The sequence below is a fragment of the Mustelus asterias genome, chromosome 23 (genome assembly GCF_964213995.1).
Source record: "Mustelus asterias chromosome 23, sMusAst1.hap1.1, whole genome shotgun sequence".
Classification (NCBI taxonomy): domain Eukaryota; kingdom Metazoa; phylum Chordata; class Chondrichthyes; order Carcharhiniformes; family Triakidae; genus Mustelus; species Mustelus asterias.
Genome location: NC_135823.1, coordinates 63,162,267 through 63,306,445, shown reverse-complemented (window position 1 = coordinate 63,306,445; position 144,179 = coordinate 63,162,267). Strand labels below are relative to the sequence as shown.

Here is a 144,179-nt window from a genome sequence, read left to right as displayed (position 1 = left end):
ACTGTGCCACCGTGCTGCCCAGAAGTAGGCAGATATAGCCCTTCGAACCTGCTCTGCCATCAATCAGATCATGGCTCTGACAAAGGGTCATCTGGACTCGAAACGTCAGTTCTTTTCTTTCCTCACAGATGCTGCCAGACCTGTGAGATTTTCCAGCATTTTCTCTTGTGGCTGATCTCTCCCTGGTCTCAAATCCATCATCCCACTTGTTTCCCCCGTATCTCATCCGTTTCTTAGTTAGAAATATATCTATCTACCTCTTGAAAACAATTAAAGATTCAGACTCTGCCTCGCTATGGGGCAGCGAGTTCCACAAATTCACCACCTTCTGAGAAGTAGTTCCTCCTCATCTCAGTTTTAAATCTACCATCTCTCAACCTATACCTGTGACCTCTTGTTCTAGATTGCCCCACAAGGGAAACAATTGGTCTACATTTACTTTATAAATCTCTTTTAAAATTTTATATACCTCAGTCAGATCTCCTCTCATCCTTCTAAACTCCAGCGTGTATAAGCCCAAACTGTTTAGTCTCTCCTCATACGTCAACCTCTTCATCCCCGGAATCAATCTGGTGAACCTCCTCTGAACTGCCTCCAATGCCACCACATCCTTCCTCAGATAAGGAGACCAAAATGGAACAATATTCCAGACGTGGTCTCGCCTACATTGGCATTCCTCACAGCGATGAGAATCTCTGTCACTTTAAAAAATATCAATGTCATAGAATCCCTACAGTGCAGAAAGAGACCGTTCGGCCCATCGAGCCTGTACCAACAGCAATCCCCCACAGGCCTTAGACCATAACCCGACATATTTATCCTCTTAATCTCCCTGACACTAAGAGGCAATTTATCATGGCCAATCAACCTAACCCTTTTGGAGTGTGGGAGGAAACGGAAGCACCCGGAGGAAACCGACGCAGACACAGGGAGAATGTGCAAACTCTACGCACACAGTGACCCGAGGCCAGTATTGAACCCAGGTCCCTGGTGCTGTGAGGCGGCAGTGCTAACCACTGTGCCACCCTGCCGCCCCAAAAAGTCACTGACTTTTGATTCTAGCTATCATTGAGTCAGGAACTGGTGTCTTCAGAATAAAGCCTGACTTTCCCAAAAGTCTAGCTGGCAAGGAATTCTGCTTGAACTGTAGCTTTTAGTTCAGTATTTTAGTTCAATTAGTATAGAAGAGGTCACTGTTTCCCAGCATGACTCACTCCCTGCACCTTGCATCACTGCCCTGTGTGATTGGGAGACGAGTTCTGAATTCAACAAGTTGCAATTACCTAACTGCTCCAGCCAAGGTGCAGTGCAAAGAAAAATCATAGAAGCTTTCAGCCTCCCCTCCGATTCAGTTACGTGGGCCGGAGTTTGTACTGAGGGTGGAAAATAACTCGGTGGGGTTATTGAGTTGCACTGAGAGACTGTGTTGTGATCGCTACTCGGCCGAGTGCATTAGTAGTAGAGATGGTTGAGAAAAGCCTCCTTGGTACAAGATTTGTATCTGCACAGAATCAATTTAAATAATCATCCTTAGTTGGTGGACTGAGAGGCTTTGATCAATATGAGGGATCTGGTTTCAGTTGCTGCTTAATGCAAAACACGTGATATGGAAATTCTTTGGTCTAACATGGTATGTCTGGTGCATGCAAATTGATTTTCATCTTTCTCGTTCTTTGCTCTTTAATCTAACTTCCATTTTTTTTCTGTCTTCTCTCCTATTACTTAGTCTATCCTGCCCCTTTGCTCTCTCAATTCTTTCTATCTCCTGCTGTCTAATCATCTCCCTCTTCTGGGTGACACTGCTGCCTCACAGCCCCAGGGACCCAGGTTTGATTCCTGGCTTGGGTCACTGTCTGTGTGGAGTCTGCACATTCTCCCCATGTCTGCGTGGGTTTCCTCCACGCGCTCCAGTTTCCTCCCACACTCCAAAGATGTTCGGGTTGGGTGAATTGCTCAGGCTAAATTGTCCCCTGGCGTTCCATGATGTGCAGGTTAGATGGATTAGCCATGGGAAATGTGTGGGGTTATGAGGATAGGGCAGGGGAGAGGACTTGGGTAAGATCTCTGACCGGAATCGGCGTGGACATGATGGGCCAAATGACCTACTCCGGCACTGGAGGGATTGTATGATTCTTCTGTCCCCTCTCTAATTGATGTGGAGATGCCAGCGTTGGACTTGGGTGGGCACAATAAGAAGTCTTACAACACCAGGTTTATTTGGAATCACGAGCTTTCGGAGCGCTACTCCTTCCTCACTCACCTGGTGAAGGAGCAGTGCTCCGAAAGCTCGCGATTTCAAATAATCCTGTTGGACTTTAACCTGGTGTTGTGAGACTTCTTACGATGCCCATCTCTATAATTGTGCATTGTTTATTCCTACAGTGGCTTTCAGGAACACTCACCCTGGACATAGTCTGTCTGACCTTTTATCTGGGAAATAGAAAAGCACAATCTGACTAATAAAAACAGCTGGACGTTAATCTCTGGAAATTTTCTATAGCGATAGAAAACACGGGGTTGTTGGATATTTTTAAGGCTGAGTTAGATTGACAAGGGGTCAAAGGGTATGGGGGTAAATGGGAAAGTAGAGTTGAAAGTTGAGGCAACAATAAGATCAGCTAGGGTCTTATCGAATGGCAGAACAGGCTCGAGGGGCCGAATGGCCTACTCTTGCTCCCTAATTTGTGGTACGTGTTGAGCTGCTAATTGCATCCAGCCCTGAGGTGTATGAAAGTATCACTGGAGTGCTCTGGCTGTAAAGTGCTTGGGACATCCAGCAGAGGCGATGGGGTGTTGCGTATGTACAGGTTCTCTCATTCCAGGTGGATGTGTGTGAGAGACAGATGGATTCTTTGTGTTAGGGCGCGCTTCGAGTAGAATCTCAGTCACAAGGTGGCACGACATTTATGGAACAAGTTTTAAAAAAGAATGCTGCAAACACGCTGGGTTAGGCAGCATCTGTGACGGAAAGAAATAAAAACTCGTGCAGTTAAACAACGGCAGCTAGTTTCTGCACTGCAATCTCTCGAACAGGAACAGGGTAAGCGGCCGGACAGTCAAGTTACGTTTCGGGTGTTTATCCTTCGTCGGAACCGATATCCCTGAAACTCTCACACGGAGCGATTAGTAACTTGTAAAATATTACAGAAAGTGTGTGGTGTTGTTTTGTTAGTTTTACTCCATTAGGTGATGCACATTCAACTTTGACAGTGCTCACCTGTAATTGACTGCTAGAATAGGAATGGATCATAAGGTATAGGAGCAGAATTAGGCCATTCGGCCCATTGAATCTGCTCTGCCATTGAACCATGGCTGATAAGGTTTTGAACCGCATTCTCCCTAAAGGAGTGCATTAACACAATTTTTCAATTGATATTTTCTCCAGTTGCTGTGGCTGCTAACTCCTGTTTGAGTATTTTACACAATGTACCGTACAGAAAGTGGCCATTGGCATGGTGTCACAGCGGTTAGCACTGCTGCCTCGGATCTTATCGAATGGCAGAACAGGCTCGAGGGACCAAATGGCCTACTCTTGCTCCCTAATTTTGTATATTTGTTGTACCCGTTGAGCTGATAATTGCATCCAGCCCTGAGATATGTGACCCGTGTTCCATTCCGGCCTCGGGTCACTGACTCTGTGGAGTTTGCACATTCTCCCCATGTCTGCGTGGGTTTCCTCCCACACGCCAAAGATGTGCAGGTCTGGTGGATTGGCCGTGCTAAAATTATCCCTTAATGTCCAAAGATGTGTAGGTTAGGGAGATTACCGGGGTAAATGTGTGGGATTACAGGGATAGGGTGCCAGGTGGGCCTGGATAAGATGCTTTTTCAGAGAGTCGGTGCAGACTTGATGGGCTGAATGGCCTCCTTCTGCGCTGTAGGGATTCTATGATTCAGCAGAGTTCCACACCTGCCACTTTGTATTCTATTTTGCTTCATTTTAGCAGATCTTTCAATTCTTTCGCCCTTTTGGTTACCCAGGTTTTCTTGAATGCATCTACGCCATTTGCCTTAGATTCTCTCCCAGCCGGAGCGGCTATGTTCACTCATTTCAATTTCTGTTTACGACAAAGTCTGGAAATATTGATTTTTCTCGCTCCTGCCAACTATTGGCAAAACGTGCTCGGCCTTCTTTCCCGTTTGTGGCATGGGCATGTTTGTGCTGCACGTGCGTCCTCTTTGTGACCCATTCATAGAACATCCCTATCAAGACCAGCATTTATTGCCCTTGCACAGGTGGTGGGGATCTGCCATCTTGAGCCTCTGCAATCCATTTTAGCAGATTTGATACAACTGAGTGACCACTTCAGGGAACATTAATCATAGAAATTGGAATCATAGAAACCCTACAGTACAGAAAGAGGCCATTCGGCCCATCGAGTCTGCACCGACCACAAACCCACCCAGGCCCTACCCCCATATCCCTACATATTTACCCATTAATCCTTCTAACCTACACATCTCAGGACACTAAGGGGCAATTTAAGCATAGCCAATCAACCTAACCCTGGAATGTGGGAGGAAACCGGAGCACCCGGAGGAAACCCACGCAGACACGAGGAGAATGTGCAAACTCCACAAAGACAGTGACCTAAGCCGGGAATCGAACCCAGGTCCCTGGAGCTGTAAAGCAGCAGTGCTAACCACTGTGCTACCGTGCCGCCCCATTAAGAGTCAAGCCACATTGCTGAAGGTCTGGCGTCACATATAGGGTAATGATAGCAGATTCTTTTCCCCCCCCCCCACAGGACTGTAACAATCCTTAAGTTTTATGGTCACCAAAATTTCATGCTTGATTTTATTTAGTTAACTGAATTTAAATTCTCTAGCTGTCGTGATGGGATTTGAACTGATGTTTCTGGATTTATTAGCCCAGGCCTCTGGATTACCAATCCACCTGAAACAGCTCGAATACACAAGGCAATCACAGTTAAATGATGCCACAAAGATGTGCAGGTTAGGATGATTGGCCATGCTAAATTGCCCCTTAGTGTGAGGGGGATTAGCAGGATAAATGGGTAGGGTTACGAGGATAGGGCCTGGGTAGGATTGTGGTCGGTGCAGATGGGACGAGTGGCCTCCTTCTCTCCTTTGTAGGGATTCTATTATTCTAGGTGTCTGGGAGCCAGTGGAAGAATGAGATGAAAGAGAGGGGGAGGTGATCTGAGGACAATTCTATTTGACACAGGTTTATGGAAAGCAGTGGCGGAGTGGTATTGTCACTGGACTAGTAATTCGGTAATAGTCTGGGGGACCACTGCAGATGGTGAAATTTGAATTCAATAAAAATCTGGAATTAAAAGTCTAATTATGACGATTGTCGCAAAAACCCATCTGGTTCACTAATGTCCTTTAGGGAAGGAAATCTGCTGTCCTTACCTGGTCTGGCCTACATGTGATTCAAGATCCACAGCAATGTAGTTGACTTTTAAATGGCCGAGGAAGCCACTCAATTCAAGGTCAATGAGTGTTGGACAATAAATGCTGGACAAATGAGCGACGTTCACACTTCCTGAACAAATAAGAAAATAATTTTAAAAAATAACTGAAGCAAGTACCTGAACAGGGAAATAACCACTATAATTACCGCTACAGGCAGAGCAATTTGAGGTTAATGAATAAATTATAATACATTAATCAGGGAGAAATCCTCCTGTGAAAAATAGTTTACTAGCCCAATATGCAGTTTTTAATATTCGGAATTTAAATACAAAATTCCGAGTTGTGATATTCCCTGTATGAGACGGCCGGACCTCGGAGTCCAAATTTCAATCTCCACTCATTTTGACCCTGGAGAGAGAAGTTCCAGTTTATTTGACACTTTCAGATAAAGCTCGGCACAACATCGTGGGCCGAAGGGCCTGTTCTGTGCTGTACTGTTCTATGTTCTATGACACGGTCTCCTAAAAGGGACAGAGAATAGCTATGGCCATCGATCTGTGTTTCTGGGTGTAGAATTCCAGTCATTTGATGAAGAAATGGAAATAATCATGCCTGCAGGCTGGAACATTCAAAACTGCTGACTGACTATGATGCGAGGGATTTTTATTTTTGGGAGGGGAGGAGAAACGGGTGGCACAGTGGTTAACACTGCTGTCTCACAGCGCCAGGGACCCAGGTTCAATTCCGGCCTCGGGTCTGTGTAGAGTTTGCACATTCTCCCCGTGTCTGCGTGGGTTTCCTCCGGGTGCTCCGGTTTCCTCCCACAGTCCAAAGATGTGCGAGTTAGGTTGATTGACCGTGCTAAATTGACCCTAGTGTCGGTCGGGGGGGGGGGGGGGGGGGGCGGGATTAGCAGGGTAAATAGTTGGAGTTACGGGACTAGGGCCTGTGTGGGATTGTGGTCGGTGCGGACTCAATGGGCCGAGTGATCTCCTTCTGCAATGTAGGGATTCTATGAAACCAGTGGGAAAAAGATTTTAACATGCTTAGTGTAGGTATTATTTCCAAGCCCCTTTTGTGGATGAAGCATTTAATTACATGTTTTATGCAAGTTTCCTTTTCCCCTAGGTGTGTATGTGTATATAATCAGCATATTTACTATCTGTAACTTTCCCAGTATCATGATCAAAAGAGTGTTGTTTTTATCCTAAATTTCAAAGCAAGTTGTTATCCGTCGTTGGATTCTGTTGCCGCCAATATTTAATGAGTTGGGTTCCTTTGTCTTTCGATGCCCATTCAGCAAAAACATTGTTTTGCTGATTGGCTGAATGGGAGTGAGCTCCTGGCCAATAAGAAATTACCCTTCCTGAGTTAGCTGTTGGGAAATGTGAGAAACAAGACTTCAGTAGAAAAGGACGTTGGGTGGGCTGTTAATAGAGGATTCAGTTTTTCTCTCACCCTTTTTTGGGGAGACAATGACCTGGTAGCTAGGCTACTAATCCAGAAACTCAGCTAATGTTCTGGGGACCTGGGCTCGAATCCCGCCACAGCAGATGGTGAAATTTGAATTCAATTTTTAAAAAATCTGGAATTAAGAATATACTGGTGACCATGAAACCATTGTCGATTGTTTGGGGGGGAAAAAAACCCATCTGGTTCACTAATATCCTTTTTTAGGGAAGGAAATCTGCCATACTTACCCAGTCTGGCCTACATGTGATTCCAGGGCCAAAGCAATGTGGTTGAATCTCAATTGCTGCTCTGAACAAGGGCAACTCGGGATGGGCAATAAATGCTGGTCAGCCAGAGACACCCTTGTCCCACAAATGGAAAAAAAAATTAGAGTTGATTTTCACTTCTCGGTCTTTTGGCTAAGATCAAGCCCAAGATGGGTTGCAATGTCTCATCTTGTCAGCTTGGATCTTGGTTGTCTCCTTTTGTGGGGACCATGAATTGGATTGAATTGGATTTTGAATGTTTTTTGGAGCGAGCAAGGTTTGGGTTTTCCCAGTCCACTCTGAGCTCTGGCTTTGTAACTTAAAGGGTGGAGTAAAAAAATTCACTCTAGTTGTTTTTCTGCCCCCTGGGTGTTGCCATGAAATGATATTGGACACTCTCAATTTTTTTTAATTCATTCGTGGGACATGGGCGTCGCTGGCTGGGCCAGCATTTATTGCCCATCCCTAGTTGCTCGAGTGCAGTTGAGAGTCAACCACATTGCTGTGGCTCTGGAGTCGCATGTAGGCCAGACCGGGTAAGGATGGCAGATTTCCTTCCCTAAAGGGCATACTCGGTGAATGTGAATTTCATAGCTTGAGATGCTGGTACGTTGGTTTAGGGACCTTTATTCTACATGTGACCTGAGCTTGCTTAATGTCAACCCAGGCTGCCAGAAATGGGAAATGATTTTACTTTCCAGCACTGATGTCTCTTGCCTGACCAAAAGCTCAACCTGCTATTGCACAAACCTCTGTTGTGAAGAGTGTGACGTTTGTGTGTTATAATGTAGCAACGACTGGTTTGTAGATGTGTCTCTTTGCTATTTTCGTACAGTAGTATTTTTGGTTGCGTCGCTTATTCATTGTCATTCATGTGAATGTGGAGGTACTATTTAATTGGACAGCCCTATAGTGCAGCAACTAGCCTGAGGAAATATGTAATAACTCTGTCTGACTACTCTATGGGGCTATGGGGAGAGAGCGGGTAAATGGAGTTGAAATCAACCATGATTGAATGGTGGAGTGGACTCGATGGGCCGAATGGCCTTACTTCCGCTCCTATGTCTTATGGTCTTATGGTCTAAACTGGGTGGGGTTGCACAATCTTCGTGTTTGCTGTGGCAACTCAAACAGTTTATAAAAGGATGATGTAAATTCTCAGAGAAGCACCCAATGTCACAATAGGGCATCTCAGTCTTTGAGATGGTGCTATAGAGGGACTAACTGTAACTCGATCCTATTTTGCATGGCAACTGAGAATAGGACAACACGAACAGGGTGAGGTTTTGCACTGAAGAACCACATGGATACAGTGGTGGGTGAGGGGTGATCTGACAACTTGGTGTGTACAAGCTCTCATTGGGATCAGGCTGCTGGGGGATGCATTGCTACTGAGAGTGAAAATGGAAAGCCAAATCTGCCCTTAGTTTCTGGTAATCATTTGAAAAAAAACTGCAATAGTACAAGGCGACACGGTGGCACAGTGGTTAGCACTGCTGCCTCACAGCGCCAGAGACCCGGGTTCAATCCCTGACTTGGGTCACTGTGTGGAGTTTGCACCTTCTCCCCCGTGTCTGCGTGGGTTTCCTCCCACACTCCAAAGATGTGCTGGTTAGGATGATTGGCCATGCTAAATTGATCCTAGTTTCGGGGGGTGTAATTAGCAGGGTAAATATATGGGTTTACGGAGATAGGGTGGGATTGTTGTTGGTATATGCTCGATGGGCCGAATGGTCTCCTCCTGTACTATAGGGGTTCTATGATATATACAGATCTTAACATATTAGTCACTCTTTGAATGTTGCTGTGTGGAGGGGAAATCGAAAAATGCCAACAAAAAAACATACGCTGCCCTGCCAAGGCAGATATAAATTTTGACTGGTTTCTCTGTTATATAACAGTGGAAGGGAAATTCAATACAATGGAAATCTTTTATATATTTACAATGCGTATGAAATTTGCAAGGACGAGCTTAGCTGTGTTTGAGAGTGGCTGAATTTTGCAGCCGTATAAAATGGAGAAGGTTGCAGGGAAGAATCTGTGTTCGGTCAGCGCTTGCGATTCTGAGATATTCCTGAACTGCAGCTGAACTTAAAAACTTACTAAACCCGCTGTTACTTTTAGGTTGAACCTGACCTGGCCACGTCTGATTGCAAGAGTTCACAAAACAGACATTGTAATCTTGAAATCCACTTGTTTTCCGCGGACGAGTTTTAAATTGGGCCTTTCATGAGTTACAGTCCTGTCAGAATCCCTATGCACGAGAGGTCGGGCGTTACAGGACCAGAGGCCGTGGTTTAAACAAAGGAAGTTACTGTCTGCATTTTCATTACACGGGGCTAATAATGAATTATCATTAATTAAATTAATGTCATTGGACTGGGGCATTGGAAAATCTCGAAGTTTGTTATAAGATGCGATGGCAGTTTTATATTTTGATGCAACAGTTTATGTTGCTTTGGGTTATGTTCACAAACGATCTTTCTCATTGGTCTCCACTAAGCACCTTTTTAAGCTGAAAAATCTATCTCAAAAATACAATTGCGTTAATAGTAGAACTGATTCAGAGACTGGACCTCGGGGTTTTTAAAAAAAACTATTGATTCACAGGATGTGGGCACTGCTGACAAGGCCAGCATTCATTGTCCATCTCTTATTGCCCTTGAGAAAGTTAAGTAAAGTTTATTAGTCACAAGTAAGGCTTACATTAACACTGCAATGAAGTTACTGTGAAATTCCCCTAGTCGTCACACTCTGGCGCCTGTTCGGGTTGATACACCTAACCAGCATGTCTTTCAGACTGTAGAAGGAAACCAGAGCACCTGGAGGAAACCCACGCAGACACGGGGGGAATGTGCAAACTCCACACACAGTGACCCAAGCCAGGAATTGAACCGGGGTCCCTGGTGCTGTGAGGCAGCAGTGCTAACCACTGTGCCAGTTGTCGTCTTGAACAGTTGTAGTCAGTCTGGTGAATGCACTCCTGCAGTGCTCTCGGAGAGGGTGTTCCAATAATGCTGAGGGAGGGTGATTGTATTTCCAAGTCGGGATGATCCTGTGTGTTTGCTGCCCATGTCCCTCTGGCTAATAGCAGCTTTGGGAGATGCTGGTGAAGAAGCCTTGGTGAGTTGCTGCAGTGTATCTTGTAGACAGTACACACTGCAGTCATTGTGGGAGTGGTGGAGAGAGTGTGGTGGATGAGGTGTTGATCAAGTGGGTTACTTTCTCCTGGATGAAGTTGAGTTGCCTGAGGTGTCTGGAGCAGCACCGACCAGGCAAGTGGAGAATATTCTGTCACACTCCTGATTTGTGTCTGGTAGATTGTGGAGAGGCTTTGTGGAGTTAGGCGATGCGAATTCCCATCCTCTGACCTGTTGCTTACCCTGGCTGGCCCAGTTACATTTCTGGTCCATGGTAACTTTGCAGGATGTTGATTTAATGATTTCTAAAGGCCGAGGGGAGGTGGTTAGATTCTCTCTTGTTGGAGATGCTCATTGTCTGGCAATGGTGTGGTGTAAATGTTCCTTGCCAGCCACTTAGCTCAAGTTTGGGTGTTGACAAAGTTGTGCTGCATGCTCGGACAAACGGCTTCATTACATGCACCATGAGTTGGCAAATAGGAAAGCACTGAGATTTTCAAAACAATGGTTTGCGAATATGAATTTCCATATTCTCCCAGATATCAGATAAATGGAATGGAAGGCTGGCTAGGCCAATTCTGGTAATTCAACATGCCTGAAAGGTTCATCCGAGTGGACATGAGGTAGTGGAGGTGACCGTTTGCAAAGTGGGTACCATCCGTGCCTCTTAGCCAGGGGTTCAGGGTTCGAGTCCCACCTGGGGACTTGGTGGCCAAGGGCGGTGCATTCATAATGTGACCAAATAGGGTGAGCATCACCCTGCAAATCCTTCCAACGCACACCAAGGGCAGGTGGTAAAACTGGGAGAGATTCCTGGTCAGCCATGTGATGGAAAGAACATTGGAGCCGCGACCATCCCTGTCCATAGCTCCAGAGTACAGCATGCTCGTTGCCACTGAGTGAACTGTAACACGCCAGGGAATTCGGAAGACAAGAGAGCGACTTTATCCCTTCAATAGTTTCATGATTGTGAGGAAGTAGCAGTATAGGCTGCCTACTCTAGCCCTAGACTTATCAAAGGCAGTGGGGAAAGAGAGATCTAAAGAAAGGATATAAAACATGGAAGGGAAATGGATATTTTTATTGCTGTACCTTATGTTCACATTCCATAGAATCCCTACTTGCAGAAGAAAGCCATTCAGCCCATCACATCTGCACTGACTCTCTGAAAGAGAATCTTTACCCAGGCCCTCCCCTCCACCCTATCCCCGTAACCACATGCACTTTCAGTGGTTAATCCATCTAATCTACACTCCTTGGGACACTGAGGGGCAACTTAGCATGGCCAATGCACCTAACCAACACGTCTTTCGGACTGTGGAAGTCATCCGGAGCACCCGGAGGAAACTCACGCAGATACTGGGAGAACATGCAAACTCCACGCAGACAGCGACCCAAGCCGGGAATCGAACCAGGGTCCCTGGTGCTGTGAGTAACAGTAAGAAGTCTCTCAACACCAGGTTAAAGTCCAACAGGTTTATTTGGCAGCACTAGCTTTCGGAGCCTCGAGCTCCTTCTTCAGGTGAGTGAGGACTTGTGTTCACAAACAGGGCATATAAAGGCACAAACTCAATTTACAATTGTTGGTTGGAATTCGAGTCTTTACAGGTACTGCTGTGAGGCAGCAGTGCTAACCACTGTGCCGTTCCAGGAACAAACCGGCATTGGTGTAGAGCTGCTGTTGTCTGCTGCTTTCTTTGGCATTTTGTGCAAAATTGTCAGAGAGAGAATTTGCAAATATCACATGGCGTTTTATTAGTATCTGCTTAAGATGCCATGTATTCTGGGGTGACTGGGACTGTTTGTTCATATTAATGTACAGTAACAACCTTGTGACCCTATTAATTAGAATTTCAGAATGATAGTCACACGCACATTATAAATACTACAGTCTGTGTTCCCATAAAAGAGAGCAGCAAAGGGGAGGATTTTTTTTTAAAGGGTCGGAATGTATAAGTCAAGAACTCAGAAATATTATCGCATCAATTTATTTTTCCTCTCTCGCTGTTTTCCTGGCAAGAATTGAGCTGTTTGTTGTCATAGAATGGCAAATCTTACAACCGTGAGAGAAGAATTTGTTCTGACATGTTAAGCATCCTCACAGTAATATCCCTTGCAGGAATATCCGGCCTATTCAAGATGTTGAGAGTAGTTGCTTTTGTGTCTTTTAAACTACAAAGGCGTCAAAGCATAATTACTGCTTGGCACAAAATAATACCTGATTTAATTGTGTGCTGCTGAAGGAAGGAGCGGGGAACTGAACAGGCAGCAAATCGAAGTTTTGGAAAATGATTGCCTTCATAATTTTAAAGGAAAATGCCTTCTGAGCATTGTCCACAAATCTCCCCAGCATGACTTCTGTATCCCAGTTTTGTGGCGGTTGTGTCCCCAGAGGGGAAGCCAGCTGGTTCCCCCAAGGATGTGGAGATGCCGGCATTGGACTGGGGTAAGCACAGTAAGATGTCTCATAGCACCAGGTTAAAGTCTAACAGGTTTATTTGGTAGTGCTACCAAATAAATCTGTTGGACTTTAACCTGGTGTTGTGAGACTTCTTACTGTCTTTCTCCTCCTCCTCCTCCTCCACCCCCCCCCCCCCCCCCCCAACCAAGGAGCCAGTCGTGGATACTTTGTTTTTGGCGCATTTTCTAGTCCCATTGAATTAGTGGAAGACTCGGGCCCACTCAACTGCTTGCCTTCTTTGCTTGGATGGAGAAAACCAATGGTTTTTTTTTTAAGTGGAATTCAAGAGAACAAAAATAAATGCAAGTCTCACGAAGGTTGTAGCATGCAATTCCACAAAATCTTAACTCATGCAATCACTACAGTGCAGAAGAGGCCATTCAGGGGGAGGTGATGGCCTGGTGGTATTATCACTAAAGTATTGATCCAGAAACTCAGCCAATGTTCAGGGGGAGCTGGGTTTGAATTCCGCCACGGCAGATGGTGGAATTTGAATTCAATTTTAAAAATCTGGAATTAAGGATCTACTGATGACCATGAAACCATTGTCGATTGTCAGAAAAACCCATCTGGTTCACTAATGGTCTTTAGGGAAGGAAATCTGCCGTCCTTACTTGGTCTGGCCTGCATGTGACTCCAGAGCCACAGCAATGTGGTTGACTCCCAACTGCCCTCGGGCACCTAGGGATGGGCAATAAATGATGGCCAGCCAGCAGTGCCCATATCCCACGAATGAATAAGAAAAAAATTCAGCCCATTAAGTCTGCACTGAGTCTCTGACAGAATATCTTAACACTCCCTCTCCCCCACCCTAGCCCTATCCCCCATAACCCTGCGCATTTACCATTATTTATCCCCCTAACCTACAAGTTTTGGGACACTAAGGGGCAATTTAGCACCGCCAATCCACCTAACCTGCACATCTTTGGACTGTGGGAGGAAACCGGAGCTCCCAGAGGAAACCCACACAGACACTGGGTGAAGGTGCAAACTCCACACAGACAGTCACCGAAGGCTGGAATTGAACCCAGGTTCCCTGGTACAGTGAGGCAGCAGTGCTAACCATGCTGTCCTAATCAACCACTTAAATAGGATGTAGTTGGGAAAGGACATGCATTCTGAATGGTGCTGGTACCATTCAGGACACGTGAGCATCGTACGATTATGGACTGGAACACTATTGGTTTTAGTAAAGAAAATGATTTGCATCCCTACCATAAAACTCGAATTGGTGGCATTTGGTGCAAGTATGATTCAGGCCAACTTCAAATTATTTGCTGGAAATGATATTTGTTTGTCAACTGATTGCTAATTAAGTCACATTTTTCACCCATGTCTTTCAAAAGAGAACAGCAACTCGAGTTTAAAGCATGTGACTTTGCAATTTGTACTTCAAATCTCCTTGCATGTAGGGACTCTGAAGAATCTGTGTCTATCACTGTATGCTGAAAAGGAGCAGATTGAGGGCTGGCCCACTGCCCAGATCTAAGAAACCACCAGCTTTATCATGACTGTAAATCTGCACTCAATAAAGTTGCCGTCTTTTGCCAAGTCCCAAATCGGGCAGGATGGCAGTGCAGGGCAGGGGAAACAGAGAGCCGAGATTGACTTCTGATTTTGTTTTTGCAATGGATATTATAAATTTGCATACTGTTGTCGACCTTATTGTGTGAGAATTATACTTTAAAATGTGTGGAATGCATTTTAAGCATCTCTTTAACCCCATAAAGCTTTTGAGGCTGGGGAGGTCAACTGAAAGTTTCAAGGCTTTATTTAATGTAGAGCGTTCTGGAATGGAAGTGGCTGGATGGAATAAAGATGCAGATCTTCTTCAATGGTGGAAAAGGCTCAAGATGCTGGATGGAATTTCAATTTTAATGGCTCGAAGGACTCAATTTGCCTACCTCTGCTCCTATGTCTACTCCTGTTTCTGTATTCTAGAACCTTCTGAACAATCCACTCAAATTAAGCTGGGGAGGCACCGTGGCACAGTGGTTAGCACTGCTGCCTCACAGCACCAGAAACCTAGGTTCAATTCTGGCCTCGGGTCACTCTGCAAAGTTTGCACATTCTCCCCGTGGGTTTCCTCCCAGGTGCTCCAGTTTCATCCTACACTCCAAAGATGTGCAGGTTAGGTTGATTGGCCATGCTAAATTGCCCCTTAGTGTCAAGAGGATCAGGAGGGTAAATTTGAGAGGTTACGGGGATAGGACAGTACTTGGGTGGGATTATTGTCGGTGCAGGCTCGATGGACCAAATGGCCTCTTTCTGCACTGTAGATTCTGTGAAAACCGAATAGAGGGCAATTGTAGAAATTGATAGGTATTAACGTAAATTAAGCTGAAACATAAAATACTCTGTGCAGTTAAAATAAATTAAGCAAACACTATTGACAAGTTGTAATATGGAAAATAGTGAATGGGTGAAGTCAGTCAAGTGGAAGGCAGTGGCGGAGTGGTATTGTCACTAGAGTAGTAATCCAGAGACCCACAGTCATGCTCTGGTTTGACCCGGGTTCGAATCCCACCATGGCAGACGGTGGAATTTGAATTCAATGAAATCTGGCCATGAAACCATTGCCGATTGTCGTAAAAACCCACCTGATTCACTAATGTCCCTTAGGGAAGGAATTTTTTAATTCTCTCATGAGATATGGGCTTCTCTGGCCGGGCCAGTGTTTATTGTCCATCCCTAAATGCCCTTGAGAGGGCATTTAAGAGTCAACCACATTGCAGTGGATTTGGAGTCGCATGTAGGCCAGACCAGGTAAGGATGTCAGATTTCCTTCCCTAAAGGGTATTAGTGAACCAGATGGGTTTTTATGACATTCGACAATGGTTTCATGGTCATTGTTAGACTTATAATTCCAGATTCTTATTGAATTCAAATTTCACCATCTGCCAATATTGGGATTTGAATCCCGTTCCCCAGAACATTATCCTGGATTACTAGTCCAGTGACAATACCACTGTGCCACCACCACCACCCCATCTGCCATCCTTACCTGGTCTGGCCTTCATGTGATTCACAGCAATGTGGTTGACTCTCAATTGCCCTCTGAAATGGGCAAGTAGGGATGGGCAACAAATGCTGGACCAGCCAGTGATGCCCACTTCCCGTGAATGAATAACGAAAAATTGAGCAGTGACCTTGCAGTTGGTGTTGAAACATGGAACTGTTTAATCAACTTGGGGAAAACGAAGATAAGTTCTTATAGTGAACAATGGGAATGAAATGGTTAACTTTCCAAAATGTGCATTGCCTTCAATGTTTGTTAACAAGAGATGCAACAAAAATGTTGAAAATTTCTAACCATCCCCAAAGGGTTAGCTTAACCTGGTTCCAAACCAGTTTGTTTTCCAATTGTGTTAATTGTAAGCTTTAATAGTGTTGAAGAAAGAGGAGATATAATGACTGAAGCCAGATACACTGCAATGGTACTCTTTAGGGTTAAAAGCAGACAGTCCTTCCCTCCCCCACCCCCTCGAACCAAAAATAAGAGTGTCGATTTTTCTAGAATGTAAAGCATTTGGATTTGGGGCCGACCAGCCCTAAATAACCACTTACTGCTGGGAGGTTTTGAGGCATTTCTTCATATAGTTCATTTGGAAGATTTATTTTAATCTTGAGTATGTTTTCCAGTGCTAACTGGCTTTTTTTCCACGTCTATCTGGCTGCCAGATTGCACATGAGTCAGAATCTGTTGATGTTCGGTATTTCAGATGTCACTGAGTGGGCAGAGCTCAAAAAAAATCTCATAAAACTCCAAACCCTTCTCCATGCGATATTGTTTGGATTTTAAATTGAACTGTTGTGTAAAATTAGATTTAATTACGATTCCAGGTGCAAACTAAACATTGTGCTCTCTCCTACAATGAAATATTTCTTGAATGTTAAATTCTCTGAAATGTGCGTCTTTCCTGTCATGTATCGAGCTAATTTATTCCAAGTGCAGGTCAGTGGGACTAGGCATAAAATGGTTCGGCACAGACAAGAAGGGCCAAAAGGCCTGTTTCTGAGCTGTAATTTTCTATGGTTCTAATTTTAAAAAAAAACTAAATATATATTCAAAAGTTCTCTTTCTTTTTCTTCTCAATTCCTGAAATTGAGGTCGAGTTATGCAGATTGTGTTAGTCTTAAGACGTGCAAAACCAAGGCAGTTAAATAGAGGTAAGTTGCCGCTTAGCAGGAGCTAGTTAGTCAGGATGCTGCCTGGGATGGAACATTTAAGTTATTGAAGAGAGGTTGGGTACGCTTGAGTTGTTTTCGTTGGAGCAGAGAAGACTGAGGGGACGACCTGATCGAGGTGTATAAGATTAGGAGGGGGGCATAGACAGAGGAGATGATAAGAAGCAGCTGTTCCCCTTATTGAAGGGTCAGTCACAAGGGGACATGGGTTCAAGGTGAGGAGCAGGAGGTTTAGGGAGGATGTGAGGAAAAACTTTTTTATCCAGAGGATGGTGACGGTCTGGAATGCGCTGCCAGGGAGGGTGGTCAAGGTGGGTTGCCTCACATCCTTTAAAAAGTACCTGGATGAGCACTTGGCCATAGCCCTTAATGTTATGACATGCCAAGTGCTGGCAGATGGGATTCGGTAGGAGTTCAGGTGTTTCTGATGTGTTGGTGCAGACTTGATGGGCCAAAGGGCCTCTTTTGTACTGTTTGATTCTATAATTAAATGGTGAAGCAAGAACAAGGGAATGAATGGTCTCCTCTTCCTATGTCTGGTACTTTGTCAAGTTGGCCAAGCAAGCAACTCATGAAGCTAGAATGCTGTTCAATCAGGGAACATCCCTGAGCCAAAACAGGCTCTGACCAACGTCTGCACATGCACTTTCCAGAGCATGTTGGATAGAAATTGAGAGTGAAAACCCTGGCTTAATTGTTTTCTCTCTGACTTGTTAATCATAGTATCCAAACTGCGCTGACCATGATGAAGTAACTCAGTACAGGCCAGGAAAACATTTGGACCTTCTTCTCTGTATACAGTGCCTTTAGCAACTTGGACATTGGGGGAGCTAATATTTTGTTTTTAAGGTTCAAATAATAACTGGGGGAAACCAAGTTCTGTAAATGTAAGACATCGTACAAGCGCGCTTCTGTAGCACTATTGTCTGAGATGTGCTTCCTCCTTTTCTATTACTGGTTTCAGTGATTGAGAGTGAGTGGGTATATCGCTTTCCTTTCCCCTTGCAACTGGCTTGGATGTCTCAATCCTGATTGGCTTCATTGCATTGGAGAGGTGATGGCCTAGTGGGATTATCACTAGATTATTCATCCAAAAACTCAGCTCTGCGGACCTGGGTTCAAATCCTGCCACGGCAGATGGTGGAATTTGAATCGATTAAAAAAAATTTAAGAATCTACTGATGACCATGAAACCACTGTCAATTGTCGGGAAAACCCATCTGGTTCAATAATGTCCTTTTAGGGAAGGAAACCTGTCGTCCTTACATAGTCTGGCCTACATGTGACTCAAGAGCCACAGCAATGTGGTTGACTCTCAACTGCCCTCAGGCAACTAGGGATGGGCAATAAATGCTGGCCAGCCAGCAACGCCCATGGTCCCATGAATGAATATTTCAAAGAATGGTGTATTTTTGGACAGCCACAAAGATAATTGGATCCACTTTGTGAAAATCATGAATTCCATTATATGCAATAAATTAGGACTGATAAAAAATAATTTGATAAAAGTGGGCAGTACGAGGGTAAAACGGGAGTCTGCTGAAGTTATACACATTTCCAGCACTCTGGTCATTGTACGAAGCCTCTGTTTTTTGCTATGAATTTGGCTCTGTACTTAGCATGAGCTTTGTGGCAAAATGTCCAATAATGATAATTGCTTACATATTTAACTCCAACAAATGCTGGCCACACAGCGGAGGTGTTCTTGCAACTGCCATTTTAAAAACTTCACATTTTCAAAATGGTGGGGGATTGGGTGTGAATATAGCTGGCAAGTGGAGGATTTAATTTCCATCTAAACATTGAAGTGCATGTTGACAGGGTTTTCACCACAATGAAACTTCAATGATTAGCTCTATATTTATGAGATGCATACATGTACGCACAGACACTGGAGAGAGAAGCGGTTGTCACACAACAATTCTTTTCAGGTACAGGTCTCCGATTACAGGCTCAGTCAGTTTGCAGCGGGAAGCATCATCAATCCCAATCTGAATTCCGATCAGGATTTCTATCTTTCAGGAAAACTTGGAATCCTGACGTGCCAATTCCAGTGGTACCCTCACTGATTTCACTTTCAGGACAGCATTGGAGGTGTTATCAGAACAAACAGCACAGGAACAGGCCCTTTGGCCCACCAAGCCTGCGCCGATTCCTAATCCTTAATTAGACCCCATACTTATTGCCCATCCGTGCTTTCAATCCCTCAACTTGCCTCCCATTCATGTGTCCATCAAGATACGACTTGAACATTGCTAGGACTTGGGTTTTCCGATCCTGCACTCACCTGTTCATGATATTTCTTCCAAAGTGCCAAAAACTAAGCCTTGAATTCTGAATCAACTCAAAGTGGCCAAATGACGATGAATGAAAAAGGTTGAGCAAATACAGTTTTACAAGATGACGGTGGGCATCATGGTGTAGTTTCCAATGTCAGTAGCAGAAACTCCAGTCATCAAATTAATCTATTCGATCTTTTACTATCTAACATCAAATGGCAGCAATGACGAACAGCATGCACCTAATCTGTTGTTCAGGGCCATGTGTAAGACACTTCTAGGCCACTTCCATCCTCCACTATATCTACCAGCTCACTTACACAGAACATAAAACCCATAATACAGCATTGCGGCAGTACATGCAATCACTGACCGAATCTCTGTTACAGTTAAGTTAACTAAGTCCTCTGCTCTCTGCGTTCTCAATACCCGGCTCTGCAAAGGAGCTTATAGGTACAATTAGTCCACAAAAAGAAGTCACTGTGCACTCGTCATGTTCCAAAAATATTCTCTGACCTTCCACAAGAAGTTGAATATGTTGGTGGGATAAACATTCTGTTTACAAGATGATAATCTTTGGTATATAGAGTAACTCGCAGTTTTCTCTCTCTCTCTCTCTCCTTTCTAAGACAGAGTACCACTGCTAAAGTAAGAATTCTTGCAATTTTTCTTCCAATGTGTTGCATTTGTCGAGGATAAGACGTGGTAAACTAGAATCTGCAGCTGGAGGGGGGAGGAGACCAAAGCAAGCAGCAAATATACCCACTTTAAGCAGTAATGATGTGCTCCCTTACGGTGCGTTTGTTACACTGTGATCCATTCGCTAAGAGCCACAAAATTAGCTGTACTCAGTTTGCTCCATGTTATTTACCCTGGAGCACTTTGGCCCCACATTATTTACCTCGCTGTATCGTCAAACTGAGGAACCTACAATTCTTATTCCATCTATCCTTCACTAATGTCAATGCACCTAGAACATGTCACATAGAATGCATATTTTGTTATTCATTCGGGGGACATGGGCATTGCTGGCTGGCCAGCATTTATTTCCCATACCTAATTGCCTTTGAACTGAGCGGCTTGCTAGGCTGTTTTAGAGGGCAATTGAGAGTCAACCACATTGCTGTGGCTCTGGAGTCACATGTAGACCAGGCCAGGTAAGGATGGCAGATTTCCTTCCCTAAAGGGCATTAGTGAACCAGATGGGTTTTTCCGAACAGCGACAATGGTTTCATGGTTATCAGTAAATTCTTAATTCCAAATATTTTTTTTTTAGTATTGAATTCAAATTCCATCATCTGCTTTGACGGGATTCGAACCCGAGTCCCCAGAACATTAGTTGAGTTTCTGGAATAATAGTCCAATGATAATACCACTAGGCCATCGCCTTCCCATCGTATTTAAGTCAGTGATGTGATGCTGCTTGATGACTCAAGCAGATGTTCAGTCACATCCATCTGCTTTTTCTTATCTTCTCCGTCCATACCACTCGATCCATTCATCCAATACAATTCAACCACTTATTCAATATTCAGCTTTTCAAGTTTATTTATTAGTGTCACAAGTAGGCTTACATTAACACTGCAATGAAGTTACTGTGAAAATCCCCCAGTCGCCACACTCCGGCACCTGTTCGGGTACACTGAGGGAGAATTTAGCACGGCCAATGCACCCTAACCAGCACGTCTTGTGGACTGGGGGAGGAAACCGGAGCACCCGGAGGAAACCCACGCAGACACAGGGAAAAGGTTCAGACTCTGCACAGACAGTGACCCAAGCCGAGAATCGAACCCGTGTCCCTGGCACTCTGAGGCAGCCGTGCTAACCATTGTGCCACTTCAGCATCTTGAAGGATGGTGCAGTACCCCCCCCCCCCCCCCCCTGTACATCGATGGGCTTTAGTTGCTAGTTAAGTGTCACTGACTACGGAGGCTGAGATGGACAGATTTTTAATCAGTAAGGGAATACGATGATTATGGGGATCAGGCGAGAAAGTGGAGTTGAGGATTATCACATCAGATCAGTTGTGATCTCATTGAATGGAGGAGCAGACTCAATGGGCCGAATGGCCTACAACTGCTCCTCTGTCTTATGGTCTAATGTGAAACCAACTGTTTTTGCATCAAAGGTGTTTGTACTTTTTAGATTTTATAAATTTGTTTTCCTCTTGTGTGATTCCTGTCTGTGATTGGAACAACCCAAAATGCCAACACATTATAGTCAGCTGATACTTTCAATGTATGAGAAGAGATTTCCCTCAGTCAGATTATCCTACTGTTGACTAGTGGCCTCTCTGGGCAGAAGGCAAATGAATATGCAGTCTCTGACCGATTTAACCTTTCAGGTGCCATATACAAAGATTTTGGTGAATTCCAGAGCAAGGAGGGAATTAGCTGTGTCCAATTTAACACGGCAAACGTGCGCAGTAACATCCCGGGTTTGAATCCCAACGTGGCAAATGGTGGAATTTGAATTCAATAAAAAAAAAAATCTGGAATTAAGAATCTACAGATGACCATGAAACCATTGTTGATTGTCGGGAAAAACCCATCTGGTTCACTAATGTCCTTTTTAGGGAAGGAAATCTACCGTCCTTATCTGCTCTGGCTTACGTGTGAGCCATCTCCTCCGGAGCCTTCAACATGTCATTGATGAAGACGACATCTCGCCAAGGCCATCCCCACACCCCCACTTCTTGCGTTCAAACAACCACACAACCTCAAACAGACCATTGTCCGCAGCAAACTACCCAGCCAGTACTGTGTAACTTGATTTTGTGTCTCTGTGCCCTGTTTGAGAGCAGATTTCCACTCCATCTGACGAAGGAGCAGCGCTCCGAAAGCTAATGGCATTTGCTACCAAATAAACCTGTTGGACTTTAACCTGGTGTTGTTAAAACTCTTACTGTGTTTACGTGTGACTCCAGAGCCACAGCAATGTGGTTGACTCTCAACTGCCCTCTGGAATGGCCTAGCCAAGGGCAAGTAGGGATGGGCGATTAAATGCTGGCCAGCCAGAGATGCCCGTGTCCCAAAGATGAATTAAAAAAACAAATTTGCTTTGGCAAACTGGTCATTTGTCCTGTATTTTTCCAGTATTCCCTGCATATTTTTTTTTTTTTGCTGTCTTTTTTTTAAAGACTCTTTTATTCCTTCGGTGAGAATGTATTTGTCTCAAGTGGGCAAACGTTAAACCATTCTGTCCTACGTTCTTGGGCTGAGTTAAACTGCTGGGTGGAAGGAACTTGAATATTGAGGGTCACCATTGAAATACTGAATGGGCTTTGGGATATTTGGCTTGGGGTCATCAAACAGATGTTGAAATAATTCATTCAATTTGTGCCGCCTTTGTTCTCTGAAAGGGCTGCCGAGGTTACAATCGGGAACGTACTGAGGGAACATTTGGCACTGCTATCGGAATGAGTCAGTTTGCTTTAGATTTGTGCAGTGGACCACACCCAGTTGTAGTAAAGAATCCATCAGCGAGGCATTCCACTATGGAATAGTTGAATCCTTGCTGGAATTTTCTTCACATTCATTAACGTTTAGATCTTGGCCCAAGTTGTCGTCTGTCTTGTTTTTGGAGTGGAAGGGGAGGTTTGGTTGGGGAAAGAAAAGGAACGTTTGGGAGGTACACGATCAAAACAAAATCAACCGCAGAGGAATTGTTAAAAGTGATGCAATGGTTTCATTCTGAGCAGTTTAGTAATAAAAAGCCCTATTGTTCATACTGGGGGGGGGGGGGGGGGGGGGGGGTGAGGATTTGCTGCCTGCTGATTGGGAGCCCTTATATTCTGGGAGCCCTTTTTTAAACCCCACTACACAAATCTCAGCAGCAATGAGAGGCAGGGCAACTCATTGTTTGGGAACTTATCATAACAGCTAACCTTCTAAATGTGCAGGTAAAGGCCTTCAATATATTAATTTGAATCCGTGCAATTTCATAGAATCCCTACAGTGCAGAAGGAGGCTATTCAGCCCATCAAGCCTGCACCAACAACAATCCCACCCAGGCCCGATCCCTGCAACCACATATATTTACCCTGCTAATCCCCTCTGACACTAAGGGGCAATTTATCATGGCTAATCAACCTAACCTGCACATCTTTGGAGTGTAGGAGGAAACCGGAGCACCCGGAGGAAACCCACGCAGACACGGAGAGAATGTGCAAACTCCACACAGGCAGTGATCCAAGGCTGGGATGGCCGTAGCTGAGAGGCCGCAGTGCTAACCACTGTGCCGCAGTGCTAACCACTGTGCCGCAGTGCTAACCACTGTGCCACAGTGCCGCCCATTTTGTGACTATGTACACTGGGACCCTGCTGTAATGTGATCAACCAAAACTCGGAACCCCATATAATGCAAGTCTGTTGTGGCCCTCAAAGATTTCATGTAAATTTTCATTTCCGAACATCTACTTCACTAATTGCAGGTTGTAAATCATTTATGGAGCATTTACACCTCAACAATGAGGTATCAGCCTTGTGACTAAATAAGGTACCAGGTCGCTCTGTACAAATGCAGGTCAAACATGCTATGATTTTCATTATTATTATTATTTATTAGTGTCACAAGTAGACTTATATTAACACTGCAATGAAGTTATTGTGAAAATCCCCTAGTAACCACACTCCGGCGCCTGTTCGGGTACACTGAGGGAGAATTTAGCATGGCCAATGCACCCTAACCAGCACATCTTTCGGACTGTGGGAGGAAACCGGAGCACCCGGAGGAAACCCATGCAGACACAAGGAGAACATGCAGACTCCACATACAATGATCATGGCAAAACCATATGAACTGAATTATGGCAACTTAAAATTAGAACCCAGATAAAGGAAAATGCTTCCCAAGCATTGATTCCACAGAGAATGAGGATCGCTGAATCGGTGCTCCCGGGTGGCTTAGAGGAAGAGAAGTTGAGAAGTGTCTCGATGCAGATGGGACGAAAGTGTCCACGCAGGAAAGAACATGCAAAATGCAAACAAAACACCTCCCGACAAAGTTGTGCCCATGTTGTTGGCTCAGCAGAAAGCTGAAAGGCACATCCATATCCGGTCGTGTTGTTTAAGCTCATGCTGAGGTTATTTTTTTGGCCACCAAATGAAAGGGAATATCTAGGGCCAGTAGTGTCCGGAACCAGCGAAGGATGATTAGCAAAGAACCGATCAAGAGGATGTGGACAATAAGGAGAAAGTGACAAATTGCCTGAAGAAACTCCAGACAAAAGAGGGAAGCTACCTGTGATTTGACTTATTGTCACATGTATCGGGAAAAGCACTGCTGCCGTGCTTGGCAAGAAGTCATCAGCAACTGTGTCAAACAATTCCTGGAGACCTGTCCTGAATGGCACATTCGAAATGGAAACCAACAGCAATGACGTGGGAATGTTTTGAAGTCTTCACTGAAGAAGAAATACTTGGAAGTACTCACCAAAGATCCTTGGACAGCCCCTTCCAAACCTACAACCACTTCCATCTAAAAGGACAACAGATACAGGAGAACACCACCTGCAAGTTCCCCTCCAAGCCACTCGCCATCCTGACTTGGAAATATATCGCCATTCCTTCCCAGTTGCTGGGTCAAAATCCTGGAATTCCCTCCCTAATGGCATTGTGAGTTAACCCACAGCATGTGGACTGCAGCGATTCAAGAAGGTAGCTCACCACCACCTTCTCAAGGGCAACTAGGGATGGGCAATAAATGCTGGCCAGCCAGCGACGCCCGTGTCCCACGAATGAATTGGGGGGAAAAAAAGTGAGAAAAAGAGTTGTGGACTTTGATGGATACAATGCCAAGTCTATACTTAGAACCACATGAAATACTGTTGGCATCAATGCATGGCTGAATATTGATGGCCACAACCATACCAATGAAAAATTGACATTTGTGCCTTACGTTATAGAATGCTGTAGCACAGATGAAGCTTTTTAGCTTATCTAATTAGTCCCACTCTGCTGCCCTTTTCTAAGAGTCTTGCAATTTATGTCCCCTTCAAGTATTTAAAGTTTATTGATTCGTACTACAAGTAGACATAGATTTGCAGTGTTAATGAAGTTGCTGTGAAAATCCCCTAGTCGCCACACTCCGGCGCCTGTTTGGGTACACGGAGGGAGAATTTAGCATGGCCAGAGCACCCGGAGGAAATGCAGACACAGGGAGAATGTGCAGTCTCCGCACAGACAGTGACCCAAGCCGGGAATTGAACCTGGGACTCTGGCGCCTCATTTAAAATATTGGCCACCTTTTAATAGTAGTTATTGTCAGTGCAGACATGATGGGCTGAAGAGTCATTGGTCTAATTCCCTATTGAAAATTATGCTCTTTCTGTTTTTATAGTACAGATATTTAAAACTGCTTAAGTTTACCAATCCACTCGGGTTCCCATTTAACAGGTGCTCTTAATCGAAACAGTTTGCGAAACCTTTTTTTTAATGGATTAAAGGTGAATTGGAATAAATAAATAGGATCTTATTAATTGGCGGTAAGTTGCTGTAGTCATTCTGGACGGTGGAATGGAATTCCAATGAGAAATATGCAGGAACATTTATGCTGTTCTGTACTATGGCAAGAATTTGTGGAAACGATAATGAATCAGACTACAGAAAACCGTGCCCACCATCTAACAAGGGACAGAGCCAAGCACGACAAAGCCTTCAAGCACAGATGAATAACAGAGGATCTTGGACTTCTGACAGACAGCCATGTCAATGCTGAGATTCAACCACTCCTCTGTAGCTGGGAGGAGAATATCAATAACTCGTTTCTCAAGTTGACTGTAGCCATATTGCTGTTTTGCAGCCACACGCTTCTCGCCTCTTTTCTGAGCACGAGAGAGTGGGAGTTACCATGACTACTTGTGGGAAGGGCTGGGTCAACAGCATATTATAAATTCTGTGCTGATTCTCCATTTTAGTTTGCAGTGTGTTATCAGTCAATAAAAACACTTTGGATTGCTGAAGGAAATACAATCTGAACCAGGAAAAATTGCTTTTTAAAAAATGGCCTTTTGAATTAAATCATTTCAAAATATTTGTTTCCACCTATCTAATCAGTCCCTTGCCCAGGAAGGGTGTGAGGCTGATTTAAATATGTATAGAGTAATTTTAATGTTATTAGTAAACCGGGGAGTTGTAGTTCAGGCTCACTCAGCTTTCCGAGCTCGCCGGTGGAGATCCTCACCAGCGAGGATCACAAATGGTCCCCACCAACAGGGATGTTATGGTCTCACCGGTGGGACTGGAGACCATTGAAACCCCTTGGGTGCCCGGGGGCAGGGGCAAGCAGTGCCAGCCTGTCACTACCCATCAGGCACCAGGAAGCACCAAGGGGGTGGGGCCTGATGGGGCAGGGTCTGTTGGAGGCAGAGCCAGACGGGTAAGGGATAGGAGGTCAGCAGGAGTGGAGGGAAGGGGAGAACTCTGCATTTGGGGAGTGGTGCTGGGGCGGCGATCAGGGGTTGAGGCTGGTGACCGGGAGTCGGGGTGGGGAGAGGCCGGAGATGTCTGGGCGGGGGGGATAGAGGAGGGGTGGGGGGAGGTCTATTGGCAGGTAGATTGGTGCGCATGCACACTGGCGCCCTGAGCAGTCTTCTGCCGGTATTCTCTGGTGGGATTCTGCTCCCCCCACACTGGTTTGAAACTCCCAACTGTCAAAAAAATTGACAGAGTAGCTCACTGCAAAAACCAGAATGAAACACTCTGGTTTTCAGACTTTTATGAGACTTGGAATTTTTTTGGGAAGATTGCTCTCATTGTATTTAGATGAGAACAATACTCCAGGGAGTTAGTTTCCCCACATGAATGGGGAAAAAAGTGCTTTGTGCCTGATGAATAATTCTCAATTTTGGAAGTGAATCCTACTATATTGGGCCTCTTCGATGGCAACTTCTGGTGGGCTGATCTGGGAAAGATCTACTGAATCGGTGAGATCCGTACTGACTGGAAACTGACATGCTTCCCAACTCTCAATGTTAGTGCTGGACAATAGTTCTGAGGTTCAGTTTTCAGTTCAGTTTTCAGCCAGAGCCTGGTTTTGAAATTTTGTTCAAACATTTAAGGACCTAAATGGGGTGGCACGGTGGCGCAGTGGTTAGCACTGCTGACTCGCAGCGCCAGGGTCCCAGGATCGATTCCCTGCTTGGATCACTGTCTGTGTGGAGTTTGCACGTTCTCCCCGTGTCTGCGTGGGTTTCCTCCGGTTGCTCATGTTTCCTCCCACGATCCCAAGATGTGCGGGTTAGGTGGATTGGCCATGTTAAATTGATCCTTAGTGTCAGGGGGGCTAGCTAGATCAAATGCTTGGGGTTATGGGGATAGGGCCTGGGTGGGATTGTGGTTGGTGCAGACTCAATGGGCCAAATGGTGCCTCCTGCCCTGTAGAATTCTATGATTCTATAAAGTTACTAACCACTGCATAACCTTAAGATGCAGGGATGTTTGATATGCCATTGAATCTTTTCTGATCAGAAACTAATAATCATAGTATCATCCATAAGAACTAGGAGCAGGAGTAGGCCATCTGGCCCCTCGAGCCTGCTCCGCCATTCAATAAGATCATGGCTGATCTTTTCGTGGACTCGGCTCCACTTACCCGTCCGCTAACCATAACAATTTCTTTTCTGTTCAAAAATTTATCTGTTCTTGCCTTAAAAACATTCAATGAGGTAGCCTCAACTGCTTCACTGGGCAGGGAATTCCACAGATTCACAACCCTTCATGTGAAGAAAGTCCTCCTCGACTCAGTCCTAAATCTGCTTCCCCTTACTTTGAGGCTATGCCCCCTAGTTCTAGTTTCACCTGTCAGTGGAAACAACCTCCCTGCTTCTATCTTATCTATTCCCTTCATAATCTTGTATGTTTCTGTACGATCTCCCCTCATTCTTCTGAATTCCACTGAGTATAGCCCCAGTCTATTCAGTCTCTCCTCCATAAGCCAATCCTCTCAACTCTGGAATCAACCTAGTGAATCTCCTCTGCATCCCCTCCAGTGCCAGTATATCCTTTCTCAAGGAGACCAAAACTGTACACAGTACTCCAGGTGTGGCCTCATCAGCACCCTATACAGCTGCAGCATAACCTCACTGTTCTTAAACTCCATCCCTCTAGCAATGAAGGACAAAGTTCCATTTGCCTTAATTACCTGCTGCACTTGCAAACCAACTTTTTGTGATTCATGCACAAGGACACCCAGGTCCCTCTGCACGGCAGCATGCTGCAATTTTTTTTACCATTTAAATAATAGTCCATTTTGCTGTTATTCCTACTACAATAGATGACCTCACATTTACCAACATTGTACTCCATCTGCCAGACCCTCGCCCACTCAGTTAGGTTATCTATATCCCTTTGCAGACTTTCAGCGTCCTCTGCTCTGACACCCATCTTAGTGTCATCTGTGAATTTTGACACACTACACTTGGTCCCCAACTCCAAATCATCTATGCTAATCGTAAATAATTGCGGTCCCAACACTGATCCCTGAGGCACACCACCAGTCACTGATCGCCAACCAGAAAAACACCCATTTACCCCCACTCTTTGCTTTCTGTTAGTTAACCAATCCTCTATCCATGCTAATGCATTACCTGTAACACCGTGCACCTTTATCTTATTCAGCAGCCTTTGGTGCGGACCTTGTCAAATGCCTTCTGCAAATCCAGATACACCACATCCATTGTCCATGTAATGTTCTCAAAGAATTCCACCAAATTAGCCAAACATGTCCTGCCCTTTGTGAACCCATGCTGCGTCTTCCCAATGGGACAATTTATATCCAGATGTCTCACTATTTCTTCCTTGATGATAACTTCTGTAGTAGGGAAAATGCTTGAATCTAAGCTAACCAGCCTATAGTTACCCGCCTTTTGTCTACCTCATTTTTTTAAACAGTGGTGTCACATTTACCCCACTAATCCCCCCCCCCCCCCCCCTAACCTACACATCTTCGGACACGAAGGGACAATTTACCATGGCCAATTCACCCAACCTGCACATCTTTGGACTGTGGGAGGAAACTGGAGCACCCGGTGGAAACCCACGCAGACACGGGGAGAATGTGCAAACTCCACACAGACTGTGATCCAAGGCCAGAATTGAACCGGTTTAAAAATAAAAGCACGTTACTGCGGATGCTGGAATCTGAAACCAAAAGAGAAAATGTTGGAAAATCTCAGCAGGTCTGGCAGCATCTGTCAGGAGAGAAAAAAAAGAGGAATAAAATCTGTGTTTTTGGCGCAAGTAAAATTGATTTAAATCATTAGTTTTAGCTTTGAAGCAAGTAGAGAATGGAATCCTTAATTATAAAATATCAGCTTGGTCTAGATGCTACAACATCTAAAACAAAAATAATGCTGTACAGTGGTTTTGTGGAGTTTTTTTTCAGGCAGGAACTGACTATATATTTAAAAACTGCTAAGGGGGCACTTTTACATGGGAAAATATTTAAAATAGATGGTTTTGCCAGATGTTCCTGGCTCCAAACTTAATGGTCTGTTCTTTCCACAACATTTTTTTCCGTGAATTGTGCAGGCGTGTCATTTTTAATCAGTGTACCACACACAGTCTCCTTCATGTGCAACAATGAACTATCTATGAAAGAAATAATTTGTATACTTGTTTTTTTTTGCAGCAAACCCTTGTAGTTCGAAGAATTTTGGTCGGAGACACGTATAAACACACGTTGTCGTGATGCTTGTGCTTCTGGGATTTATTCTGGTCTTTCACGTTGCAACAGCAGCCCTGCTGTTTATCGCCACGATAGATAATGTAAGTAGATTATCCCAAGTGTTTAGATTTGTGTAAGGACAGAGGATAGAAGTTACCAGACTTTTGGTAAATTGGGGATTGTGAAAGCAAGTTATTAGAATGTGATTCTTTATCGTGAGGTTATTTTTACTCTGTGGGTAGTTAGAGCAGGGATGAAGAAGGCTGCTTTACCATTAATGAAACTCTCTGAAAGGGAAGCATTATTGAGTTGGGTTTGGCTTCCAAAAAGCAAAAATGAGAATTGATAAAGTGCCTTTAACATTGGAGTCCCACGGAATGTTTTCCTGAGGCTTGAGGAAAACAAATGAATGTTGGCCAAGGAAATATTAGGAGGCTGACAGAATGCTTGGTCACATTTCGCCCATCGATAGCTGTATTGTATTTTCAGGTGGATTGGTTCAGTTCAGTTCTTAAATACATTTACAAATTACATTCTATGTTTGTAATGAAAACAGTGGTCTGTGTATCTAAAATTTATTTGTTAGTCACCAGTAGGCTTACATTAACACTGCAATGGAGTTATTGTGAAAATCCCCTAGTTACCACACTCTGGTGCCTGTTTGGATACACTGAGCAAGATTTTGGCATGGCCAACCCACCTAACCAGCACTTTTTTTTTGGGCTGTGGGAGGAAACCCACGCAGACACGGGGAGAACGTGCAAACTCCGCACAGACAGTGACCCAAGCCGGGAATTGAACCGGGTCCCCGGTGCTGTGAGGCAGCAGTGCTAACCATTGTGCCACCGTGCTGCCCCATATATTAGTGCATAGATATTACTGTGCCATTCTTGTTCTCGTAACAAGGAAATAGACGGCTTATTAGTGCATGTCGGTTATTTTAAGTTAATGCTCATTTGCTCCTATTGCCGTTTTACGCTGATGTGTGCTTTTGGAGGTCTGTTTGGGACATATCATTAACCTATCTGCAAATGTTGTCTGGGCCTCTTTTGACTTTACTGTCACTCATCTTCGAATGCTCCACTCCCTCACCTTTCCAAAACCCACCCAAGCTGTTGATGGAAGTTTCCTGGCTGCTGTAGCTGGGAATTCTCATGAGAACAGTTGTTCTTGCTCATGGTAAGGACTGGTTGGAATCTCTTCATTTGCTAAAAGCGCTCTGGGAGAGAAGAGAAAGGGGAGAAGCAATGTCTTGCAATGAAGAAGAAAACGATAGAGAAATGGATAGCAGTGGCATTGGAGTGGGGAAATGAGTAGTAGTGAAGTTGGGAAGGGGAAATGGTGAGTGGTGCTTTGGATTGGGGGAGGAAATGCAATGTAATGTGTTGCCATTGACTGAGGAGGAAGGAGAGAGGCGAGTGGTAGAATGTTAACTTGCTCTGGGGCTGTTGAAAGGAGAATGCTACACTTCTTGCTCAAAATAAATACAAAATACCTGCTCTTGTGTGTTTTCTCATCCCTGCCAAAGTCTTTTTGAGGTTGGAGTGTAGCTGTAATGCTGCTGGCAATAGGCAGTGGAGCGATTCTGATTTCTCATTTTTAGTTACCTGGGTCAGAGGTTTACAGCATGGAAAAAGGCCCTTCAGCCCAACTTGTCCATGCCGCCCAGTTTGTTCCACTAAGCTAGTCCCAATTGCCTGCATTTGGCCCATATCCCTTTATACCCATCTTACCCATGTAACTGTCTAAATGTTTTTAAAAGACAAAATTGTGCCCGCCTCTACTACTACCTCTGGCAGCTTGTTCCAGACACTCACCACCCTCTGTGTGGAAACAGTTGGCCCCTCTGGACCCTTTCGTATCTCTCCCCCCTCACAAACCAATGCCCTTTAGCTTTAGACTCCCCTACCTTTGGGAAAAGGTGTTGACTATCTAGCTGATCCATGCCCCTCATTATTTTATAGACCTCTATAAGATCACCGCTCCGCCTCCTATGCTCCAGAGAGAAAAAAGTTCCAGTCTTTCCAGCCTCTCCATATAACTCAAACCAAATCCTGGCAGCGTCCTGGTAAATCTTTTCTGCACGCTTTCTAGTTTAACAATACCCTTTCTATAATAGGGTGACCCAGAACTGTACACAATATTCCAAGAGTGGCTTTACTAATGTCTGGTACAACTTCAACAAGACGTCCCAACTCCTGTATTCAATGTTCTGACCAATCAAACCAAGCATGTCGAATGCCGCCTTCACCACTCTGTCCACCTGTGACTCCACTTTCAAGGAGCTATGAACCTGTACCCCCAGATCTCTTTGTTCTATAACTCTCCCCAACGTCCTACCGTGAACTGAGTAGGTCCTACCCTGATTCGATCTATAAAAATGCATCACCTCGCACTTATCTAAATTAAACTCCATTCATCAGCCCACTGGCCCAATTGATCAAGATCCCGTTGCAATTGGAGATAACTTTCTTCACTGTCCACTATGCCACCAATCTTAGTGTCATCTGCAAACTTACTAACCATGCCTCCTATATATATATATACAACCCAGCCAATTTTGTATCCATTTAGATACCTCACCTTGGATCCCGTGAGATTTAACCTTGTGCAACAACCTACCATGCGGTACCTTGTCAAAGGCCTTGCTAAAGTCCACTGTAATAGGAGTAGTCACTGAATGAGGGCCTTCCTTGCAGAGAAGGGCAGGTTGGCTTCCTTCAGCAGCCAATTCTAGTGGCATAAACAGATGAAGAAAACAAATTGCCCTGGTTGAGGTGGTGAGACTGAATGGGCAGGTTGTGCCCATAGAGGTCTTGAAGGTATCTAATTTAAGGTTGCCATGTGTACGAAAATGTAATTTTCATCCAATTCATTATAGAATCACTACAGTACGGAAGGAGGCCATTTGGCCCATTGGGTCTGTACCAACCACAATCCCACAAGGCCCTATTCCTGTAACCCCACATATTTACTTTGCTCGTCTCCCTGACACTATGGGGCAATTTAGTATGGCCAATCAATCTAACCCACACATCTTTGGACTGTGGAAGGAAACCCATTCTGACACAGGGAGAACGTGCAAGCTCCACACACTGATCCGAGGCTGGAATTGAACCTGGGTCCCTGGCGCTGTGAGGCAGCAGTGCTAACCACTGTGCCACCGTGTCATGCCCCCCCCACCAAATATCAAGCAAGCCTTGTTGCTAAATATGAATGCCTCAAGTAATTGAGGAAAACTTGGTCAACATTCTTCCCAGTTTTTGGAAACAGATTTTCGAAGGGTGATTGAAGCAGAATGTTTGATCAAAGTGATCTGTGTTTAATGTGGAAGTGGCAGGACTTAAAGACAAGAAAGGGCAGACAATCACCAGGGAACTAGGGGTGCTGAGCTAACAGCAGCACTGACATGATGCCTTAGTTCATGCTGTTAATTCTAAGATTCTTGGTTAGAAACTTAATGATAACTTCGTAAAAACAGGACCAATTTTTGTATTATGGAGCAATAATAAATGAGGCTGCCTTTAACCTTCAGGTTCAATGATATAACTCATTGGCTGGGATTCTTCGACCATTCACGCCCTGCCACTTGCTGCAAGCAAGAATGGAGAATTTGGCACTCGGCCAAATCTCTGCCTGCTGCAGCGGGACTAGAGAATCCCGCCGGTGTGAACAGCTGGAAAACTCCGGCTATTTTCTCTGACATGGAATTCGTCAAAGGAGAAAGTAGTGTTGAACAGTTGTTCTTTAGACTTGGAGGGATTAGTGGGGGGGCAGGTATAAAATGTGTTCTCTGGGGTCGATGATATAATATAAACTGCTTGTCGTTTGAGGACTCTGGGTCTGTAGTCGTTGGAGTTTAGAAGGATGAGGGGGGATCTTATTGAAACTTACAGGATACTGCAAGGCCTGGATAGAGTGGACATGGAGAGGATGTTTCCACTCGTAGGAAAAACTAGAACCAGAGGACACAACCTCAGCCTAAAGGGACGATCCTTTAAAACAGAGATGAGGAGGAATTTCTTCAGCCAGAGAGTGGTGAATCTGTGGAACTCTGTGCTGCAGAAAGGCTGTGGAGGCCAAGTCATTGAGTGTCTGTAAGACAGAGATAGATAGGTTCTTGATTAATAAGGGGGTCAAGGGTTATGAGGAAAATGCAGGAGAATGGGGATGAGAAAAATATCAGCCATGATTGAGTCTTCAATGGGCCGAGTGGCCTAATTCTGCTCCTATGTCTTATGGTATTATGCCACTCATTTTGATCTCTAAATCAGCTGGAGAAGAGAGGACAACATGTCAAAGTATTGGATGGGAAATGTAATAGAAAGAGACAGATATCAGAAGAGGAACAAGTGTCAGTAACCAAAGGGCACAAGTCCAAGCTGATTGGCAAGAGAACCGGAGGTGACGTGCAGAATGCAGAAACATTCTTTAGACAGCAAATTGTGATCTGGAATGACTGCCTGAAAGATTAGTGGAAATGGATTTAGATAATTGGACAAATACTTGAAGGAAGAAAAGAAGTTTCAGGGCTTGGAGGAAAAAGCAAGGCTTAGTTGGATAGCTAAACCAATAAGAGCCAGCATTACCAAGCTAGGCTAAATGGCCTCGGGACTATGCTGGTTCATGATATGGTTCTAGAATGACCTAAAAACTTATCAGGTATTTCTGAAATTAACCCCCTTTTTTTCTGGAAAGTAACAAACTTGCCTTTTCTTAATGAGAGAATAGAAATCCTTTTTAAAGTTTATTAGGTTCGACTCCTAGCTGGCTCGATGTAAATTTCTGAATGCACAGTGGTTAGCACTGCTGTCTCTCAGCACCAGGGACTCGGGTTCAATACCGGCCTCGGGTCACTGTCTATGTGGAGTTCGCACGTTCTCACCGTGTATGCGTGGGTTTCTTCTGGGTGCTCCAGTTTCCTCCCACAGCCCAAAGATGTGTGGGTTAGGTGGATTGACCATGCTAAATTGACCCAAGTATCAGGGGAATTAGCAAGGGAAATATGGTGGGGTTACGGGGATAGGGCCTTGGTGGGATTGTGGTCAGTGCAGACTCGATGGGCCAAATGGCGGCCTCCTACACTGGAGGGATTCTATGAAATGAGGCTTACATTAACACTGCAACTAAGTTACTGTGAAATTCCCCAAATCGCCACAGTCCAGCACCTGTTCGGGTCAATGCACCTAACCAGCACGTCTTTCAGAATGTGGGAGGAAACCGGAGCACCTGGAGGAAACCCACACAGACACGGAGAGAACGTGCAAACTCCACACAGACAGTGACCCAAGCTGGGAATCGCTGTGAAGCAGCAGTGCTAACCACTGTGCCACCATGCTGCCCCCTAGGTGTCCAACTTTCAAAATGCAAGCAGGAAAACAATGCACTTTACCCAAATTCTAGTCATTTAATTTTCCAACGTGTATTTTTACTTTTTTTTTGTAGGCTTGGTGGAAAACTGAGTTTGCCAGCACTGATATATGGCAAACCTGCCACTTCAATAAATCTGACTGTGATGATAAGCCTGTTGAGGATTATGGAGGTAAATATTTGCAATGATCGTCTTCGCTTTGATCCACATTGAATTAATTTAAAGCGTTGTGTTGGTTCTTCAATCCCTGTAACATTGGGAGACCGGAAGGTATCTTCTGCACGTACGTGCCCAACCCCATTGCAATTCCCGGGGTCAGACATTTTAACACAGGTGGGTGTTTGCACCACTGCAGCCCAGCAAGGGAGCTGCCAGGGACTAATGCTGACAGCTCCAGCCAAAAATTGAAATGAGAAGTAAAAGGGCCTTTTAAATGATTGCCTTGCCTGCAGCAACTGATTACTTCGGAGCTGGCTAAGTAAAGTGGACTTTTCCCATTTTGGCGGGCTGTACCTAAAATGTACACTTGCTTGTATTGACAGCTACGAAGGACACCGGGGGAATCACTGATAGATCCCCCTGTGGCCTCCCTAGTGTATGAACCTCCTTATTGAACGAGTGGAAGTGAGCAGAGGCAGGTTAAAACCTGTGGCTCTAACCCAAACCATTGTTGTGGGTCCCTGGGGACAAACTGGCCTTGGCTGAGTTACTAGTTAAGAATCTTCTCCAGTAAGGAAAAGCAATTATGCCTCTTTTTTTCAAGAAACGTGAACCCTACGATATCATTGGGCAAGACTGAGTGAGTGTTTCTTCTTCCGTGTTAACAACATTGTAGGAGATGGAAAATAAAAAGTAATATCGTTGATCGCACGCAGGGCCCTGACTTTCAGCGTGTCCAAAAAGTCTAACCTATCTGGATTTCCCTGACTCAAGAACTTCTAATGAGCTAATAAACCTGGTGAAAAACCTGAAGCCCTCTGTTTATACTCCTGAGATACCGCTTCAACATTGGCCAGGCAACCCCCAGGAAACCTGTCACCGAGTTCTTGGCTAGGATATGAAAATGAGCAGATTCGAACTGTGTCTAAATGAAATGTTGCGAGACAGGTTGATGTGTGGTATCTTTGTTAACTAATTTTTTAAAAACTCACCTCAATGTATTTTTAAAACCGGTAAACTTGTGAAAAATAAAGAAATGGAGGAAGTAATGGGAACTTTTGAAAAATCCAGCTGTTGCAGTCCTCTTAAAGCTTTGCGAAAGTCGATCTCCTTAACCGCCTTTGTTTTTATTCTGCAGATTGCATCAAGGCAATACAGGCGACAATGTGCCTGTCGGTGATTTTCTGCTGCATTTCTTTCATTGTGTTTGTTGTTCAACTGTTCCGGCTGCAGAAGGGACAGAGGTTTTTCATCGCTGGAACCCTGCAGCTGCTTTCTAGTAAGTCTGCTGGAATGTAAAAGTACTTGTTCCCTAAACTCTATTTCAATCCAGTTTCCATCTTGCTCGCACTGTCAAGATCACCCTGGCTCAAGGCACAAAAATAGTCAACGATTGTGATCATATTTATTATCTCTGCTTGTTCCCCACAACTTCTCCGGCTTGATGGAACATGCTGTCGTCTTCCACTGTCCCACATGGTGCCTCACAAGCTTTTGTGCGGTTCCACTCCTGCCTCTCTGAATACAGTCACTGCATTATTCTCGTTTCTTCTCTTTTTACCTCTACAAATTCACCTCCTCCAGTTTTCCAAAGATATGTGGCGGCACGGTAGCACAGTGGTTAGCACTGCTGCTTCACAGCTCCAGGGTCCCGAGTTCGATTCCCGGCTTGGGTCACTGTCTGTGTGGAGTTTGCACATTCTCCTCGTGTTTGCGTGGGTTTCCTCCGGGTGCTCCGGTTTCCTCCCACAGTCCAAAGATGTGCGGGTTAGGTTGATTGGCCAGGTTAAAATTGCCCCTGAGATGCATAGGTTAGAGGGATTAGCGGGTAAATATGTGGGGGTAGGGCCTGGGTGGGATTGTGGTCGGTGCAGACTCGATGGGCCGAATGGCCTCCTTCTGCACTGTAGGGTTTCTATGATTTCTATGATTTCTACTATTTTTCCTATCATTTTCCTACCATTCCTATCAACCAATCTGACAGCTCATTGTTTCCTCCAACTCAACATCAGGAAGACTGAAATCATCTGTTTTAGTTGGCATCATGAATCCTGTGCAAACCTTGATGTCCTACATGATTTAAATAAAGCCCAGTATAACATACTATCCATTGCCAAGCTTGCTCTCTTTTACTTGTGTGCCATTGTGTGCCTCTCCTGCTGACATAGATATCCCCATGCTTGGCTTACATTAACACTGCAATGAAGTTGCTGTGAAAATCCCCTAGTCGCCACACTCCGACCGATACCTGTTCGGATACACTGAGGGAGAATTTAGCATGGCCAATGCACCTAACCAGCAGGTCTTTCAGATTGTGGGAGGGAACGGGAGCACCCGGAGGAAACCCACGCAGACACTGGGAGAACATTCAGACTCTGCACAGACAGCTACCAAAGCCAAGAATCGAACCCGGGTCCCTGATGCTGTGAGGCAATCGTGCTGACCACTGTGCCACCGATGCTTTTGTTGCCACTGGATTTCTGCAACATGCTGCTTTCAAAAATCCAGCTTATTCAAAGTTTAGCCTTCATCATGTCTGACCAATCACTGACCTATACTGGTCCTGTACCTATTAAAACATTGTGTTTAAAGTCCACATCTTCCTCTTCAAATTCCTTCATCCCATTTTTGTAATGTCTGCTTTGCAACCCCTGTCACAGCCTTTCAGTCCTCTGAATTTGGTCTGCTGTACACTCCACTTGCTTTAGCCACATTACTGGTGGAAGAGTTTTCATTTGCTTCAGCCCCATTATCTGACGCACCCTTCTTTAAACTCTCTCTCTCTCCGCTTCCGAATAGTTGACATAAAACGTCTCTTTGATTTGATTTATTGTCACATGTATTAACATACAGTGAAAAGTATTGTTTCTTGCGCACTATACAGACAAAGCATACCATTCATAGAGAAGGAAAGGAGAGCGTGCAGAATTTTGTGTTAGTCATAGCTAGGGTGTAGAGAAAGATCAACTTAACTCTTTGACTCTCTTATTACCATTCCCTGTCTGACACCGTGGCTCACTGTCTGCTCCTTTTGCCTTTTCTATGCTTCCCTTTTGTTATTATTTGAATGCAACCTGGGACACAATGTTTCATCACCCTCCCCCTCCTTCCCTATCAGGTTTGCAGTAAGGGTGGGAGGGGTAGCCATTAAATTATTTCCGATGGCCTGAAAGGTAATCGTGCTCAGGCCTCAGGTGGGTCGTGGGCCCTCCATCAACTGCTTCATTGCAACATTGGATGACCTCCTAAAAGGTCTAGCTCTGCAAATGCTGTCTCCCAAACCCACGGCCTCGCCACAAATGTCCCCTCTCCACTTCCTCCTTGGGTCTCACCATCTCCCCCTGCCCCTAGCCCCCCCCCCCCGCCCCCGCCACACACACAGAAAAAATACCTAGTCACGGATTCCCAGTACTTGGACTGCGAGTATGCTGAAACAATAACATTATGCAGCAATAATGATGTGGCACTCGATATGCACACTCGGATCATTTCTGACGGAAGTCATTACTATAAGCTTCAGTTTTGAGGTTCAAATTGAGTTTGTTAACAATTGTTTGGCATGTCTTCAAGATTATACAATGCAAGTTACAGTACTCAAAGTTTCCTTTGAGTACAGTTTTGTGTTAGAGAATGAATTGTATTGAAAACGGGATTTGTTTTGTTTTGCAGGTCTCAGTGTAATGATTGCAGCGTCCATTTACACAAACCAAGAAGCAGCGTTCCATGGAACAGTGGTTCCAGGAAATTATGGATACTCTTACATTCTAGCTTGGATCGCGTTTGCTTTTACTCTGATCAGTGGTGTGATGTATATTGTTTTACGGAAACGTAAATAGAGGTTTCAGTCTATCTAAATCCTTCTGTATGCATCACTACAGGAGAATAGTTTCTGAATGAATAACTTCAATCTCCTGCAAACAAACACATCTTCTGTACAGTGACCGTCAGGTGAAGCAAAACAAAATCATGCAGTAGTTAAATTTTACAGTTTATGAAGTCTTATTAGTGGCAAATTCTTTAAAAACCAGTTTGGCACAGTTTGTACAAAAAATATTCACATTTGTTTACACTAAGGTACATCTACAAGTTATTTTGTCAAATGATCACTTTTTGTATTATTTACCTGCAACTATTCAGCTTGTCTGTTCATGTTCACAGAGCAGGTGGTGTAAACACTTCAATGTCCACCAAAATGAGTTATGTTTAGTTCACAGGAAGCTTTTTAAACTGGTGTCTTTTGACTCCCTCTCAAATGAGGCCTTCCCCCAAAGTCAGCTTATTTTATCTACAATCAAGTTTAGTTTTCTAAAACACTATTTTGCATATACAAATTAAAACTACATATCGATAAAGTATCCTGAAAAGTGGCAGTAAGTCTTGATTTAGTCCTTGTAGAAAAGTACATTATTAATGTTCGTCTAGAAGCCAGAGAACTGTACTGTATAGTGTCCACTGGAAAAGCATCTTTTTCCTCAGTGTTGCCTTAATCATGTAGCAGTGTTGTAACAATGTATTCAAAAGGAACAACTGATACCTTTTGTACAGTCAGTGAATTTTGTGAATTTGGTTTAAAACTATCCAAACCAATAATAATTAAAATAAAATGGTACCTTCTTTAAAAAAAAATTGTAATTTAAAAAAAATGTTAATTTTGAAAGCTCAGATAATCAGCTCAATGCTAAGTCAGGAGCAGCATATTCTTTACCATGTCATAGAACTGGATCTAACCATGTATAAATATATCCACATTAGTTGGTGGCGTTGGGTGCCAAGATACCGAAGGTGGTGGGTTTTGAAAGAAAATCAGTACAATCAGATGCAAATGGGATCAAAGTTTTGGATTAAGTGTAATCACTCAATATTTTAAATTATTTTCGACTGGTCAAGTATATAGATGTAATTACACCAATATGCCAGAGAATCAGGACTGAAATTGCAAGTTCCCATTTATCTTGTCTTTTTAAATATGGACTGGAATTCTCCGGTCTTGCACGCGCCATTGCCAGTGAGAATGGAGAATTTGGCGCTCAGCTAAACCTCCATTCACAGCAGCGGGGCCAGAGAATCCCAGCCGCGAGCAAGGTTGGAGCATTTAGCTTTGAAAGCAAAATCTAAAACAAATGCTTCGTTGTTGCCTATGATATCTGGGGCTTGTTTATTACATTTGGTCTACTGGAGTGTAAACGGCTGGAAACAAGCATCTATGTACTTATTCTAAAGCAGAGCAGCTGCTAATTGATAAAATAATAGGGTTTGTTTTAGATCAAACTGATATTTTTGGCTTGGTACAAGTAAGTGCCCCTTTTTCTTCTAAGTGAAACAGGCACCACCAGATTTTTAAAAAAATAAAAACTTAGCCCCTCTGAGATTCATGGCACCAGACTAATTAAAAGCTTCATGTTCTTGTGCTGATGTGGTTGGTAATGAGGCGACTCTTGATCTTTTTGCTTGAGTGAAACTTTAAAAGTTTGTTTTATGTACTCACCTACTGAAAGTCATGTCTTCAGCACCACGTAATTCTCAGTCATAGATTTTCTGCCACTAGATGTCAGTTGAGTAACCTTTTAAAATTTTACCCGATCGTAATCAGACTACTTCAAGTCCATCATCGTGGATGAAGTACTGAAGTTGAACTAAGATCTGCCAGCACAGATTTTCCCTATGTTTAAACGACAGCAACGAGGTTTCCCCAGAAACACTCCACTTGAGAAAATTGCTGCCTTAACTTTGATGGGAAACAGATAGAAAAATACTGCTGTTGTGATATACATGAATTCAGCATTTGTGAGTTTGTCAAGTTGATGTTGCATGTTCTATTTCCTGATTATCATGGTGATTGCAAAGGCTCTTAAATCTAAACAAGGGTACCAGTTTCACTTTGTGTTTAATTACTCTCACAAGATGTCGATATTTTTTTCCTGTACCTGTTTGATAATTAGTGAGCATCAACATAATAGAAAACAATATTTTGTTTTTTGCACTGAAACTTGGCGTTCAACCTCCAGGCAAAGAGGTCTTTTCATCTCTCAAAAGATTTCTAAGCCCAGAAGTGAATTTGACTTCAAGATAACAAATTTTAACGTTTTAAATAAATCCATTCGCTCACATGTGGAAATGCCACTGTAGGTTCAACTCCAGAATTGTGACTGCCAATGCAATACTGTAGAATGGTTGAAATGTCTACTAGTGACCTCTAGTGGCAGCAGGATGATACTATCAAATGACTTGTTAATGAATAGCTTGGTATTTCTGATTTCTTAAATCTTGTGCCTAACAAAATGTGGTTTTATATTGTTTTGCAGCAATGTTAATAGTGTCGCAGACAGTCATTTGCTTTCTTTCATTTAAAATGTTTGGGTGGGGTATATCTTTTTCATTAATTCAGTGGTCTATGCAAATTGGTAAATTATTTACTGTTGTACAGGTTGTGGCGGGGGGGGGGGGGGTGGGAGGTGGGGGGACACACCATGGATTTTCATAGAAAAGGTTCAAATTTTTAAAAATGGTCTATCTTGCAAGTGGATCCCATTTGTATAAGCAGTGAAATAGGACTACAAAGTGTTTCCCTGCTAATCAATTGGTATTTAATGACATTTACACCGCTTCCAATCAGAATTTGAAAATTCTGCTTGCAGGACATCTTATCCAGTTGGTGTTTCTTCAAAGCTTAGTAACCAACAAAGATATAACACTCCTTAGCTAGCAGTGAAGCTAGCTTTTCTCCATTTATAGTATCTCACGGTATTGTTTTTATAACCGATATGTATTTATTGCATGCCAACTCTTTTACTCTCACAGTATTGTACACAGTTAAAAAAAATAAGACTCGAGCGCCCAGTAGAAATTTGTATTTGAAAGTATTCACTCATTTGATACCTGGTGTATAATAAATAGTTTATCTAATGCAAGGTCATGCAAGGCGTTATCCTTTCTCTGCCTAAATTATCAGCTCGGAAAGAATCGAAACTATTGAGCATGAAAAAGAAAAATTGAATGTCTCACCCCAAGTACATCTGTGGGTATGTACAAATCAGTAATATTGCATTGTGCAACTTGCAAGTAAGGAATACATTGCATGCATTTTAATGACTTGACTTTTAAGTTAATTTCTGCCATTTAATTCCCAGTTCATGCATTTAACATACACATTGATTTGAATCTAATATTCATAGTTTTTAAACAGCAAGCTAATGATTTGGTGTTGAGTTGAAGCCAAATCTGATTCTTAACATCGATAAGCATGTTTGTTTATTTTTCTACATTATCAGATGAAATATTCCAGTATGAAAATTAGGTGAAATCATGATCGCATCTATAGACCACCAACTAAACAATCCTTGACTAAATTTATGGTCATCCAGGATCCAATTTCTTATATGCTATGTAAACTATGATAAATTAAGAGGTTAACATGAAATTTATTTAGGGATTTCTTCCTTTTGGATGTTGTCTACAATACTGATTAATTTTTAGTCAAAGACCTATAGAAAATATTGTAAACTATTGATTTTTTTTGAATGATAAGCCCTTTGACACTACTTGGACACTCTCTTGGCATTTTTTAGTTTTGATCTCATTATTCAAAATTTGTGTTATAAGGGCTGTGTAATGAAATCTAAAATATAAGAAATGATTAATTCTGTATTTTGTATGTAATAAAATACCTGCCTAGTAAATCACTGACAGGGTTGTGTTTGTATGTAAGGGTGGAACAAATGTTTTGACAGTATACAGTGAAACACACATCTGTATGCCTGCATACTAATCCTCTCAACACTAATGGTCAGAAGACTTATTTAACATCCAACACATTAGCATGTGTATATTTAATTATCTGCTGTCAAAGGAATCACATTGAAATTCGGCCTACAGCCAAGCATTTACTTTGGGATACATTACAATGTTGACTACATTTATTTTAATTGGCTTTGAATTGCTGTGGATATTCTGACATTGCAAGATACAAGTGCAATCGTATAGTCTGCAACACTTGGTTATGCAAAAGATGTACAGGCTATATTATCGAAGATAATAAAGGGTAAGGCAACTAAAGTAAGACTCTCAGCATAATGGACAACTGCATTTCAGGCCAAGCTCTTTTCCTATACCTTTACAATTGTTTCTCTAAATATTTATCCAATTCCCTTTTAAAGGCTACCACTGGAGACAGTATAAACAGCCAAGAATGGCAGTTAAAGCATCATCTCTGGGGATGTTGTCTGTTTCAGCAGGCAATGGTGGCACGGTGGTTAGCACTGCTGCTCACAGTGCCAGGGATCTGGGTTCAATTCCCGTCTTGGGTCACTATCTGTGTGGAGTTTGCACATTATCCCCGTGTCTGCATGGGTTTCCTCCGGGTGCTCCAGTTTCTTCCCACAGTCCAAAGGTGTGCGGGTTAGGCTGATTGTCCCTTAGTGTGAGAGATATTAGCTGGGTATATACGTGGGGTTATGGGGATAGGTGTAGGCTTAATGGGCCAAATGGCCTCTCTGCACTGTAGGGATTCTATGATTCCCATCAGATTGAGTAGAAGTTATGTAATCTATGACAGCAGGATGATTGAATATGTACACATGCCAGGTCATTGCATGCTGATCCTATCCCATTGATCAACAATGGGAGATGCAGCAAATGCCTGATTACACTGACTTAATAATGGCTGGTCCAGTTGCTCAGTGGTGACCTCTACCTCATCCCAGAAGAATTGAACACATGCTTTGGTTCTGTCCTGAAGAAAGAAGGGACAAATAACCTCCCAGAAATGTAAGGGAACAACGGATCAAATGAGGGGTCTCCCTACCTAAGAAAGTATATACTTTAAAAAAAATTATTTTATAGGATGTGGGCATCGCCTGTCAGAACAACATTTATTGCCGATTCCTAGTTGCCCTTGAGAAGGTGATAGTGAGTGAGCTATCTTCTTGAAACACTGCAGTCCCTAGTTACAACCACACTGCTATTAGGGAGGGAGTTCTAGGATTTTGACCCAGGGACACTGAAGGAACGGCAATATATTTCCAAGTCAGGATGTCGAGTGGCTTGGAGGGGAACCTCCAGGTGTTGGTGTTCCCATGTATCTGCTGCCCTTGTCTTTCTAAATGGTGATGGTCATGCGTTTGGCAGGTGCTCTCTAAGGAACCTTTGGTGAGTTCCTGCAGTGCATCTTGTAGATGGTACACACAGCTGCCACCGTTCATCGGTGGTGGAGGGAGTGAATGTTTGTGGAAGGGATAGCAATCAAGTGGGCTGCTTTGTCCTGGATGGTGTCGAGCTTCTTAAGAGTTGTTGGTGCTGCACTCATCCAGGTAAGTGGAGAGTATTCCATTATATTACTGACATGTAAATGGTGGGCAGGCTTGGGAAGTCGGGAGTTGAGTTACTCGCTGCAGGATTCCTAGCCTTTGATCTGCACTGGCAGGCATAGTATTTATATGGCTAGTCCAGTTCAGTTTCTGGTCAATAGTAATCCCCACAATGTTGAAGGTGGGAGATTCAGCAATGGTAATGCCATTGAATGTCAAAGGGCAACTGTATATGTAGCTTCGAGCACACATATAGAACATAGAACAGTACAGCACAGAACAGGCCCTTCGGCCCACGATGTTGTGCCGACCTTCATCTGAAACCAAGATCAAGCTATCCCACTCCCTACCATCCTGGCGTGCTCCATGTGCCTATCCAATAACCGCTTAAATGTTCCTAAAGTGTCTGACTCCACTATCACTGCAAGCAGTCCATTCCACACCCCAACCACTCTCTGCGTGAAGAACCTACCTCTGATATCCTTCCTATATCTCCCACCATGAACCCTATAGTTATGCCCCCTCGTAATAGCTCCATCCACCCGAGGAAATAGTCTTTGAACGTTCACTCGATCTATCCCCTTCATCATTTTATAAACCTCTATTAAGTCTCCCCTCAATCTCCTCCGCTCCAGAGAGAACAGCCCCAGCTCCCTCAACCTTTCCTCATAAGACCGACACTCCAAACCAGGCAGCATCCTGGTAAATCTCCTCTGCACTCTTTCCAGCGCTTCCACATCCTTCTTATAGTGAGGTGACCAGAACTGCACGCAATATTCCAAATGCGGTCTCACCAAGGTCCTGTACAGTTGCAGCATAACCCCACGGCTCTTAAACTCCAACCCCCTGTTAATAAAAGCTAACACACTATATGCCTTCTTCACAGCTCTATCCACTTGAGTGGCAACCTTTAGAGATCTGTGGATATGGACCCCAAGATCTCTCTGTTCCTCCACAGTCTTCAGAACCCTACCTTTGACCCTGTAATCCACATTTAAATTAGTCCTACCAAAATGAATCACCTCACATTTATCAGGGTTAAACTCCATTTGCCATTTTTCAGCCCAGCTTTGCATCCTATCTATGTCTCTTTGCAGCCTACAACACCCCTCCACCTCATCCACTACTCCACCAATCTTGGTGTCATCAGCAAATTTACTGATCCACCCTTCAGCCCCCTCCAGTAAGTCATTAATAAAAATCACAAAGAGCAAAGGACCAAGCACCGATCCCTGCGGCACTCCGCTAGCAACCTGCCTCCAGTCCGAAAATTTTCCATCCACCACCACCCTCTGTCTTCGATCAGACAGCCAGTTACCTATCCAATCGGCCAACTTTCCCTCTATCCCACACCTCCTTACTTTCATATGTGAGCTACAGTGCAAGCCTGACCATCTTAAATTGGATGTCAGTGCAGTTTTTAGCACAATCAGGATTGTATAGCAAACATTGAATGTTGGATGCCATGTTTTGAGTTTTTCAAGCTAGCCTGGTTGGGTATGGTCAGCACTTCTGTCTGTTGCTAACAGCCAAAAAGGTGTGCTGCTCGATACAATCTGCCAGTCATTGGCAAGTGTGACTTATACAACTAGCATCACACTGGCATGGAAATTAATATACCATATCACTGTGCAAGGCAATATGCCTTTTTGGCTTGACAGCAGCATCCTATTAGTAAAGAATACCGCTTGTGTTGCTCCCACAAAATATTTATTAACCATGCTCATTCAGTCCGTGCTTGCAAAACTTCAAACAGTGCATGACATCAGATGTGATTCCATGATGGTTTAGCACATGCAGTCCAATCCTGATAGAGCAATTCTTAGCACAATCAACCATTTATTATGTCAGGCTTGCAGTGTAGCTCACTTAGGCATGCTATAAACGGCCTACATTCACACACAGGGCAGACAGAAGACCCAATACATGCATTGTATTGTTTTCAATTAAACAAAAGCTTGGGGGACAGCCATTACCTGGGCCATCTTCATAGCAATGCCGAGACAGGAGTGAAGCTTCCTGGTTTTAATTTGAACAAAAGCTAGGTAGATAACTGTTCCCTGGTGCATTCTCCATGGCAACACCTCTACCAGAGTTTACTAGCCAACCAATCAGCATTCTATTCTCGTGCAATATAAATTTTTGCACCCTTTACAATTGATATTCTTGTGAATCTGTCTTGATGAATGACAACAAGATTCAACAGCATGTCTCTTTTCAGCAATACTCAAATTCTGCACTACCTAACAATTAAAGCATTATTCTGATCTGTCTGCTTATTTGCATGTGGTTCAGGCAGTAATCCAAAGATTATTACCCTTGAGATCCTGCTTTAAGTTAGATTCCAAGTCCTGATACCTCCTCCATATGTTCTTTGTTCTAACATGGATCACAATTGGATTTACCCATCCTTTCCAAGTTCCTCTACAGCTGCCATGAGATATATCTTTTTCCCTGACACCTTTGTGATTTTTGTTCTTTACAGAATTGTTATGGCACAGAAGGAGGCTATTCGGCCCATTGTACTTGCACCGGTTCTCCAAACGAATTTTATCACTTAGTGCCATTCTCCTGTCTTTTCCCCGTACCTTTGCACACTTGAAAATAATCATCTAATGCCCTCTTGAATGCCTTGATCGAATCTGCATTCCCAACCTGAACCACTTGCTGTGTGAAAAACTTTATTCTCACACCATATTTGCTTCTTGTGGAAATCAATTTGAATCCTTGCCCCTCTTGTTCTTGATCTATTTACTATCTACTCTGTCCACCCGTCAAGATTTTTGAGTGCCTCTGAAATCTCCTCTTACCTGCCCTTGCTCCAAGGAGAACAGTCCCAGTCTTTCAAATTCATTCTTATAATTGAAGTTTCTGGACCATTCTTGTAATTTTCATCCGCACTTTCTCCAATGTAATCACATCTTTCCTATAGTCTCAGAACATTTTTGGGACTATTTTGCCATGCACAAGCTCCAGACACACAGCCTGCTCTTCCATATCTTGAGACTAGCCTTTATTTATGGAATAACATCAAGCTGACCCAAGCTGATGGCATGGCCTGTGTTCTCAGCACATGGCTGAACTCGGTCAATTGGACTTAGTGCTACTTGGTGTACTGCTTAATTGTCTCACTGTTTTGGACACGATCAAGGGGCAAACTGAACTTAACAGGGAGGTGATGGCCTAGTGGTATTTATCGCTCTACTATTAATCCAGAAACTCAGCTGATATTCTGGAGACCTGGGTTTCAATCCCGCCACAGCAGATAGAACGTAGAACATTACAGCGCAGTACAGGCCCTTTAGCCCTCGATGTTGCACCAACCTGTGAAACCAATCTAAAGCCCATCTAACCTACACTATTCCAATATCATCCATATGTTTATCCAATGACCATTTGAATGCCCTTAATGTTGGCAAGTCCACTACTGTTGCAGGCAGGGCATTCCACGCCCTTACTACTCTGAGTGAAGAACCTACCTCTGACATCTGTCCTATATCTATCACCCCTCAATTTAAAGCTATGTCCCCTCGTGCTAGCCATCACCATCCGAGGAAAAAGGCTCTCACTATCCACCTTATCTAATCCTCTGATCATCTTGTATGCCTCTATTAAGTCACCTCTTAACCTTCTTCTCTCTAACGAAAACAACCTAGAGTCCCTCAGTCTTCATAAGACCTTCCCACCATACATACCAGGCAACATCCTGGTAAATCTCCTCTGCACCCTTTCCAATGCTTCCACATCCTTCCTATAATGCGGCGACCAGAACTGTACGCAATACTCCAAGTGCGGCCGCACAACAGTTTTGTACAGCTGCAACATGACCTCATGGCTCCGAAACTCAATCCCTCTACCAATAAAAGCTAACACACCGTACGCCTTCTTAACAACCCTATCAACCTGGGTGCCAACTTTCAGGGATCTATGCACATGGACACCGAGATCTCTGTGCTCATCCACACTACCAAGTATCTTACCATTAGCCCAGTACTCTGTATTCCTGTTACTCCTTCCAAAGTGAATCACCTCACTTTTACGCATTAAACTCCATTTGCCACCCCTCAGCCCAGCTCTGCAGCTTATCTATGTCCCTCTGTAACCTGCAACATCCTTCCGCCCTGTCCACAACTCCACCGACTTTAGTGTCATCCGCAAATTTACTAACCCATCCTTCTACGCACTCATCCAGGTCATTTATAAAAATGACAAACAGCAGTGGCCCCAAAACAGATCCTTGCGGTACACCACTATTTTCACACTTTCCAGAATTGCTAACACCTCCTCCTTATGAACCTCAATCCTGTCTAGTGTATCTCTGTATTCTCCTCGACAACATTGTCTTTTTCCTGTGTGAATACTGATGAAAAATATTCATTTAGCGCCTCTCCTATCTCTCCGGATTCCATGCACAACTTCCCACTACTGTCCTTGACTGGCCCTAAGCTTACCCTAGTCATTCTTTTATTCCTGACATACCTATAGAAAGCTTTAGGGTTTTCCTTGATCCTACCTGCCAAAGACTTCTCATGTCCCTTCCTGGCTCTTCTTAGCTCTCTCTTTAGGTCCTTCCTGGCTAACTTGTAACTCTCAAGCGCCCTAACTGAGCCTTTACGTCTCATCTTTACACAAGTCTCCTTCCTCTTCACAAGAGATTCAACTTCTCTTGTCCTCGCTCAACCACTTCCTCCCTGCCTTACAGGTACATGCTTATCAAGGACACGCAGTAGCTGTTCCTTGAACAAGCTCCACATTTCAATTGTGCCCATCCCCTGCAGTTTCCTTCCACATCCTATGCATCCTAAATCTCGCCTATTCGCATCATAATTTCCTTTCCCCCAGCTACAACTCTTGCCCTACAGTATATACCTATCCCTTTCCATCACTAAAGTAAACATAACCGAATTGTGGTCACTATCACCAAAGTGTTCACCTACCTCCAAATCTAACACCTGGCCTGGTTCATTACCTAGTACCAAATCCAATGTGGCCTTGCCTCTTGTTGGCCTATCTACATACTGTGTCAGGCAACCCTCCTGCACACATTGGACAAAAACTGACCCATCTAAAGTACTCGAACTATAGCTTTTCCAGTCAATATTTGTAAAGTTAAAGATTCCACAAGGATGAGTGTGGAACTATTTTGCCCTTGTAATTCCTTTTGGAGATTTCCAGAACAGATGGTCGATCTTAAGTCATGTGACTTGCTGAGCCAAAAGATGGCTGCTACCAAAATCCATTTTACAAAAAGCAAAAATTAATATGTATGTTTGTACACAGTATAATTTTTTTTGTGTCTTGTTAGCATGTCACTTATTTAGACTCTTCCTATTTCTAGTGGGTGGGATGGTGGTTAGCGCTGCTGCCTCACAGCGCCAGGGACCCAGGTTTGATTCCTGGCTTGGATCACTGTCTGTAAGGAGTCTGCACATTCTCCCCATGACTGTGTGGGTTTCCTCCCACAGTCCAAAAGACATGCTGGTTAGGTGCATTGGCCATGCTAAATTCTCCGTCAGTGTACCCGAACAGGGGCCGGAGTGTGGCAACTAGGGGATTTTCACAGTAACTTCATTGCTGAGTTAATGTAAGCCCACTTGTACACAAATAAATAAACTATATCCAGATTTTCAGATAGATGCCAATCCCTGAGCAGCTGGGGTGGGACTGGTAAGAGAGACAACTAGTTCAGGTCTTCAGCATCACATCTGGGATGTTGTCAGTTCTTAATACGTCCAGAGCATTTAGCATTTCTTAACACTATATGGAATGAATTGAATTGGCTGAACAATGACATTTATGATAATGGGTACTTTTGAGAAGGGGCTGCATGAAATTACTCTGCGTCTGTTCAGACAAAAATGCAAGGTTCGTCTCTGACAATATGCTGTGCTCTGCCATAGTACAGCCTGTGGATGGTAATGGACCCTCCTCTTGGTATTTGCCTGGCTGTCCACCACCATTTCTGACTAGACTTTCTAGTTAGCTGCTTTGTTTTCAGCAACTAGGTAATAGTGTGTTTTAGTTTCCGTAAGATACACGGTTATCATCATCAAGGTTTAAATGTGTTGGGCCATGAAGTTATGGAATTTGGCAGTACACCAAAGCTGCTGCTGGCATCCTACAGCACCTCACGGATTCCTGCAGTGTAAGGATGTTGGGTGTAGCAAGGGTTAATGTGGTGTGGAGAGTCATATGATGGTAGACTATGTACACGGAGAGTCTGAGAGATGGCGGCATGAAGATAGCATCCAGATAAGGCCATACCATGAAGATATATGTATAGTTGTGTTAACAAAGAACAGTTCATGTTCAATCACACAGGCCACCAGCCCTCTTTGTGAGATATCAAAAAACTTTACAACAATTCACATTTAAAGGCTGCTAATCTGTGCCATTTAGCACAATTGTAGTGCCACACACATGATGGAAGGTGTGCTTACAGTAAAGATGAGACTTTCCCTTCATTGGAGTGAGGGATGGCGGCCAATGGTAGACAACTGCATCTAGGTTGGTGAGGACCAGCTCAAGAAGCTCACTCTCCATTGTCGGTTTCTTATCAACCCAAACTGATGGTTGTGTTTTTCAAGACTTGCCCAGCCTGGTCTGGGATGCCATCACCAAGCCACCCTGAGCCCCCATACAGATTACATTCTGTTCATTGCAATCCTCATTCCTTTCAAAGCTTCAATTCTTCAGTGACAATCTTGACTCAGTGGTAGCCTTCTGGTCTTCAAATATAGGAAGAACATGGGTACAAGCTGCACTTTGAGACTTATGTATATAATCAAGGCTGACACCAGGGCAGTAGAGAAAATCATCTGAAATACAATCTTTCAGCTGAGACGTGAAACTGAGGTCCTGGTTATCTGCTTGGATAGATGCAAAAGACGCCACCGCATTATTTGAAGATTCCATAGCATTTTTGAAGATTCCATGGCATTATTTGAAGAGTAGCAGAATTGTTCTCCTAGTATCTTGACTGACATCACTTAAAAGAGATTGGTTCGAAAATTAAGTTGCCTTTGTGGTGTGGTTGGTTGGGAGAGGGGGCGCTCTTGAGGCCAGAGACTTGAGAATCTCCAAGTAATTTGCTCTAATTGAGGTTATCTTGATATTTAATTGCAGCCCATGTCTCTACCTCACCAATCACCTGCCAGTTGCTGTCTAGAAGCTCTAACTATTATTACAAAGAATCAATTAAGTTTCAATTAGCTATATTAAAGCACATTTTTTCATCGGGCTCAAACACTAGATTCAGACTGAGATATGAACCATTTTGGATAGGAGGAAAGTTTGGCAACATTTGAAAGTCAAGATAAAACACTTGTTCTGGATTGATTATAAACAGTAAATACCAACAAATAAAACTTTTTGAACAAGTAAAATAATTTTAACTCTATATTTGAACATGGGTTACATAATCAATTGCCTTATTTGAATTTGTTCTTTTTTCAGTTGACAATCCGAAAAGGTGACTTAATTTAATGGTTATCAAGCCACCTTTGTGAGATGTTACTTTACGTGCCTTCCCACGTGCATATTAAACAACAACCTTTATAATTTCTGTAGTCTCACAGCAATTCAACAAGCAAAGGGAAAAGTAATTTTAATCTTTTACAATTAAAGTGATATTTATATTGTAAAGATTTATTGTAACATTCTTATGCTTTGTAACCTTGCTATGTAATTAAATTTTACAATTAATAATCAATCAAAAAGCAAAAGAGGGAGATTGTAATGTTACAAATCATTCTGTCTTCGGCCTTGCATGTTCCGGCACATAGATCAGCCTTTGCTCTGTGCTAGCACCACTGCAAGTTCCATCCCAGAGACTTGAGCATGTTATTTGGGCTTTGTGCAGAATGAATGAGTGCTCCAACATCAGTGCTGCTGTCTTTGAGATGAGATATCAAACCAAGGTCATGGCTACCTGACTACCATCAAAAATATTTGATGTTACTATTTGAAGAAAATTGGGGGGGGGGGATTTCCTCTTGCCCCGATTAACATCTGTCTCAACCAACACTGATGTATCATTAATATCTTGCTGTTTGTGGAGATTACTGTCAGCCAATTTCCACATAACTGAGTAGACTTCAAGAGAATTTAATTTGTTATGAAGTGCTTTGGGAAATCCAGAGAATGTGAAATGGATTATAATTGCAAGTTTGTTCATTGTTGTAGTCAGAGAGAAAGAAACAAAGACAGTAAATATACTAGTTTGCATACAGCCAAATAATCTGCTGAAAGTTTATGAAAATATTTATTTTGTCCACATGAATGCAGCATTGATTGAATTTCAAAAAAAATCCCAGAACTTTGCAAAGAAAACAATTTTACTTTTATAAATCTTGTCCCAGTTGAAAGGCCAGGTGGAATTTACCTAACAGGATTCCTGAGAAATGATTCTTGTTACCCATCTTCCTTCTGTGTTGAGACTTGAATTCCCTCTTTTGAGCATTAAAGCTGTGCAGAGGAAATAAGAGTAGAATTATATTTGTTCTACGGGTGTGATTAGTCATGCAACCCATAGTATTCCACTACTGGAAAAACATAAATGAGGAAAATCCAAATGTGAAAAGTAGAATTTACCGATGTGAGAAATATAATGGAATAGGTCCTCTAATTTTCAGGTGCTGTATATTACTTTATTCAAAATCTATGGTGCACAACTGAAAAGCATAATATCACTGTGTTAATGTGGTCTTTAATTCTGAAATTAAAGTTATAGGAAGACTTAAAATACAGTGAATTCCTGAGCCATATGATAAACAGCATACAAATTGAGAATATTTAAATAAAATTGAAGATGTTTAAGTAGTTCTTTGCTTGAAAATAAAATTGCCTTCTGTACACCAGTGTATTTGTACAAAACAAAAAAAGTCAAATACATTCCTTTACAAATGCTAACAATAACATTAGGTGTATCCCAAAGTATTGTCAGATAAGCAGACATAAAGTCACTGTCTCAGAGTGATTGTAATACCATTGGCAATTAAGCACATTATGGCTAATTTAACACCCTTACATCTTTGATTATACAATTATATTTTCCCTTTTGTAGGTAATAGTAACCGGAGGAATATCATAGAATCCTACAGTGCAGAAGGAGGCCAATCGGCCCATCGAGTCTGCACTGCCACAATTCCCAAGCACCAGGCCCTATCCCCATGCATTTACCCAGTTAGTCCCCCTGACACTCAGGAGCAATCTACCATGGCCAATCCACCTAACCCGCACATCTTTGGCCTGTGGGAGGAAACTGAAGTACCTGGAGGAAACTCACGCAGACGGGGAGAATGTGCAGACTCTGCACAGACAGTGACCCCAGCTGGAAATAGAACCCAGGTCCCTGGGGCTGTGAGATAGCAGAGCCAACCACTGTGCCGCAATTTTAACTTGAGTTGCAATGAAATGCACAATTTCAACTCCAATCATCTCTATGTGGAAACTTTGAATAGTTGTTTGGAACATTTTTCATGATCCCCGTGTGTTTCTGTGCAAGATGCAGGCTAAGCTGCAATTCAGATCAACAGTTGAAAAAATAGGATTAGAATAATATTTGCAAAATAAATTAAAGCAACTGCTATTCTTGTATTCTACAACCTGCTCCTATGGCTGCACAATTCATGCATTGTTTGACTAATAATTCAGTTTAGTGTTAACAGATAATACACAACTTCAGACCAACAAATTTCAATCTTTCTAGATTCATTCGTGATGTGGAAGGCAAAAAAAGTTCAATTATCTAATTTTTTATGAGCCGAAAAGTCATCACCACTGATTCCACACTAGCATAACTGACTACACACTGGTGTAATACTCTTATAAGTAGGGAATAAATTGGCTACGCTCCACCCATAATAGCTGAAAGATGGAAAATCTGCCCCCAAATCATTTTTGATCAAGCCAGTTTTCCACTTGTATGGCTCTGTTGGAATACTCATGTCTCACACCAAGCCATTTTATTGAACTTTCCAGCTCCTCACTTGGGCTTCATTATGTCTTTATCCACTTATCCCAACCTCTATACATACAGTCTGCTCGAAATTGCCACATGCTGAGTTTTAGATGAGATGACTTTAGCAAAATTCCAGTCTGTGCTAAAGTGGGAAGAGTAGCCTTCAAAAATGTAGTATGTCTACAAAGGTATAGGCTATACAGTATTGACCTGATTACTTACCCTGCATATTCTGAATGGTTTAGGGTTGAATCAAAATTAAGAAAATAATTTTACTAGTGTTTGTGATGGAAGTGATATGTCATTAACATCCATCTGTTGTGAATAGCAATGTTCAGGCAAGACCTATGAACAGTAAAGTCTAATTTACTTAGCCTCCATAGTATTTAGAAGTTCAAGGCGGCATTTTTAATACGTAAAATTCAATGTTGTGTAATGTAATTAAAAATTTTGGATTTTGTAACTGTCATGATGCCATATAGCTTTAAGATTGTAAGCATCTCTATTCTTGCAACAGAGCTTTAAAATTTCAAACATGCTCGGAGAACAAGAAAGCACTAACAAGTTACACGATAAGGAATGCATTTTTAAGCCAAGCTTGTCACTGAAGTTCAAAACTCAATGATGGAGACACAACAAACAGGTCAGGGATTGCCTTGGAGCAGGTGGGAAAAACCTTGGGAAATAGTGGCAGGAGAAACACCCTGGGATATTCTTGCATGTTTAACGATCAGAATATTATTGATAGCAGGCTGAAAGCATATTGTCTGTCCTCACGGTTGTAGGTGGAGTGAGGCACAAGGAGGTCAGAAGGAAGCAGAAAAAATAAATACCTTCATTGAATTTGACACTTGATCGCGCAAAAGAAATTACAGAGAATTAATAAGTCACAAGTTAAAAAGGGAAATATTATAATATTTTGATCCTTTTCAGCTTATGTATTCAACTTTGAAAATGTCTAAAGTAGCAGTAACATTTAAGTAAGAACTGGAAACTGCTCAGTGGAAAATGAAGCCTTTTTAACCCAAAACTGTGCTCAAGAACCATGTCTGATTTTTGAATTTAATTTAATTCAAAGTGAATACCACAATGGCTGTTATATAAATACATTTACTAACTTTCTCATTATCTCAACATTTAGAGCCAGATCAAGATCCTCTCAAATTAAATAGGAATTCTTTCAGAACTGTTGCCACAGTAAGCAAGTTTTACTAGTTTTTATCATTTGCATAATCAATTATCAATTGTTTACAAATGAAGACCACAGTTTAAACAAGATTTTATAATGCAATTAATGCTCATTAATATAAATTTAATCTGTATGATATTTAGGATTCTAGAAAACAAATAGCTTGTGGTTCACAAAAAGGGCCAAAACATCCATTAATGTCCTTTGCTCTAACTGTAAAATAATACTTGCTTCCAAGTACAAACTGAGTCAAAGTACAAGCCATTGGAAGAGGAAGGGCTTTTATTTCTCCAATTATTTTCCATTGTGATGGACACTTCAAATTGGGGTCTTCATGATATGCATACAACTGATAAGAGTGTACAGGGGCACATGTCTGGTTAACATCTGTGATATTCCAGGAGAGTGCAATTCCTTTTGGTTTTCTCACGTATGCCAGATTTAGTTCAGGCTTCTGGGGAGGACTTGTATTATGAACTTCAGGAGGTAAGTCTGATGTTGTCTGTATCTTGGGTAGTGGAGCAGGATGTACAGATTTAATGGAAACCTATATAATATAGAATTATAAATTAATTATCTCCTTAACTTGATAAACTTTATTGTATGCAGTATTGCAATTATGTCACATCTTTGAAAATATGGAACATATTAACACTCATTTAAGATTATTCTCCTGCTCTTTCATTTCCTTTAAATACCATGCATAATTTTCGCACCAAGAGAGTGACCTAGTGCTTGTCCTGCTTGAGAAGTACTCAGGAATTGGGAGCTCCATTGAAGAACAGGACCTCAAAGATGATAATATCAGAGCCATGTGCAAATTAACTTGGGATAAGCAGATTTAGGATGTGGACACATGGCTAAAGGAGTGGTGCAGGGAACAGGTGATGTGGAAAAGGGGGCTTCTATGTTACGAGGCACTGGCATCAGTATTGTGACAGGAACTGTACCATCGTAACGGGCTTCAATGAACTAGGCTGGAATGAGGGATTTCAGCAGAAAGGATAAAAAGTGCAGTCACAAAGGGTTTGAAGTGGTGAAATGGGGGGTGAGCGGTGGAGAGCTCAGACGGAAAAAGTAGAATAGATGATAGTTTGAAAACAGACAAGGAAGGGAAGTGAGTAATAGTCAGAAATTCTGCTAAACTAAAAGATGTAAAGTAATTAAACAGCGAGGGAAGCAAGAAATGTGAGAGCAAAACATGAGGGTAGAAGGATAGGTTAGAGTGCATGGCCAAAATAAATGTCCTTTATACAAACTCAAAAGTATAAGGAATGAACAAAATAAATTACTGCACAATTTCCATGTGGAGGGTATGGCATAAATAGCCATTACTAGGACATGGCTGCAAGTTGGTCAGGATTGGGAACCAAATATACCAGGTTATTAGGTATACAGGAGAAAAGATAGAGAAGAGCAGCAGTGCTCATCATAGAATCCTACACTGCAGAAAGAGGCCATCTGGACCATCAAGTCTCCACCGACCACAATCCCACCCAGGCCCTATCCCCATAACCCCATGTATTTACCCTAGCTAGTGCCCCTGACACTAAAGGGCAATTTAGCATGTCCAATCCACCCAACCTGCACATCTTTGGACCGTGGGGGGAAACCGGAGCACCCGGAGGAAACCTACGCAGACACAGAGAAAACATGCAAACTCCACACAAACAGTGACCCAAGCCGGGAAGTGAACCAGGTCCCTGGTGCTGTGAGGCAGCAGTGCTAACCACTGTGCTACCATGCCACCCTTGCAGCAGACAGAGACAAAAGGTTAGAAGGTATTAGAAACAAGAGGGAATGATGAGGGTTTAAAGTGAATCATCTATCTAGGGTACAAACAGGAAGGATATCCAAGTTCAGTGGGATTGTGTGTATTGCAGGGTTCTGACTTTGGGATAAAATGGAATGATGAGAGAAAACAAATGCTTTTGCATTTACAGAGAAAAACTAATCTGATGAAGAATGAAATTACGTCAATGGTGAGGATATAATGGGAGGTAAAAGACAATGAAGACTTTATGGGTAAAATTAACTAGTAGACAGTAATGGCAATTGTATATTGGCCCCTGGTAGCAGCTGTGAAGTGAAAAATGATATAAATGCAGAGTTTAGACAAGTAGTAACAGTAGTTCACTGGTAGTAACATTTTAATAGTGGATTTTAACTTAAATAAAGATTGGGATAAACAGACCAACATGTCAGAAAGTTGAGATTTCTTTGTGTGTCTGGGATAATTTTCTAGAACCAACAAAGGGGGAATGTCATATCAAATTTATGAAAGTATATTGAAAGAGATCTATTTAACAACGATGTGTGAACCTTTACCTCATAACGATCATAATATGGTTGAAGTTAAACTTCAACAGTGTTTGAAAGGGAGAAATGACTAAGGGCAGAATACTCCCATGGCCCGACTGGTGGGTCCAATGGTGGATGGAAGAGAATTTGGCAGGAGTGCAAAAATTAATAGCACACTGGCATGAATTTCCCATGTATCCTTCGTTGGTGCCCGCCTTGGCGGATCGAGAAATCCAGTGGTGTGAAACTGATTTGCATCCCACTACTGGGATGCAGATGGAGGCCTGACCAGAATCTTCTACCCACGCAAGATTGTCCACAAAATCATTGGGAAAACATGGCAGTGCAAAATAAGTTTTGAACAATGTGGCATGTAGATATCAGGACTCACTTGAACAATGCCTGGGGTTGCCTTTGGAGTACACAATGTAGGCCGCCAGCAACCCTGGAACCTGGGGGTAGGGGGGTGATGGGCGGCAGAAGGAGGAGAAAAGCATCTACAGGTGCGCGAACCTTACAGTTTCATCGTCATCAAGGATGTCCATCTTCCAGCCTCAGTGTGTTCCAGTGATTCACCTTCTTCAGGAGGTCAATATTCTATCTTTAACAGTGGGTCTGTGATGTTGGACACCTTGATAGAATGGCAGAAGACGCACCATCAGGCCTGCCCCATCATAGAATACGGCACAAAACCCCTATTTGCATAATTAATGATGTTGGAGCTGGAAGATATGGTATGATTTCCACTGGCCTCTGCTGCAGGAAGCAGCCCATGACCCTGCCATGAGACTTAGTCCCCAGATTGGGAGAGTTCTATCCAAAGATTCTATATTTAGAGAAGACTGACATGAATGGGATGAGAAGCAGACAGTCTAGGGTGAACTGGGCAAATCCATTAATGATAAAATGTCATATCAGTGGGAGGTATTCAAAAAATAATTTATGCGTAAGTTGTTAATACATTTAATGGGCTGGGACCCTATTTGCCTCCAAAAGAAACCAGATCAGGCATGATCTTATTGAATGATGGAGCATGTTCAAAGGGCTGAATTGCCTCCTCCTGCTTCAAAGTCATATGCTCTTATGAAACAGAGCCATGGCCAACTACATGGAACAGAGCCACGGACAACTGCATGGATAAGAGATGACAGAAAAATAACATACAAGATTATGCAAAAACAAACAGAACCCGACCAATGGGAAAAATGACAACAAACAGAGTGGCAAAACAAATAGTATGAGCCACAAAAATGATTTATTATTGTCACGTACTGGCATGCAGTGAAATTATCTCTTGTGTGCAATACAGGCAAAACATACTGTTCATAAAGTATACAGGGAAAAAGGAAAAGAATAGAAATCATAGAAACCCTACAGTACAGAAAGAGGCCATTTGGCCCATCGAGTCTGCACCGACCACAATCCCACCCAGGCCCTTCCCCCATATCCCTCTAACCTACGCATCTCAGGACACTAAGGGCAATTTTTAGCATGGCCAGTCAACCTAACCCGCACATCTTTGGACTGTGGGAGGAAACCGGAGCACCCGGAGGAAACCCATGCAGACACGAGGAGAATGTGCAAACTCCACACAGACAGTGACCCAAGCTGGGAATTGAACCCAGGTCCCTGGAGCTGTGAAGCAGCAGTGGTAACCACTGTGCTACCGTGCCGAATATAGTGCTGCTGTTACAGGTGGGGTCTAGAGAAAGATCAGCTTAATATATGATATGACCATTCAAAAGTCTGATGACAGCAGGGAAGAAGCTCCTCTTAAATCAGTTGGTATGTGTTTTCAAACTTTTGTATCTTTTTCCCCACAGAAGAAGGTGAAAGAGAGCGTGTGGGATCCTTGATTATGTTGGCTGCTTTCCCAAAGTAGTGGATGGAGTCAATTAATGGGAGGCTGGTTTGCATGATGGACTGGGTTACATTCACAACCCTTTGAAGTTTCTTGCGGTCCTGGTCAGAGCAGGAGCCATACCAAGTATGATACATCTGGATAGGATGCTTTCTATGGTGCATCTGTAAAAATTGATAAGATTCGTAGTGGACATGCCAAATTTCCTTAGCCTTCTGAGGAAATAGAGGCGTTGGTGAGCTTTCTTAAGTATAGAGTCAATGTGGAGGGTCCAGGACAGATTGTTGATCTGAACACCTAGAAATTTGAAGCTGTTGACCACTTCAGCATGTAGACAGGAGCATGTCCTCCACTGCATTTCCTGAAGTTGATGATTAGTTCCTTCATTTCACTGACATTGAGGGAGTGATTATTGTCGTCCCACCACTTCATCAAATTCTCTCTTTCCTATATTCCGTTTCATTCTTGTTTGAGATTCGACCATTACAGTGGTGTCATCAGCAAACATGAAAATGGAATTGGAGCAGAATTTGGCCACACAGTCATAAATGTATAAGGACTACAGTAAGGGGCTGAGGACATAGCCTTACAGGGCACCGGTGTTGAGGATAAGGGTGAAGGAGGCGTCATTGCCTATTCTTACTGATTGTGGTCTATAGGTTAGGAAGTGGAGTATCCAGTTGCAGAGTTCTAGGCTACGGAGCTTGAAGATGAGTTTTGTTGGAATTATGATGCTGAAGGCTGAACTGTAGTCAATAAATTTGAGTCTGATAAGTGTCCTTGTTATCCAGGTGTTCCAGGGTTGAGTGTAAGGATAGGGAGATGGCATCTGCTGTGGACTGGTTGTGGTGATAGGGAACTGTAGTGGGTCCTGGCCTCTGGAAGACTGGATTTGATAAGTGCCATGATTAACCTTTCGAAGCACTTCATAATGATGGATGTCAGAGCCACCGGGCCGTTTGATATTAATGCATGCTGCCTGGCTTTTGAATGATGGTTGTCTTCTTGAAGCTCAGATTGGAATAAGGAGAGGTTAAAGATGCCAGTTGGTCCGCAGAGGATCTAAGTGCTCAGCCGGGGACCCCATCCGGGGCAGTCGCTTTCCGTGGATTAACTATCAAGAAGGCCAGTTTGCCATCTGCGACAGTGGCCCCAGATACCAGTGCAACCGAGACTGTCGGAGTGGATTTTGAGCATGAGCATAGAATGTGTTGAGCTCCTTAAGGAGAGATGCATTATTGCCAGTGATTCTACTTGTCTTCACCTTGTAGCCTGTTGTATCGTGTAGACCTTGCCACAATCGATGGGTGTTCGTGTGGCTAGCTTGGGATTCCAGCTTGGTCCAGTTTTGTTTTTGGGCACCTTTGATGGTTCTCCATAGATCGTATCTGGATTTCTTGTATAGGTCAGGGTCACCCGATTTGAACACCCGAGACCTGAACTACAGTAGTAAGTTGATATCCCTGTTCATCCATGGTTTCTGGCTGGGAAACACTTGGATTAGCTTCTTTGGCACACAGTCTTCTATACACTTACTAATGAAGTCTGTTGCTGTAGTGGCGTACTTACTTAGGTTGGTCGCTGAGTTCTTGAATATTGATCAGTCCACCGATTTGAAACAGTCCTGGAGGAGATCATCTGTTGCCTCAGACTAACATTGCACGGCTGTCAATGAAAATAAAGAAATGGCAGATATGCTGAATAATTATGATGTGTCAGGACACAATTCAGCATAACTGCCCCACTATCCCACCATCACGGAGCCATGATTGAAGAAAGAAGATGGACCTTCTATAAAAGATGATGATGGATCTCTGGGAATGTTGAGGTTGGAAGATGGACATCCTCAGTGACGATCTGGAATTGGTCAGCATGCCAGACATCCCAGGGAAAGATACTAATCAATGACAGGGACTCACCAAAGGATCACATACCTTATCATATAGAATCAGAATCCCTATAGTGCAGAAGGAAGCCATTCAGCCCATTGAGTCTGCACCAATAATTCCACCCAGGCCCTATTCCCATAACCCCACATATTAACCCTGCTAATCCCAACACTAGGGGCAATTTAGCCTGGCCAATCAACCTAACTCGCACATCTTTGGACTGTGGGAGCAAACTGGAGCACCTGGAGGAAACCCACGCAGACACGGGGAGAATGTGCAAACTCCACACAGACAGTGACCCGAGGCCGGAATTGAGCCCGGGTCCCTGGCGCTGTGAGGCAGCAGTGCTAACCACTGTGCTACCATGCCTTCTCTTGTGGTTTAAAGGAAGTGGGTGAGAATATTGGAAGATTTTAATTAGATCATCGAGTTCCCTTGAGTTAGGAACTGTTCCTTTAGATTGGAAAATTGCACAAATTGCTTCGACAGAGAGAAACCACTGAATTACAGACCAGTTAGCCTAATATTTATTGTTGGGTAATTACTGAAATCTGTTGTTAAGTATAGAGTGAATGAAAACCTCAAAATTTCAGCTGATCAGAGTGCACCAGCATGGATTTGGAAAAATACCTTTTATTGAAGCTTTGACTAAACTAAACTAGCAGACTGGGGAATGTTAGCTGAAGTTGAACCCGGGTTCAATCTTGCTCTGGGTCTCTGGATTACTAGTCCAGTGACAATACTCTGCGTCACTTCTTCCACAAGGATTACACTCCATGGAAGGCAGGTCAGAGCAATAAAAGGGAGAACTGGCCCCCAGAAACCCATCTGAGCTCAGGTCATTCTTAGAAATGGTGAATTACTATGGGAGTTTTCTACCAAATTTGTCAATATTATTGACCCCCTTGCATATGCTGCTAAAGAAGCACCAGTATTGGTTTAGGAAATGCCCCAAAGAGAACCTTTTTAGCAATGAAGCAATTGTTACATTTAATCAAGTTTATTGGTGCATTTTGACCCATCTAAGGAATTTGTGTTAACCTATGACACCTTTCCATATCAGTGCAGTATTGTCCCACAAGATGGATGATGGATCTGAAAGACCTATAGGGTATGTCTTGAGAACACACCCCAGAGGCCGAAAAAAGCTACTCTCAGATTGAAAACGGTGGAAAAGGGGTTTGAGTTTAAGAGCCGTGGGGTTATGCTGCAACTGTACAGGACCTTGGTGGGACCACATTTGGAATATTGTGTGCAGTTCTGGTCACTTCACTATAAGAAGGATGTGGAAGCACTGGAAAGAGTGCAAAGGAGATTTACCAGGATGCTGCCTGGTTTGGAGGGTAGGTCTTATGAGGAAAGGTTGAGGGAGCTAGGGCTTTTCTCTTTAGAGCGGAGGAGGTTGAGAGGTGACTTAATAGAGGTTTATAAGATGATGAGGGGGATAGATAGAGTGGACATTCAGAGACTATTTCCTTGGGTGGATGTAGCTGTTACTAGGGGGCATAACTATAAGGTTCGTGGTGGAAGATATAGAAGGGATGTACGAGGTAGGTTCTTTACTCAGAGTGGTTGGGGTGTGGAATGGACTGCCTGCTGTGATAGTGGAGTCGGACACTTTAGGAACTTTCAAGCAGTTGTTGGATAGGCACATGGAGCACACTAGAATGATAGGGAGTTGGATAGCTTGATCTTGGTTTCGGAAATGGTTCGGCACAACATCGTGGGCCGAAGGGCCTGTACTGTGCTGTACTGTTCTATGTTGAATCAATGGTATATGGAGTATATGCAGGTGGACTGGGAAAATTAGGTAGGTAGTGGATCCCAAGAAAAGGAATTTTTGGAATCTCTAAGAGATGGTTTTTTAGAGCAGCTTGTGATAGAGCCTACTAGGGAACAGGCAATTCTGGATTTGTTGATGTGTAATGAGGTAATCTTGATTAGGGAAATTAAGGTGAAGGAAACCTGAGGGAGCAGTGACCACAATATGATAGAATTTACCCTGCAGATTGCGAGGGAGAAGCTGGAATCAGATGTAACAGTATTACAATTAAATAAAGGTAACTACAAAGACATGAGGGAGAAGCTGGCCAGTTGATTGGAAAAGGAGCCTAGCAGGGAAGACAGTAGAACAGCAATAGCAGGAATTTCTGGGAGTTATTTGGGAGGCACAACAGAAATTCATCCCAAGGAGGAGGATACATGCTAAGTAAAGGACAAGGCATCCATGGCTGACGAGGGAACTCAAGGACAGCATAAAAGGAAAAGAAAAAGCATACCAAGTGGCAAGGATTAGTGGGAAGCCAGAGGATTGGGAAGCCTTTAAAAGTGAGCAGAAGGCAACTAAAAAAGCAATAAGGGGGGGGGAGGGGAGAACATGAAATATGAGTGTAAGCTAGCTAGTAATATAAAAGAAGATAGGAAGAGTTTTTTTCAATATAAAAGGTAAGAGAGAGGCAAAAATAGACATTGGACCACTGGAAAATGGGGCTGGAGAAATAATAATAGAAATGGCAGAGGAACTGAATAGTTACTTTGCATCAGTCTTCACAGTGGAAGACACCAATGGGATGCCAGAGCCCCAGGAGAGTCAGGGGACACAGGCCATCACTAAGGAGAAGGTTCTGGGGAAACTGAAAGGTCTGAAGGTGGATAAATCAGCTGGACCGGATGGACTACACCCCAGGGTTCTAAAAGAGATAACTGAGGAAATTGTGGTGGCATTGGTAGTGATCTTTCAGGAATTTTGATTCCAAATAAACCTGTTAGACTTCAACCTGGTGTTGTGAGACTTCTTACAAAGGGAACCCCCATACAAAGAAGACGCCTTTCCCAAACAAGTAACCAGGCAGCTCTCAACTCTGCCTATCCAGTTAAGTAACCTCAGGAAACCAGTCCAAAGATACTCAAAACTCAAAGACCTATCAACCACGCTCGGGCATGCATCACCACACACCAGCCCCACACTCCCAACAACCAGAAGCGTCAATGCCAAGGAAAAGAAGTCCTGTCCACGCCAGGATATTTAGTCTGCCTGCACCAGGATTTCTTAGATGCAAAATAACTAACAAAAAAAACAAAGAAAAGAATGACACCACTAGTTCTATTGGGAGGGCTTCTTCCTTAACTAAAATGAAGACTTAAGGCCACAATAACCACTTTTACATATACCTATCCACCCACCATCCTGCTGTAGCGCTATTCATTCTTTCTTATAAAATTCTAATAGAGTTAGAAAGGGTAGATTCAGAATGTTCTCAATGGTGGGAGAGTCCAGAACCAGGGGTCCTAATTTGAAGATAAGGGGTAAACCTTTTAGAACTGAGGTGAGGAGAAATTTCTTCATCCAGAGGGTGGTGAATGTATGGAATTCACTATCACAGAATGTGGTTGAGGCCAAAACATTGTTGGATTTCATGAGCGTTACTGGGATATTCGGGGGAAGGGGGGGGGAAGGGGGGGGGGGAAGGGGGGGGGAAGGGGGGGGGGGGGGGGGGGAGAAGGGGGGGGGGGGGAGAAGGGGGGGGGAAGGGGGAAGGGGGGGGGGGGAAGGGGGGGGGGGGAAGGGGGGGGGGGGAAGGGGGGGGGAGAAGGGGGGGAAGGGGGGGAATCAGGAGATTGAATTCGATGATCAGCCATGATCAAAATGAATGGCGGAGCAGGCTCGAAGGGCCAACTGGCCTACTCCTGCTTCTAGTTTTTATAACTAAAGCAAAGGATACTGTAAAAGAATGTACTCCTTCTGTGCAAATGCAAGGATTACAGGAGATTAAAAAAAACACTTAAATATACATTGCACTACCTTTAAACCATCCAACCCATTCAGTGCACTCCCTGACAAGAAAAAAGAAAAAGGGCCCCTGGCCAGAGAATCAAGGCCCCCTGGAGCACAGCGATGGAAGAGCCATCAACAAGGATATAAGAGATAGTGATCCCAAATTTACAGGATAACAGGCAAGGGAAAAGAATAAACTCAACCCACTGTGATCAAAACATGTTCTACCAGAATAAAAGACAACATCACTTAATCAGGAGTAAAATCACAAGGGAACAAAGTTCAGGATTAACAACAAACTGCAGGATTATTAGCCATCCACGGAGTTAGAAAAGGCCAAAGCCATGACCGTATCATCGAGGAACATCCAGGAATCATTCAGAATTTTACTGAAGTCTCCACCATCATGTTGTCGTTCCAGAGTTGCCAGAGTCCCAGAGTCTTGGGTTCATGTCACACTATCTGTAACCCCCACAACTTGCCCGGACTTGCAAAATCTCACTAGCTGTCCTGTCTGGAGACAATACATATCTCTTTAACCTGTGCTTAATGCTCTCCACTCACTTTAAGACTTGATTAGCTGTATTAGCATTGATTAGCATTCCAATCATTATTCTGTCAATTGAGTTTGTGTCTCTGTATGCCCTGTTTGTGAGCACATCTCCCACTCCACCTGACGAAGGAGCAGCACGCTCCGAAAGCTAGTGGCATTTGCTACCAAATAAACCTGTTGGACTTTAACCTGGTGTTGTTAGACTTCTTACTGTGTTTACCCCAGTCCAATGCCAGCATCTCCACATCGTTCCAGAGCCCAGAGGAGCAAGAGCATAGCAGCCAGTTCTCAAAATCAGCAGAAACCTTACCACAGCTCTTCCTCTTCCCAGGGAGACTAGCTCATGGACAATCCTCGTCCAGCCATGTCCCCTTGACTTAAACAGGATTTTTGACACACCATCATTTCCAAGGATTGAAGGTGAGCCTTCATCAAGGAAACCTTCTTGACTGAAAGATTATCATCTCCACACCATTCATTCTCTGTAGGATTTGTTGTGTTGAGCACTCAATCTGTGCAGGGGAGCAGAATACATCTTCCCCATTTTTAGTCATAAAAAGGGTCTTCATATTGGTGCCAACCGCATCTCCTGAGCATGGGCCTATTCACTAGCACTGCCACTGTGAACTAGGCCCCACCCAAGTCAGCTCCAACCGCATCTCACAAAGAAGGATTTCTTCAACTTAATTTGGCTACCCGCAGTCAAGAAAGGTAACCAGGATTTTCCAAAAATATTGCATAGATTATATACATCAGGATCAACTAAATATAGATCATGCATTAGGATAAAAGAGAGGATTAAAAGATGAGTAGCTCCAGAGACACAAAAATGCAGCCACCCCTCCTCACATCATGTGACCACAACCTCCTATTTTTAAAATGTGCTCTAGTTTTAGTCTCTCCAACATCCTTTCAGCATTCACCCTGTCAGGTCCTTTCAAGATCTTGCATGTTTCAACAATGTCACTTTTCATTCTTCTAAGCAACTCCTACCACGCCTCCACTCACCCCACCCCCCTAATCCCAGATATCAGTTATGGGTACAGATGATTGATATGCCAATGTTTGGGTCAAATGCTCATTTTGTTCTAAAGGTAGTAAAGTGACTTATACTTGAGTCAAATTTGGATGCATCTTATTGATGCAGTGTGTTACTCCCTCCTCTACTCAGGATCTGATCATGAGGATATTCGGGGGAAACAAGAACATTTTTATTTATTGAGTTATGATCTTGAATGTACTCCCTGAATGGATGTTGGAAGCAGATATATTTGCAACTTAAAAGAGAAAAATAAATGGCTTTAGGGAACTTACTGGTAGGACAGAGCTGGCATTCGCATATTGAGCCAAAGTAATGAAAGCAAAGCATTTCTAAGATTTAGTTTGATTGGTTTAAGGTATTTGACAATAAAATATCTAGCCAGTAACGCTCATGAATGAAGAAAATATCTGCGGTGAAACATCAGGAATGAAAACCAGATTCATTCATTATCCTTCACTTGGTCACAGGGTCACATTTTAGTGCAATAATTAGTCAGTCGAAACGGAAAATAAGTCCAAGGAAAGGGACAAGCCAAATAATATAAAAAACATTTTTAGGCACCTTTTAACAATATGATTGTTATGCAGTGCCAAAAAATAAAAATTTGCTCTCGCAATTTTAAGTGTTCCTTTGAGCAAAGCACTATGTGGTGGTGTAACCCTTAATGCATTCTTTTGACAGTTCACCTAATTTTTAAAAAATGTTATGCAAATATTTTGCAAAGCAAATTAATTTCCTGGTCTTGTGCCAATGTGACCTGTGTCGCTTTGGCATTGCCACACTCCGCAGCAATCCAGCTTGGAGTTCTAAATCTAAAGTTAAATCTTTACTCATCGGATTTTCTTCCTCTTAGAAATGCCAATAGAAGATTGCCCTTCTTTCCTGCAAGCTAATTTCTTTGCTGACATTATAACCACCAGTGCTGCTTTACCAGTCCTTATATTTTACATCATTTGTGAAAATCGAGGAGCTAAAAGGTAGATCATAATCTGGGGAATATCAGTGGAAGTAGAATAACTGAAGAATTTAAGATTTAATGGTATTAAATAGCCTAATTATCTGCTTGGAGATAGTCCTACATTGTACAGAAAGGAAAGGTCATGCTGTTCTTAAAATAATCTTAAAAAGCATGCTTGTGATACGAGAACACTCCATAACTCGAATAGGTCAATAAATGCTAACATGCTTTTCTAAATGCTGACAATGTAAACGTACAGTTTTTCATAGATTACTTGCCTGAGAATGCTGTGGTTGTTGATCCATTATAGAGTCATCTGGCTTTAGATCTTCGGTCATCAGATTATTTCCTTTCATTGATCCACCTAAACAAACATGTATATTTATTGCCTGCAGTGGCTGATTTTATTAGTGTTTTATTTTGGGCTGCAAAAATCGATATTAAAGCATTTGGGGTTAAAGTTTGTTTAACCATAAATAATTTAAAAAACATAATCGTTCGACACCAAAGCAAATTTCTTCTATACTCTTTTTACACTGTAAGAAGTCTCACAACACCAGGTTAAAGTCCGACAGGTTTATTAGGAATTACGAGCTTTCAGAGCACTGCTCCTTCATCAGGTGAGTGTTTTACACTGAGGTTTCTTCATTGAGAGCTAAGGTGCCTGATATTAACATACATAGATGCATTACAACACATAGATGTGTTAAGTGAGACTTGTCTAGCTGATGAAGGGCAAACTGCAGATGCTGGATACACATTCTTATAGATTGTTGCAACAGCTTAGAACATCATGAAACAGGAGGAGGTTTGGATAAAGTCCAACCTGGTCTCCAAACTTGCCAGTGTCTCAAGGCACAAACATACGATTCAGGACATTGGGACTTTCCCTCAAAGAGAAAGATCAATTTGAAGGAGATAGAATCTTCGATTGCTGCAGTGCCAAGATCAGCCAAACTCAGCATCCATGGTGGTTTTAACACGAGAGTTGGTGCAGAGTATTAAACTGGGGAGGAAATCATAGGGAGAAACAGCATAGGGAGCAGCAGCAACATCTTTCTTCCGAAGATATATGCGCAGCATAATCTCCTCGTTACCAAAACTACATTCCATATTCCAAATACCCTGGTTGGACCCTCGCTCCAAGCACTGGCATCTAACGGACCAGATCATAGTCAGAAAGGACCGGCAAGATGTCAGTGTGACAAAAGCCATGTATGGACCAGTTTGTTGGACTGCCCATAAACAAATTGTCTCAAGCTAGCATCGAAAATATAATTTTTCAATTTCCAACTTACTGGAAACTTTCAATTTGAACTGAGATGGAAAAAGTTACTTAAACATGCAAGGCCACATTCCTAGTTGGAAATGAGAAACAAGCAAATCACCTTCAGATGAGTCCTATATTCCAGATACCCATCAAAACTCATAACTGTCCAAGGAAGAGATATTAAAAATGCTGGATATTGAAATAGTGACTGCCATAGACAGACACACCAAAAGTCTCTTGGAAATACACAATGGGTGAAGTATTTCAAAGCAAGGTTGACTAGGTACTTGAGAGAGGTTGTAAATGGCACAGATGGTGTCAAGAATGTCTTCGGCAGAGGAAACAGGCTGAAGTCTGATCCTTCTCTTGCTCTCTTTTTGGAATAAACATATTGCCCGGTTTGAAAACCTAAAACCCACCAGTGAATTGAGATCTCATCTCATAATAATGGCAACATCTTCTACATCTAACTGCAAAGAATGCAGCTAACACAAAATTGCCACAGCATTAAAAATCCACACCTCAAGTACAATCAAAGGCAACTCCTTCAAGTATAAAAATGCTGGCTGCCTCAAAAGGTGTGAAATTCACAACACGGGGAGCTGTTCTTACCATTGCGCCCCACTGGCCGATGGACCCATGATAGTTCGCACCCGATTCTCACCAGCACCGAATATCTGGCACAATGCTGATTATATTTAAATATATTCAAATGTTGATTTTAAGGTAATGAGCAAGCTCCCAGGTTCAAGCAAGCAATCATCCAGGTTCACTTGCCTCTGTGGCCTCAGCAGGGAAGATTCTCTCCGATGTGAATCACATATGGTCCCCATCAATGAGGATCAGACATGATGGCCTCGCCGGTAGATTTGGAGACAATTGAGGAGGTCGAAGGCAGGGGAGTACCCCTTAGGCAATGCCAACCTGGCACTGCCAGCTTTGCACCCTGGTAGTGTCCACCATGCACCAGGTAGTGCCAAGGGGGCTGGGCCATACCAGGGATATGCGATTGGCCATGGAGCCCCGCGGTAGTGGGGAACAGGGGATGATCAATTACAAAGGCCTCTCAGAGCACAGAAAACTGCACATGCACAATGGCGCTCTCTGATGCTATCAGCCAGCTTTCAGGCAATTTAGGCCTTGTCTATTCCTCCTATTGCTGAATTTCAAGTTTGTCACGATTATTTTACCAAAGTGAGGTAAGATTCAACTTTGAAGTCACCCAAAAAAAGGCACAAATTTATCCCATTTTCACCCTTGGTTGGCACTTGGAATCTTTTTGGTAAGACCGCCCCCAGAATTTGTACTTAATGTAGTAAATAGCAACACCTTGAAAGTGATAGCAGGACCACCACCACCCACCCTGTTCCCGAGAACCAACTTCCTGGAAATTTGGCCTCAAGATACCACTTCATTTACCGAGAAATCTTTTCACTTCAACTTTTGAGTATCATCTCTATCTAATAATCTATAAACCTGCTATAATTGCAAGTTGCAACCATATTGTTCTACTGTCATTTCTAAACAGGTGAGAACCTGTGTTTGAGACAATGGCCAAAATTCTCCGGCCGTTCATGCCAGCGGGATTCGCTGGTCTGTGATGATTGTGGGATTGGTTTTTTTTAAAATTAATTTTTTAAAAAATTCATGCTCACAGCCTTAGATTATGTCATTATTGGGAGGAGAAGAAAAACTGTGGGCAGGTCAGGTGACAGGAGTTCATTTTCAGTTTCAGTTTTGGGAGTTGGAGTGTTAGAAGCACCAAGCTGAAAGAGAAGTCTCTCTCTTTCTCCCTGTTCTTTTCTTTGGAAATTCTAAACAAGTTCTTGTTTTTCTGAAGGGTGAAAATCTGCTGTTGTTGGGGGCTGGACCAGAGTCTCTCTGGTGAATTGGGAAACTGCCCTGTCTTCAAACTGTTCGGAGTGAATCCAGAGAACTACAGACTTCAACCAAAGGACTCAATTTCCATTATCACATGAACAGTAGACTTTGCTGTATTGAACCTTTTTAAAGGGTTTTGTCTAGGGCAAGAATTTTGGTTTGATTGGAACACATTAGATATCTTTGTTAAGGATTATACATTATAGTGGTTGTTTTGTTTCTTGTTTGTAATTGATAAAATGTTTTGCTAATTTTCTTACTATACATAGAAACATAGAAAAACTACAACACAATACAGGCCCTTCAGCCCACAAAGTTGTGCCGAACATGTCCCTACCTTAGCGATTACTAGGCTTACCTATAACCCTCTATCTTACTAAGTTCCATGTACTTATCTAAAAGTCTCTTAAAAGACCCTATCGAATCCGCCTCCACCACCATTGCTGGTAGCCCATTCCACGCACCCACCACCCTCTGAGTGAAAAACTTACCCCTGACATCTCCTCTGTACCTACTCCCCAGCACCTTAAACCTGTGTCCCCTTGTGGCAACCATTTCAGCCCTGGGAAAAAGCCTCTGACTATCCACTCGATCAATACCTCTCAACATCTTATACACCTCTATCAGGTCACCCCTCATCCTTCGTCTCTCCAAGGAGAAAAGGCCAAGCTCACTCAACCTATCCTCATAAGGCATGCTCCCCAACCCAGGCAACATCCTTGTAAATCTCCTCTGCACCCTTTCTATGGGTTCCACATCCTCCCTGTAATGAGGCGACCAGAACTGAGCACAGTACTCCAAGTGTGGTCTGACCAGGGTCTTATATAGCTGCAACATTATCTCACGACTCCTAAACTCAATTCCTCGATTGATGAAGGCCAGTACACCATATGCCTTCTTAACCACAGCCTCAACCTGCACATCTGCTTTGAGCGTCCTATGAACTCGGACCCCAAGATCCTTCTGATCTTCTACTCTGCCAAGAGTCCTACCATTAATATTATATTCCACCATCCTATTTGACCTGCCAAAATGAACCACCTCACACTTATCTGGGTTGAACTCCATCTGCCACTTCTCCGCCCAGTCTTGCATCCTATCAATGTCTCGCTGCAACTTGTTGAATATTTTCTTCAACAAACTTTGCTTGATGAAAGTTCCCTAGTGGGTCATTTGAATCAATGTGAAGCCTGTCATGCGTATCCTAGCCAAATTCAAGATGCAAAGCCTATAATCCAGGTGGGCTCCAAAAAACATTTTGGAGTTTCTGACCTACACCATAAGAGGTCCCACCAGCAACGTTCCCCCGTGGGTTTCACGGCGGTGTGAGATGACATCAATGGCAAATCCCATTTACAGTGGCAGGACCAGAGAATTCTGCTGCTAGCGAGCAGCGCTGTGCCAAGCCATTATCCAACCACTATGTTTAGACACACAACTCCAAAAACAAGTCTGCCAGATAACTTATGTGTGAGTTATAGTCAACCTCACAAGTCGAGATGTTGATTAAATTACGCGGTTGGATGTATTAAGTGATAATACTTCACAGATAGAATTATAGAATCCCTACAGTGTAGAAAGAGGCCATTTAGCCTATCAAGACTGCACCGACAGCAATCCTATCCAGGCCCTCTCCCCCAACCCCACATATTTACTCTGCTAATCTTCCTGACACTAAGGGGCAATTTAGAATGGTCAATCCACCCAATGTGCACATCGTTGAAGTGTTGCAGGAAACTAGAGCACCTGGAGGAAACCCATGCAGACACAGGGAGAACATGCAAAATCCACACAGTCACCTGAGGCTTGAATTTAACCCAGGTCCCTCGTGCTGTTACTTGTTCGGGCTTCAATTGGGAAACCAAATAAAGTCTTTTTTGGTCAACAAAAATTGGATTTTAATCATTTTAATCAGGTTTCTACAGTGCAGGAACCAGAGATTCACTTACCTATTGAAAATATCTGCATGCACTCAGTCTGTGATAGTTGTACATGCGCAGCATTGATTTGTGGCTTGGCTGTCTGAGTTTCTGAAACAAGTGGCATTTGTACAGAGTCAACATCAATCCTGTTGTCTGACTGAGTGGCTGATGGTTGAGTGCCTATGGTCATAACGTATGTTTGAATTTTTAATTCTGGGAAGGAAAAAGATTGTGAAAACATTATTGAATTAAGAAAATAAATTTGCAATATGGGAAAACAAGTGTTAATTACTGAAGTGTTTTCAATGATTTTATTAACACACAAATTTATTTTAGACAGTTTAAATAGAACTTAGGGACTAACTGCTAACATATTTCAGAGTGCAAGATACCAAGGCATGGATGTACTGAGGAAGATGAATATTTAATTCATAACCAGCTGTGATGACTATATGGTTATTGGTTGAGATGTTCAATTCCTTCCCGGCAATTTTAAACAGACTAAGGAATGAGAGGAATGTGAGGAAGAACCTTTTTACATAGTGGAGTGGTAATAATGTGGAACTTGCTGTGTGGACTCAACAAGACGAAACTCTCACCCATGGTACAAGTGTAATCCGTGCTGTTAGATCTCAGAGAGCCCAATGCCAAGGGCTCGAACAGCCTAATCATGACAGGCATGCACACAGGCATACACGCGGGCACAAACACACACGTACACACGCACCAATTGCTATATAATTAAGTTTCTTTCCTTATATATACAATAATAAAAAAAAACTTGCATAAGTTATATGAAGCATTACATTACATTTTTAAAAAATATATTTAATGAGCTATGTGAATTGCTGGCAAGGCCAGCTTTTGTTGCCCATCCCTAATTGCCCTTACACTGAGCCATGTCAGTGGGCCGTTAAGAGTCAAGCACACTGCTCAGAGTTAGAGACTAGGTAAGGATATTAATTTCTTTCCCTATATAGGGCTTTCATGTCATGATCACCATTACAGAGATGAGCTTTTATTCATTTTCTTTCATTAATTGAATTTAAATCCTACCAGTTTTCATGGTGAGATTTGAACCCATGTGCCCAGAGTTGGCTCTATTCTCTCTCCACAGATGCTGTCAGACCTGCTGAGATTTTCCAGCATTTTCTGTTTTTGTTTCAGATTCCAGCATCTGCAGTATTTTGCTTTTGCCCAGAGTACTAGCCTGGGTTACTAGTCCAGCGACATAACCACTACACAACCATGTTTCCTTATGCATTGCTTTGTTCACGCAGCTCTTGGTAAAACCATCCAACCATTGGCGGTTTGAATATGCTCATCTAATTTTAGGGATTTCCTTTCTCTCCACCATTTGTTTGAAGTTGTCATGATCAATTCATAATCTTATTTCACAATGAATGATTAGTATACTAACTTCAGTATCGCCATTCTACATAATGTCCCTGAAGATATTTGCCAAATGCAATCCTACCTCTGCTATCCCTACAAGGATCTGTGTTTCAGCAGCCAGAGTATTTTCTGTGCCATAATTACCTCATGATTTTTAACAAACCGATTTTTATTGTTCTACCTTCTTAAGATAAAAGGACAACATTTCCCATTTTCACCCATAAGAAGTACCAAGAAACGATCTGCACCAAAATACCAGGAAGATTAGTATGACTAGAACTTGTTTCGTGTGCTTAGGTCACCCAAGGATGGAACATTAAGTAGGTAATTTTCCAGATTTAGTTTTCATAAGTTTTATTTGCCTTTAAAACATCCTCTATTTTAATAGAAGCATTTAACTACAAATCATCAAAACCTATTCTGATAAAAAAAAGGTTCCAAAAATGTTAATTCTGTTTCTCTATACAGAGATGCTGCCAGACCTTTTGAGCATTTCCAGTATTTTCTGTTAATACACTGAGCTAGTTTCTGGCCTAGAATGAGAGCACAAACAATTTAAATGATCAATCAAGCTTCTCAATTGCTCCAACCAAGTAACTCCCTTTGTTTTCCCTCTGATTATTTTTTCCTTAGGATCATTTACAGCCACCAAAACATCATGATCATGGAGAACTTCTATTTGTAGTTTCTGGATATAACAAGGAGGGTGGGAGTAACACTCTCTAATTTAAAAAAAAAATTCAGTTGTGGGATATGGGTGTCGCTGGCTAGCCCAGCATTCATTGCCCATCCCTAGTTGCCCTTAAGAAGTTGGTGGTGAGCTGCCTTCTTGAAATGCTGCAGTTCACGTGCGGTTAGGGAGGGAATTCCAGGATTTTGACCCAGCGACTGCAAAGGAACAGCGATATATTTCGAAGTCAGGATGGTGAGTGGCTTGGAGGGGAACTTGCTGGTGATGGTGTTTCCATGCATCTGTTGCCCTTGTCTTCCTAGATGGAAGTAGTCGTGGGTTTGGAAGGTGCTGTCTAAGGATTTTTGGTGAATTGCTGCAGTGCATCTTGTAGATAGTACGCACTGCTGCTGCTGCTGAGCGTTGGTGGTGAAAGGAATGGATGTTTGTGGACATGGTGCCAATTAAACGGGCTGCTTTGTCCTGGATATCGTCAAGCTTCTTGAGTGTTGTTGGAGCTGCACCCATCCAGGCAAGTAGGAAGTATTCTATCACACTCCTGACTTGTGCCTTGTAGATGGTGGACAGGCTTTGGGGAGTCAGTAGGTGAGTTACTCGCAGTATTTCTAGCATTTGACCTGCTCTTGTAGCCATTGTTTATATGGCGACTCCAATTGAGCTTCAGTCAATGGTAACCTCAAGGATGTTGATAGTGGGGGATTCAGTGGTGGTAACACCATTGAATGTCAAAGGATGATGGTTAGATTATCTCTTATTGATTATGGCCATTGCCTGGCATTTGTGTTGCTTGAAATTTACTTGCCATGTGTCACCCCCGGCCAGGATATTGTCTAGATCTTGTTGCATTTGAACATGGACTATCTAAATGAGGAGTCGCAAATAATGCTGAACGTTGTGCAATCATCCCTACTTCGTCATAAGGTCAGGTCATTGATGAAGCACCTGAAGATGGTTGGGCCTAGGACACTACCCTGAGGGGCTCCTGCAGATATGTCCTGGAACTGAAATGTTGACCCCCCACAATCACATCTAGCTTCCTACGTGCCAGGTGTGACTCTGACCAGCAGAGTTTGCCCCCGAATCACATTGACTCCAGCTTTGTTCAGGTTCCTTGATGCCACACTCCGTCAAATGCTGCCTTGATGTCAAGGGCAGTCACTCTCACTTCATGAATTCAGCTCTTTTGTCCATGTCTGAACCGAGGCTGTAATGAGATCAGGATTTGAGAAACCCTGGCGAAACCCAAGTTGGGTGTCACTGAGCAAGTTATTGCTGAGCAGGTGCGGCTTGATAGTGCTGTTGATGGCCCCTTCTATCACTTTACCGATGATCAAGAATAGACTGATGGGGCAGTAATTGGCCGGGTTGGATTTATCCTGCTTTTTATGTACATGACATACCTGGGCAATTTTCCACATTGTCAGGTAGATGCCAGTGTTGTAATAGTCTTGGCAAGCTCTGGAGCACAAGTCTTCAGTACTATTGTCAGCATGTTCTCAGGACCCATTGCCTTTACGGTATCCAGTGCCTCCAACTGTTTCTTGATATCATGTGGAGTGCATTGAATTTGTTGGAGACTGGCATCTATGATTCTGGGGACCACTGGAGGATTCTGAGATGGATCATCCACTCGGTACTTCTGGCTGAAGATTGCTGCGAGTGCTTTAGCCTTAGCTTTTGAACTGACGTGCTGGGCTCCTCCTTCACCGAGGATGGGGATGTTTGTGGAGCCTCCTCCTCTCGTGAGAGTTGTTTAATTGCTCACCACCATTCACAACTGGATGTGGCAGGACTGCAGAGCTTGGATCTGATCCTTTGGTTGTGGGATTGTTTAGCTCTGTCTATCACCTGTTGCTGGCATGCAAGTAGTCCTGTTTGGTAGCTTCACCAAGTTGGCACCTCATTTTTAGGTGCTTGGTGCTGCTCCTGCCATGTCCTCCTGCATTCTCTATTGAACCAGGGCTGATCTCCTGGCTTGGTGGTAATGGTTGAGTGGGGTATATGCCGGACCCGAGGTTGTAGGTGAGCTGGAGTACAGTTCTGCTGCTGTTGATGGCCCACATCGCCACATGAATGCCAGTCTTGAGTTGCCAGTTCTGTTCGAAGTCTATCCGATTTAGCAGAGTGATAGTGCCACATAACACGATGGAGGTTATTCTCAATGTGATGGTGGGACTTCATCTCCACAAGGATGTGTGGTGATCGCTCTTACCAATACTGTCGTGGACAGATGCAGTTGCAGCCGGAAGATTGATAAGGATGAGGCTAAGTATGTTTTCCCCCTCTTGTTGGTTCCCTCACCACCTGCCACAAACACAGCAGTTATATCCTTTAGGACCCAACCAGCTCAATCAATAGTGTTGCTGCTGAGCCACTCTTGCTGGTAGACATTGAAATCCCTCACTCAAGAGCACATTTTGCGCCCTTGTCACAAGTGTTGTTCAACAGGGAGGAGTACTGATTCATCAGGCGAAAGAGGATGGTACGTGGTAACCAGAAAGAGGTTTCCTTGCCCATGTTTAACCTGAAGCCATGAGACTTCATGGGGTCTGGAGTCAATGTTGAGGACTCCCAGGGCAACTCCTTCCTGACTGTATACCATATGTGACGCCACCTCTGCTGAGTCTGTCCTGCTGGTGGGACAGGACAGATCCAGGGATAGTGATGGTGGTGTCATGGACATTATCTTTAAAGGTATGATTCCATGAAAATGACTATATCAGGCTATGACTTGACTAGTCTGTGAGACAGCTCTCCGAATTTTGGCACTAGGCCCCAGAGGCTAGTAAGCAGGACTTTGTACGGTTGGCAGGGCTGTTTGTTTTTTTGCCGTTGTCTTTTCCGGTGCTCAAGTCAGTGCCAGGTGGTCCATCTGGTTTCATTCCTGCCCTAAAGAACATTAGTGAACTAGGTGGATTTTCCGACAATCGACAATGGTTTCATGGTCATCAGTAGATTCTTAATTCCAGATTTTTTTATTGAATTCAAATTCCACCATCTGCTATGGCGGGATTCAAACCAGGATCTCCAGAACATAAGCTGAGTTTCTGGATTATTAGTCTAGCGATAATACCATTGGGTCCAAATCTATTTAGCTTAATATCTAAACAATGGAACGCCCCACAAGCCCAGCTCCCAATTTTGCATTCTACTTTAACCTTTGTAATGACACATTCTCAAATTCTGGAGGTGCTACCAACATGCATCATGAAAATACCTGAAAGTTTCTTTTTATAGTACCAATGAAATATTACAGAATTACAACCGGTATTCATCAAAACAGATCTTACCATACCCTGAAAATACCATACCCTGAAATATTATATCCTACGAATGATTTTGGAGGCATCATTCAGGTCATACACACATTTGTTTTGTTTCCTTATTGTTTTCCTTTTGCACCTGCTGCCTCTTTGGGCATTTTCACAAATATGGCACTCTGAAAAGTATTGTCCACAGATGTGACTTTTTATGTCAATTGTCAACTCCCATGGACATTTGGCCAAAAGAGCCAAAAATATTTTAAAGACTACTTTTCCAGCAGTGGAGGAGGTCACTCATAATCTGTACATGCATCCTTAGTTCTAAATCCCTAGTTATCATTTGGTTTAATCTTAAATCCCAAATGCAAGGATTTCTTCAGTGAAGACCCTTTGACATGACAAATATCAGGTTCACATCAGAATAAACTCCGAAGTTTCTCCAACCAAGTAACTCTCATTAGTTCTTCCTCAAGGTCATGGACAGCCACCAAAACATCACAATCATGGAGGACTTCCATTTCTAGCTCTGCTGCATGAGAATTCTGTGATCTTGATTTCATTATCGGGTCTATTCAAGGAACATATCAGATGTTTCTGGGCAGTGAATCTGTGGATTTACTTTAACAGAGAGTTGTATAGGCTGGGTCGTGAAGTATGTTTAAAGCTGAGTTAGAGGTCTTTAATCAGTAAAGAGATCAAGGGCAGCACGGTAGCACAGTAATTAGCACTGCTGCCTCACAGTGCCAGGGACCAGGGTTCAATTCCCACCTTGGGTGACTGTCTGCGTGGAGTTTGCACGTTCTCCCAGTGTCTGCGTGGGGTTTCCTCCCACAGTCCAAAGATATGTGGGTTAGGTTGATTGGACAAGTTAAATTATCCCTTAGTGTCCCACGATATATAGGCTGAGAATTAGCACGGTAAATACTTGGAGATCCAAGTTAAGCCTGGGTATGAGTCGGTGGAGACTTGAATGGCCTCCTTCTGCACTGTAGGGATTCTATAAGGGCTATGGGTTAAGGCGGGATTTGAGGATTATCAAATCCCTCATGATCTATTTGATTGACATAACAGACTCAATGGGCCGAATAGCCTGCCTCTACTCTTACATCTTATGGTTTTATTTCCCTTTTGTGCAATTGCAGTTTGTGCTCATTTTCAGAAAAGAATTGCTTCACTGCTTATACTGCATCTTATTTTCTCTTTTACCCCATTCTGCTATCCATGGATCTCACTTCTTAGCCATCATCCTGAACATTTAACCAAAATTTAAACTTATCAGTTTTTCTGGCACAATCACTGCATCTCTCCATTTTGTAATATTTATCACCTTTGTACACACAGTGTGCAATTGTTCTGTGGATGTGATATCATGTGCACCATGAACATGATTACTATCCAGCCCTTTTCCCATGCATTCTGTTCCTCAAGACCATTGTCACTAAAAACAAAAGCATTTCCAGGTCCCTCCCTTTTATTTCTGTGAGCTGCTCAGAATCAAGATTTTATAATTAATTTCAATTAATTGCGAAGAATGAAGTGTATCAATTTGATTGCCATTCTTGACAAGTACTGTCGTACCATTACCTTGTCATTTTCTATGATCCTCCCTCATAGTATACTAAATTTCCTGAATTGAGCTCAGTCTCCAACTGTCTCATACAATGGCCGGAATTTTACCGGCATGTCTGCCCCGATTCCGGGAGTGGGCGAGGCTCGGAGAACAGCATTCTCCGTTGGCTTCGGGCGGATGTGCCAGTAAAATTCTGGCCAATGACTCTTGTCTTCATAAAAGCCTGTCTATCCCTGCAAACAAAGCATTTAAATGTTCAGAAAATAAAGTGGCACATATTGATTATCTTCCTGCTCCAGAAGGCACTACAAAGGACAGGAGGTAATTTATGATTGCACTCATGGACGAGTTGGGACCAACTGAAGAGAATTCTTTGTATGAACTGCCTATGCTAGAAGCGGTTGATAATCTATGCTCCGGTCAGTCAAGCTTTGCTCACCATTTCATCAATTACAGTGTGGTTTCTTTCAAAAAGGCTATTGCTAAATGGACACAGCTGCTGTATGCAGGACAAAAATATACATACTCCAGTACATACGTTTAAAACTTCTTGTTGCAAATTAAACCTCAGAATTTGTCATAAAATTTAAGTTGGTGTACCAATTTTAATTCCTGTGACTCCACAATTTACCTATAACTTACTGTATTCTTGGCAGATATTAGTAAGATATTAGAAATACCAAATCTTATAGCCAGGTAATTAAAACTCAAGACACAAACACTTGTCTTTTTCTCCATACCTTAACTACCTTATTAAAGTCACATGTCAATGGAAGATTACGCAAGGTCACCCTTGGATGCAGATTTCACAATTCTCACTAAACTCGTTTATTAAGCTTCTTATCAAATATATCTGCATCTTTTAGCAGGATTTTTAACTGTTGGTAAGTCAGGTGAGCAAATTTTAGTGGAATCTTGAGACAATTTGCTCCTTTTCCCTTATCCACAGCACCTGGTCCCATTAATAGTTTCCTACCACTCTGAACAGAAACATCTAGTTTTGTTAAGAGGATATTTACGTCCTGATTAGGTACACTCTTTATCAACTAATTTTTCCAAAATAACTGCCATATCGTATTCTATGTGTAGTTTCATTTGTGCCTTTTCACAAAGGTTTCACCAGAAACATCGATACATATAAAATGCCTTACTCCAGTATTTTACATGGAATTACCACTCGTGTGACCTCAAAGATGTAATCATTACCAAATCTAAAGCAAGCACCTTAACCTTATGTTGATCATAACTCAGTGAATCAATATTTTAGTGCGTTTACACCATATATCGTTGAGGTACATGCACATATCGCACATTTAACAAAATCTACGATCAATACATTCACAGGATTAAAACTCCTTGTGACCTGTATAATCTGTTCAATTCATCATCTTCATGCTCTTCATCAGAATTTTCTTCTTCAAGTGTCATTTCAAAGTTGAGCAATTCACTATACAAATGATACTAGACAGTCGCAGCTAAGCATCAATTAACTTTTCCTGGGGATTTATTTGTTTATTAGCTTCAATTTCATCTTCTGCTGAAATAGTCAAATTTGCTATATGTGCTTTCATCACGATTCTGTCTTTAATCCTTTCAAATCGCACTGTGTCTGGTTATTTTCAAAACCTGGTAATCACAGCGTCTTCTATGCCACGTGTAACAGCGGATTGCATTATTTGTTCCAAGAAGGTTGAATGGTAATTAATGTTTTGCCACAATTTTTTTTTAAGGCAGATGGGCGGCACGGTAGCGCAGTGGTTAGCACTGCTGCTTCACAGCTCCAGGGTCCCGGGTTCGATTCCCGGCTCGGGTCACTGTCTGTGTGGAGTTTGCACATTCTCCTCGTGTCTGCGTGGGTTTCCTCCGGGTACTCCGGTTTCCTCCCACAGTCCAAAGATGTGCGGGTTAGGTTGATTGGCCAGGTTAAAAATTGCCCCTTAGAATCCTGAGATGCGTAGGTTAGAGGGCTTAGCGGGTAAATATGTGGGGGTAGGGCCTGGGTGGGATTGTGGTCGGTGCAGACTCGATGGGCCGAATGGCCTCCTTCTGCACTGTAGGGTTTCTATGATTCTATGAGATCTACCAGAGTCTCCTTCTCCAAGAACCAAAAGTCAGTGTGTTTGGTAGAGGAAAGTTCAATTGAGGCATGAGGGAATTGAATTATTATCTGAAAAGGAAGAACGTGCAGAATTATGGGGAGAATGCAGTGGAATATCACTAGGTGAAATGCACATCTGGAATGCTGGCTCAAATAGTACGTACTGAAAAGCCTCCTTCTGTGCTGTAATAATTCTGTGACTCTGAGAATTAGAACCAGTTTCCTGTCAACGAGATACCAGAGTACAATCAATCATTTATAGATTAGGATGGATCTGGGAATACCCGAATTACCAAATTCTACTAAAGGTTGGCAGTTTAACGTGAAGAACACATCTGAGGAATAACTTTTGTTATAGTTCAGGTCAGAAACTCCAAAGTGTTTTATGAAGCCCGTCTGGATCATAAGTTTTGTATCTTGAATTTGGCTAGGATAAGCACATGTTTCACTTCAAGAATGATTCAAATGGCCCACTAGGGAGCTTTTATCAAACAAAGTTTAATTAAGAATATAGTTAAAACGTATGGAAAGAAAAATTAGCAATAACTTTTATCAATTACAAACAAAAAAACCACGATAACATAGAACCCTCAACAAATATATCTAAAATGTTCCAATCAAACAAAACCTTTGCCATAGACAAAACCCTTTAAACAGGTTTAACACAGCAAGGTCTAATGTTCACGTGATATTGGAATTGAGACCCTTGGTTGGAGAATTGAAAACTCAGTCTTGTAAGTTCTAGTAGTCCCCTTTACACACCCAGAACAGTGTGAAGTCAAAACAGCTTCCCAGAACCCCAGGTAGACTCTGGTCAAGCCACCAACAGCATATTTTCTTCTCCAGGAAGGCTTTCAGCAAACCCATAAAATTTCCAAAACCCGGGAGAGAGAGACTTCTTTTCAACTTGCTGTCCCTTCTAACACTAAACACTAGGGCGCACGGTAGCACAATGGCTAGGGTGGCACGGTAGCACAGTGGTTAGCACTGCTGCTTCACAGCTCCAGGGACCCGGGTTCGATTCCCGGCTCGGGTCACTGTCTGTGTGGAGTTTGCACATTCTCCTCGTGTCTGCGTGGGTTTCCTCCGGGTGCTCCGGTTTCCTCCCACAGTCCAAAGATGTGCGGGTTAGGTTGATTGGCCATGCTAAAATTGCCACTTAGTGTCCCGAGATGTGTAGGTTAGAGAGATTAGCGGGTGAAAATATGTAGGGATATGGGGGTAGGGCCTGGGTGGGATTGTGGTCGGTGCAGACTCGATGGGCCGAATGGCCTCTTCCTGCACTGTAGGGTTTCTATTCTATGATTCTAAAACCGGCAGCCCCAAACTGAAAATGAAAGCGCTCCTATCACCTGTTCTTCCAACCAGTTTTTCTCCTAACATTGCAGAGTCATAAACATCCCAGTAAAAATAAACAAACTCCCATTTAAGCAGCAATAAAAAGACTCCTCCAGACAAACTGGTGCCATTATGAAAAAACAACTGAAGCCAAAAAGGCCTGCCTACAACTGTAGAAAACATGATTTAGGGGGAAAAAAATCTCTTAAAAGGTACACTAACATCATACTCTCATTTTCCAAAAATCAAATTCTGATGAGGATCCACGGGTATTTTTATTTCTTATAGGATTCAATTCAGGGATCCATTATACCTTACTTCTCATATTACTTTACACAGGAAGTGACAAGGCCTCTGGAGAACGTGTGGCATAGGAATGAACAGCTAGTAGTATGGTGTCTAAAAAGGCAAATGAAAGCCATTCTTTGTTAACTCTGGGGATGAAATGAAAGATGTGCTCCATAATAAAGGAAAACTCAAGCCCAATTTACCAAATTTCACCAAGACCACACCTTGTTTTCTCTTTGATAGGGCAGTAATCTCATTCTTCCAGACTTCAGGGACACAGGATAATCAAGATGACAATTTGAGATTGCCTTCTGTAGTTTTCCACAATGGCCAGGAGTATTTTAATTTTATGGCTTAAAAAACAACATCTTCAAGCCACCATCCTGTTACCATATTAGAACTCAAGTAGTCAGGTAATGAAGGATAGATTATTGGAGCCTAATTGTAATAATTACAAGTTTTTATATTGAGACACCTCCAACAAAAAGCCACACTTTCAGTCTGCTCTTATAAGATGCCCATTGGTGAGTCCATAATTAATGCTCATCACCTGAATATAATGAACTTCCAAATGATATACAAATTAACATCTCAAATTAACTTTCTATGGCCTTTACATTCTAAGTGTGGTGAAGGAGGAAAAATATACAGATGGGTACACATAAGATGATGGCCTGGCACACAGTTACCTGGGAAAGAGACATTAAACAGACACTGACTTTTAGTACAAACAGTCACCTGAGATTAAAACATAAAGGACAGACAGCTATCCAAAGTTAAACATGCAGGAATCAAATCTTGCAGGAATCAAATCTTACAGGAAGCCAGCCAGGGCTTAAAGATAAGGACAATAGGGATAGATAATGAGATTAACTACAGGTGGGATCGGGAATACATAACTGCAGGAAAACCAATTACTGTCAACTACTGTATGAATAGACCGAAACTAAAGTCATTGATAGTCACTGACGTAGGAAATGTATCCATTCATAGAACAATGCGATGTTAACATGCTTATGTCTGTATCTGTCTGTATTTGTCTATAACGATGTGTTGATGTGTTTAACGATCGATCACCTACTTGATTACAACGAATCTATGATTCTATGATTCTACTTGATTACAACGATGTGATAATGGCTAGATGTCCGGTCCATCTATTGTGTAAAGGGTATAAAGATGGACCGCTCCTATTGTCTCATTGAGAGAAGGTAGCTGTTCAGAAGCACTGCGGAGTGCCAGTGCCTTTTCTCCACGAAGCTTCGTTAAATAAAACTGTACTGTTGAAACCTTCAAGCCTGACTCACAAGTGGCATTTTTCCCACAACATGTGGTATTCAGATTTGTGGTATTCAGATTTGAACACAATTCTCCAGCTACTAGTGTTTATAATAAAGATTTAGCTCAACTACCTTGCTTTTATATTCTATGCCATTACTAATGAAGCCAGGGATTCTGTGAGTACACAATGAATACCCGTCTATGAATAAAACAATGTTACACTCAGCAACAGGAAACATGAGCTTCACCAGTCTCGAGCTTCAAGTAGGTCTTCTGCACGGATATGCAGGTCCAGTTTGCAAAAGATTTTTTCCAGCTCATATTGGACTAATTAGCCATATTTAAACACATCACATCTGATTCTTAACTCCATTAATTCTAGTACAGGATTTTTTTCGACCAACACAGCGCAACTTGCTTTGTATTCTATGTCTATTAATAAAGCCCAGGATCTTAAGTTTTTCTTAAAAAATGCCTTCTCAACCTGTCCTGCCATCTTCAACTAATAGTGTCTGTTCCTGAATCTCAGTAAAATTGCTTCTTTTAGTTTACATTGTTGCTCTTCAGTCTCTATCAAAATGTGCAACTTCACAATTGTCATTCTCCATGCATCTGCCCACTTCAGCATGTTATCCATGCCCTCAAATGTATATTACTATTTTCCTCATCATTTACTTAATTCCTGTGCTTTCTGAACTCTGCAAATTTTGGAGTCATGACCCATATCTCCAAGTCAATATCTTTAATACATATCAAAGAGTAATGGTCTAGTTTATATTTCCTTCAATTTGAAAAACTACTATGCACCAGTTCTCTTTACTTTCTGCCCTTAACTAATTCAATATCCAACTGCTGGAGTCCCTTTAGTCAATGGGGTTTAGTTTCACTATCAAACAATGTGCATTTATATAGTGCATTGAATGTAATAGAATCTCCCACCCAAGATACTTTATAGGAGTGTTATGGAAAAATATTTGACACAGTTAGAGTGCACAAGGTATTTTTCATTTGTTAGCAAGTGTGAGGTAGCATAGCACATCAGCAGTATGAAAAAGCATGAGATAGGAGCTTGAAAAGCAGAGACTGCTGGGATAACTTGATATATGTTAGGCTAGACAAAGGACACAACAAAAACTAGTCCAGGCTAGCTCACATCAGTGGTGAGCCCAGTGTGCTGATACTATGCCTTTGTGAAATGCATTTTAATCATGCTTCTCTGCAGGATGTTTTGAGCAGTTCCTGGCATTTTGTCAGAGCCATTTTGTTTGCAGCCGGTGTTTTCTACTGTTACTGAAGCAGTAAAATTGATACTATATTTGTTTTAATCTGAACTAATTCAGATAAAAGTGTTCTGTTGTTTTAGTGTTCCCCTGGGATTGCGGAGTAGAGTTCGTCAGGTTGCCTTTCATAGACAATTCCAGCTTAGTTGTTTTCAGATGCTGTTTGGAGTTGAAAGGGGTATCTTTTCCTGTGTCTGAAGGCTGGAAGCTGCTAGAGACCAGATTTACTTCTGCTTTGCTGTCTTGAGGATATATCCTTCTCTGAAAACTGTGTGGATTTCTGTCCATAGGTGTTAAAATCACCTGGAGGAAGAAATAAAAGAGTCGAGAGTTGTTTGTGTGTATGTGTGCAGGGGGCGGTGGGAGCGGAGTTAAGGCCATATTTAGATTTATTGAATGGCAGAGCAGGCTTGATAGGTCAAATGGCCTACACCTGCTTCTACTTCATATAACCTTCAGAGGGGAGCAGAGACATAGAATGCACTATACAGGTGGGGGCTTTCATTGTCCATTAAGCATGCCTCAGTAGCACCACTATTGACTGAGCTCACTGAGTCTTGAACGACATGTGTCAGACTAGGCCTGTGCCAGGTAATGAGAAAACCAAGTGAGACAAGTTTATATGATCTCGTCCTATCAGATGCATCTGTCCACGATGGTATTAGTAGGAGTGACCACTACACAGTCCCTATCGAGAAGGAAGTAACATATTCACATTAGGACATGCACCATTATGTTGTGTGGTATAATGACTTTGCTAAATGGTACAGATTCAGAACAGATCTAGCAGCTCAAAACTGGACCAACCATGCAGTGCGTCATCAGCAGCAGAAATGCATTCAAACAATATTAGACACAGTCAACATGGATTTATGAAAAGGAAATCATGCTTGACAAACTTACTAGAGCTTTTTGAGGGTGTAACTCACAGAATAGATAAGGGAGAACCAGTGGATGTGTTGTCTGGATTTTTGGAAAGCTATAAAGTCCCACACAAGAGTTGTGTGCAAAATTAAGCACATGGGGTTGGGGGTAATATATTGGCATGGAAAGAGAATTGGTTAGCAGGCAAGAAACAAAGGAGGAATAAATGGGTCTTTTTCAAAGTGACAAACAGTGACAAGTGGGTTCTGCAGGGATCAGTGCTTGGGCCCCAACTATTCACAATATTCATCAATGGTTTTGATGAGGGAACTAAATATTTCCAAGTTTGCTGTCAAGACAAGATTTGGTAGGAATGAGTGGTGAGGAGGATGTTAAGAGACTTCAAGTGGGCAAATACACAGCAGATGCAGTAGAACATGGATAAATGTGAAGTTATCCACTTTGAAAGGCAAAACAGAATGGCAGAACATTATTTAAATGGTGATAAGGTTGGGAAACGTTGACATACCAAGGGACCTTGGTATCCTTGTACATCAGTCACTGAAAGCAAGCAAGTAGTTTGGAAGGCAAATAGTATGTAGGCCTTCATTGCAAGAGGGCCCAAGTATAGGAAGCAAGGATGTCTTATTGCAACTGTACAGGGCCTATTTGAGACCACATCGGGAGTATTTTGTGCAGTTTTGGACTTCTTATCTAAGAAAGGATATACTTGCCATAGAGGGAGTGTAGCAAGGGTCCACCAGACTAATTTCTGGGATGGCAGGATTGTCATACGAGGAGAGATTGGGTCAACTGGGCCTGTATTCACTAGAGTTTAGAAGAATGAGAGGGAATCGAATTAAATCGTATAAAATTCTGACAGGGTTGGACAGACTTGATGTAGGGATGTTGTTTCCTCTGGTTGGGGGGTTTGGGGTTCTAGAACAAGGGGGTCAGTTTCAGGATACAGAGTAGGCCATTTAGGATTGAGATGAGGAGAAAACTCTTCACTTAGAGGATGGTGAATCTGTGGAATTCTCTGTTACAGAAGGTTGTGGAGGCCAAGTCACTGAATATATTTAAGGAAATAGATAGATTTCCAGATTCTAAAGGCATCAAGGTGTATGGGAGAGTGCAGGTACATGCATTGAGATGGAGGATCAGCCATGCTCACATTGAATGGCAGAGCAAGCTCAAAGGGCAAAGCAGCATACTCCTTTTTCCATGCTTCTATCTGTAATCTCATAGCCTGGCTAATCCCTCACTCTATTACCATCGAGATTGAGCCAGGGAGCCAACCCTGATTCAATAAGGATCATAAGTGGGCATGTCAGGAGTAGCAGCAGATATATTAAAAATGAAGTACCAACCTGGTGGAGTTGCAAAATAGGACCACATGCCTGCAGAACAGAAGCAGCATGCATGAGAGTCAAGCTATTACACAAACAACAGATAGATCAAACCTCTGCAGGCCTGCCACATCCAGTTCTGAATGATGGTGGATAATAAAGATAACCAGGAGCCACAATAAATATTTTCATCCTTAATGCTAGGGCAGCACAGCATACATCAGTGCAAAAGACAAAGTTGAAGCACTTCCAGTCATCTTCAGTCGAAAACCTCGACCCAATAATCCATCATAGCTTCCTCCGGAGATCTCCAGCATCAATGACAGTCTTCAGCCAATTTGAATCACTCCGCAGGATATCATATAGTTGAAGGCACTCGATATAAATACTATTTCGGTCCTGATAACATCTGGCTGCATTACTGAACAACTGTGCTCCAGAACAAACCGCTAGTCAAGTTATACCAGTACACTTACAACATTGGGGAGGCTGTGGCATAGTGGTATTGTCACTGGGCAATAGATTGTTCTACCAGCTCTGCCTCTTCGTATTAGGGCATTGCTCTGGAGACCTGGGTCTAAATGCCACCATGGCTGGTGATGAAAGTTGAATGATGACTGTGAAATCAATGTTCATTATCATAAAAACTCACGTGGATAACTAATGTGTTTTAGGGATGGAAATTGGGCATCCTTACCTAGTCTGGTGACTCAAATCCCCTCTGAAATGGCTTAGCAAGCCTCTCAGTTGAAGGGCAATTAGGATGGGCATTAAATGCTGGCCCAGCCAACAATACCCACATTCCACGAAAAAAAAGGACACATCCAATTTGACCAATCACCATTCAACAGTCCACTGTCAAACAACAGCAAGGTAATGGAAGGTGTCATTGATAGCGCTCTCAAGCAGCACTTACTCACAATAAACCATTCACGAGTGCCCAGCTTGGGTTCCATTAAGGCCACTTAGCTCCAGACCTCATTACAGTCTTGGCTCAAACACTAAGATGTTACCAGATCAGGAGCCAATTTTTAGGATAGCAAGCATGGAAGTGATAGGTGAACAGGACCTGGTGCAAGTTTGTGCAAAAATGTATGGACTTTAAATTGGGCAATGGATTTTGTCTGCTCTTCGCAACCAACCTAGAATCATCTGAAGGCTACACTAGTTCTTGATTCCCTGTGAACAAATGCTACAGGTAAGTAAATAGTATTTTATATTGCTTGTACACAAAATATTAAATATTCACATTTTTATTTGATTTTCTTAATTACACACATTGCATATTAAAATTCCCCAATAGTTTAAAGAGGTAGATTGCTAAAATAAAAGTGATCTTCATTTATTGCTTTGAATCAGAACACAAGACAGCAGTACCTTTTTTCCGACTTTGATTGTTAATACACCATTCATCATCTTCTGTAAGGTCAATTACTGTTTTACTGTTTGGCAGGTTGCTCCTCTAAAAAAGAAAGCATTTATGTATTGTATGCTAATCAAATGTATTAAAGTGATCCACTTATGGACATCTTGGATTTAACAATAAGCAATTTATTTTCTCATTGAAAACAGTAGGATGACTACAGAATACATGCAGAATTTGTCTCCAATGGCCCTGTAGAAACAATTTAATTCCAAGGAATCCATTTAATCTTGGTCATCTCAAAAGGTATCAGTTGAATCCAGCTTTATGCATAACGACTATCTACTTTATTATACTAGTACATCAAATCTGTTGCTCTGTGCCCTGGCTGCGGAGATGTTAATATTTAAAGGTACAGGATGTTCCAATGCTTGTTACATTGGTTCCTGCCTAGTAAAAGGCGGGAACCTCTCAGAGTGTTTTGATAGGTCTCCCAGATCAGTTCAAGGGACAGTGAACCATTGTTCTGAAGGAGTCGGCTTTGGGGATCCAGCCAACTAGTTCCAGACAGGGACAGGCAGAGGTTCCAGTTAAGTTAAAGAAAGCTGTGGGGAGCAGATTTTAAGCAAAGAAGGCTGATGGGGCATTGGTAGCCCTTTTTTGGTGTTCTGTTTGGCACAGCAGTAGATCTGAAAGTGTGCTAGTAAGCATACTTGGAAAGCCAGGGAGAAGGAATTTCAGAAAACAATACTGAAAGCATATGAGATGGGCCCTTATTAAAACTGTCCGAGTGGGAGTGGCATCTGGAGAGAATCCCAAACCACAGATCTTCAAAATGTGGAGATTGAAAAGCCTTGTGAGTAAAACAAGTTGAGTGAGATTGGGTAACTCAGTGGGACTAACATCCGGATGGTTTCTTGAGAAATCCATCGACTCTGACTGAATCAGTGTTTTACTCTGATGTTTCTGACTACAGTTCGTCTACTTATGTTAGAGTACAAAATATATCTTTTAAATTGTTTTATTTTTCTGAACTAATACAGTAAAATTCTTTTTTTTTGCTTGTTCAAAACTGGTGGAATCTTATGGCCTTATTCCAAAAGCAGGTGTCTTGAATCTTAACCTTTATCTACATTAAGCAAAACATTATTGGTCGCCACCACATGGCCCCACCACATTTCAGACTCCGGCCAAGGATTGGAATATTAGTATGTGATGTACAAGATTATTGTTAAATTAATTCTTGAAGGTTCTTAGAGCTGGAGATTACAGATTGGGATGGGCAAAGTCATGGAGGGATCTAAAAGAAGGCAATTTTGAAGTTGAGATGTTGCTTAGCCAGGAACCAATGTAGATCCATAAGACTATAAGATATAGGTGCAAGATTAGGCCATTCGGCCCATCAGGCCTTCTCCACCATTCAATCATAGTTTCTCAACAGGTTCCCCTCCAAGCCACTCACCATCCTGACTTGGAAATATATTGCCCTTCCTTTGCCGTCGCTGGGTCAAAATCCTGGAATTCCCTCCCTAACGGCATTGTGGGTCAACCCACAGAGCATGGACTGCAGCGATTCAAGAAGGCAGCTCACCAGCACCTTCTCAAGGGCAACTAGGGATGGGCAATAAATGCTGGCCAGCCAGCGACGCCCGTGTCCTACAAATGAATAAAAAAAATCCATTTTCCGGTCTTTTCCCCGTAACAATCAAGAGCCTATCTATCGCGGTCTTAAATACACTCAATGAGCCGAGGGGTGAAGGAGGAACAGAACTTGATGCAATTACCACATGGGCAGCAGAGCTTTGGATGACCAATTGTATGAGAATTATACTAATATCCAAGAATAATTAGTGCTTAATCATGTTAACTATTGTAACCATTACGTTTCTGTTTCAATATTGGAATCTTATGATCTGGGAATTCTTATTGGATAGGACCTTGGGCCCTAAGGATTTAATGGTGCACATAGATCCATTATAAAGGGTATGAGTTTACAAAGACCCCATGGCAACTATCTGCATGCATTTTAAAATAGCCATACAATTAATTCAGGTAAATTATAAGAGCAAGGCATTAACTTGTCCTGGCTTAGTCACTGAAGTATTTTAGCAGAAACATTGTTAAACCCCTGATCTCAATTGCATATCTGAGAAACTATACGGACTGACTTTACTTAAAATTTTGAACTGCTGAAATACTGGTACAAGACGACAGCTTAAGATTGATCAGGATGTTTGTGCGAGAAGAAAACATACAAGTGAAAGGATCTGTTAAGGAAAGAAATGTAGTTACATTCCAAAGGAATACAGAATTTAGCTATTTGTGCAGTTTTGCATTCAAAACAGGATAACAGAAAACAGCCAAGAAACTCATTCTCATGTTGGAGAAAAAACACAACTGACCTCCTCACAACAATATAAATATATTACAGCAGAACCCAGAGAGGAAGAGACACAGAGGAAGACGCCACAATGTCCAAGCAAGTAGTGTGTTCCACGTCCAAGGTTAACATGAGATGTAAAACCTGTCCCAACTTGTTAACCAATACCTGGTTTAAGATTTATATTTTGTAATACATTGCAACAAACTAATCTGCACCTCTTGACTTTGGCATGTCAAAACCCCTGGAATTCACGTTGAATTCTTGCAATGGCCTCAAGTTTATGAAGAAAAGAAAATGAGACACCAGCCAGGGAGTGTTGGAACAATCAAGTCTTGGGGTAATAGACACAGATGAGAGTAAAGCCTCAGACAATTGCCAGAACGAAGAAAGAAAACTGGTCACCAAACCCCTCGTGACTCTCCCAGGCCACGCTGCATGCATATTCAAAACAATGTTTTGAACATAATTAGTGGGCTTGCAGCCCGATTCAAATAGCTCTCGCTAGTCACCCGCCTCCCCGGGATCTGTACCGGGTAGGTTTTCACACAGGTCCTCTAGCGTGTTGGGCCCCGGGGGTCAAGGAAGCACGACCAACTAATTCTTCAGCAATGAGAAGCATTCCCCCCTTGTCCCTGCCCCTCCCCCTAAACTCTTGGCAGTGCCAATAGTGCATTACTCCCTGATCTGGCACTTGGGCCCCAAGAGAGCTCAAGGAGTTAGGTCCAGTGGTCATTTGCCCTCTGCTGCTGCCAAAGTGCAAATGACAGGTTCCTCAAGGGTCTTGTGGTTGACCTCGCCACTCTCTGCCGGGATAGGGGTGCTGTGGCTGGATTGCCCCTTCTAGCCCTGGCAGACCTGAACATCACCCCTGACAGTGATTTTAGACAGCCCAGTGATCAATTTCTCCATTCCTGCCTGTCAGCTGTGCAGGTAACTTTAACCTCCAAGCTCCCACCGCCGCCACCCCACCACACACCCCCCCCCCCCCCCCCCCCCCCACCCCGACCACCACCTTTCACCAGGCAGGATTTTAAATCATTGCAGCACTCCATTCTGCACCAGAGATTTTCCAAAGCTGCAGGTGAGAGCAGACCCATTTGAAGTCCTCTGGCAGAGAGGAGATGTCAATTTCACTGGGGAGGGGGGTTTCTAGTCTGCCCAACTGTGCACTCAGCTCCATTGCATGCATACAGCCTTGATTTGAAGTTGCTGAGGCTTCCCAGCAAGCTGAAATCATTGAAACACTCTCCATTGCACTTGCAGTCTTTTGATCTGTAACAAATTCAACTTGTAATGTCTTGTAAAAGATTCAGCTGTCAGCTCATTGGATTTCTATCATCCTCCAGCCACCTATATTTATTTTTATTTCCCTTCACGGTTGAATGCACTTCAAGCACCCCATTGATCCTAACTTTCTCTTTGAAGAGGGCATTTTGATCATGGATTTCCACTTGGTCCATAATTGTGCTTGGCAAAGTGGTGCAATGGTTTGCTGTTGCCTTCTGCACTATGGCTGACCAGGAAACTCCTGTTTCTTAGGTCCTTACATACTCTGGGTGAAGATAGAAAAGTATTACCTAACACAAAAATGAAGAAGGGAAGTTCAGAGGTCAACAATCTAGCGAGCATCAAGTTGAGGGCTCGCAAGTTGAAGCTCAGGGAAAAGGGAAGCTCGGAAAGGACATGAGAGGAAATAGGAAATAGGCTGAAACTGGAGTAAGATAAGAAGTTCAGGATTTGGATGGGGAGAGACCTTTAGAAGTTTAGCCCAGTGAGCTGGGAATGGATGGAAGTAGCCGGGGCCACTGAACAGAGTCTCAGCTTCAGTAAAAACAAAGGGCGGAATTTAATCCAGCAGTAGAAAACTTGGTGGTCTAGCCTGCTTAATCATGCCAGGGGGCACTCCTAATTGACAGGGGGCACTCCTAATTGACAGGGGGCACTCCTAATTGACAGGGGGCACTCCAAGTGTGCCAGTTGGTCACTGGCAGGAAAATAAGTCAGCTGCAAATAAGTCAGAGGTGAGACGTCAAGTAGCGCTCTGCTCATCAGAATTTAGTGGCAACTCAGAGATTAAATGGAGTCGCATGGCTTGCCCATATTTCCTGAAGCAATCTACTGAGGTGCCCGCACGGTGAGGTACTCAGTGCCCAATCACAGAACCTGACACTTGGAAGGCAGTTTGTGTGTGCCGGCAAGGCTGGCCTTTGACCCCCCCCCCCCCCCACCCGCTCTTCCCTCTCTCTGTCTTAAGGTGACCGGCACTATTTCTTTGTACCTCCCCACAGAAGTAATGTGGGGTTCACAACACTCTCAAACTGCTAGGCAAGAGCCCGGTCAATGTTAAATCCCAAAGATGCCCATTAACCCCCTCATCCATGTTGTTGGGTGGGGAGGGATATGGAAGCAGACAGTGTAGAGGGGTTTAAGAAGATAGTTCATAGTGGAGAAAAGGAAGCATCGGAATCTTCAGTGAGCAGTTTTTGGCAGACAAAAGCAGGATTCGATAGTGCTTTGTGAGCCAGAGAATTGCTAACCCAGATGTCAGCTATTTATGTTAAAACTAAAAGGAGCAGAAATGAGGGTGAATAGCCAGGATGGGAGAGGGCAATGGGTTTTAATGGGACCAGGACATCAAAAAGTGGAGGCAAGAGTGCATAGCAACTCGCAACTCTGGGAAATTAATGTAATTAAAAGACAGTCAATGCAAAGAAACATCCCAGACTTACCTGTTTTACATCAACAACTTGTCTTTTACTATCAGGTTTCAAAGTCAGATAATCAGGAGACATTTCATTCCTTGGTGTTGTATTTATAATGTCTAGTAACAGAAAATAAATCAATAGTGAATAAAGCATTCAATGTTTATGTTGGCTATAGATTCATAATAGCAAAATTAAGGAAAATGGACTGGCTGAATTATCCCACAATCTTAAATATCATATTTGTATTGATATTAACATATGTTTGGAATTACTGGATAAATGTCTGAGCAGATATTTTGTTCAGGTCTCTCCTTTCATAGAACTTAAACAGATGTTAAAAAAATGTTACTCTACGCATTATGTCTCCATTAAAATAGCAGAGATACAATTGTCAAATGAACCTGTTAAATGCTCATCCATTAATGACCGCCAAAGGTAATTTCTAAACTCATTATCAACCTCTGACAGGGAATAAACACAGTAGATCACGGGATGCATTTGAAAGTTTTAGGTCATCAAATTTAATAATGTCACAACAAGAACACTGTATAACATTTAGGCAAAGGAGGGTTGGGGGAGATGTGAGGAAAAGTGTTTTTAAACCCAGAGAGTGGTGATGGTCTGGAATGCATTGCTTAGGAGGGCGGTAGAGTCAGGTTGCCTCACATCCTTTAAAAAGTACCTGGATGAGCACTTGGCACGTCATAACATTCAGAGTTATGGGCCAAGGACTTGCAGATGGGATTAGGTGGGAGTTCAGGTGTTTCTAATGTGTCAGTACAGAATTGATGTGTCGAATGGCCTCTTCTGCACACTATAATTCTATGATTCAAAAGGCTGGAAAAACTCAGGAGGTCTGGCAACAGTCATGTTAGACTTGAAAAAATTAAGGCTTTCTCTGTCCACAGATGCTACCTGAGCAGTTGAGTTTTTTCAGTACTTGTGATTTCTTCTCAGATTTCCAGCATCTGCAGTATTTCACTTTTATAAGATTTAGGAATTTGGGTCAATGGCCCATGGCTCCCTTTAAATGCAGCGTTGATTTTATACTACCTGCATTGTTATACAATATATCTCCTCTATGGAATTGAGTAAATCAAACAGTAAACATATAAAATGTATAAATTAACTGATTGGTGGGATATTGGAGTCTCCATATTTAGTAGCTAACCTCAAATGTAATTTGGTTGCAGGAGATGAGAGCAGGTTACCAATTCCCACCACAGAAGAGTTGAACTAAGAGGGTGAATTTATAGAGATTCATAGTTATTATAGCACAGGAAAGGGCATTTAGCCCATCAAATCCATGATGGCTCTCTGTAAAGAAATCCAATCAGTCCCATTGCCCTACTCCATCCCAAGTGCCCACTCAGTTTCTTTTTGAAATCATTCATAATCTCTGCTTAAAATACCCAAGTCAATGAGTTCCTGGTCATTCTATCCTCCTGCATCAATTGCCTAAGCACTTAAATCTGTGTCCCTCTAATCTATGTACCATCAGCTAATGGAAACTTCTTTTCGTCCACCTTGTCTAAACTGTCACAATCTTGTGCACCTCTATCAAATCTTCCCCTGATCTCCTTTGTTCTAAGGATTACACAGCTTCTCCAGCTTAACCTTGTAGCTAAAATCCCTCATCTCGGGAATCACTGGTAATTTTTCTCTGCAGCCTCTTAAGGGCCCTCATCCTTAGGTTTGGTGACTAAAACAGGATACAATACTCCAATTGTGATTTAACCAGAGGTTTATACAGGTTCAGCAGAAGCTTTGATACTAAATATCATTATTTGTGAAGCCCAAGATCCTACATGCTATGCTAACTGTTCTCTTAATATGTCCTGCTTTCAAAGATATATGCACAAGAACTCCCAGGTCCTCTGTCCCTGTACACTCATAGAACTGTGCCATTCAGTCTATACTGCCTCTCCCAATCCCTCCTGTGCATCTTCTCACATTTCTTTGTATTAAATTTCAGCTACCACATCTGCCCATTCTGTTTGCCCATGTCCTGCTGCAGTCGATTGATGTTACCCTCACTGTCAGCCACACCTCCAAGTTTGGAACGATCAGCAAATTTTGAAATTTTACTCTGCATTCCAATATCGAAATCATACAATCATGACTTCCTGTTTTCTGTCCTTAAGCCTTTTTTAAATCCAAGCTTACATTGGACCTTCCTATTGCAAGAGCTTTAATTTTGTTAAGTTAGCCACTTATGTGGTACTTTATTAAAAACTTTTGTTAAAATTCATATGTACAACATCAATGTCTCTGTTACTTCACCAAAAAATTAAATTAGGTTAGTCAACTACGATCTACCATTTACAAATCTATGCTGTCTGTCCTTAATTAACTCAAGTACCTGTTGATTATTTTTCCTGATTGTTTCGAAAACCATGTGCATCATTTAACCTGCCTGTAGTTACCAGGAATATCCTTACCCAAGAAAGTGTGTCATATTCGCCACGCTCCAATCCTAACACTTCCCTCCTATTTAGTCAAGATTGGAAGATTATGACAGGCCCTTCCATTAGCTCCATTCTCACTTACTACAGCAACCTGGGATGCAAGCCACCTGGACCAGGGGACACATCCATTTTAAGTATAGCCAGCTTTTCCATCCAATCCATTACCTCTACCATCTCCGTTTCTACTAATATCGTGTCAGCATCCTCTTCCTTGTTAAACACTGATACAAAGTACTCATCATTAAATGCTAGCCTTGCCCTATGCCTTTAAGTATACATCACCTTTTTGTCCCCAATAAGATTTAGTGCAGCAGGACACTCTTGGGAATGTCCTATGTGGAAGTCCCTAGGGTGTCCGGCTGAAACCCATCCTCCCTGTAGATGCCCAAAGGCTCCTTCTTGACTCCTTGAGAAAGGGCACCTGTAGGGACGTCAAGATGCTCTGCCCCGCCCCACTCTTTCCTAGCTACTGATGAATCCCACTAATACCGATTGCCATGGTTTGCATTCCAAGCATAAATCCAGCCAAACCTGCTGGACAAGGTCTCCATGATGGCCACTGCCTTTCCCATGGTGACCAAGTGCTCGCACATCAGAGTCTTGATATCGGACAGAATGTGGAATGATGACTACATCCTTCACTCCAGTCTTCTGAGTGACTCTTGCATCTTTGCCTGTCAATGCATTTCCAGCAGTGTTGGTGACCTCTTGCAGAACTCCAGCAGTCCTTACATTGAGACCTGGGCTGTCATGCCTTCAGTTGCTATGAGATGTTCGTGAGATGTTCTTCAGAAGTTAACTCCAAGTTCAATCTAGAGCCATGACCCACTGAGATGTCTGTCTCTGCGCTGGTGGAGAGTGCGGGTGAACACAGTGACTGTTCTTCTTGCCTTTGCTCATCAGCATCCTTCTCCAAGGTGGGCTGGGGCTTATGTTGGCCCTCCTGGTAAGACTTGACCTGCTGATGCAAATTAAGATTAAGGCAGATTAAGTCCATGAGCAAGTAGATGCAGATTAAGTTCATGAGCAAACAAAATAGAAGATTCGAAGTCATGCACTGTGAATTTTAGGATATAATGGAACTAAGTTCACATCTGTACTAGGTTGCTTGGAGAAGCAAGTTCGTCATCCTCAGTCAAATCAGCAGAATCCTCCTCAAATCTGGTGAGCTCAGTGATGCTGCAGCCCCTCTTCCAATTTGGGACCTTGCCCGCTCTTGTTGTGGGCAAGCTGGCCCTGCATAAAGACAAAGTTTTGAGATGGATGCAGAAAAGGCCGGGTAGGATGCATGCCCCCTGTGTGTGGTGAACCCTCCCAGAACAGGCCAAGGATGGAGTTTGTGCAGCAGAATAGATGAGATGGTGGTGGTGAAAGTATGCGAGAGAGTGCCGTTGGATCTCACACATACTTAGCAGGAGACTCCTGAACAGTGCAGCCCTTTGAGTTCATGGTGCCATGATGGGAATTTGAGATTGAAGAAGCTGAGTATTAATTGAAGATCGTTCATTCTCTTTCTACACTGAATTGCATTGCTGGGATGGTTGCCAGCCATGCTGACCCACTCTGTTATCACCTTCTAGGTCAGAGAAGTGTGCTGCTCCATCTGTTGGGAACTGCAGATCCCAGTGTTTGTGCACTCCTCTGATTAAAGCGTCCTCTGGTTAAAGCCAGATGCAGCCTTCTTCTTGCATGCAGCCATCTTGATAAATCTCCTGAAGGTAGGAAATGTGTGGCTCAAGTGGTGCTTAAATATGGAGCAGACCTTCAACTGCATTAGGTAAAGGCAGGACAATTAAATCCATTCCAACCTGCCACATGATTTAGTGAGATACTTGTCTATGCATAATTAATGAGCTTTCGAATGTGCAATCGGGTATGATTTCTTACTAGCCAAACCAGCAGGAAAATGTGCTGTGGTACCCACCCAACACTGTACCGTTTCAAAAATTGAAAATTTAACCAATGTATTTGGCCTGAGGTTTGCATGAAGTCACATGATATGCAGCATCAATTTCTTTTGATTTCATCATATGTTCTATCAACCTCATCATCCAAAGAGCCCTGGCTCATTTGCCTTGTGCCCTTGTTGTACATCATTTCAAACATCATCCAGTGTTCCGTTAGTTTCTCCTGATCAGTCTTTTGTTCCATTCTATCCTGACTAGATTCCCCCCTTCATTTATTCCAATGAAGTTTGTTCCTCCACAACCTCACAAACACACTGGTCCCAGTTCTGCTGAGGTGCAATCTGTTCCTTTTTGAATGGTTGCCTCATGCTCAGTACTGGTCCCAATGTCCATAAGACCATAAGGCATTCAAGCAGAATTAGGCCACTCGGCCCATCAAGTCTGCTCCACCATTCGATCATAGCTGATATTTTTCTCATCCCCATAACCCTTGATTCCCTTATTAATCAAGAACCTATCTCTGTCTTCAAAGACACTCAATGACCTGGCCTCCACGGCTTCTGCGGCAAAGAGTTTCAGATTCACCACTCTGGATAAAGAAATTCCTCCTCATCATTTAAAGAATCGTTCCTTTAGCCTGAGGTTGTGCCCTCTGGTTCTAGTTTTACCTACTAATGGAAACGTTCACTCTATCCAGACCTCGCAGTATCCTGTCAGTTTCAATAATATTCTCCTTCATCCTTCTAAACTCCAATGAGTACAGACCCAGAGTCCTCAACAGCTCCTCATATGACAAGCTCTTCATTCCAGAGATCATTCTTCTGAACCTCCTCTGTTTCCAAGGCCAGCACATGCTGCCTTAGATCCCGTATCAAAACTGCTCACAATACTCCAAACGGGATCTGACCAGCCTCAGAAGTACATCCCTGCTCTTGTATTTTAGCCCTCTCGACATGAATGCTAACATTGCATTTGCCTTCCTAAATGCCGACTGAACTTGCATGTTAGAACGTCCTTAGAATCTGACAGCATCTGCGGAGAGAGAATAGAGCCAATGTTTCGATTCAGAATGACCCTGGTGGAGTAGAACGTTTCTGATATTGATTTAAAGAAGTTTCCATTACAAATATTGGATTGCCTACAACATCATTGATGGGGTGTTGGGAATCTTACAGAAGTGAATGGTTTCAAAAATCAGTAAAAGTAAACTCTTTCTGCCGAAAACAAATGTGGCAATTTTGATCAAAGTGTGACAGGCATTTTCTATTCCAGCATATTAAGTGTGACACCACTACATACAATGTATTAAAGTAACTGCATTTGCTAAATAAAATCTTCTACTAGGTGTACAAAATTTACTTTGATCTGAGGAAATAAGCAGATGATATTTTGCCAAATGTATTCAACTTTGCAAAATTGCTTCATCTCAAGTTCCCATCTCCAATCTATGTTCCTTAACAAAGTGTAAATACGTGACCAATTCACACATTACTACAGCTTTCAACTATTTGCTTGGAGGTGTATAGGGATACTGCAGGTTCACTTTCTCTTACTTCAATTTATTTTTGTTTAGCATCTCCCTATGTGCCCTTGTTGAGTAGAATCTCACCTTGTGTAATATTAAATCAATTCTATGGTTAGTGAAGAAAACATTTCCAACCAGAATTTCTGCAGAGGTTCTCCTAATCTCCTGCTGTAGCTTTGATGACCATTTACGTTGTTTCAACCGGGGAATTTTCTGCAGTTGTGGCCCTAGATCAGGGGGTACCCTGTAGAAAACTATTTTAAGGAGAATAGTTTTACTTCCTCCCTCACCCCTCTTTATTTTCCAGTATTGGTGTTCTCTCAGCCATACATCATTCTCTCTCCTTCCTCTGGAGAAACGCTTGCACTTTACCCATTACTTTATCTATTGATGGGACTATGATCAGGTACTCAGTTGAGTGAACCAGCAAATTAAAGTGATGGGATGTTGCAGTCCAATATCTGAAATAGCGAGCAAGTCTAATAAATTCCATCTCCTTGCTATTTAAGTTAGTTACCACAGTAATTTGTACTTGGAGTTACAATATCCAAATTCTTTGGTAATGGAACATTCCATTCGATCTTTGCATCTTCAGCCATGGAATTTGAAGTTCTGAGGAAATAATATTGAAAAAAAAGGGAACATTAATCCATTATCAGTGAGATATTATATTATATTTTAGTTTTCACCATCCAGGTAGAAGTTTTCTGAAGCACATCGCCTGGTTATTTCAAAACACAACCAATTATAATTTGTTTCATTACAAAATAAGTGATCTGAGTGTTCTTTCTATATATTACCACACTGCACAACGAGCACAATTTATTGAAATACCCAACATTGGTTAGTACTGCTGCCTCAGTGCCTGGGATCCAGGTTCAATTCCAGCCTTGGATCACTGTCTGTGTGGAGTCTGCACTTTCTTCCAGTGTCTGCATGGGTTTCCTCCGTGTGTTCTGATTTCCTCCCACAGTCCAAAGATATGCAGATAAGATTGATTGGCTAAATTGACTGCGAGTGTCAGGGGGATTAGCAGGGTAAATGAGGGTTACGGGAATAGGGCCTGGGTGGGATTGTGGTCGGTACAGACTCGACGGGTCAAATGGCCTCCTTCTGTAGGGATTCTATGACCTGCTTGTAGGTTCATTTGGTAACTGTATAAGCTTAGAAAATACATAGTTGCATTAAAACATCAGTTGTCTTAGGTAAGCAGTTAAAGCGAAAGGGAGGATGATCAAGAAGGAACTGTGGGGTGCAATGAAGTGGGGGGGGGGGGGGGGGGGGGGCAAATGGGGAAAGCAGTGACCTATGGTTTTAACATGGATCCAGGAGGAGCATATTCCAGTTTCACATTCAGTCAAGTGTGCTAACTTACCCTTTCTTCTGGCTGGCTTCAGCAGTCCCTTTAAGGATCGAATAGGTAGACCATGTAGATCTAGTTCACCTCTATGGTGCCACCATTTCTAAGGCAACCAGTTTAAAAAAAAGGAAATTCAGTCTGGTGTTTGTCCCCTTTATGGGGCAATCTGCCGAGAGGGTCACGTGACTCAGTAATCAGAGGCCAGAATTAGGGATCACCCTAGCAAGCATGGGCTTCTGTATTCAGTTTGATCCTGGAAGCTAACTGGCAGCCAGTTAGCCTCTGCATTATAGTTACATATAAAGGCTGCAGCTATTGTTTACCTAACTGATGAACAGAAACTATTATGTTGGCGATGAGGACAAAAAAGGTCAAAGTTGAGAGTATAAAGTCATGTTGAAGCTCAGTTCAAGTTGAGAAACAAAAAAATTGTTTGTAGGCATGCCCCAATTCAGACTGATAAGTCCTTTTGATGCCTCTATGGAGGATTGGACGCAATGCATTGAATGTTTAGGCTACTATTTATAGGCCAATGGAATAGAGGGGGAAGGGAAGAGAAAGGCAATCCTTCTGAGCTCACGGGGGACCAAGGCCTACAACTTAATGTGCAGCCTCACTTCCACAAGCACAGGCAACTCTATAGAAATCATAGAAACCCTACAGTGCAGAAGGAGGCCATTCGGCCCATCGAGTCTGCACCGACCACAATCCCACCCAGGCCCTACCCCCACATATTTTACCCACTATTCCCTCTAACCTACGCATCCCAGGACTCTAAGGGGCAATTTTTTTTTTTAACCTGGCCAATCAACCTAACCCGCACATCTTTGGACTGTGGGAGGAAACCGGAGCACCCGGAGGAAACCCACGCAGACACGAGGAGAATGTGCAAACTCCACACAGACAGTGACCCGAGCCGGGAATCGAACCCGGGACCCTGGAGCTGTGAAGCAGCAGTGCTAACCACTGTGCTACCGTGCCGCCCTAACTGTGCTACCGTGCCGCCTCTAAGTCATTCACTGAGACAGTGGATTGATAAAAACACACTACCACCTGACGCCATTGGTAATATTGCAGAGAGTCCCGGGGGAAACTATTGCAACTTGCCAAGTAAATCCCAGAGCACTGCGATTTCAGAGCCACTCTCAATGATATGCTGTACGGCTGTTTAGTCTGCGGGTAAATAACGAGGCTTTAAAAAGGAAGCTAGCAGCTTAGACAGATACAGATAGCACTGGCAATGGAGAGCGCTGAGAAGGGTGCACAGGAGCTTCAAAGCAAGCAAAATGGAACAGTTCACCAGTTAGGACAGGAATCAGTGGGACCAAAAATAAAGATGTAATTTTAAAGCGGGAAGCAAACACAGCCATCAATAGAGTGAGAAAATTTGGAAGAGCCAATCAATCACCTAAGGTTGAAGGATAGTGTTACCGGTGCAGAGGTAATCATTCCCCTGAAGCCCGCAGGTATAAAGGGGCTGAATTGTTTTGCTACAGGAATGGCCACTTAAGGCACCAACGTAAAATAAAGTCTAGTCAAGGCAGTAACATCGCAACTAACAGTAATACATTGCAAGTGCACAATGTGGAAGAGTCCAGTACTGAGGATTTAAGTATTCACTCATTATTCAATATGAAAATGGGAAAGGTAGCCCTCATCACGGTGATTCTTTTGGTAAATGTTAAGTCCTTAAAGATGGATGTTGATGCAGGGGCCTCTGCCACGGTGATAGGAGAACACACATTTTGATATTTATAAGAAGGAATCCAGCCACTATTTGGAGGGGTACTGCAGCAAAGTTAACAACTTACACAGGGGAACCCATCATGATAAAGGGTACTATCACAGTACCTGTAAGCTATTGGCAGCAGTCCACTCAGCTCCCAGTAATAACAGTATCAGGCCAAGGACCAAGTCTTATAAGTTGTGACTAGCTCAAGATAATCAAATTAAATTGGATGGAGACCTTCCAAGTGCTAAGTATCTTGTTTGAGTTAATGAAGTATGAGAGCATTTTTTGCAACAAGTTAGGTAATATAAAGGCCTTCCAGGCAACGATCTATGTAGATCCAGAGACAATCCCTCACTTTTTCTTTAAGAGCAAGACCAATGCAATATGCCCTGCAAGAAAAGTTGGACATGGAATTGAAGAGATTGGAAGAACTAAGTTTCATCTAGCCAGTTCAATTCATAGAGAGGACAGAACCCGTAGTCCCAGTGATAAACTTGACAAGATCATCCACATTTCTGGAGATTACAAATTAACAGTTAATCATGCTGCCAAGTTAGATAAGTATCTAATCCCCAAATTGGAGATTTGTATGCAAAACTGGCTGGCCAGTCTTATACAAAACTGGATATGAGCCATGCATGTCAGCAACTTCAGTTAGACGATGATTCCTGAGGTTATAATAAACACGCACAATGGTTTGTTCCAGTATACATGCCTCCCTTTGGTATTGTTGGCATGTGTTCAATGGAAATTCTACTGCAAGGACTGCTGCCAGTTGTAGTATATCTGAATAATGTTGTGATAACTGGATCGACAGAAGCTGAGTCCCGAGCTAACAAGAGAAGGTGCTAAAGAGATTTCAAGAGGCTGGAGTTCACCTCAAGAAGCAGAAATTTCTTTTTCAAGCAACTGAGGTAGCCTGTCTAGGGTATTGCATAGATGCACAAGGATTATGCCTCATGGAAGATAAGGTCTGAGCAATAAAAGACGCACTAGCCCCCAGAAGCCCATCTGAGCTCAAGTAATTCTTGGGAATGGTGAATTACTATAGACATTTTCCACTAAATTTATTGATATTATTGGCCCTCTTGCAATTACTGCTAAAGAAGCAGCAGCATTGGTTTTGGAAGACGCCCCAGAAAGAACCTTTTAACAGTGAGGCAATTGTTACATTTAATCAAGTTTATTGGTACATTTTGACCCATCTAAGGAATTTCTGTTAACCTGTGATACCTTTCCATGTCAGTGCAGTATTGTCCCACAAGATGGATGTTGGATCTGAAAGACCTGTAGAGTATGTCTCGAGAACACCCCCCCACCGAGGCCAAAAAAGGTTACTCTCAGATTGAAAATGGTGGCTCATCAATGGTATACAGGGTAAAGAAGTTCCACAGCACATGTATGGGAGCCATTTTACTATTGTTACAGACCACAATGTTTTTAAAGAAGACAAGGCAATTCCAACAATGGTGTCAGCAAGAATTCAGTGTTGGCTGTTAATTCTGTCTGGCTACAAACATCATTCAAGCTTGTAACACATCATGGATGTGGGTGCGCTTTGGCATGTGCCAGTGTAACACCTCCCCCAATACTGCAGTAAATTGTTATGGTGTTTAATTTCTTGGACACCTTGCCAGTCTCACAGCAAATCCAGCCCAGCAGGGATCTATGTGAGGTACAGGATATTAATAGGTAAGGCCTGTGAGCCAGTTTCTAAAGAAATGGAACCATATTATGTATGAAAAGATGAATTAAGTTGCAAAGCTGGCATCATACTTTGGGGAGCCAGAGTAGTCGTTCCTGTACCAGGAAGGGAGTTGCCCCTAGCTGAACTGCATTGTGCCCATCCGGCTAGATCCAAGATGAAGATGCTCACCAGGAATTATGTATGGTGGCCTGGCATTAATGCCAACATTGAGAGTCTAGTGAAGCACTGTGAACAGTGCCAAGTGCAACAAAGGTCACCTGCTACAGCCCCTTGGGAATAGCCAGGCTGCTCATGGGTACGAGTTCATGTTGATTATGTGGGGCCATTCTTGGAACATAATGGCTGGAATTTTACCATCCCACCCGCCACAGGAATCGGAGCGGGCAAAGAGTGGACAAAGGAAAGGTCAGTTGACCTTGAGCTGGATTTTACAGTTTCAGGGTGAGTGAAGCTGTAAAATCCCGCCCAATGTTTCTGCTCTTGTTGATGTCCATTCAAAGTGGATGGCAGTATTTGAAATGAAGTCTACGACGTCACACACTACAATTGACAAAATGCGTCAGTGTTTGATAATGGAACAGCCTTCACGGGTGCTGAATTTCAAAATTACACCTCCTTAAATGGTAGCGAGCACATCATGACTGCAACCTACCTTCCAATATCCAACAGACTGGATAAATGAGCAGTCCAAACCTTCAAGCAGTCAGGGTTGACCCTGGAGACCAGAATCTCATGATTCCTTCTGGGCTATTGTGGTAGCGAGCCTCTTTAAGGGGTGAGGTTTCGGAGGGTCATGGACCCATTTGGCCAATCGGGCTGAAGAGCGCGAATCGGTACCCAAATCTAGACGCTGATGAGGAGCTTGACTTGTCAGCCCCCCTGACACTGAAACCTTTGAGGAATTCCTAGAAATAGTAAAAGGGCATCATCATTCAAAGGCCTCGGTGACTATGCAGAGTTATAAAGTTAATTCGATGGCAAGAGGCCTCAGAGAGGTGATAGCAGCTTCTGTGGTAAGGTCGAGGCAAATGGCTGAACATTGTGAACATGGATCTGCCCTTAATGTTGAGAGACTAGCTAGTCTGTGGGGTGAATAATATGGCCATACAGAAGAAATTGCTGGCAAACAGATTTAGCTCTAAAGAAGGCATTAGAAATTGCCCTTGCTATGGAAAAAGTGAAGAAAAAGACATGATGGAACTTCAAAGTGTGCAAGCTGGTGAGGTCCATCAAGTTGGGAGGGAAATTACAAATGACAGTAAAAGGCGGTATTTAACAGACAAAGTAGTACAGAGCCAGACAGAATGCAGAGGTATAGAAGGTGTGAACTGCAAACCAAGAATGAAGATTGCTATCAGTGTGGAGGAGCAAGTCCACAGAAGGCATATAGAATTAGGGAACCTGTGTGTTACATCTGTGGCAGAAAGGGACATATAATAAATGCAAGCTAAACAGGATCTGTCTAGCACTAGAGAGAGAAAAAAAATCCCGCTCCAGTACAATGCGTTGAGAATAATTCTAGTCTACAATCATCTGATTCTGATAAGGTAATGCTATCCAGTAAGAATTGTTGACTGGCTTCTGTGTCAACAGTGGCACTGTTTTAGCCACATGCATGAATTTTAGTAGAAAAAATGTCCTTTGTACACTCTCACAATCCAAATAAACATACTTTACATGTGTTTCTTTAAATATAGAAATTGAGAAACTTGGAAAATAGCAGGAGTAGGCCATTTGTTATGATAATGGCTCATCGGTTCCCCCCATATCCTTTAATCCCAAGGGCTATAGAACTCATTCTCGAGTTCTGGGTTGGAAATTCCATCAACTCACCACTTTGAGGGAAAAGATCTCAGTACTTAATGGTTTACCCTATTTGTTTTTTTAGACTGCAACTCCTGGTTCTGGATTCTTCCACTATCAGGAGCAGCCTTCCTACATCTAACCTGTCTATTCCTGTTAGAATTTTATAGGTTGCTATGAGATCTCCCTCATTCTTCTAAACACCAGTGAATATAATCCTAACCGACTCAAATCTCTCCTCATACGTCAGTCTCGTTAACCTTCTCTGCACTCCCTCCACAGCAAGAACATCCTTCCTCAGATAAGGAGCACAAAATTGTACACAACATTTCAGATGTGGTCTCACCAAGGCCTTGTACAATTGCAGCATGACATTCCAACTCCTGTACTCTAATCTTCTATGAAGGCCAACATACCATTTGCCTTCTTTACTGCCTGCTGCACTTGCGCTCTTACATTCAGTGCTTAGTGTACGAGGACACCCTGGTCTCATTGCACATTCCATTCTCTCAATTTATAACCAGATAATAATTGGCTTTCCTGTTATTGTTAACAAAGTGGATAACCTCACATTTACCACATTATAATGCACAAGTGATGCATTTGCCCACTCACTCAACTTGTCCAAATCACACTGAAGCATCTCTGCATCCTCCTCACAGCTCATCTACCACGAGCTTTGTGTCATCTGCAAATTTGGAGATATCACATTTAGTTTCATCTAAGCACTGACCCCTGCTTACCCCACTAGTCACTGCCTGCCATTCGGAAAAAGACCCATTTATTCCTACTTTTTGTATCAGTCTGCCAACCAGTTTTATATCCATCTCAATACACCATTTGCTTTAATTTTACATGCCAATCTCTTATGTGGGACTTTGTTGAAAGCCTTCTGAAAGTCCAAATAAAATCACACCCACTGCCAGCCCCTCATCAACTCTGCTAGTTACATCCTGAAAGAATTCCAGTAGATTTGTCAAGCATGATTTCCCTCTTGTAAATCCATGCCGACTCGGTCCAATCCTACCACCATTTTCCAAGTGCTCTGACAATGGACACTAGTATTTTCTAGAAACTGGTCTTTTACCATGGACACCAGTATTTTTCCCACTACAGACGCCAGGCTAACTAATCAATAATTACCCGTTTTCTCTCTGCCTCCCTTTCTAAATAATGGGGTTACATTTGCGACCCTCCAATAGACTCTAGATGTTCTAGAGTCTATAGAATCTTGGAAGATGACCACCAATATATCCACTGTCTCCTGGGCCACTCACTTAAGTACTCTGGGATGTGGATCATCATGCCTGGCGATTTATCAGCCTTCAATCCCAATCTCCCCAACACCATTTCCCTACCAATACGGATTTCCTTCAGTTCCTCCCTCTCACTAAAGTGTTCCCCAACATTTCTGGTCCATTATGTGTGTCCACCTTTATGAAGACAACCAAAATATGCATTTAGTTGGTCAGCCATTTTTTTGTTCCCCATTATAAACTGCCCGGTTTCTGACTTTAAAGGACCTACATATGTCTTCAATCTTTTTCTCTTCACACCTCTACAGAAACTTTGACAATCTGTCTTGATGCTCCCTGCAAGCTTACTCTCACACTCTATTTTCCCCTTTGTCCTATGTTGAATTCTAAACTGCTCCCAATCCTCAGGTCTGTTGTTTTTTCTGGTCAATTTGTATGTCGAATACTATCTCTAATTTCCCTTGTAAGCCATAACTTGGCCACCTTTCCCATTTTATTTTTGTGCCAGACAAGAATGAACAATTGTTGCTGTTCATCCATGCGCTCTTTGAATGTTTGTCACTGCCGAGCCACCGTCTTTCCTTTAAGTAACATTCCTCAATCCATCATAGCTAAGTCGCACCTCATATCATTGTGGTTTCCTTTATTTAGATTTCGGATCTTAGTTTCAGAATCAATTACATCATTCTCCATCTTGATGAAGAATTCCATCATATTATGGTTGCTTTCGCACAACTAGATTGCCAATTATTTCCTTCTCATTCCACAATACCCAGTCGAGGATGGCCTGATCTCTAGTTGGTTCCTCAACGTATTGGTCCAGAACACAATCCCATACATACTCCAGGAATTCCCCCTCTACGGCATTCTTACTAATTTGATTTGCCCAATCTATATGCAGATTAAAGTCTCCCATATTTACAGATCTTCCTTTATCGCATGCATCTCTTTGTTTAATGCCATTCCCAACATCACCACTGCAGTTTGGGGGTCTATAGACAACCACTACTATTTGTTTTTTGCCCCTTGGTGTTTCTCAGCTCTGCCCATACAGATCCCATATCGTCAGAGCTAATATTTCCCCCCACTATTGCATTAATTTCCTTTTTAAAGAACAATTCAACTCCAATGCCTTTTCTTTTTTGTCCTGAATACCTTCAAGATGTTCCATTCCCATCCCTGATCCCCCTGCAGCCATATCTCTAACCCTGGTTATATCATGCCCATCTACATCTTTTTGTGTGGTTAATTCATCTACTTTATTGCAAAAGCTCCGCACATTAAGGCATAAAGCTTAAGGCTTGTCTTTTTAAGATTACTTGCCCTGTCCCCATTGTTTCTCACTGTAATATCTACTGCCAAGGAAGCAAACCACTTGTTATCCAAAATATTTGCAGACTGCTTTCCGTCTCACTATTTAACCAAATATACAAAAGGGTTAGTTAACATAGGCATGGCTATGCAAATAGAAGTCTTGGGATTACATGCCCGATGACAGTAATTATTCATTTATTAATCAGAAATGCAATGATCCGCTTCTGGATTCCTTTTAGCTACGTGTGGCTATTAATTAACATTGTGGACACATGGACATAATACATTGTTCAAAATGTTTTAAAAAACACAACAGAATCAAAACACCTAGCAAAGTCTTTAAAATTAAACTATGATGCAATAGATTTTAAAATCATTTCACCATAGCCTTTGCAGTATAAAGTTCAAAACATCATCATGCAATTCTCCTTTTTACCTCTAGATGATTATTCTACATACATAGCCAGTCTACTGGAGTGGACCCTATCAATCTCCAAGAAAGGAATTGCAACACTGAGAGGATGATGATAATTTTGGTGAAGGCTTTGCCAAACATTATGAACTAAAACTACCAGCACATCATATCCAGTCTACTGGAGAGGATCCTATAAGTTTCCAAGAAAGGAATAGCAACACTGAGAGGACGATGATAATTTTGGTGAAGATGTTACCAAACGTTGGGAAATGAAACTACCAGCACACCATGCACCACTGAGTAGAACATCATGCACTTCGAACTACCATATGCTGGACCCCGAATAGCAGGATAAAAGCTGTAGAATCATCAGAAAAAGCTATGGTAACATAACAGCTACAGGAGACAGATACTTTTGATTTGATTTATTATTGTCACATGTATTGGGATACAGTGAAAAGTATTGTTGCTTGTACACTATACAGACAAAACATACCATTCATAGAGTACATAGGGGAGAAGGAAAGGAGAGGGTGCAGAATATAGTTATAGTCATAAAAGGTCTGATGGCAGCAGGGAAGAAGCTGTCCTTGAGTCGGTTGGTATGTGTTCAGACTTTTGTATCTTTTTCCCCAAAGGAAGAAGGTGGAAGAAAATATGTCCAGGGTGAGTTGGGTCCTTGATTATGCTGACTGTTTTTCAGGGGCAGCAGCAAGTGTTAATGGATTCAGTGGATGGGAGTGTGGTTTGCGTGATGGACTGGGCTACGTTCACAACCCTTTGTAGCTTCTTGTGGGCTTTGGTCAAAGCTGGAGCCATTCCAAGCTGTGATACATCCGGAAAGGATGTTTTCTATGGTGCATCTGTAAAAATTGGACATATTCGTAGCTGACGTGCCGAATTGCCTCAGCCTCCTGGGAAAGTAGAGACGTTGGTGGGCTTTCTTAACTATAGCGTCAGCGTGCAGGGACCAGGACAGGTTGTTGGAGATCTGGTCCCCTAGAAACCTGAAGCTCGCAACCATTTTCACTTATGTAGACAGGAGCATATCCTCCACTCTGCTTCCTGAAGTTGATGACACTGACTCAATCTCCAATCTCAGCTCATATAGGATAAGGCAATGTATCAAACTTTATAGCACTGGCTTGGGGGGACGGGGTCTAGAGACTCTGGTTGCATACAGATGAACGGACATGGAATATTACATTTCATTATGCTACTTAGTTGGGTGCAAGTTGACTTTCTCGCTAAATTGCTCATTACATACATTAGAAATCAGCAAATCATTTTCCAGTTACAAAATTTTGTTCAGACTTTCACCAAGTCTTCTGAAAGGAACATAAAGTTTGTGAAGGCAACATTTAAAATCAACTGTGGCTGATGTACCACTTCATCCAAAATAATTCTGCAGCAGGTTTCAGTTGTAGACCCTCCGTCAACCCAGCAGAAATGTAGTCTGTGAACTGTAAATTTGTACATAGACACTATATAGTTATTCAATTCCAATTATATTTTTGATGATTATGGTAGTAAATACCTGCATTTATATAGTGCTCTTTGCTGAAATATCTTGAAGAGTATTATTTAGTTCTTCCTGAAGAGCAATGTTTTACGTAGGTAATTGTAGCAGTCATTCAATGTCAGCAAAATTCCATAAACAGCAATACAAATAAATCAGAATTTTTCTACTGACACTGATACTAGCAATGGGTAAAATTACAATTTATATAGATTGGAAAATTTACATTAAAGAAATCAATGCTAGAATAACATTTAATTTTACACAATTAAAAATGCAAGTTTTTTTTTACAACCTGTGCATTATTTCTGCACCAAAAAGGCTTTTCCTTTCCTCCACTGAGTAGTATCACTTAATTTGGGGAAGGAACCAAAACAAAATCAAACACACCCACGAACTTGCCTTCAACATAATGTTCTTGTGAAAGTGCCTTGGAATGTTAACAAAAGGCAGAAAAGGAGCTATAAGCAAAAGCTTGGTCAAAGAAAGACGCAGTTAAGATTAGGAAGACAATTTCAGATCTAAGGCCTCAGCAGTTCATGCTGCCAACAAAGAAGTGGAATAAAATTGGGGATATACAAGTGGTCAGAATTGGATGAGTTCAGAAATCTTGATGGCATGTGGGGTGGAGGTTACAGTGAAAGGGAGAAGGCCATGCAGAGATCTGAATACAAGGATGAAAAATTTAAAACAAAGTTGTTGGACAGAAGCCAATGTAGGTCAGAATGGTTAATAGGACTTGGTAGGTTAGGATTCAGGCAGTAGAGCTTGGATGAGTTCCAGCTTATATAGGGTGGAAGGTAGAAGGTTGGCCAAGAGAGCATTAGAATAGTCATGTTAAGAAGTACAAAAGGACATGGAGTGTTTTGGGAGCAGATGAAATGAGGGTCCGAATTGAGCAATGTTATGGAAGTTAAAGCAGACAGTCTTAGGGACCGATTTTACCAAATCGGGACTAAGTGCCGGGTCCGGTCGTCAAACGGATCCGTGCCCGGCAGCCGCACTCCAGCGCGCCCATACGCCTTTTTTCGGCACCAGTCTATTGGGCGGGGCTTAGCGCTGTTGGAGCGGCCAGAGCTCCAACTGCGCATGTGCAGTTCGGAACAGACCGCAGGCAGCGGGATTATCTGGGATAATATTACAGGACAGGGATGGGGGGACATACATTTTGAAATATTATCCCAGATTTTGGACTGTCAGGTTTTTAGTTCCTGTGATTTGGACATCATCCTCCTTTCATCCTCTCTGCTGTCTGTGCTGCTTTGGCTTTCCCTGGGGGGGGGGGGGGGCGATGGAGAAGGGGAGTGACGTGTCTGCCCCTGGGGGGGGGGGGATCCCCCAAAAATGGGCACGAAATTTTGGTAAAATCGGGCCCTTAGTAATAACATGGATATATGGTCAAAAGCTCATCTCTCAATGTCAGGAATGACACCAAAGTTAGTTGAACTTTAGACAACTACCAGGGAGAGGGATAAAGTCAGCTACAAGGAAATGGAGTTGTGGCGGTGACCAAATACAAAGGTTTCAGTTTTTCTGATATTTAGTTGTATAGGAATTTTTTGTTCACCCAGTGCTGAATGTTGGACAAGAAATGTGACACATCAGAGGCAGTGGAAGGGTTGAAAGGGAAGGTGCTAGATGGAGCTCGGTGTTGTGAGCATACATTTGCAATCTGACACACTTTTGGAAGATATCAGTGAGGGATAGCTTGCAGATGAGAACCGCATACAGATGAGAAATAGTAGGGGACAAAGGATTGATCTTTGGAGTACTCCACAGATAACAATGAGAGAAGAGGAGTTGACTAATTATACCTGGATAGTCAAGAATGGATGCGGACAAGAGCAGTTGCTCACAGCTGGATGACAGGAGAGAAGTGTTGGCAGAGGATGGTGTGTTCAACAGGTTGCAGACAGATCAACAAGGATAGGAGGGATAGATTGCCAATGTTAAAGTCACACAATGGGACTGTTTCAGTACTGTGACACACCCAATTGCAGGGATTCAGACATGGAATTGTAGAACCACTAAAAAATCAAATGGTTCCGTAGCAATGACATATTATTTATAACAAATATTTTCTCTGTCCTCTGGATGTGGTTGACACTGTCCTAACCATGCTGAGGTTAAAAGCAGAAGAGAATCAGAAAAAATTGGTGCCTTTTTTGAGACAGCATCTTGCATCAACACCACAGAGGGCACCATAAACTGTTTTACATACTTTCAGTGAATATACATTAACCCCAATTTTACCTTGGGGTGGAGAATACAGTAGGTAGAGTAAGTTGCAAACCTGTATGACATTGTCAATTTGAGGCCTGTGCGATTTTAAGTCCTAGACAGCATTTTATGATGATTAAAGTGCCTAAATCGATCAGCACTAGGAAATCGGCATCCCAGCTAATTTTGCAGTGCAATTTTCCGACAGAGCACGAAGTCCATCTAAAGCAGGCTCTTAAAGCAATGTTGCTTTTCCTTCTGAAAAGATTTCAGCGGAATGACGTGGATTCAGTTTATTAAGGATAAACAGAGGCTTTCATGCGTCTCCTTGAAGGTTCTGGTGGGGGTCAAGGCAAGGAAAGTAGCACATCACTCACAGAGGTGGCATTAACAGAGACAGCTGGTCAGTGCCAGGACCTAGAGATTCAGCATGGTGAGAATTGTTTAAACTGCAGCATTTAAAAATCTATTTTTTAGAGGCTTTTTTTGGCAACAACCAGGCCTCAAAGATCTGTTCCTTAGGCTTCCACCATTAGGGGCTTCACAGCTGTTAGCATTCAGTCAGCGTTCCACTGCACCCTTTGTTGTTTCAGGGCTTGTGGTTCCAAAGTGTTATCTTGCAACCCCACTAGGCATTGTAACCTTGAGTTTGGGAAACTTTGCCCTATGATCTGAACAACAACTTGCACTTCATATTCCATATGCTTGGCCTTCCATTCAGCTCCTGATCTTCATTCTATCTCACGTCTCCAACTTTCAGCAGGTGCGCTATATGCAGAAGTTCTCATCTCCACTTCCCATTTCAATATCATATCATTCGCAATTCTTGCCTTCCTTCTTCTGGGTACAACAGCATATAATGTCAAAGAGAAAGGCCTGACATCATAGATTTTGCACAAACGAAATACAAAGTCCAGGAAAAGCCACGAGCATTGGGAAAGGCAAGATTGGAGCAGAGTATCTGCAACCTACTTGTAGCCCTTATTCACCTCGGCAAATATCCAGTAACATCTTTGGGGCATCAATTGCCGGTATTATTGTAAAACACATTACTAACAGAAACGGAGTAAGTTTCCTTTTCATAACCAAGACAAATGGATGAAGATTATAGCACTCCAAAAACCATTTTCCTGGATGGTAAACTTGCTGGTTGGCATAAAAGTGCACTGACACCAGAAACACAGGAAATTATGGAACAAAACCAATTGATGTACTGCTAAACCAGAAGATGGAGTAAAGAGTTTTGACATAATAACGTTGTTTTAAAAAACACCTTGAATTTCAGAACATGATATTATAGCAGTGTGATTCTATTTATACATTTTTATCTTTGCTATTATTCTTAGAAAACCATGTGCCTTAAGTGAAAGTACATAATTCTAACATTGTCAACATTGCAATCCTACCATAAACAATCGCTATACTTCAATTAAACAATACCTTTTAGGTAACTGCAAGTTCAGTTCATAATTAGAAGAATCTGGAGTTTTCGTGTGAGGCAATGGCTGTGAGGATTGGTCTGATACAACTGCAAGTGCAGCAGATGAATCCATATGCTTTGCAAGTGACCGAGCCTCCGTTGCATTCATCGAAATTACTGCAGTGGTACCATATTGTGGCACAGGTTGCGTTTCAGATTGTTGTGAAAATAATGTAGAAGTGCTCTGGATAAGTATTGAAGAATAAAACAAAAATCTGTTGAGAATGCTTATAGCTGTTGTCTAAAGAAAAATCATCATAGATTCTTCTAATAATAGAAGTAATTCAATGCAAAAACATAATAAAAGTGAAAATGAATGTAAAATTAGGATGGCTACATTCTGGCCAAAGATCATTTTATACCTCCTCTGCTTTCTTTCTGAGCGACAGTGCATTTACAGTCTGCAAAGCAGCTTTTACTTTTCTTTCCAATCGTTTTATTCTAGTCTGTGTGCAAAAATAAATAGTTATAAATCAGTTTTTAACATGATCACTTACATTTCTTAACATTTGTTTCAAAAAAGGTGACAATGGCATGAAACATATATCCAATAGCAAGTCAAATCCCAGAAGGGAAGATAGAAACATTTCATATATTGTGATAAAAGTAATCGAGTGCCCTATATCCAACAAAAAAGAGAGTTTCTGTAGAGATAAAGACTTGGTATTTTGAATATCCAGGTTTGGAAAATGGTCTCCTTTGTCAATAATTTCAATTTAGCTTCGCCAAATTTCTCTCATACTATATACATTCAACAACAGTACTAGTGTTCAGTCCACTTCCAACAGGATAGTAGTCGTCCACTGCATAATTTGCATCAAAAGAGAGGGATATTTATCCCTTCTGTCTGGTTTGGACTGGAGCACATTTACATGGAATGAAAAGCACAGGAAAAAATCATTGATGTAATTTATTGCACGTCCTCAACATTTTTTCTAAAAAGCAAAATGCATCAGGAATAATTTTTTTTCCAAATTTCATGCACTAGGTTAAGATTTAAGGGATGGCTTAATGGTATTATTGCTAGGCTATTAATCCAGAAACTCAGCTAATGTTCTGGGGACTCGGGTTCAAATCCTGCCACGCCAAATGGTGGAATTCGAATTCAATAAAAAAAATCTGGAAGAATCTACTGATGACAATGAAACCATTGGTGAATGAGATGGGTTTTTCTGACAATCGACAATGTCCTTTAGGGGAGGAAATCCGCCATCCTTACCTGGTCTGTCCTACATGTGACTCCAGATCCACAGCAATGTGGTTGCCTCTCAACTGCCCTCAGGCAACTAGGGATGGGCAATAAATGCTGGCCAACCAGTGATGCCCATGTCCCATGAATGAATAAAAAAGAATCAGTATTGGTCCCCATAATAGACAAGCTAGCAACCAACTCAATCTCTCTCTCCAGCAATTATTTGAGGCTGAAGCAGACTGCTTGCAAACTTTTGCCATGTCTGATCCAGAAGTGAGCTGACAAGCACATATTCGCATCGTCCTCAAGTGGCTTGCTAGGCCATTTGAGTGGCCAATGTTAGGAGTCTGGAGTCACATGTAGACGAGACCAAATGGCATATTTCCTTCCTTGAAAGGACATTGGTGAACCAGAATTGATGATTGTTATCACGATCACCATTACTAGCTTTATATTCCAGATTTATTAATTGAATTTTAAATTCCACTAGCTGCCATGGTGGGATTCGCATCATCCTTGGTTTCTAGATTACTCATCCATGCCTTTGTTACTACTCGATTTGACCATTCCAACCTTTTGTAACGTTGAGGATATCCAAAACTTTTTATCCTAAGTGTTTACAAGTTGCATTCATCCATCAACCCTGTGCTCAATTGACCTACATGGAGTTGTTATTCAATGGAGGGACAATTTTAAAATTCTCAACCATCTTTTCAAATTCCTCATAAAAGCAAATTACTGCAGATGCTGGAATCTGAAACCAAAAGAGAAAATGCTGAAAAATCTCAACAGGTCTGACAGCATCTGTAAGGAGAGAAAAGAGCTGACGTTTCAAGTCCAGATGACCAGAGGGCTTGAACAAAGGGTCATCTGGACTCGAAACGTCAGCTCTTTTCTCTCCTTACCAGATGCTGCCAGACCTGTTGAGATTTTCTAGCATTTTCTCTTTTGTTTTCAAATTCCTCCATGGCTTTGCCGTTGCTTACATCTACAATTTTTTCCAGCCCTACAACTCTCCCAAGCTGTGTTCCTCCAATTCTGGCCTCTTGCAGATCCCCAATTTTAATTGCTCTAACATTGTTGGCTGAATCTTCAGTTGTCAAAGCTCCAAGCTCTGGAATTCCCTATATAAACCCCTTCACCTCTTCTTGCTTTCCTCCTTTAACATACTTCTTACAATCTCTTTTCGACAAAACTTTGAGTGTGTCATCTGTTCAAATATCTTGTGTAGCTTGTTCAAATTCTGTTGCATTATGCCCCTCAAGTGTTTAGGTTCAATTTACTATGACAAAAGGTGCTAATAAATGCAAGTTGTTTTGGATTAAGTTAAAAACTTACTTGAATACTTTTAGCCAGTTCTTCATGCTTTTGTCTGCAGTCAATGTTTTCAATTCTTTTTGTTAACTCTTCAAGTTTGCTGTCCAAACCATCACCAAGTTCAGTGACCATCTTTTGGTGAAACATTTTCTGGATCTAATAATACAAATTGGAATGAATGCCGTTTGCACAAAGAGGAAGCCAAAGTAAAGCTCAATTTTTAACATTACATTTACTTACATTAAAACATTTATTATCTATTATAGCTATGGTTACTCATGGCTTTAACAATTTTACTCCCATTTCATTTATTCATGGGATATGGACATCGCTGGCTGGGCCAGCATTTATTGCTCATCCCTAATTGCACGGAGTGGCTTGCTAAGCTCTGAAGTCAACATGTAGGCCAGACCAGATGGCAGATTTCCTTTCCTAAATGACATGAATGAACCAGATGGGTTTTTACAACAGTTGACAATGGTTTCAGGGTCATTATTAGCCCACTAATTCCAGATTTTTTTTTCAAATTTGCCATCTGCCGTGGTGTGATTCATAACCAGGCCCCCAGAGCACTACCCTGGGTCGCCGGATTACTAGATCAGTGACAATACCACTATGCCATCACCTCCCCCTAATTACAAATGAACTGACATCATCCAAAATCAGGGATATCCTCTTAAATACTGCCTTTTTGCACAATATAGGAAACTGTTTCCTCTCCTTTCCCAAAATTGTCTATAGAGTCAGATGCCAAAGCACGCCTGTCTTCTAAAAAGGTCATGATGTGGAGATGCCGGCGTTGGACTGGGGCAAGCACAGTAAGAAGTCTCACAACACCAGGTTAAAGTCCAACAGGTTTATTTGGTAGCAAATACCATAAGCTTTCGGAGCAGTGCTCCGAAAGCTTATGGTATTTGCTACCAAATAAACCTGTTGGACTTTAACCTGGTGTTGTGAGACTTCTTACTGTTCTAAAAAGGTGGCAGCATATAGAGGCCAAGTTAACAAAATGAATTAAAATATTCAAGCAAACCAGGTCAGGAGAAAAACCAATAGACAGACAGATCTGGCTTTTGAAGGATTATCTGTATTTAGAGAATGAGGAATTACCCCAAGTAACAACAGTAGGTATAGAAATTTTTCTGTGAAACATTTGGGGGGCAAAAGCATCTAAATTTGGTGATGATTAATTTGATCAGTATTTTAGACATTCAGGTGGATTTTTGCAACCAAAGCATTCCCTGATTCGGCAGACCCTCCTCAGCATAAAGGGCCCCTTCATGTTCTATTTCGCTCTGGGAGGAGGGGGCATGTGTGGGGCTTGCCAACTCCAAAGCAGAATCGAGGCATCCACAGGGGCAGCTGGATAAAAGGGCTGCCTTAATTCTATGGGAATTTGTCCCAACTGTTTGATTACATTTACATTTCAGGCTCTCTAGCGCTCATCACTCACCTCCCACTCACTCCTCAGTCCATCATGTCCTTATATCAAATCATACCTTCCATCCACCCTCAATGGCTCCTCATATTGTCCATGCCAGCTCCTTACCTGTTTATGCCCTTTCACGCAGGATACATTGCATACAGAACTAATGAACGCTGTGAATTTTAAGCCTGCTTTAGCCATCAGATGGGGTTGGGTGACACTCCAGGTTGGACGGACAATGTGGGAGATTATGACGGGGTGGTGATTTATTCTCATAGGCACTAGGACCCTGACACAGAGGGGGCAACAAGGCAAGTCACATTTATTCCCCACCCACAGGTTCCAAGGGGCAGCTATAGGGCATGAGCAGTGTGGATGGGCAATGCCTATGGTCCGGGAGACCATGTCGTCAGAAATATTATCATGGATGGCTGAGTGTATAAAATGGAAGGCTCGTATGATCCATTATCCGTGAGTGCTGGGGGCTGCAGGTTAAAGTAAATGATGAACTTGAATTTAATCTGGAGGCTTGAAATAAATCAGGTAAGCCTCACTCGCCACAGAAGAAACCCAGTCCCCTAATAGCATCCCTGACCTTCTCTAGATGAATCAATTATGCCCATTAAGTCAGTATTGTAATGCATGATTTTGGAACCAATTGGTGCCCACCAGTTAATCCTTTGGGAGCTGAGTCCCCAAGCACTGAACTCCATGGCTTGCACTCAGCTCTCAACAAGAGAGAGGTAACAGGTTTGGCTCCTAATACAAGGGGCAAAGGTAACAGAAACGACAAGAGTAATGGCAGCGCACCAACCCCCACCAACCTCTGAATGTCAGCATATAGGGCAAGTCAATGTATGCATGATGCCAGTGGATTGGCTGTACTTCTGATTGCAGTGGAATAGGAGAGATGACATCAACCTGTGGCTCCATGTCAACGGGACGTCTGCTGTACAGAGGTGGGGTGGCAGGGCCTGCTGAGTTTCCAGGGGTAGGATCAGACATGGAAGTGGCACTGCCAGGCATGGGTCTAGCGGAGGAGAATAACATACCTCCAGATGACTAAAAACCACTGCCAGCGACAACTGCATCTGTTCGGAGGGATGGTGGAAACCCTCTTGAGGGACGGTTTATCAGGTGGTGCAGGAGTTGGTGCCATATGGTCTGAGAGGTCACTTAATACCTGTGGCCCTGACGGTTACAACCACGCTAAACCTTTACACTAGCGGCTCATTTCAGGGCTGTACGGATGACCTCTGCAGCATCTCCCAGTCCACTGCACATAAGCTAGGTGACCTATGTTCTCTTTGCGAAGATGCAGAACTACATAAATTTTGACTGGGACCAGGCTAGTCAGGATGCCAGAGCCATGGGCTTTACCCACATAGCTAGACTACCCCAAGTGCAGGTCTTTCTGACTGCACACACATGGCTCTGCATTCCCCATGGTGGCATGGGGCACCTTTCCTTTCCACTCCCTGGAAGTGCAGCTCATTTGACAGCGCCAAGTGCACCATGCAGGTGTGTGCCCATTTCCTGGGGAGCGACTACGATATCTATATTCTAAGCTGCTCTCAGATCCCGGTCGCCTTCGAGGGAGATCAGCAGCTGGAAGGATGGCTCCTTGGGGACATAAAGGGTACTCCCCTCAGGAGGTGGACGATGACACCAAAAGCTGAGACCCGATACAACGAGGCTCATGCTGCTACATGCGCACTGGTGGAGCAGACGATTGGCCTGCTGAGGATGTGGTTCTGGTGCCAGGACCAGTCAGGAGAACCCACCAGTAGAGCCCCAGAGGGTTTTGCGCATCATCATGGTGTGCTGCACCCTCCATAGCCTGGTGCTACAAGAGGGTGAAGAGCTAGATAAGGAGGAGATGAAGGACTGCCACATCTCTTTAGATGAAGAGGACAGTGAGGGGCAACTCCCAGAGGAGACTGAGGAAGGAACTCGGGCAAAGGCAAATGGGGTGCAGTGCTCCAGCCAAAGGCTTCCTCATGCAGCAAGGAAGGTGAGAGAGACGGTGTGGGAAAGAAATAACTCCAGCAACGCACTCATTTTCAACATCTGAATGCATCCGAGAAGCCAGCTAACCCAAATTGGCTGCAACATGTAAAATCTCCACCTCAATGACAAAGGATACTTAACCATATATTCGTTAATGTTTTAAAAAATTAGACTCTAATTTCCTTTATTGTGTGTGTGCGTATGCCAGAATGACTACATGTGGGCTGAATGCTCGACATCGGGTTATTATTTTCCTCAGGTTTAGTGTGCTCTTTGATTCAGGAAAACCTTGTTTGATTGGCTCCTTGTTGTTCACAGCTTGAATAGTTAAATACATTTGATTTGGAAAGGCATAACTTTGTGAAAAAGAAACTTACACCTTTGTTGTGACCAACTGAGGAACGAGGAAGTTTAAAAAAAAATTTAGATGTGAACATCGCTGGCTAGTTGAATTGAGTGGAGCTATTTCCTCACCTGGTCGCAATACCCCTGCGACTTGCACTGATTACCCAAGGTGCTCATCAAATTAACTAATGGCAGATGAATTAGAACCAACATTAACCAAATTCACAGGAGCAACTAGATTAAAAAGCACCTTTCTGAATATTCCAATTAAAAACACTCACATTAACATTACATTTTCTAAAGGTAGTAATGAAGACACTTCCTACTAAAATGTAACAGACCACTTTAAACTTAAGGAATCAAATGATCCTTAAAAGCATACTTTGGTCATTAAATATTTTAGTTTACTGCTCAGTATTTCTCTTGAAAACTTAAAACAATTCTTAATATCCACTAATTCAATAAAAACAAAGATCACCTCATCCAAAGACATCTTCTTGGTAGTATCTGCACTTTGGCTTTTGGAACTTAATTTAAAATGGTCACTTTTGTCACCTTCTAAAATCTTGACTCGCTTTTTGCTGCTTCTTTCTCCACCTTTTGAATGGGTCCTCTTTCTTGACACTTGAAGATTATAAAAATGTATAATTTTAGTTAATGTTCTTTTCCTCATTAAAAAGGGGAAGCAAGGTTAATCAAGTAATCATTCCTTTCATTTGGTTATTTTCTTTCTTGATTGCTGACAATACTTTTTAGCCAATTTTTATTCCTGAACAAAAGCACCTGGATTGCCAAATTATTACATCTTAAACAATGAGATTCAGACTTATGTTTGTATGCAAAATACGGTGCTGTATCATAGTTTCCATGGGGAGTGCTGGGAGGGAAACAAAAAACACATTTATTTGAAATTCTTAAATAGGAAAAGCAAATAGGCATAGCAACCTCAAATGACTTAGTGACCACATATCCTTTCATCACAATCAGGGCGGCACGGTAGCACAGTGGTTAGCACTGCTGCTTCACAGCTCCAGGGACCTGGGTTCGATTCCTGGCTTGGGTCACTGTCTGTGTGGAGTTTGCACATTCTCCTCGTGTCTGCGTGGGTTTCCTCCGGGTGCTCCGGTTTCCTCCCACAGTCCAAAGATGTGCGGGTTAGGTTGATTGGCCAGGTTAAAATTGCCCCTCAGTATCCTGAGATGCGTAGGTTAGAGGGATTAGTGGCTAAAATATGAAGGGATATGGGGGTAGGGCCTGGGTGGGATTGTGGTCGGTGCAGACTCGATGGGCCGAATGGCCTCTTTCTGTACTGTAGGGTTTCTATGATCTATGATGATTAAGAGGAAACAAGATATCACAAAAATGCAGCAAAAACCAGTGGGTCATGTAAGAAATTAACTGTATTATTTTATCAACACAAGTTCTATTCCTTTCTCCTGATCCGAGTAAGCAGCTAGCTGAAGAGCTCTTTACAGATATTAAGAATACGTTTTCTTTCACTGCAAAAACCACAAGTTAAAATGACCAAATATGAAATAAAAAGTTTACTGCAGAGAATTGCATAAACTGAAATGCTTTCATTGTACTTCAAATGGAATCATTAGTGAAAGTTTGATGCTCAGTCCAATGATATTTCTTGCCCTGCTTGCAGCAGATCACCCAACAGCGCCCCACTGATGAAGTCACTCCCTATTGTGGTTCTTCCTGCCAGAAATCACAGTCCTGCTGTTCTCACTCGATGAAATTCTGAAAATGGTGTTGCTGAACTCTGTGCGTGGTGCTCAGCTGGGAATATTTACAGAGCTGCAATCACGTTTGGTACATACATCGCTATTCTGCACCCAACAGTGACAGATGGATTTAAATACGGGTTAAATTAATTGATTTTGGACCCAAGAACAAAATTCAGAGCACTTATAAAAAATGTTGAAAAGCTGAGAACATCTGAGGTCCAAAGGGGTTTAGGAGTCCATATAAACATTGTTAAAATGTAAATCGGGTACTAAATTATAATCTGATAAAGTTTATTTATTCATCACAAGTAAGACTTACATTAACACTGCAATGAAGTTACTGTGAAATTCTCTTAGTCGCCTGTTCGGGTACACTGAGGGAGAATTTAGCACAGCCAATGCACCTAACCAGTACGTCTTTCAGGCTGTGGAAGGAAACCGGAGCAGCCAGAGGAAACCCACGCAGACAAGGGGAGAACGTGCAAACTCCACACAGATAGTGACCCAAACAGCGAATCGAACCTGGGTTCCTGGTGCTGTGAGGCAGCAGTGTTAACCACTGTGCCACCGTACCATCCCCATCTAATCTAAACTAATGTAATGCCAGCTAGAATCTAAGGAGGAGGAAGTTCTGCAGCTATATAAAGTTTTAGGTAAACTACATCTAGAGACCATGGCCCAAATTTTCTAGCCTTTCAAATCACTGTCGGCAGTCCCAGAAGGTCCTGCTGGCAGGGTCAGAAAATCCTGCCTACCATGTGGAGTATTATGTTCACTTCTGGTGCAAATTCACCAGAACTGAGTGCCCGAGGATTAGGTTATGAGGAGAGGCTAGGCTTGAATCCCATGGAATATATAAGTGATTTGAGGGTGGTCTTTAGGATTTTGAAAGTAATAGGCAAAATTTGTAAACTTTTTCTGCTAGTGTTAGAGTCTAAGAAAAAGGGAAACAAGCCATTCAAGGAAGGATAGCTAAGTGTGGAAATCTTTCCAACAAAAAGCAATAGGTGCTAGATTAATTTAATAATTTTAATTTCAAGATCAATAGCCAAGAGTATCAAGAGATATGGAGCCAAGTGGAATTTGGATGCATATATTATTGTCCCATCCTAGACAAAGTCAAAAGTCGATTTTTCATTTATTTGTTGAATCCTGGTGCAAGCTAATACTATGAAATTAACAGGATGCCAATTTGTTAGTTTTGTCTATCAGTATCAATTAATTCAACGGAACTCATGCTAAGCTTTTTGTTTTTCTTTTCAATGAAAGTCTGAGCCTTCCTTTCACCTAACAGGAGGGAAATCATGGCAGGAATTGAGGAGGCATTTCAGTTGAAGGCTCCTGCTCTATTTCACTTTCCATACCTCCACCCCACAGTGATACAGATGGTCTGATTCTTTATGCTAAAGTGACCAGTCAGCTGCTTAGATGACATCTTCACTGCCTTGTGTATTCTCGGTCACCAAGGCAGGATAAAAATATTAATACGCAAGGGTCAGTACTTAAAAATCAAAAATGCATACCTTCAATGTAAGGCAAAAGGACATATTCAAATTTGGTGCCGATATCAAAAATTACTTGCACAAAGAGGAATGAACATGTGATTCAAACAAGCCAAATGATCTTGCGATTTCCCCTTTTTCGGCTGAGGAAGAGGGCGAAGCACTGGAAGGATAGGTAGCAGTCATAGATTCAAATAAAACGAGCCGGACAGCTATAGAGGTGATGGAACTGTGCAGTGTGTGTTGCTCGTGCTTCTTAAATGATCATGTGTTGCTAAAAGGCAGATTTGCCTGTTGCTGTGCAGTAGATCAAGCTTTTCTGTCATGTGTCCAGACTCCCATGTTCTGTCTACCTTTGCAGCATGTTTCAGATCATCCTTAGACATTGTCTCAATATAAGAGAATGCCCAACCACACATGCACTTCATTGGGTAAACATAACACAGCTCAGCATAACACCACTGTTTCCTCTCAAATAAATAATTTTTAAAAAATCACAACTTGCCCCATCTGTGGCATTAGTGCAATTTTAACTCCTCCACTGTTAATGCTGCACATTATTAGTACTTCAGGTTGTTAGAAGTGTATTCACTTGGAACTTGGTAAGTGTTGTGCATTCAATGGGAGTGAGTGTGAGACAGAGACAAAAGGGGGCGCTTCTCCTAAAAGTGCTGAATTGGCGAGAAAACTGGTGTAAATCACGACTGTTTTTTCAGTTCAACTTCAGACCCGAATCTCCCACACTGTGCAATGCAGTGGCCACAATCGTGAATCTCATTAAAAACTCAGGGGGCAAGGCCTATTCACGCCAGAGTTTGACAGTTCCGGAACTCTGCGCGTGACCCGATCTGTCAGTTTCCCTGTTTGCTGGCCAGCCCGGGACCCTCGCACTACTGCCTCCCCACCCGTCCCCCCCTCTCCCCGATCACTCCCGGGCCAGCCCCTCCTCCACCCACCCTTCCCCACCAGTAGCGATCCCCCCACCCCAGCAGACCCCGCCCCCCCCACGAGGCACACCCCCCGGCCCCCAAACATCTCCACATCCATCCTGTCAATCCCCTCAGGATCTTAAAAGTTTTGATCAAGTCACTTCTTAATTCTTCTAAATTGTACAAAGAACAAAGAACAGTACAGCACAGGAAACAGGCCCCTCGGCCCTCCAAGCCTGTGCCGCTCCTTGGTCCAACTAGACCAATCGTTTGTATCCCTCCATTCCCAGGCTGCTCATGTGACTATCCAGGTAAGTCTTAAACGATGTCAGCGTGTCTGCCTCCACCACCCTATTTGGCAGCGCATTCCAGGCCCCCACCACCCTCTGTGTAAAAAATATCCCTCTGATATCTGAGTTATACTTCGCCCCTCTCACCTTGAGCCCGTGACCCCTCGTGATCGTCACCTCCGACCTGGGAAAAAGCTTCCCACTGTTCACCCTATCTATCCCCTTCATAATCTTGTACACCTCTATTAGATCTCCCTTCATTCTCCGTCTTTCCAGAGAGAAAAACCCCAGTTTACCCAATCTCTCCTCATAGCTAAGACCCTCCATACCAGGCAACATCCTGGTAAACCTTCTCTGCACTCTCTCTAACGCCTCCACGTCCTTCTGGTAGTGCGGTGACCAGAACTGGACGGAGTACTACAAATGTGGCCTAACCAGCGTTCTATACAGCTGCATCATCAGACTCCAGCTTTTATACTCTATGTAGTGGATACCAACCTAGCCTTTCCTCATAAGGTAACCTGCCCATTTCTACATCAGTGTAATAAACAATCTCTGAACTGCTTCTAATGCATTTATATATTTCATTAAATAAGAAAACCAATACTGTACTTAATATTCCAGACATGGTCTCACCAATGACCTGTACAACTGAAGCTTTAAAGGCAAGGATAGATAAATGTTTGAACAGTTAAGGAATTAAGGGTTATGGTGAGCGGGCGGATAAATGGAGCTGAGTCCACGAAAAGATCAGCCATGACCTTATTGAATGGCGGAGCAGGCTCGAGGGGCCAGATGGTCTACTCCTGCTCCCTGTTCTTATGTTCTAAATATAACCTCCCTAACTTATTTAATCAATTCCCCCTCACAATGAATGATAACATGCTTTAGTTTTCCTAATTGCTTCCTCTATCTGTATAGTAGCCTTTTGAGATTCATGCAACCAGACACTCTGATTCCTCTGCAACCTCTCATCATTTATATAAGCTTCCTTCTTTACTCTTCCTGCCAAAATGGACAATTTCATATTTGTCCACATTATATTTGCCAGTTCTTTGCTCACTCACTTAGCCTACCTAGATCTCTTTGTAGCCCCTTCACAATTTACTTTCCTATCTATCTTTGTATTGTCAACAAATTTTGGAATCATACCTTTGATCCCTTTATCCAAGTTGTCTACACTTATCGCTGTGGCACACCACTTGTCACAAAACAACCCATTTATGCCAACTGTTTCCTGTTAGCTAGCCAATCTACAATCCATGCTAATATGTTACCCCCTACACCATGAACTTTTATTTTTATACAATAACCTTTGATGTGACATCTTATTAAATGCTTTCTGGAAATCTAAGTACAGTACATCCACTGGTTCCTCTTTATCCACAACCGACTCCTTCAAAGAACTCCAATAAATTGGTTAAACAGGATTTCACTTTCACAAAATAATGTTGATTCTGCCTGATTGCCTTGGATGTTTCGAAGAGCCCTGCTATAACATCCTTAATAATGGCTTCTACCATTTTTCTTATGACGGATGTTAGGCTAATTGGCTTATAGGTAGTTTCCTGCCTCCTCACGTTTTGAATAAAGGAGTTACATTTCTCATCTTCCAATCAAATGGAACCTTCCCCAAATGTAGGGAATTTTGGAAAATTAAAACCAATGCATCAATTATCAAGACCCTCTCGTGCTCTAGTTTTTCCCTCATCAATTGTTTTGTAATTCTTTGATGTTCTAAATATTCATTTCAATCTTCTGCTACTCGTCTTTGCACAAACATATACTTTTTGTTTAAGTTTAATGCTGTCTTTAATGTTTTAAATTAACCACAGATGATGGGCTCTCCCCTTAATTTTTCCTCACTCATTGGAATGTGTCTATTCTGTGTATCATGGAATATCCATTTAAGTGTCTGCCACCAATATCTGTTGATCTATCCCGTGAACATATTCACCGATTCACACTTAAGCTAGCTCCACTTTCATCCCCTGATAATTGTCCACATTCAAGATAAAAATATTAGTTTCGGGCACATTCTTTTCTCCATCAAATGTAAAATTCAATCATATGATGATCATCTGTACCTAGTGGTGCCTTCATTATGAGGTTATCAATTAATCCCATCACATTGCACAATACCAGGTCCAGTGTAGCCTGCCCTCTGGTTGGCTTCAGAACTGCTGTTCTAAGAAACTATCCTGAAAACATTCTATGAACTCCTCATCTATGCCATCTTTGTCCATCTTTTTCCAAATAATATGTTGATTACAATCCCCCATCATTGCATTATCTTTAAGTGTGTCCTACTGAGCAGTTACATTTAGTGGGCTATACATCACTCCCACAAGTGACTACTTGCTTTTATAATTTTGCAGCTCAGCCAAACTGCTTCTCCTGGTTTCCTGAACGTGGGTCATCGTGTGTGTGTGATGCACATCTTACCCCAGTGGGGCGAGCCAGTAAGATTGCGAGAGCCAAAAAGTCGGGCTCACGCCAGAAACCTGAACACACTTCTCCCACAGCAGTCTTTGAGCCACATATTCATTTCTCTAATGGAATTTGTCTTATGCCAATTTGCAAATGGCTCAAAGAACAAAAAGTGAAATTTCAATAGGAAAAATCCAAAGGATAAACATGGAAAAAGACATTTCTTTTTATTCAATTAACATCACTAGCCATTGAATTATAAAATTCCAGTTTACTCACCAGAGCTTTTCAAATCTTTTTGTATAATTGGGCTGCATTCAATCCTCCCTTGGCAATTGGTCAGAAATCTGGATTCTTCTACATTAAGGCATTTTGAAACATCAGCATTCTGTATTCCATTTTGTACATTTTCCTCAACCTTGTCTTTCACATTGATGGTAATATGTGGTGCTGACAAATGCATGTTACGCATGTTCTCCTGGGCCTTATTGGACATCTTCTCTAAAATAGGACCAATGGAATACTTTGTCTTCAGGTTACCAGTTTTATCATTAGCATTCAAGGAAACAAATTTAAGATCTTCAACATCAATAATACTAAGGACTGGCTCAATATTCCACTTCCTATCTGAACTGATGGATTTCACACAGTTCTTTTGGTCCATTAGCTCAGGAATCTTAGTTGAATAGGTTTTAGAAGTTTTGTTGTTAAAGTCTTCTTTTAATACACATGAAGAAATGTGAATGGCGCTACCATTTGTAGCAATTACATTTTGATCAGCAGATTTTGAAGGAGAGTTTATAGACTTTCTGAGCAAACCAATATTCTGATGCTCCCTTAGCTGAAGGTGACCATTAGATTGAATGTCTTGATCTTTTAAACTGGCAGTCTCAATGTGCTTTTCTGCTACATCGGTGTCAGATGCTTTCAACTCAGCTTTAATGTCACTTTTGCAATACATTGTTGAACTCTGGCATAGTCCAGGTTTTGAAAGTTCACTTTTCGCATGGTTTGAAATAAAATGTTTACCATGTTTGCTGTCATCTATACCTTCTGCATCCATGCCTTGCAAATGGTTTTTCTGATGATCATATTTTTTAAAGGGTTGATCATTCCCACTGTGAGATCTCCTTCTGTGTAATGCTTCCCACTGCTTGCGGTCACTTGCTCGAAGTGTTTTCTTTGCTCTGAAAATCTTCCTTGGAGCAATATTTGCAACATCCATATTTGATTAGCTACAAAAAGTAAATAGGATAATATTAATATCTTCAGTATTCATAATACTGAATGCAACAATTTATAAAAGAGCAGAATGTATAAATTATCAGCACGTATTGAAGAGATCTTTGCTGAGTGAGGTAAGTGTGGCATGCAATTAAAATCCAAATAGATTCCAAATAACCCTATAAATAATCTGTAAGCACTTTTGATTTGGCAATTTAGATGGGGTTTTTAATTCATTCATTGGCTTTGCCAACAATTCCCAAAACCAGCATTTATTGCCAATTCTTAACTGCCTTTGAGGAGGTAGTAGTGAGCTGTCGTCTTGAATGTTGCAGTCTATGGGGTGTAGGCATACCCACTATTTTGGTCTATGTGGTGTAGATATATTCATTTAGGTGACAAGGTGAATTGTGCTAGGTGAATTGAGAGTTCCAGGATATTGATTCAATGGCAGTGAAGGAACGGTAATGTACTTTCAAGATGGCATTGGCTTTGAGGGAAACTTGCAGGTAATGGTGTTTCCTTTCATGGACTAAGTAGAGTCAGATGCATCACTCGTTTTACAGCAATTTAGAATAATCTGCCCAATTTTCAGCAGATTGTTTAAAAATTGTCCTTATTCAAGTTTAGTCTTCTGCTCACTTTTCTTTTACAAAATGTAAAAAACTAGTGAAGAACCAAGGCTTATAATGGAAATATTCATCATGATTGAAAGAGTTGAAGTTTTCAGAAAAATATTGATTGGATGATGCCAAACCTGGGTTAGACAAAGAGTCTAAAGGTTAACAATATGAAGGAAGAGTGAGGGATCAAGAAGCCATTGAGAATTAGTAGAGTATTAACTATTTTTCTTGGGAGCCTGTGCCATATTAATAATTCTTGAAGGAGGAAGAAAATGCATGTCTGCCTGGATTTTAAATTTAGTAATTTATTTCTTTCCTAGAATTTAAGATATTTTGCAAGTTCATTATTTCAGAATTCATGCAATCACTCCCTGCAAACCAGTGTGGAACGTTGTCTGCTTAATAGCTAGATAATTTGCATGATTAAGTAAAAAATCTCAGATCACTTGTATTTTACATCCATGTGGCCCTTCTCAACTTTGGAAGGCGGCAGGATAAGAATGCCACTAGACTAAACTGTCAAAAAGATGATGGGCAGAATACAGGCATGGGAATATGTAATGTCCTAACTATGTTACGGATTGGGGATTGTGGGTTTTAAACAAAAAGTTGTTCACACATGTAGATTCAAATTAACAACAACAGATTTATTAAGGAGCTGTTGCCTGTGCAGAGGACCAAACTAAAAACAGTAGCCTATGCAACACCCTAATGGCATCACCATCAAACCATGTGATCAGCTCTTAAAGCTGCTGGGCAATGTGCTTGTAAGATACATTGCAAGCACAGTGTATGCTCTTAAAATCACATCAGCTGCTTTTAAAGGAAGATGTTTCAACTTTTATTGGTACATAGGTCTCAGGAATCAACAATACAGGAGCACAATAGCAGCACACTATCAACCACCATCCTAATAGATGATCCACGAGTGTGATTCTATGTGAGCCATGATGTTCTGTGCTGATTAATGTCCACTTTCTTTAAATTCAGCAAAATTGACCTTTCATAAGCAGCTATGGATAAGACATTCAGTTGGAGTTCTTCATCATATTTCTGGACATTCTCTTCTTCACAGTCATAATTCTTTTCTTCCATGTTGTAAATTCTTGGCAGGAAATGTCTATGCTGTGAGTGGCTTAAGTGTCACCCACAAATTCTGGATCCACATTGATCTTGCACCCTCGGCAAGATCAGTGAATCCAAACACCCCCCCCCCCCCCCCCCCTCCCCGCCAGATCCCTGGGGCTTCACCTTCCAGCAGACAAGTCCCAGGGTGCATGCTGCCACCAGACGTGGATAGAATGTATGCTCAGACATTTAATGACCCATTAGAATCATACAAAGCCAAAGTGCTGTGAGGACCTGTTGCCACCGAGATTAAAAAGCTTTTAAAATGTAATTGCATAGTAAATATGTCAGTGTTTTGTTCATTTGTTAATGCTCTGCCTGCTGTAAAATGCTTTAGTATTGGCAAGTGAATATGTTAAATAAAAGCTTATTAAGGGAATAGGAGCAGCTGGCATTGCCACACTGGAATTTAGTGCCTGTCTCCATTCTCTTCTTGGCCTTGCAGGTGAAGCAAGCTCACAATGCCCATATGAAGACCGAAACAGAGGTGTCCCTTAAGGTGATAACATCCATCAAGTGATGGAACTGGCCAGGATCGTGATTCAGATGGAAGTCTGCCATGGCAAAATGGGCACTAGTGGAGGTGGCGACTACAGAAGGTAATGCACTAATTAACGATACATTCCAATCTGCTATATCTGATAGCATTCCAAATACCGTTGCACTGGAAATCGTAGACATAGAGTCTTTCGCTCCTCAACGGGTAATTTCATGAATTCTTCTGGTGTCTCCCACAGGTGAAGACATCCATTCATGGAGACCCTCTTCCATCCAAACTACACAGTGTTGTTATATCTTACAAGCACACTGCCCAGCAGCGCAAATACTCTCACAGAGGTGCATTCTCACAAGCAGTTAGAGAATGTATCATAAGGTGAGCAGTATCTCACAAATGGATATTCCCTTTGGAGGAGGGGAGACAGACACAGCCTTGCTCAGCAGCACCGTAACTATGTACCAGTCTAAGGGCAGGGTACCAAGTGCCTCGAACAAACACTCCTCCCATGTTAGGGACAGCATGTTCCCTAGGACTTGTGTAGCATCCACAGTTACTGCCAAGGCAATGGGTACTGACAATATTCCAGCAATCGTACTGAAGATTGTACTCCAGAACTGCCATGCCTTTCGCCAAACTGTTCCAGTCAAGATACAACATTGGTATCTACTCGGCAATTTTTCATATTGCCTAGGTACACAAAAGTCAGGACGAATCCAACCCAACCAATTACTGCTCCATCAACCTATACGCAATCATCAGTAAAGTGATGCAAGGGGTCATCAGCAATGCTATAAAGCAGCACTTACTTAGCGATAACCTGATGCTCAGTTTAGGTTTGGCCAGGGTCGCATCTCCTGACCACATTACAGCCTTTATTCAAACATGGACAAAATAGTTGAACTCCAGACACGAGGAGCCCTAGAAAAACTGGGATCAATGGGAACCAGGGGGAAACCCTCCACAGGTTGGAGTGACATCAAGCACAAAGGAAGGTGTGATCATTGGAAATCAATCATCTCAGTTCCAGGACATCACTGCAGCAGCTTTTCGGGGTAGGTTCTAGGCCCAACCATCTTCATCAAAAGACTTTCCTTCCATCATAAGAATAGAGGTGAGTGGTCATCATCACTGGTGATCGCACATTGTTCAGCACCATTCATGCCTCCTCAGATATTGAAGCAATTCACAGCCATATGCTGCAAGACCTGGAAAATATCCAGGCTTGGGCTGACAAGTGGCAAGTAACATTTGTACCAAGTGCCAGGCAATGACCATTTCCAACATGAGATCTAACCACTGCCCCTTGACACGCAATGGCTTTACCATTGCTGACACTCTAACATCTTGCTGGGGCTTACCACTGACCAGAAACTGAACTGGTCTAGCCAAATAAAAACTGTGGCTATGAGCGCAGGTAAAAGGCTGGGAATTCTATGGTGATTAATTCATCTCCTGACTCTCCAAAGCCTGTCCATCATTGGCACAGTCAACAGTGCAATGGAATAATCACTTGCTTGGATGAGTGTGCTCAACCAATAGCACAGCACTCCCTTCACAACATTTAAATCTGGGATAATTACCTGGGCAGTCATGGCTACCTGCCCATCATGTACCCACCTCCCTTCACCTGGTCTGTCGAAAATACACATGTAGCCTCTGAGCCCCCAAGAAAATCAACACCCAGCCAGTTACGAGCTCTTATGAGCTCTCAGCATCTTAATTGGTCAAAATTTGGCAGGATCGTTATGCCAGGAAACTGACACACAAATCAGTGCCTGTATTTTTGGACTCTATCTGTTCCTATGCCCATAGGAACTCTGTATTCCTTATGGGCATTTCACAAAATCTCATAATTCCTGCTATTACAATGCACCACATATAAAATTATAAAAAGTATTGAATTATAAAATTGCTTTCCAGCTCTATATTCGGAATCTAAGCTAAACAATTGTACCTTTTACACCTCTCAACACTTGGAAACTCACATCCCCCTCAATCTTCCAACCAATGTTTCAAATGTAAAAAATGATCCAAAGTCAAGGTCGGCATGGCCAGGAGCACAGCTTCTCTGAATAATCCTTTTCACTATGTCAAATGTTCTTTTTAAGGCTCAGACTACTTTTCTTCACTACGTCAAATGTCTTCAAGACTCAATTATTGCCCCATCAGTCTACTCTCGATCATCAGTAAAGTGATGAAAAGGGTCAACAGTGCTTGATAGCACCTGCTCAGCGACACCCAGTTTGGATTTTACCAGGGTCACTCAGCTCCTGACCTCATTACAGCCTTGGTTCAAACATGGATGAAAGAGCTGAACACCAGGGGCAAGATGAGAGTGTGACTGCCGTTGATATCAAGGCAGCATTTTACAGAGCATGGCACCAAGGAGCCCTAGCCCTAGTTTTCCTAGGTGGAGAACTTTCTGCTAGTTGCGGCACATAGGAAGATAGTTGTTGTGGTTGGAGGCCAATCATCCCAGTTCTAGGACAACATTGCGGGAGTTCCTCAGGGTAGTGTCCTTAGTCCAACATGGAAAACAAAAGACTGAACGCCAGAGGAGAGGCAAAAAGTATCAAGACTGCTTTTGACTGAATGAGACATCAAGGAGCCCAACGAAAATTGAAATAATGGAGGAAACTCTGGTTGGAGTCATACACAGTAAGAAGTCTGACAACACCAGGTTAAAGTCCAACAGGTTTATTTGGTAGCAAAAGCCACTCTCATGCATAGCATAAAAGGGAGATGACTTCAGCTATTCAAGGCCAATCATTTCAGTCCTAGGACATTGTTGCAGTTCCTCAGCTGAAGTGATCTTCCCTCCAACACAAGGCCAAAAACAGGAATGCTCACTGATGACTTCCCAGTGTTTAATACATTCACAATTCTCAGACAATGAAGGAATCCATGCCCACATGCAAATCTTGTATAAAATTCAAATAAAATTTATTGGAAAGTAATATTTATGCTACAGAAGGGGCAAGCATTGATCATCTCCAATAAGAGGTAATATAACAATTGCTCCTTGACATTATCATTGTTGAAATAACATAATTAACTGATGCGCGATTAATTCACATGGGAGGCTAGGACGTACCCGGGAATAAAGGCTTTTATTCACAACAAGAATAGAGCATACTGCTTAACAATACTATCCCAGACTAAGGGCTACTAGGAAGTAGCAGTGACCTTTATACTCCTATAAGAAGGCGGAGCCAAACGGAGTGTACCACAGAACAATGCTAACAGGTGGAACACCCCAACCCTAACCCCAACAGTAACAAGAGTAACATATGTACAAGTACCCATAGTGGTAACCATCTATGGTTCACCACATTCACCCCTCCTTTAAAAACAAAGGCCGGTGGGGTAAGGAGACAATACGAACTGTCCATATGTTCACAAGTTCAGCCGTATCGGAGGTCCGCACCGTCTCTGCGACCTCCGCAGCACTGGCTCCAGTGCCGGTTCTGGTGACCGTGGTGACAACCCTCTCTCCGAGGTGGTGTCCAGTGACTCCTCCAGTTCCTCACACGCCTGTGGACCTTGAGGTGGCGACAATCTCCTGGACTCAGGCAAGCTGTACACGGGAGTAAGAGGATTAAGTTGAGGTCCCGATGCTGCCCGCGCCGTGTCAGGAGGGGAGAGAATGGGCAAAGGAATCCTAACCAGGGGTGCGGGAGTGACGGGGGTTTCCAGGTCCCCTGCAGGCGCCAGATCTCGGATAGAGACCGTGTCCTCTCGCCCGTCAGGATATGCCACATAGGCATATTGAGGGTTGGCGTGGAGGAGATGGACCTGTTCAACCAAAGGGTCGGACTTGCGGGCCCTAACATGCCGCCGCAGGAGGACAGGTCCTGAGTACGTCAACCAAGACGGCAGTGAGGTCCCAGAGGAAGACTTCCTAGGGAAGGTAAACATCTGCTCATGTGGGGTAGCGTTGGTTGCCGTACACAGGAGGGACCGGATTGAATGGAGCGCATCAGAAAGTACCTCTTGCCAACGGGAGACTGGAAGACCCCTAGACCTTAGCGCCAGTAAAACAGCCTTCCAGACTGTAGCGTTTTCTCTCTCGACCTGTCCGTTACCCCTGGGATTATAACTCGTAGTCCTACTTGAGGCAATTCCTTTAGAGAGCAGGTATTGCCTCAAGTCGTCGCTTATAAACGACGAACCCCTATCACTGTGGATATAACTGGGGTAGCCGAACAGGGTAAAAAGACTCCGCTTTTTCCATGACCGTGGCAGAGGACATGTCAGAACAGGGGATGGCAAAGGGGAATCGGGGGTATTCGTCAACCACGTTGAGGAAATACACATTCCAATCTGTCGAAGGAAGGGGGCCCTTGAAGTCGACGCTCAGTCGTTCAAAAGGGCGAGTGGCCTTAATGAGGTGTGCCCTGTCAGGCCGGTAAAAGTGCGGCTTGCACTCTGCAGCTTCGAGTTATCGACCTGACATCCTCTATAGAGTAGGGCAGATTCCGTGCCTTTACAAAATGGAAGAGCCGAGTGATCCCCGGATGGCAGAGATCATTGTGGAGGGCCTGTAACCGGTCCTCCTGCACACTGGCACATGTTCCACGCGACAGGGCATCTGAGGGCTCATTGAGCTTCCCCGGACGGTACATGATATCATAGTTGTAGGTGGAGAGTTCGATTCTCCACCTCAAGATTTTATCATTCTTAATTTTTCCCTTTAACGTGTTGTTGAACATGAAGGCCACGGACCGCTAGTCCGTGAGCAGGGTAAACCGTTTGCCAGCCAAATAATGGCGCCAATGCAGGACGGCCTCCACAATGGCCTGAGCCTCTTTCTCCACAGAGGAGTGCCGAATTTCAGGGCCTTGGAGGGTGCGAGAGAAAAAGGCGACGGGCCTGTCCACCTGGTTAAGTGTGGCGGCCAGGGCGAAATCAGATGCATCACTCTCCACCTGAAAGGGGATGGACTCATCGACAGCGTGCATCGTGGCTTTCGCGATGTCGGCTTTTATCCCTTCAAAGGCTAGGCGAGCCTCTGCTGTCAGGGGAAAAGAGGTAGATTTTATGAGCGGACGGGCTTTGTCCGTGTAATTGGGAACCCACTGTGCATAGTACGAGAAGAAGCCTAAGCATCTTCTCAGTGCTTTAATGCTAGTGGGTAGGGGAAGTTCAAGGAGGGGACGCATACGGTCTGGATCGGGGCCGATGACCCCGTTTTCCACCACGTATCCGAGGATTGCTTGGCGGTGCTTGCTGAATACGCACTTCTCCTTGTTATAGGTCAGGTTCAGGAGAGTCGCAGTGCGTAAAAACTTCTGGAGGTTGGCGTCATGGTCCTGCTGGTCATGGTCGCAGATAGTGACGTTGTCCAGGTACGGGAAGGTAGCCCGTAGCCCGTTTTGGTCCACCATTCGGTCCATCTCACGCTGGAAGACCGAGACCCCATTTGTGATGCCGAAAGGGACTCTTAAAAAGTGGTAGAGACGGCCATCCGCCTCAAAGGCCGTGTATTTGCGGTCCTCTGGGCGAATGGGGAGCTGGTGGTAGGCTGACTTCAAGTCGATGGTGGAGAACACCCGGTACTGCGCAATCTGGTTGACCATGTCAGATATGCGCGGGAGAGGGTACGCGTCCAGCTGCGTGTACCTATTAATGGTCTATGACCATCCGGGGCTTGTCTCCAGTCTTGACCACCATGACTTGTGCTCTCCATGGGCTAGTGCTAAGTTGAATGACCCCTTCCCTGAGGAGCCGCTGAACCTCAGATCGAATAAAGATCCGATCCTCAGCGCTGGAACGCCTGCTCTTAGTCGCGATGGGCTTGCAGCCTGGCACAAGATTTTCGAATAGGGAAGGCGGGGTAATTTTGAGTGTCGAGGGACTGCATGTGGAGTGCGCTGGACAATTTGGAGGCTGCTGTTCTCCCACTGAAAGTGGAGGGAGTGGCCCATCGTACTGCAGGGTCACACTCTTCAGGTGGACCATAAAGTCTAGCCCCAGGAGTACCGGAGCGCAAAGGTGCGGTAACACGAGGAGCCAGTTCTCGTAAACTGTGGCCCGCACCGTTAAGGTTACCACACAGCTCCCAAGAACAATAACAGATCGGGACCTCGACGCCATGGAGATTGTCTGCCTGACAGTTTGCACACGGAAAGCGCACCGTTTCACTGTATCCGGATGGATGAAGCTCTCCGTGCTCCCGCTATCAAACAGGCAATGCGCCAGGCGCCCGTTTACCTCTATGTCCATCATGGACTTGTCGAGTCTGTGAGGCTTGGCCTGGTCCAGGATGATTGACGCCACTGTTGGATCCCGAGTGTAACTGCAGGCAGCTGAGATAGCCGACGACGAGGACCCCTGCTGGTCTTCTGCGGCCGGTGTCGACCAAAATGGCTGCGCCCACGAATCGCACGTGATCGATGATGTTGAAAGCGGCGGCACCCGCAGGTCGCACGTGGCTTGCATCGTCGTCATAGGAAATGGCGCCACCCATGAATCGCACGTGGCTGAAGACATCGACGAGGCCGGAGATGAGGAGATGGATCCTGGGGAGTCACACGCAGCACTGCTGGGCTTGGAAGGGGTCTTTGCTCGGCACACTTTTGCATAGTGCCCTTTCTTCCCACAGGCGGAGCAGAACACCGTCCTGGCCAGACATCTCTGACGAGGGTGCTTCGCCAATCCGCAGAAATAGCACCGTGGGCCTCCAGGAGCTGCCGCAGCCGTCAGGTCTGAAGTTGAGAGCATTATCGCACAGTTCTGAGGAGCTGCCGGGTACAGTTGAGGCGGTGGCTGTACTTGCCACGATGTTCCCACGTGGTCGGTGGGGTAGGTTTCAAGACTTCTGGAGGCCGTTTCCATTGCATTGGCCAATTCTACCGTCTTAGCCAGGTCCAAGTTACCCTGCTCTAGCAGCCGCAGGCAAATATAGGATGAGCTGATTCCCGCCACGAACGCATCTCGGATCAGATCGTTGGTGTATTGAGTAGCCGACACCTCCTTGCAATTGCAGGCTCTGGCTAGCTGTTGAAGTTCGCGCAGGTACTGTCCCGTAGTTTCGCCGGGCTGCCGCCGTCGAGTGGCTCATAGGTGACAAGCATGAATTTCGTTCGGCTGTTTATGGTACAGCTTCTTGAGTAATTCGATGGCCTCTTTGTAATTTTGGGAATCACGGATTGTTGCATACACAGTGTCGCTCACCCTTGTGTGGAGGACCCGCAATCTGTCGGCGTCGGACTGGACTGCTGTCGAGGCGTCGATGTAATCCTCGAAACACTTCAACCAATGGTCGAAAGTATTCGACGCTCCAGCGGCACGCGGATCCAAGGTTAGCCGATCGGGTTTCAGCATCTGCTCCATTTTTCTTCGAACAAAATTTTCGGTATTTTGTTGTGAATAAAATTGATGCGCGATTAATTCACACGGGAGGCTAGGACGTATCCGGGAATAAAAGCTTTTATTCACAACAAGAATAGAGCATACTGCTTAACAATACTATCCCAGACTAAGGGCTACTAGGAAGTAGCAGTGACCTTTATACTCCTATAAGAAGGTGGAGCCAAACGGAGTGTACCACAGAACAATGCTCACAGGTGGAACACCCCAACCCTAACCCCAACAGTAACAAGAGTAACATATGTACAAGTACCCATAGTGGTAACCATCTATGGTTCACCACATTAACATCCTGGGGGCTTACCACTGAATAGAAACTGAACTGGAGCAACCAGATAAATACAGAAACTACAAGAGTGGGTCAGAGGCTAGAAATTCTGTGGCAAGTAACTCACCCCGATATCCCAAAGCTTGTCCACTGCAAGGCACAAGTCAGGGGTGGGATGCCTGATAAGTTCAGCTGTAACAATAATCAAGCAGCTCAGCACTATTTAAGAAAAGCAGACCACTTGCTTAGCACCTTCAACATTCACTCTTCTCTACCACTGGGATACACAGTAGCAGTAGTGAGTCCAAGATGCACTGCAGTGAGTCACTAAGATTGCTTCAGTAGCACTTTCCAAAACCACAACTCCTACACCGCGGTGAACACCACCACACGCAAGTATCCATCCACCCACCTCAGCATGCATCTGCTATGTAGCAAATCCAATATTCAGTAGCCATTTCTTTAATGATCACACATTCCCAAATGGAATGGATAAGTAGGTCAAAGAAAAATATTCTTAAATAATAAACTAGTTTAAATTCTAAACATATCGGGGGGGGGGAGAACAAAAAGAAAATCGGCAACTGAGCTGCCAACGATTGGGAGGCTGGCAGTGTGGGAATAATGTGCATGCGCCGATGTCCGCTCTGACAAAATCGGCACATGGGCAGTGGCCCTGCTATGCTGCTGGCCTCTCCAGCAGGAATGGGCCCCGCCCCTGTTTTTTAATCATGATTCACGCTGAGGCGCTCTGTGATGCACAGAGTGTGGAGATTCATTTTGAAAATTCTGCTAAAAACCAGCAGGATTTACTCCAGTTTTTAACATGAAATCGGCACTTAGAATTTATTTTTGGGAGAAGCCCAGCCATCATCTCCTCCTCAACCCCTACTTTATGCTTATCAATTTTCCATCTTAACTAATACAATGTTATTGTTCTCAAGGGGTTTTACTGCATCAACGGATCCCATTTGAGGACTTTACATAAAAGAAAAAAAATCAGTGCAGTGAAAAGAAAACCTAATTTGTTTATTAATTTTCCTGAGTGTTCTTTTTCCAGGCAGAGGGCATATTTAATTCTGGCGCTTTATTAGCATCTTAATATTTCTTATTCAGTCATCATTTATTTTTACTACGTGATCAAATGGTTGTTGCAGCTTTTGAATAATACTCTTCTGGTCTCAGTTTTAAGAAGGGTACCAATTTGAAGCATAGATGTCAACTGAAAAAAGTAGCAAAATACCACGAATGTTTTTAGAGATAAACACCTATTGAATATTTAGCCAATGGATGGTTTAAACTGATTAAAACAATAATTGTATTGTAGAAACCCTATTTTGTTAGAGAACATAGTCAATGTTTTGAAGTAGTATTACCTCCGACCAAGGGTCATCTGGACTCAAAATGTTCTCTTCTCTCCACAGATGCTGTCCGACCTGTTGAGATTTTCCAGCATTTTGTTTCAGATTGTAGCATCTACAGTAATTTGCTTTTATCTTAGTTCACAAACGGAGTTGGTCCAATAGAAAGAGCGAGTTTGAGAAATTAATAATTGAAAATGTGAAGATGGCAGATCAATTGATTTTGCTAGAGAGGTTACAAGTAAAATTCCAGAAATAGTTGTAAGCATTGGAGGGAAGGGAAGAAAATTACACACACCAGGGAAGTAATCTTAGCTAACTGTTGGAACTACAGACTGACAAGTTCCTGGAAACCAATGGATTGCATCCTAGGGTCTTAAAAGGAACTGGCTAGTGAGATAGCTGATGCGATGGTTTTAATTTTCCAAATACACTAAAATTTGAACAAGGTTCCATTAGATTAGCTATTTTTCAATGTTTATTCCTTTATTCAAAATGGGAGGAAGGCAGAAGGCAAGAAACTTTATAAATGATTTGGATGAAGGGACCAAAGATATGGTTACTAAATTTGCTGATGACACAAAGATAGATAGGAAAGTAAGTTGTGAAGAGGATACAAGGATATAGACAGTGTAGGTAAGTGGGCAAAAATCTGGCAAATGAAATACAAAATGTGGAAAAATGTGAAATTGTTCCATTTTAGCAGGAAGAATAAAAACAATGCTTTTTAATTAAATGGTGAGGGATTGCAGAGCTCTGAAATGTGCTATGGTGCCCTAGTATATTAATCAAAAGGGGTTAAGCAGATACAGCAAGTAATTAGGAAAGCTAATCATGTTACAGTTTATTGCAAGGGGATTTGAATTCAAGAGTAGGGAGGTTATGCTTCAGTTCTACAGGGCATTGGTGAGACCACATCTGGAGCACTGTGTATAGTATTGGTCTTCTTATTTAAGAACGTAAATGCATTGGAAGCAGTTCAGAGGTTTATTAGACTGATACTTGGAATGAGTTGGTTGTCTTGTAAGGAAAAGCTGGATTGGCAAAGCTTGTATCTGCCGGAGTTTAGAAGAGTGAAAGGATTAAAAATCAAATACCTGCTGTAAGAATTTCTGTGAAGGTGCTGTGACTGCACATAAAGTAGAATAATGGACAAAGACAGTAGTTTTGGTAACCACAAGGGAGTCTCAAGCCACTGCTCCATGTAACAGTTACAGACCGTCAAGGATTTTGAGTAAGTGCTTCATTAACACTTGTATGTCAACATGCCTCATTAGTACTCTGATATTATAATTAGCAAGTGTATTGATGCTGCAACTGGTTAACTGAAATCATGTACATCAAATGTTATAAGCAGGAATATTGATTGTAATAAGTTATAGACAATCGTATTTTTTGGTTGGTGTATGCAAATCACCTGTAACTGAGCTGGAAGGTATAATTGCCACTGTAGTCCTAAACCACGTGGTGGGAAGCTGGTTCCCGTGCTATAGCTTGAATAAAAATCTTGAACTTAGTGTTGCCTGGTCAATTACAAGGAGTTATGTGCACCATAATAGAATAGCTGTGAAATAAGAGAATAAGAGGTGACTTGATTGAAGCATAAGATTCTGAGGGGACTTGATAGGACGGATATGGAAAGGATGTTTCCTACTGTGGGAGAATCTAGATTTGATTTGATTTATTATTGTCACATGTATTAGTATATAGTGAAAAGTATTGTTTCTTGCGTGCTACTCAGACAGAGCATACCGTTTATAGAGAAGGAAACGAGAGAGTGCAGAATGTAGTGTTATAGTAATAGCTAGGGTGTGTAGAGAAAGATCAACTTAAAGCAAGTTCTAAAGTCTGACAGCAGCAGGGAAGAAACTGTTCTTGAGTCGGTTGGTACGTGACCTCAGACTTTTGTATCTTTTTCCTGATGGAAGAAGGTGGAAGAGAGAATGTCCAGGGTGCGTGGGGCCCTTAATTACGCTGGCTGCTTTACCGAGGCAGCGGGAAGTGTAGACAGAGTCAATGGACGGGAGGCTAGTTTGTGTGATGGATTGGACTACATTCACGACTTTTTGTAGTTTCTTGCAGTCTTGGACAGAGCATGAGCCATGCAGCCAGAAAGAATGCTTTCTATGGTGCACCTGTAAAAGTTGGAGAGAGTCACAGCTGTCATGCCAAATCCAAATTTCCTTCGTCTTCTGAGAAAGTAGGAGGGGTGAAAGGTTGTCAAGTGGGCAGGAATGAGTAGCGCAGGTTAATATGAGTAGTGATCTTATTGAATGGCAGAGCATGGCCTACAGCCAATTCGTATGTTTCTTGGACAGAGGACTTGAACAAATTATATGATTTCTTTGTGCTTTTAACAGATGGAGTGCCATCCAAATCAATCAGAAAAGCCATCAAACCAGCTGCAAGTCAACCAAGCAGCCAAGTAATAAACAATACTTTGACAATGGGAGAAGGATTCTCCCCAACCTGTTCCAACTTAAAGCTCATCTGAGAACCAATCTCCTGGAAATTTAACTACAAGAGGTTTTGCAGCTAATGGAGAATCCTCTGCTTTCAACTAAAACAGCAACTCATCCGAGAAACTACGACAACGATACTTTAATTGTACTGTTTTTTCATCAGCTGTGTCAAATATTTGTGTCAGTGATTGTGGGTGTCAATTGAGCAAGACATCACATTTTAATCT

At 42.7% G+C, this 144,179-nt stretch overlaps 2 protein-coding genes across 4 annotated transcripts; one reads left to right on the top strand and one right to left on the bottom strand.

Annotated features, from left to right (window-relative positions):
- Positions 1-8,387: 8,387 nt before the first annotated feature.
- emp2 (epithelial membrane protein 2) lies at positions 8,388-43,062 on the top strand. 3 transcript variants are annotated; one of them, XM_078240780.1, is made up of 5 exons: positions 8,388-8,419; positions 29,798-29,934; positions 35,279-35,375; positions 36,502-36,642; positions 39,033-43,062. In XM_078240780.1, the coding sequence occupies exons 2-5, from the start codon at positions 29,857-29,859 to the stop codon at positions 39,197-39,199; spliced, it is 483 nt and encodes a 160-aa protein (XP_078096906.1). In that variant the 5' UTR covers positions 8,388-8,419; positions 29,798-29,856; the 3' UTR covers positions 39,200-43,062. The 3 variants fall into 3 exon arrangements, with proteins under 3 accessions (XP_078096906.1, XP_078096907.1, XP_078096908.1); XM_078240781.1 differs by having other exon boundaries at positions 8,397-8,415; XM_078240782.1 differs by lacking the exon at positions 8,388-8,419 and adding an exon at positions 8,515-8,533.
- Positions 43,063-68,457: 25,395 nt separating this feature from the next.
- On the bottom strand, positions 68,458-141,620 carry LOC144510452 (uncharacterized). Its single transcript, XM_078239895.1, has 11 exons — positions 141,506-141,620; positions 129,296-130,251; positions 122,611-122,756; positions 118,373-118,507; positions 116,205-116,288; positions 115,803-116,026; positions 101,553-101,647; positions 95,160-95,251; positions 90,062-90,146; positions 73,295-73,480; positions 68,458-68,558 (listed from the first exon to the last, which is right to left on the bottom strand). Exons 2-11 carry the CDS (start codon positions 130,239-130,241, stop codon positions 68,458-68,460), a joined length of 2,094 nt encoding a protein of 697 aa, XP_078096021.1. The 5' UTR covers positions 130,242-130,251; positions 141,506-141,620.
- Positions 141,621-144,179: the final 2,559 nt, after the last annotated feature.

What these genes read in the sequence shown, in the direction of transcription:
- emp2 (XM_078240780.1), top strand. Translation starts at nt 29,857, where the DNA reads ATGCTTGTGCTTCTGGGATTTATTCTGGTCTTTCACGTTGCAACAGCA. An exon ending in GCCTGTTGAGGATTATGGAG is followed by an intron (nt 35,376 to 36,501) that starts GTAAATATTTGC and finishes TTTATTCTGCAG; the next exon opens with ATTGCATCAAGGCAATACAG. An exon ending in AACCCTGCAGCTGCTTTCTA is followed by an intron (nt 36,643 to 39,032) that starts GTAAGTCTGCTG and finishes TTTGTTTTGCAG; the next exon opens with GTCTCAGTGTAATGATTGCA.
- LOC144510452 (XM_078239895.1), bottom strand. Translation starts at nt 130,241, where the DNA reads ATGGATGTTGCAAATATTGCTCCAAGGAAGATTTTCAGAGCAAAGAAA. An exon ending in AGAAGATGTCTTTGGATGAG is followed by an intron (nt 118,508 to 122,610) that starts GTGATCTTTGTT and finishes TTGTATTATTAG; the next exon opens with ATCCAGAAAATGTTTCACCA. An exon ending in CAATCAAAGTCGGAAAAAAG is followed by an intron (nt 73,481 to 90,061) that starts GTACTGCTGTCT and finishes TTTCCTTCCCAG; the next exon opens with AATTAAAAATTCAAACATAC.